Genomic DNA, 107,586 nt, shown 5'->3' with positions numbered 1-107,586 from the left:
TAAATCTTAAAAAAAAAAAAAAACCACAGTGAGACACCATGCCATCCCCGTGATAAGGGCACAAATTAAAAAGACCTCCAACAAGCATTGGAGAGGATGTGGAGAAAGAGGAACCTGATAATATTGGTTATGGGAATATAAACTGTGCAGTCATCATGGAAAGCAAGCTGGATTTACCTTAAAAAATAAAAATGGGGCCTCCCTGGTGGCGCAGGCAGTTGAGCACCGCACTGTGAAGCTGTCCATAGCCTCTGTAGCGCGGGCTTGATCCCTGCTGGTCGGCCGGCAAGAATCCCACATGGTGAAGCAGACCTCTCCTGCCTCACTCGCTGCTCCCTCAGCAGTGTATTTCATCAGTCTGCCTGTTCTGTTCCCCACTCTGGCTCTGGTGAATCCTCTCACCCTCCCACACATCTGACCTATACCCCAGTTCTTGTATAAAAATAAATAAATCTTTAAAAAAAAAAAAAACTAAAAATCCCATATGGCCCAGCAATCCCAGTCTGGGGCATATATTCCAAGAATATGCAACCACCAACAAAAAACTCTACATGGTCTACAGTGTGCACAGCAGCAGCATTATTATAACTTGGACATGGAAGCAGGTTTAAGATCCACTGAAAGACAGTTGAATCAAGATGACATGGTAGATATATACCACGGAGTACTATACAGCCATAGAAAGGATAATATGGGGCCTCCCTAGTGGCACAAGCGGTTGAGCACAGCGCTGTGATGCTGTCTGCAGCCTCTGCAGTGCCAGTTCAATCCTCGCCGGCCACGGAGCAACCCACGTGGCAGGGCAGACCTCTCTCCTGTCTCGCCCATCCTCCCCTCAGCAGTGTATTTCATCAGTCTGCCTGATCCATTCCCCGCTCTGTCTCTGGAGAATCCTCTCACCCTCCTGCACTTCTGGCCTGGACCCTGGTTCTTGTATAAAAATGAATAACTCTTTAAAAAAAAAAAAGAAAGGATAACATGCAGCCATTTTCAACAAAATGGAGGCAATTTGAGAGAATTATGTGCAGCAAAGTGAGTCTGAATGATAAAAACAAATACTGTACATTTACATAGCAGATAAGTCAATAGTGTAAATGCTTACATTAATTATTTTGAATTAATGTAGCATTAATTAAAAAACTAGTGGACATCGGTAAAAGTCCTAAGGCAGGGTTCTGAGATTAAGAGGGAGGGGAGGGAGAGGGACAGAAGATACCAGGGATTAAGACAAAATTAGCACATCACAGCTCATTCCTTTTAAACAGCTTTTTTTTTTTTTTGCCTAGAACAACTGGGGTGTAGGCCAGAGGTACAGGGGATGAGGGGATTCACCAGAGACAGAGTGGGGAGCAGAGCAGGCAGATCTACTGAAATACACTGCTGACATCTCTTTTCATGTAAACACACATGGGAAAGAATATTTTTTCAAAAAAGAAGAAAACCAAAATCATCTCCAAAGTGTTGGTGTGAAGTTCTTCCCAATACTTCCTTATTTTTAAAACACCTGCTACATCTTCAACTATATTGTTTGTGTTTTCTCTATTTATATATGTGCCTGCCAGTCTCACCAAAGTTTTAGCTATTTTTTCTTTATAAAACCTACTTTCGTTGTTTGTTGATCCATTTATTGATTCTGGTATTTCATTAATTCTTGCTTCCTATTAATATCTATATCAATGCAAATGGCTTAACCACACCAATTTTAAAAGTGAAACTATCATATTGAGTGAAAAAGCAAAATACAACTATATGCTATCGACAAGAAACTCTACTTTCTAATTTCTCTCTAGTTCCTAATTACCCTTTAGTTATAAAGAAACAGATTGTTAATAATAAAACATAACGATCAAGCAAATGCTAATTAAAAGTAAGCCGGAGTGATTATATTGATATCAGACAAAGTAGATTTTAGAACCAGAAATGTTACAAATAAAGATTATTTTATACTGATAAAAAGGTCAATTAATTAGAAGAACATAATGAAGTTAAAAGTATATATAGTGACTTTTAGAATAGGGACCTTTGTTTCAACCAAGACTGCTTGGAACTGGGACAGGGCTGCCCCCGCAGCCAGAGGTGAGCTGAAGGCCCCCACAAGCCAGGCCCCGCCTGGCAGGGAGTTGGAGCCCAGAGGAGGATCTAGCGATTTGGAGCCCAGCGAGCAATCCAGCCACCCCACCTCCAGGGCTGTCTGTGGGACTTCAAGACACACCTTTGGATTTAAACAAACACAGAAGGAGGAGATATTCTGTGACAGCGACCATAAACATATTCATAGTACCACTGCCCTACTAGACTTCTGGCATAGTAGTATTTGACTTGATTGGACCACCAGCTTCTGACATCCCAGAAAGAGCACACCAAAAAGATGCTGGCCAGTACCAGCAACACAGTGTCCCAATGCATAGGACAAATTAGAAAACAAGCAGCAGGGAGAAGAAAAACTACAAGCCACCAAGCAAGTCCTCAGGGAAAAGACACACCACAAAATGAAAATCACCCACCAGATTGCAAAATCAGTGACTTGGAAGAACTTCTGAGCTTTCCAGAAAGAGAATTTAAAATTGTCATGATTAAAAAACTGACAGAAGTCATAAAGGAAAACAATGATAAGGGAAAAATAATCAACGATCAGAAGAATGAAATTGAGTCCCTAATGAGGGAAGTGAAAGAAATGCAGGAGATCAAAGGATTAATGGAGGAGCTAAAGAACTCTGGGAAAAGCAGTGATAGCAGAATAGATGAAATGGAAGAACGAATAAGTGCTCTTGAAGACACAGAAATAAAAAGAACCAAAACAGAAAAGGAAAGAGAAGTAAAAATGAAAAAGAATGAAGAAAGACTTCGGGAACTATCTGACTCCACGAGGAAAGGAAATATAAGAATTATAGGAATCCCAGAAGGAGAAGAGAGAGACATAGGAACAGAGAAAATATTCAAGGAAATCATTGAAGAGAACTTCCCAAATGTGAAGAAGGAGCTGAAAATAGACATACAAGAAGCAAGAAGAACACCAGAATTCCATGATGAAAGGAAAAATACAGCAAGACACATATTAGTAAAGCTCCCAAGAATCCAAGACAAGGAAAAAATAATGAAGATGACAAGAGGGAAGAAACAGGTAACATACAAAGGAAAACCAATCAGGCTGACATCAGACTTCTCCCAAGAAACACTACAGGCAAGGAGAGAGTGGAGGGACATAGTCAACAGACTCCATGACAACAAATGCCAACCAAGAATACTCTATCCCGCAAAGCTTTCCTTCCTCTATGAAGAAAGAATAAGGACCTTCCCAGACAAACAGAAACTCCGGAATTTCATTATGACTAAACCCTCACTCCAAAAAATACTACAAGGAGTCCTAAAGCCAGAACCTCAGAGGGATGAATAAGAACTAAACAAGACCTCCATATGTGTGTATATATATGTGTGTGTGTGTGTGTGTGTGTGTGTGTGTGTGTAAATTAAACCAGAGAAAAGACAAACAAAATGGCAAATACAGATGCTAACATATCGATATTAACCCTAAATGTAAATGGACTAAACTCTTCAATAAAAAGACAGAGTCACAGGCCGGATTAAGAAACAAAACCCAACCTTTTGCTGCCTCCAGGAAACTCACTTAACTACAAAAGATAAAAATAGACTGAAAGTAAAAGGATGGAAGACAATCCTACAAACAAATGGACAAAAAAGAGGCAGGAACAGCTATACTTATATCAGATAAAACAGATTTCGAACTCAAAAAGGTAAAAAGAGACCCAGACGGTCACTACCTTATGATCAAGGGGACACTACTTCAAGAAGAAATAACACTCATTAACATATGCTCACCAAATGAAGGAGCACCAAAATATATCAGACAACTATTATCATCTCTGAAAACAGACATCAGAGAAAACACATAAGTAGTGGGAGACTTCAACACACCACTATCAACAATGGATAGATCAACAAGACAAAAAATAATTAAGGACACTAAAGCTCTAAATAAGGATCTAGAGCTCATGGCCTTAACAGACATCTATAGAACACTGAACCCCAAAAAATCTGAGTATACATTTTTCTTAAGCACACATGGATCATTCTCCAGGATCGATCACATACTGGGACACAAGACATACATCAACAGATACACCAAGATTGAAATCATACCAACCATCTTCTCTGACCATGAAGGCATCAAACTAGAAATAAACCATAAAAAGAAGACAAGGAACTCTCCTACCTCATGGAGATTGAAACCCACACTACTGGAAGATCACTGGACAAATGAGGAGATCAAAGAAGAAATTAAAAAATACTTTGAGTTGAATGATAAGGAGGACACCAATTTCCTGAATGTATGGGATGCAGCAAAAGCAATAATAAGAGGAAAATATATAGCAATACAGGCTCACATCAAGAAACAAAAAAGAACTCAAAGAAACAACCTAATATCACAGCTCAAAGAACTAGAAAAAGAACAACAAAAAAATCCTAAAACCAGTAGAAGAAAAGAAATAATAAAAATCAAAGCAGAAATAAATGAAATTGAAACTAAAAAAAAAAAAAATCCAAAAGATGAATGAAACCAAAAGTTGGTTCTTCGAAAAAATAAATAAAATAGACACTTCCTACCAGGGCTCACAAAGGAAAAATGGGAGAAAGCACAAACAAATAGGATCACAAATGAAAGAGGAGAAATCACAACAGACACAGCAGAAATCAAAAGAATAATCAGAAACTACTATGACCAGTTATATGCAAACAAGCTTAACAATCTAGAAGAGATGGACAAATTCCTACAAGTTTACTATCACCCAAAGCTAGATAAAGAAGAAATAGAACAACTAAATGGACCAATTACAAGCAGTGAAATTGAAATGTAATCAAAACCCTCCCCCAAAACAAAAGCCCAGGACCAGATAGATTTACAAATGAATTCTACCAAACATTCAGAAAAGAATTAGTGTCTATCCTTCACAAACTCTTTCAAAAAATTGAGAAGGCATGTATAATACCAAACACATTCTATGACGCCAACATTACACTAATACCAAAACCAAACTAGGACAACACACAAAAAAGAAAACTACAGGCCAATCTCTCTAATGAAAAAAATGCAAAAATCCTCAATAAAATTTTAGCTATCAGATTCACCACGACCAAGTAGGATTTATTCCAGGGACACAAGGATGGTTAAACATCCAAAAATCAATCAATGTAATCCAACACATCAACACAAAGAAATATAAAAAACATATGATAATATCAATGGATGCTGAGAAAGCTTTTGACAAAGTACAACACCCATTTATGATAAAGGCCCTTGAAATTCTCGGGATACAAAGAACATACCTCAACATCATAAAGGCCATATATGACAAGCCCACAGCCAGTATCATTCTCAATGGTGAAAAGCTGAAAGCATTTCCATTAAGATCTGGAACAAGACAAGGATGTCCACTCTCACCACTGCTTTTCAATATAAAACTGGAAGTCCTAGGAAGAAGTCAAACTGTCACTATTCACAGATGATATGATAATATACATAGAGAACCCCAAAAACTCCACAGAAAAACTAATTAAACTAATTAAACTAATCAATCGGTTTAGTAAAGTGGCGGGAGACAAAATCAACACACAAAAATCAGTAGCCTTCCTATACACAAACAATAAATCTGAAGAAGAAGAAATCGAGAAAACCATCCCTTTTATTATTGAAACAACAAAAAATCAAATACTTGGGAATAAACATAACAAAAGAGGTATATGATCTATACAAAGAAAACTATAAAATACTGTTAAAAGAAATAGAAGAAGATACAAAGAAATGGAAAGATATCCCTTGCTCATGGATTGGAAGAATTAACATTATCAACATGGCCATCCTACCAAAAGCAATATACAGATTCAATACTATTCCAATAAAAATTTCCATGACATTCTTCAAAGAAATAGAACAAATATTGATGAAACTCATATGGAGCCACCAAAAACCCTGAATAGCCAAAGCTCTCCTGAAAAAAGGAAGAGAATGGAGGCATCACACTCACAGATTTCAAACTATACTACAAAGCCATAATCATCAAAACTGCATGGTATTGGAACAAAAACAGACACACGGACCAATGGAACCAAATAGAAAATCCAGAAATAAACCCACAGATTTACAGCCACCTAATCTTTGACAAAGGAGCAAAGAATATGCAATGCAGCAAAGAAAGCTTGTTCAATAAATGGTGCTGGGAAAACTGGGTCACTACATGCAAAAGAATGAAGCTTGACTACTACCTCACACTATGTACAAAAACCAACTCAAAATGGATTAAAGAACTAGACATAAGACCTGAAACCATAAAATATAAGCAAAATACTACATGACATGCACCTCAAAAACATTTTTACAGGCACATCACCCAAAGCAGTAATAGTGAAGGCAAAGATAAACAGCTGGGACTACATCAAATTAAAGAGCTTCTGCACAGCAAAAGAGACAGTAACCAAAACAAAGAGACACCCCACCGACTGGGAGAACATTTTTGCACACAACACTAATGATAAAGGACTGATCACAAAAATCTACAAAGAGCTGATGAGACTCAACAACAACAAAGAAAACAATCCAGTCAAAAATGGGCAGAAGAGGGCCTCCCCGGTGGCGCAGCGGTTGAGTGCTGGGTTGCGAAGCTGCCCACAGCCTCTGCAGCGCCAGTTCGATCCCTGGCTGCTCCCTGGCCACCGGAGGAGGGTCCCACATGGCGCGCAGACCTCTCCTGCCACCCGCTGCTCCCCTCAGCAGTGTCCTTCGGTCCTTCTGCCTGCTCTCCTCCCTGCTCTGGCTCTGGTGAGTTCTCTCGCCCTCCCGCACTTCTGACTGTGCCCAGTGCTTGTATAAATAAATAAATAAATAAATATTTAAAAAAAAAAAATGGGCAGAAGAGCTAAAAAGAAACTTCTCCAAAGAGGACATGCAAATAGCCAAAGGCGTATGAAAAAATGTTCAGCATCACTTGTAATCAGGGAAATGCAAATCAAAACTACCATGAGATACCATCTCACACCAGTGAGAATGGCACATATTAAAAAAACTAGCAACAACAAATGTTGGCGAGGGTGTGGAGAAAAAGGAACTCTCCTGCACTGCTGGTGGGAGTGCAAAGTGGTCTAGCCACTATGGAGAGCTGTGTGGAGATTCTTCAACCTGCTAAAGATGGAGCTTCCATAGGATCCAGCAATTCCACTCCTAGGTATTTACCCAAAGGACACAGAAACATTCATTCCCAAGGGCACCTGCACCCCTATGTTTATAGCAGCACTATTTACAATAGCTAAGCTTTGGAAACAACCCAAATGCCCAAAAATAGATGACTGGATCAGGAAGATGTGGTCCATAGACACCATGGAATGCTACTCAGCAGTCAAAAAAGATAAACTCATGCAATCTGCAGCAGCATGGATGGAGCTGGAAGGAATCATGTTCAGCGAAATAGGCCAGAAAGAAAAAGAAAAATACCGATGGTCTCACTCATAGCAGGAATTTAGAAAACCTAAAGAAGGGACCAGGAAAAAGACTAATTATAATAAAGAACAAATCAAAATCAACAAGCAACTATAAACCAGAGACACACTATGGCGGGGGGAGGAGAGGAGGGATTAGGGTCAAAAGGAGGGTGCAATTGTATGGGGAATATAACCAAAATGAAAATGCACACATTGTGCAAAAATGAAAAATGATGTAAGAATTATATAAAATAAAATATATATTTTTTAAAAAACAACTGAGTAAAAAAAAAGTATATATAGCAGAATTTCAAAGTATATGCGACAAAAATGAATAGAATTGAAAGAAAAAATCATTCTCAGTTAGATTGGCGATTTCAACACTTTTCTTAGCAATAGATAGAACAAGTAGATACATATGGAGATGAACTTGAACTTGGCCAACCAAGTTGACCCCGTTGAAGTTGACAGAGTCTTGCACTTAACAACAATGGGATGCTCACTGGCTTAAAATGCCCGGGAAACAGTTGCCAACATAGACCATATTCTGGGTCATAAAAAAAAGTCTGAGTAAACAGAAGAGGGGTGAAATGATATAAAATGTGTTTTCTGATCACAGCAGAAACATAATAGAAAGCTGTCCGGAGGACAACCAGCGTCTGGAAGCCAAACACCACCACTGAAAATAGTGGAAAATGTTTTGCCCTGAACATAAAACCACAACACATGGAAACGCGTGAGCTGGGCCTAACAGTCTTAGGAAGGATAATTTTGGCATTAAGAGTTTACGTTTTTTAAAAGACCTCAAATTAATGATCTAAGCTTATTTGTTTAGAAGCTAGAAATAAAAGCATAATTAATACCAAAATGAGGAAAAGAAGGAAAGAAAGATAAATAGAATCCGTGGGGGAAAAGAGAGATCAATGCCAGCAAAAGCTTTGGAAATAGCACTCGAGTTGATAAGCTTCTAGGAAAACACACTTGCAACGTCAGGAAGTAAATAGGAGAATCCATGCACGCCTGGTGGGAGGGATAATAGAATATTCTGAACAACCTTTGGGAAACTGGGCGCCTGAGGGGTACTTACTGTGATAGGCTGCAGGGGCCGGAAGGTAGAGACGCGGGCAGGAAGGGACGCGGCAGGGAAAGCACCCCTGGACGTGCATGGAAGGGCCGCCGCAGGCAGCTGCAGACTCACCAGATGTGCCGGGCCTGAGGTGCCCGTTCAGGAGAAGCAACAGACATGCAGCTAAAGACAGAGGGCGAGGTATCCCCGTGGGCATGGCGTAAGAGCGCGAGGTCCAGTGTCACCTGCAGAGAGTCATGAACGAGAGAAAGGGTGGAGTGAGCAGACTGCGGGAAGCTGGTTTGAAAGTCCCCTGAGTCTTGCTGCTGCCATGGTGGCTCAGACTGAGGCGGAGAAGGTGGACAAGGAGGTGCCTGGGCCGAGTCCCGTGACACGTAGGGCTGTTTCAGGCAGGGGCGAGGGCCCCTGTTGGGTGGACCCTCCTGCACACCGCACTGCAAATTCTGGGCCAAACAGGAAGAAAGCAAGGCCCGCGAGGTGCTGGCGAGACACTGCCTTGCATGGTTTCTAGCCCGCACAGGGCTCTCGTTCCTGCCCCTCCAGGTGGCTAAAACTCCAACAGAAAACTCACAGCTTTGTGGGTTTGAAGAAGCAGAACACGATTTATGATCACCATAGCCGCTGGGAGGATGGCAGGAGAACCTGGAAAGAATCGAAGCAGAGAAGCAGCGGCCCAAGCTCTCGGCCTGCGGACCCCGCTGGGACCCCTGGCACACTCGTGGGCGGGGCATGTGCCTGGCACCAAGCTGACCTGAGGTCTCAGCTGCTGCCCGTGATGGGGAGGACACAATGTGCAAACAGTGCGGCCAAGCACATTCCTGCGAGAAACCAACCATCAGCGCTGAGAGGACGATAGCAGGATTCGGCGTCTCTACAGTGTTTGGCTGACAAGTCGCTACCGCTAGACACACAGAGACACGGGGAAGGTGACCCGCTCTCAGGAGAAAAGACAAGCCAAGGAGACGGACCCCGAGATAAGTGGGTGTCCGAGTTAGCAGGCAAGGATGCCACGAAGGTGTCATGACTTATATTCACCTTTTAAGATTGAAAAAATACCATGGACTGGACAGCTCACTCTACAGAGATGTCCCCTCCCACGGATCTGGAGGATGGAAACGCAAGGGTAGGTGACAGCAGGTTTCAGGAGGGCCAGCTCCTCCCGAGGCTCATCTCTGGCTCACAGGGGCCATCTACTTACCCTGTCCACACAGGATGTATCCCCCCTGCACAGACCTCCCTGGTTGTAAGGACACCGGTCATATAGGATTAACCTTAATCACCTCTTTAAAGGTCCCACCTCGAAATGCAGTCACACTGGGGGTTAGGATTTCGACATACGAATTCAGAGAATTCAGTTTTCAGTTCATAACATAACTGACCTCAGGAACATTATGCATATCTTACAAATGTGTGTTTGCACATACACATGCATGCACAGCTTATGACATAGGTTATCTCGAGGTAGAGGGCAGAAACGGAAGCCAATAAAACAACAAAATGGAATTTTTAGAAAAATATAATGTTTAATTAATAATCACTTACTGCACAGGCTTAAGAGAAAACTGGACTAGAAGGAAAGATCAGTGAAGTGAAAGGCAGGACAATAAAAATATATACAAACTGAAGCTTAAAGAGGAAAAAAGCATGGGGGGAAAGAGCATAGTCTTAATGACTTGTGGGACAACATCAAGTGGTCTAACATATGAATAATTGGGGTCCTGGGAGGAAAAGACAGAGAATTGGGTAGGAAAAAAATTGAAGAAATAATGGATGGAATCTCTCTATTTTTGATAACATGTACTTATAGATTCAAGAAACTCTGGAAACCCCAAGCTGGATAAACCCAAAGAAAATTTATCCAGGCATTTCACAGTCAAACTGCTGAAAATCAAAGATAATGAGACAATCTTGAGAGCAGACAAAGCAAAGTGACCAGGAGGTAAGGGCAAGGAGGGTCTGGAGCCCCGACTTCTCCAGCAGCAAAGGGAGCCAGGGCACAATGGAACAAGAGCTGCATGGTTTTAAGAGAACAAAAAGCATCTGTCAACCCGAAATTCTGTGTCCAGTGAAAATATCCTTCCATATTAAAGTGAAACAAACATTTTCTCATAAAACCAAGAGACTGTGGTTACAACCTTAGTTATAAAAATACTAATGGAGGGCCTCCCTGGTGGTGCAAGGGGTTAAGCACCACACTGTGAAGAAATCCGCAGTCTCTGCAGCACAAGTTTGATCCCCAGCCAGGGAGCAACCCACATGGCACAGCAGATCTCTCCTGTCTCGCCCGCTGCTCCCCTTAGCAGTGTATTTCAGTAGATCTGCCTGTTCTGCTCCCCACTCTGTCTCTGGTGAATCCTCTCACCCCCTGCATCTCTGGCCTGTACCCCAGCTCTTGTATGCATAAATAAATCTTAAAAAAAAAAAAAGAAATGCTAACGGAACTTGTTTCTGCTGAAATGAAATGATGCCACCTGGAAGACTGAATTTCCAGGAGGGGAATGAGCAACACTGAACATGGCAAACATGCAGGTAAATATATAAGAAGCTTTTCCTGCTAATTTTATTATGTGACTGTGTAAAGAAAAGTTAAAGGGTTGGGGCGAGGGCTGTTAAGGAAGGCGCAGGCAGCCTGTAAGTCACTAAGCATAAACGCGGACTGGGCAGGGAGTGGGCCCGTGGAGCTACGGCATTTCCGCACTACAGCAGCAGTGATAGCAACTCTAAGCACACTAGGAAAAGTTAAGGATGTTCCTTGCAATCCCTTGAGCAGTTATGAAAGAAATCGTGCCTAGTGCCATTGCCAAAAATATTCAATGACTGCAAAGGAAGGCAAAAGAGGAGGAACTCCAGATCAGAAATACAGTAGACACACGGCAGTCAAATGGTAGAATGATAAATCTAAACCCAACCATAAAAATGACTATATTATATGTCAACGAACTAAGCACTCCATTTATTTATTTATTTATTTTTTTAATAAATTTTATTGTTATATTCCCCATACAATTGCATCCCCCCATTCTGACCCCAATCCCTCCCCTCCCGCCCCCGCCCCCCTAAAAGTGTCTCTGGTTCATAGTTTTTTGTTGATTTTGATTTTCACTTTCTTATAGTTATTCATTTTCCTGGTCCCTTATTTAAGTTTTCTAGATTCCTGCTATGAGTGAGACCATCCGGTATTTTTCTTTTTCTTTTTGGCTTATTTCGCTGAGCAGGATCCCTTCCAGCGCCATCCATGTTGCTGCAAATTGCATGTGTTTATCTTTTTTGAATGCTGAGTAATATTCCATGGTATATATGTACCACATCTTCTTGATCCAGTCATCTATTTTTGGGCATTTGGGTTGTTTCCAAAGCTTAGCTATTGTAAACAGTGCTGCTATAAACATAGGGGTGCAGGTGCTCTTTGGAATTGATGTTTCTGTGTCCTTTGGGTAAATACCTAGGAGTGGAATTGCTGGATCATATGGAAGCTCTATGTTTAGTAGGTCCAGAAATCTCCACACAGCTTTCCACAGTGGTTGGACCAGTTTGCACTCCCACCAACAGTGCAGAAGAGTTCCTTTTTCTCCACACCCTCGCCAACATTTGTTGTTGCTAGTTTTTTTAATATGTGCCATTCTCACTGGTGTAAGATGGTATCTCATGGTAGTTTTGATTTGCATTTCCCTGATGACAAGTGATGTTGAACATTTTTTCATATGCCTGTTGGCCATTTGCATTTCCTCTTCAGAGAAGTTTCTTTTAAGCTCTTCTGCCCATTTTTTGACTGGATTATTTTCTTTGTTGTTGTTGAGTCTCATCAGCTCTTTGCAGATTTTTGTGATCAGTCCTTTATCATTAGTGTTGGGTGCAAAAATGTTCTCCCAGTTGGTGGGGTTTCTCTTTGTTTTTGTTATTGTCTCTTTTGCTGTGCAAAAGCTCTTTAATTTGATGTAGTCCCAGCTGTTTATCTTTGCCTTCACTATCACTGCTTTGGGTGATGTGTCTGTAAAGATGTCTTTGATGTGCAAATCACGTAGTGTTTCGCCTATATTTCCTTCTATATATTTTATGGTTTCAGGTCTTATGTCTAGTTCTTTAATCCATTTTGAGTTGATTTTTGTGTATGGTGTGAGGTGGTGGTCAAGCTTCATTCTTTTGCATGTAGCGACCCAGTTTTCCCAGCACCATTTATTGAACAAACTTTCTTTGCTCCAATGCATATTCTTTGCTCCTTTGTCAAAGATTAGTTGACCATAAATCTGTGGGTTTATTTCTGGATTTTCTATTCGATTCCATTGGTCTGTATGTCTGTTCTTGTTCCAATACCATGCAGTTTTGATGATTATGGCTTTGTAGTATAGTTTGAAGTCTGGGAGCTAAGCACTCCATTTAAAAGGCAAAGATGGTCAGAATGTATTTTTTAAAGCGAAATTCAATTATATGGTGTGTATGAAGGATGGACTTTTATTAAAAAGATACAGTTTGAAAGTCAGTGGTTGGAAAAAGATGTATCATATAAGCTGTAGCATAAGGCTGAAGTGTTTATATTAATATCAGATAAAATCAACTTCAAGACCCAAGTTATTAGCAGAAAGAAAGAGTAACATTTCATAACAATAGAGGCTCAGCTAGAGAGACATAAAAATCCAAAGCACTTGTGTGCCCACATAAGACTTCCACTCAAAAACACAAATCAAACATTGGCATTCACTCTACTCCCTCCAGACACCTTGCTAAAATGATACTAAGACATATTTATTATAAAAAATTCCAACATACAAAATGTATAATTGATTCCTATTTACTCACACCTAGATTTAATACTAATTTGTACCATGCTACATATGTTTCTCTTCCCCACCCTGAAGTGTCTGAAAATACATTGAGTTTTTAAAATTTTAAGTGGTGGAATTTCATTCAATCAAGGAATTTTAGAAAATCTTAACACAAAAATTCAATAAAACTTTTAGAAGGAAAAAGAGGAGGAAGCTCTTTATGACCTTGGGTTAGTCAAAGAGTTCTTATATATGACAAGAAAAGCACAAACACATAAAAGAATTGATCAATGGGACCTCATAAAAATGCAAATCTTTTGTTCTCCAAAAGATACCATTAAGAAAATAGAAAGGCAAGTAACACACTGGGAGAAAATAATCCGAAATATGCATCTGTTAAAGGACTTGTATAAGAATAATACAAAGAATTCTTACAACTAAATAAGATATCTGATCTCACCTCCACCCCTCCCCAAAAGAAAACAGACAAGCAGAGAAACAGACAAGCTAGTAAAAAAAAAAAAAAAAAAAAAAAGGGAGGGCTCAGCAGTTGAGCGCTGGGCTGCAAAGCTGCCCGAAGCCTCTGCAGTGCCGGTTCAATCCCAAGGGTCCCGGACCTCTCCTGCCACGCCCGCTTCTCCCCTCAGCAGTGTATTTCATCAGTCTGCCTGTTCTGTTCCCCACTCTGGCTCTGGTGAATTCTCTCACCCTCCCGCCCTTCTGACTGTACCCAGTGCTTGTATAAATAAGTAAATTTTTTTTTTAATTAACCTGGAGGGAATACAGTTCTTTCAGGGAAAAGACAAAGAGATGAAATAAAAGAGACAGCATTTTTAATAGGAGCATTCAAAGAATGGGAAATAGCTTTTGGAAACTAAATATATGATACCAGAAATGAACAACTTTAACTGTAAAGGTTGGCAGAGAAAAAAAACAGCAAAAAGGAAATAGCAAAAAGGAAAAGAAAGAAAAACAAGGAAGGGAGGAAGGGAAGAAGGAAAGGAAAATAAGAGAGAAAAGCTAAGAAAATTAGAGGATCCACATAGGAGGTCCAACAGACAACTAATCGGAGCTCAGAAGGAAAGAACACAGTGGCAGGGAGGAAATCATCTATGAAATGTCTCAAGAAAATGTCCCAAAATGGATATATAGGAGTTTCTGGATGGGAGGGCACTGACCCAGGGGTATAAATTTAGACATAAGGGATAAATAGACATATGGTATAAACAGACATGTGGTACAAATATGCCATTTGTCTAATTTTTTTAAGTTATAATATATAAGTGCTAATAAGTAAAACATGGACTGTCCTCCTACCTTGACAAACACACCTTCAGAACTGCCTGGAGGGCTGGGTTCTGCTGCAGAACACCCAGGTCCTTTGAGTTCTGCTCCAGAATATGGAGAGGTGGGGAGAGCTGGCCCCTGCTGAATCCCCAACTCCTGGATCTGTCCCACACCATGAGGGACCTCATGTGCACGGGGACTCGCCACCCCACACATCCCAACTCCAGCTCTACCTCCCACAAAGAGCTGCTTCTTGGCCATTCTGTAAGAACAGAGGTGCAAATAGCAGAGTGGGCTGTCCTCAGGACAGGCCCAGGGAAGACACCATGGGTCCCGGAAGTGGACGCTGGGCTTGCTATTCGGAAGGAATTCCAGGTTCCAGGCATGCACCTGGATCACTGCCGGGGCCGAGGTGCCCAGTAGATCGTTGTCCTGTGGAGGAAGCATGGCTGGAGGATGGCCAGGGCTCTCCCGGTGTGGGCCTGGCATGGGAACTCTGGCCCACATCTCCGGGGGCCCTTCCCAGCTGATGATGACAGGAGACCCAATCAAGGCACAACACTGTAAAATTTCACAGCACAGGGACAAAGAAAAGATTCTAAACGCAGAGAGAGACCAGGCTTCCCACAAAGAGCCGAGCATCAGAATGACAATGGACTTCTCAATAGCAACACTGGAAGGCAGAAGTCAGGGAATCAAAACTTTCAAAACTGCGGGGGCAGGGGGCAGAAGGGTTTCTAATCTCAGAGTCTATATCCAGCCAAACTTCTAATGGAGTGGGGGTGTAGAATAAAGGCAATGGCAGACACAAGATTTGCTCCCTATGCACCTCCCTTTGGACACTACTGGTGACTGAGCCCTACTTAACCAAGCCAGTAAACCAGCAGTTAATGAGAGGCCCAGCTCAGGAGAGAAGCGAGGAGGCCCTCAGGAGGGGTGCGCCCCGACTCTGCGGGGTGCAATAATTACACAAACCCAGCAGCTTGCAGTAACGACCTTGCACTGCCCAGGGCAGACGCTGGGGGCGGGCTGGGGGCAGGGCCTGGCTTGGGGCCCTGCTTGGGGCCTTTCAAAGCTGAAATCCAGGTGGCAGCGGCGCCGCCTTCTCATGGGCAGCAGCCGCGGGAGGATCTTCCTCGTGGGCCATGAGGCTGCGGGTGGCCCAGCCCTGTGGGTCGAGGACTAACGTCCCCATTGCCTGGCTGGCCCTTGTCAGAGCCTAGGGACCTCTGACATCTTTGCCCCTTCGCCCCCAGCATCTTGGCAACAGACAGCACCCCGAAGGGGGTCTCTGAGCTCACAGCACTTCTGACGTAGGTCTGGGCTTCACGCCGAGGCGAGCTCCCGTCCCAGGCCGCGCTGCGACGCGACTCCATTCTGACGCTGGCAGCAGGGGAAGGGCTCACCCCCACCACGCCGCCCCCCATTTCAGACGCCAGTCACAAGTGTGGGTGCCCTTTACCCACCCCTCTGTCTGATGGCTACGAATTGGGGGTTTCCACGTCCCCCCTCCCTGGGCTGGATAATGCGCTGTGATGGCTCCGGGAATGCAGGGAACTTTCCTCTTGCTGGTTTGCTCCACAGGAAACAGGAGCAGCCGGCGGAGAGGCGCGGGCCGGGCCGAGACCAGACCTCTGTCCTGGGATGCTCGCTGCGTTCACGCCCCACCAACCCCCCGAGCTCTTTGCTTGGGGACTTAATGGCGGTTCCATCACAAGGACTGATGACCTCGTTGGCCTCGAGTCCCCAGCTCCACTCCTGGGCCCTCGCTCCTCCCTGGAGGCCAAGGTCGCGGGCTGGAAGCCACAGCCCTCTGGCCACGGGCCGGGCTCCTCCGGGCTGCGGCCCTCGCAGGGACCACGCAGTCACCCGGGCAGCATGGACTCAGGGCTGGCTGGACGGGCTCATTACCAGGAGCAGCAGACGCGCCTCGGCGCGCACTCGGGAAGCGACACGGCCCGCAGGCGCGGGGCCAGGAAGCGGGAGGAGGACCTCACGCCTCCGAAGGGAGTCCCTCCCCGTCCTCCCGTCCTCCAGGGAGAAACACCCTGTGGGCAGAGCTCGCCACGCACAGGCCGCAGGGGAAGCAGAGCAGGACACTGAATGACCTTCGCCCATCACAGACCCGGCGCCTCCGGCGGCCCAGGCCGCGGCCCGCGCGGGGAGAGGCGGCCGCACAGGCTCCTGGCCAGCCTGAGGGTCAGCAGCCGGGCAGCGTCCGCAGCCGTCGGGGTCTGGAGCCTGGGCCCGGGCGCACACCAGCCCCCCCACCCCGGGGAGCCCCCGGCATTTCGGGAAAGCCGAGTCGGGTGGTGGGTCTGGGATCCTGGAGCTGCCCCGCGTGCCCCGGCGGGTGTGTGGCCGCAGGGCTGGGTGGAGGCGCGAGCCCTGGAGGTGGAGGCGCAGCCAGGCCCCCACTGGGGGCCGGGGGACCCCGGGGCTGGGCGGCTGGGCCTGGACGGGGCTTCTCCCGCCGCCGCCTCGCGCCAAACCTCCCGCGGCACGTGCCTCCAGGGCCCGCCCTCGCATCGGCCTGTCGGGGCCGCGGGCAGCCCCGGAGAGCAGCGGCCCCGCCAGCAGCCCTGGGCGCCCTGAGACTCCCGGGCGGGGGTCAAGGCTTCGGAGCCACAGGGTGGCGGGAACATCAACCCACTGCCCTGGGCAAGCGCTGGGGGCGGCTGTCCTGGGAGGAACCCCCCGGAAAGTCCTTCCCCAGGAGATGAACCACGTCAAACCTTCCGTGGACACTCACGGCCCCGAGGACGCCCAGCCCGGGAAGGGCCTGGCTGGGGCTGACCCCGGGCGTCCTGAGAGGAGCAGAGCCTTCCTCTGCTTGGGCTCGGGCGGCGAGCATGAGCCGGGGCACGCGGGTGTGCGGGGTTCCCCGTGGGGTCCGCCCACCCGTGGTCACTCTGCGGAGAGCACTTTGGTGGCCCAGCCTGAGCTGAGCGGCGCGCGGTGCCTGGGGCAAGAGGGGAGGGAGGGCTCAGGGGACGGCGCTGGGACCCAACAGGTGCCCTGGAGAGCGGCGGAGGGAAGGTGCTCGGATTTGTGACTCTTGGGGCGCGTCTGGTGCAGCTGAGTGGGTTCACCCTGAGTGTCCCTGCTTCCGGGGTGCAGGCAGGCAGGGGCAGCCGCTTCTGCTAAGAGCATCAGGTCACAGCTGCCGCAAAGAGAGCGCTGGGGTCAGCCCCAGGAGGACAGGACGCTTGGGCCAGCCACGCCAGGGAGCCGGGGGAGCAGACAAGGGCGGTGTGGGCAGCCCCCACTGACCTGGAGCAGCTCCCCAGGCTCCCTCTGGGCCAGGCAGGCCCTTTCCTTGCTGGATGAGGGGGTCCCGCGAGCCCCGGGAGGCAAGAGGGGGCAGGAAGTATTGAGATTTGAATGCCTGGACCAGCTGCGCCCGGGGCTCTGAGTCTGCTCCACTCTCTGGAGTCACCTGCAGGCCTGACCCCCAGCCCCGCCCGGCTCCCCCCGGCCCTGTGGGACACTCACCCCGCGGGCCTTGCTCTCCCTAGCAGTTCTGTGACCCTGAGGACCCCTCCTCCTTCCCAGGTCCCTCCTCAGGGCACGACTGACTTGAGGCAGGCCCAGCCCCTCTGCCCCACCGGCACCTTCATCCTTCCCAGGGCCTGGCTTTCCTGGCGCGTCTCTCGATGCCACATCCCACAGCCAGAGTGTCCCCCACTAAACGTGTCCAGAGGTCCCCGGCACCCCTGCGCTGGCTCAGGGCTCTGTCCGCCGCAGTGCAGGAAGAATTTGCTGCCAGGATGCGCGTGGTGCGTAAAGGGAGACCCGCCCGCCCGTCGCCCCGTCCCTGGAGATGAGCCAGGCGATGAGGGAACCGTGGGCCGTGAGGACACTGGGGCCTTAGGACCCCCAGAGCAGCAAAGAGAGCCCATGGGATCCTGCCAGAGACTGAGGTCCGTGATGCACGCCCCAGGGGGGGACCTTTGAGATACCCGAGCGCAGTGAAAGTTGCCCAGGCCGCGCCCTGCAGCGCTGAAGGCCCCGGGAGCACCAGCCTCACGGCAAGTGCGTGAGATCCACGGCTCCAAAATGCGGTGGCGCTGCCGAGGGCCAAGCAGACCACAGCTCCTTGCCTTCCCTCCGTCCTGCGCTGGCCCCGGGAGGCTGCCCCTTAGGGGGCTCCACGCCTCTGTCAGAGAAAGGTGCTCCCCTCTTTGATGCTCCGTTACCTCAATGGGAAGGTGTCAGCTGTTTTCCACGAGAGAGCCCGGAACTGGGAGTCCCTGGGGGGGCACACCCGGAACTGTCGTGGGGGCCCCACCGCTGCATGCGCCAGGTGGTCCCTGCACTGCACACTGCACACAGGAAAGCCACCTGGCGGGACCCCTGCACGCACCCCCGGAGCAGCCTACCTGCCCGGGAAGCCAGTCAGCAGAACTGGGAGAACCTGTTCTGGGCTGGGCGAGGCTGGGCCAGGAGCCCAGGGGGGTGAGAGCGGGAGACCTCGGGGCAGGCCGGGCCCTGCCAGTCCGCTTGGTCTGCATCTGTCCTGCAGGCAGGTCTAGAAAACCACATATAAAGGGGTCGATGCACTTGTTTAATGGGGAGTGAGGGGCAGAGATGAGGGGGTGCCTCTCAGAGTTAAAGAACAGCAGGGGAACCTGCCCCCGAAGGGGATCCTGGAGCCGAGAGGAGAAGGCTCGTCTTCCAGGGTCTGTGTTTCTGCAGGGTGAGCCCCGGGGGTTCACCTCCGTCCTGTGGGTGAGGGTGACGCGGGGAGCTGGGGGCAGAGCGAGGGAGAAGGCGGGAAGAAGGGAAGGGGGGAGGGAAGGGAGGGAGGCGGGGAGGGGAGGCCACGGTGCTCCCGCAGGCGGGTCCAGCTCTGGGCATCACTGGCCACCGGGAACCGTCGCTCAAGTCGCGCGCCCGCCCGGCAGGCCGGGCCGTAGTACCAGCGGCAGCAACAGCAAGGGTGGGCGAGAAGGAGAGAAGCGGAACCCTCCACCCTCCTGGTGACCCACACGGCGGTGCAGTTGCCTTAAAAACAGACCCGCGCACCCTCGGTTGAGCAGCATTTCTGTGCGACGCGGCGATTCCACTCCTGGGAACACCCGGGACACAGGAGAACGCGCCCACGAGTGCGCACGGCAGGATCGCTCCTAACAGCCCGAAGCAGGAACAGCTCAGATGTCTGCAAGCTGGCGCTGGAGAAACAGAAGACGGCTTGTCCAGAGAGCGGGATATTATTCAGCCCTAAAGAGGGCTGAAGCGCAAGGACGCACCACAACCCGGTGGGCCCCGCGCAGATGCCGCCCAGGGCGAGGAGCCGCGTCAGACGATTCCATTTGCAGGACATGCCAGCAAGAAGAGGCAGAGGCAGAAAATAGACTCGTGGTTGCCTAGATTGGGACAGGCTAAGGGTTAGATTAGAGAAGTGATGAGGAAGGGGTGTGGTGCTCCTTTTGGGGGTGATGAAAATGCCCTCAGTTGATTGTGGTGATGAACGCACAACTCCGCGAATCCACTAACAGCCACTGTAACAGCCACTGAGCTGGACGCGAGGGTCGTGTGGTACGGGATTGATATCTCAGTAACACCGTTTACAGGGCGTCCCTGGTGGTGCAAGGCGTTAAGTCGCAGCACCGTGAAGCTCTCCACAGCCTCTGCAGCACGAGTTCGACCCCCAGCCAGGGAGCTACCCCCAGGGCGCAGCAGACCTCTCCTGTCTCCCCGCTGCTCCCCTCAGCCGTGGATTCCAGTAGCTCTGCCTGTTCTGCTCCCCACTCAGTCTCTGGTGAATCCTCTCACCGCCCCCCCACCTCTGGCCTGCACCCCAGCTCTTGTACGTGTAAATAAATAAAATTAAATTCTTAAAAAATGAAAATGCCGTCACAGCAGGAGGGTTCTGGCGGGCCAGGGAGCCTCCCGCAGCCACGGGCCGGCCTCCTGTAACCTTTCCTCCCCCACTGGGCCTGGGAAGTGACTGAGCTGGGCCACATGGGGGGGACAGTAAGGGCCATTCTGATGACATAAGCCCATCAGGTAAGAAGAACAGATTCCACCGTGAGGACCCAAAGGACTCGAGGCTTGGGGGAAATGACCCCGAAACGCACACCCACCCCGCAGTGCTGCTGCCAGGCTCCGTCCCGGGGCGGCGTCTCCCCGAGCCCTGGAGGCCCCGGGCCGCTGTGTCCTCATTAAAGCGTCGCTGCACGTTCTGACCTCTGGCTGCTGATGGACCGACACGGGGGTGCCTGGCACGGGGGTGCCTTCCCCGGAGGCCCCAGCTGCCGGGGAGCAGAGCGGTCTTGTTTGTTGGTCTTTGCATACGTGTGTCGCGCAGCAGCGACTTCCGTGCAGCAGGCGCAAGATGAATATTTGCTATTAAAAAGTCGAGCTGGGTCCTTCTACTTCCAGTAACAATGGCTTAGGTGATCGGTACCAAGCTGTCCAGCGGCAACAACTAAGAATGCTGGGAAAATGCACAAAGTGTGCACGAGCAAGAGTGTGAGCGTGACGGGCAAGGAGCCGCCCTGCGTCCTGGCAGCTCCGGCATCGAGCGAGGTGAGCCCGGCCCCGGCCTGCTCTCGTCCTGGGCTGCTTGCTGGTCTGAAGAGGGGGCTGGCAAGTGGAGTTGCCTGTTTCCCAGCTCCATGGGGCCAGGGGGCAAAGTGCTGACTGGCTGTAGCCCAGCGCAAGCCCGTCTCCCAGACCACACCCACCCTGCCCTGGGGGAAGGAGGTCCCAGGGGCTGCAGTGCCGGACACCTGGCGAAGGAAGGAAAATCCTCTCTGGAATCCAATAGCGTGATCGCGGGGCTCAGATCATCCCACAGGGAACCCCCACATACAGTGTCCAGCACGGAGGCAGCCAGGCTCAAGGGGTGACTTGATTAGGACAAGAATTTGCGAGGGATGTCTTATTTCCCCACAAAAGTGAACTTTTTTCTTAGTATGTTTTCATCTCACTTTGTCATATTGGAAACACTTTCTTCTTTAAAAAAATGTCATAGGGCCTCCCCGGTGGCGCCGCGGTTGAGCGCTGGGTTGGGAAGCTGCCCGCAGCCTCTGCAGTGCCAGTTCGATCCCCGGCCAATGGGTGAGGGTCCCACATGGCGCGCAGACCTCTCCTGCCGCCCGCTGCTCCCCTCAGCAGTGTATTTCTTTGTCAGTCTGCCTGTGTTGTTCCCTGCTCTGGCTCTGGTGAATTCTCTCACCCCCCACCCCCGTGCTTCTGACTGTACCCAGTGCTTGTATAAATAAAAAATAAAATAAAAAAAAATTTAAAAATGTCATAAACATATTGATGTGAAATCTGTTTTCAAATGATATTTTTGAGAAAACTTTATTTTCAAAGAAGATATGTCAGCAAGAGTATGTAATGTAAAAAAAAGTGGTTTGCATTTGAGAGAAATCCCAAGACACAAAGCCACCACAACAAACCTATGTTCATTCTCCTTATTACTGTGACTTTTAATCTCCCAGCAGAAAGCTTAGTATAAAACCATTCTAATGCCACTGCAGAGCAACGAACTGGATTTTTGCAGGCTGTGACATTTAGACCATGAGGAGACTGACCCTATGGATGGAGGAAGGGAATATTGCAGATGCCACTGATACAGCAGGTGAGAGAGAGTCAGCCAAGACCAAAGAAGACTGAGTGATGCTGATGAAGTTTTGTGTGCCTGCCTAACACTCCCTCCCCACTGTCTCGCTCCCAGCTTAGAAGAAGGTGTGTGTGCACGTGCAAGTGTGTGATCAGTAACTTCTCTCCATATTGCCCAAACCTTGACATTTTAAGTTGACGCTTTTATGGTTAACCTAGAGTTCGTATTCAGGACAAAGCAATCTAGAGTGATGTATGAAGAAGTAAATGGTCAGAAAACACAGTAGAATTGTTAAGACATAAATGATACAGAAAGAATATCTAGTGTGTTTGGAGTTTCAGGAATAGAGGAGATTAAAAAATGAGGCAGAATGATGTTTGAATAAGTCAGTTAAGTGTTTTCCAAAACTGGTAAAACACAGTAATCTACCAATTCAAGAAACCAAACAGGATAAAAAAGAAATCTACCTCTAGTATAGAAACCCCACAGAAGTGATTTTTAAAGTAGATGAAGGGAAACATCTTTTGTCTGTTGACTTTTGAAAGTGCAAATTTTGCTGAATTCAGCAAACAATGGAAGCCAAAAGTAGTAGAGTTATATCTCCAGTGTGTTGGAAGGAAACTGAACAGTACAACGACAGCCGACTTGCCAGCCTAGACTTCTACCCGGTGGAAAAAAAAATCTTTAGCTAAGGGAATTCTAGGGTGTTCCTCAGACAGAAGAAAGAGTTGTGCCAGAGGGGAGGTGGGGGCAGAATAAGGAAATGAAAAGGGACAAAAATGTCAAGTGTAACTGTAAATCCCAGTGCACATTGATTCTATAGAATGTCTTGCTAGGTTTATAATACAGAGAGACTAAAACTCAAAACAATAAAAACACATGAGAAAAATATACTTGTTCTAAATTCCTTGAATTTTTAAGAGGAAAACAGAAATGATAATTCTTACTAAATGTGAAAAGTCAAGGTTGCATATTATAATTTCTAGAATAATCACTAATAAGAATGGTCAAAACCTGAGTAATGAGCAAATTAACAGGGGAACAAAATAAAAGTCAGAATACTCAACCAGATGAAACCAAAGGGATAAAGAGATAAAGGAACGCAGAGTAGCTGGGATGAGCAGAGCCCCTCCTCGGTGAGATGGCAAGATCAATAATTACATTAAAGGTAAGCGGGTCAGAGCTCCAGATAAAAGACAAAGATTGCCAGTCTGCATAGAAGTGAAATCTTATGTATGCCAACAACAAGAGACACATCCACAACATAGAATAAAGACATTCTGAGAGAGAAATGATGAAAAATTACATAACAGTGAAATACCGTGAGGTCAATTGGTGTAGCAATCCTGATATTCAAATAACCCACTTTAATCTAAAGAAGGCATCACTAGACTAGACAAAAAGGATCGCTCTATAATAACAAAGGATTATTCTAAATTTATCTGTACCTAATAATGTGGTATACAGAGCAAACATGGATAGAATTAATGGGGAAATATACTTTGTTTTCATTAGTGGTATCATGACAAGTTTTTCTTAGTAGTTAATGAACAAATAGACAAAAAAAAATAACACTGTAGAATAATGAACTAATTTGACTTAATGGACACATGTGGAACTGTGGACCTAACAACTAAAGAATACATTATTTTCAAGATGATATGATCCATTTTAAAATTTCACTGTATATGGGACAAAATGCAAATTCCAACAAATTTCAAAGAATCAAAGTAAAACAGAAAATGTCCTCTAAAAATTGTGTATACAGGCTAAAAATCAATAACAAGAATATAATTGGAAAAATTCCTGTCTTTAAAAACTACACTTTTGAGGAATATGCCTCCAAAATGTACTTCTAAATAATGGTCTCAGAAACAATAAAAATTAGAGATTATTTTGAACTAAAATATATATATAATGGGGGAAATAATGGCACAACATCTGTGGATAAAGCCAAAGCAGTGCTTGGAGGGCAGTTTATAGCTTAATTGCATATTTTTGGGAAGGAAAAAGACTGAAATATGACAAGCTAAGCATTCATTTCAAGAGGTTAGGGGGAAAACAGAAAATAAACCCAATGAAAGAAAGTGAGAGGAAGTAAATTTTTTGAGACAAAGTAATGTTAAAGTAGAAATAAGTGTAAAAGAAGGGATATAATGGAGAATCCACAAAACCAAAATTGAAAAGACTAAAGCAGCCGATAAACCCTCTGAGAGTAAGTAAAAAGAAAAGAGAAAGCACAAATGACAAGAATAAGTAACGAAGATGGGACCCCCTCACCAATAAGAACATGTTATAAACTGCTTTATGCCAAAAAAAAATCCTTGAAAATGTAGGTGAAATGGATGAGGAAAAATATAACCCAAATAACACAGAAAGAAGCAGCAAATTTTAGATTTATAACTTTTTAAGAAATCAAACCTTCAATTTAAAAACACCCAGTGAGTATTCAAGATCCAGTGCCTCCCCGGGGAGAGCCCTGCTAAATGTTGAAGAAAGAAAACAATGCTGGGCCTTCCCGGTGGCGCAGGCAGTTGAGCGCCACCCTGTGAAGCTGTCTGCAGCCTCTGCAGCGCGGGTTCGATCACAGCCAGCCAGGGAGATTCCCACATGGCAGCAGATCTTTCCTGTCTCACCTGCTGCTCCCCTCAGCAGTGTATTTCAGTAGATCTGCCTGTTCTGTTCCCCACTCTGTCTCTGGTGAATCCTCTCACCTTCCCGCACATCTGGCCTGTACCCCAGCTCTTGCATGCATGAATAAATAAATCTTAAAAAAAAAAATGAAAAGAAAACAATGCTGACGTATACATCTCTTCCAGACAGCCGCAAAGCTTCGGCTCATTTTGGGATAACCTAGTGCAGCCTCTCTACCAACAGCCAAGTAGAACAGCCCTAGAAAGAGAAGACACAGGTCAACCTCACGCACAAACAGGGGTGCAAAAATCCTTAGTAAAGTTTGAGCAAACCGAACGGTGTACAAGAGGATACTAGGTCATCCTCAAACTGGGTTTATGCCAGGATGATTTAACATCAGGAAACAGATGAGTACAGTTCACATTAACGCATAGAAAGAGGAAATTCATGATCATCTCAAGTCTTGCCGAAGTGTTAGATAAAACTTGACATCCACGCACAATAAAAACTCCTAAGAATGGAAATTCCAGGAGAGGGAGGCAGGAAAAAAAAGAATGAAATGTCCCCAATCTGATAAAGGGTGTCCATATAAAAACCTCCAGCCGGAGAAACCCAGGGAAACCACAGCCGGAAGACAAGCTGTGAGACAGTCTGCAGGGGAGGGGGCGGGGCCCGCAGGAGTCCACGAGTCACCAGCGGCTCGTGGAGGGAATTTTACGGGGATGACACCTGAAAGGAGAAATCAAACATTGTGCAAAATTGAAAAACAGTGTAAAAATATATAAAGAAAATTTAAAAAAGGAAAAGAAGGAAATTGAATAGTATCAAAATAAAAAATAAAAACCTAGAGCAAATATCATCCTTGATGGCAAAATTTGAAAGCCTTTTGCTTGAGATTGTGGACGAGAGAAGGACACTCCAGACCGTCACTTTTATTCCACGCGGAGACCCTGGTCACTGCAGCAGAACGAGAAAAAACATAGCAGGTGCAAAGGTCGGAAGAGAAAACCCCTAGGCTAGTCGTGGTGATCACAGGGTGGCTCCGCGTGAAGGAAATCCCAAAGACCCCACGGGTCAACGTTAGAATTAAACAACAACGCCAGCAGGGCGGAGGGTGGGAGCCACACAGGAAAGCCGATTGTTCCAGAGTAAACAAAAATAAATGCGGAAGAAACCATCTCTAGTCGCTTGAGAGAAGGTCAGCGCCGAAGGGGTGAGGCTGGAAGGAGATAACCCAAGGCCTCTAAACAGAAAACCCAGCAAACAGTTAGTGCAGAACGTGAGGAAGACCTAAATCAAGAGAGGCCCACGTGACGGTGGCTAAGAAGACTCAGTCACGCAAGGGCAGGTGTTCTGAGGGACCTAGACTCGACGGCAGACCCGGACTCGGCGGCATCCTAGCCCAAGTCTCGTGGCTTTCCAATGCTAGAGCTTGACACAGCGACTCCGAGGGGAAACGATTCAAAGGTCCACACAGCAGGACAGAGACCGGGTGGAGCCAGAGGATGGATGGACACGAGTTAGGGACAGGCAAGGGCCGGAAGGAGTCTCAGGAAGAGGCCACACACACACACACACACACACACACTCACACTCACACGCTCTCACACACACACAAACTCCAGCACACACTCACATGCACACACACACACACCCTCTCTCCCGCACTCACTCCCACACTCTCACTGTCATATACTCGCATACATACAAGCACACTCGCACACACTATCACGCTCACACACACGCACGCAAGTGCACAAGTCATAGGATTCGGGGATCTGGTTTGGGTGGGAAGTCGTGAGAAAACACCAGGAAGTGATGGGAATAGTCGCCGGGCGGGCAGGCCGTGGGGCGGGGGCTGGGCGTGCCCTGTGCCCTGTTCCCGGCTTGGGCTGGGTCACACCGCCCCGTGTGGGGGTCACACCGCCCCGTGTGGGGGTCACACCGCCCTTCGTGATCAGCCGTTGGCTCGTGCACTTGTGTCTCGTGTGGCTGCAGTGCGCGTGTGATCTTTCGCAATGCTTTTTGAAAGACACTGGTTTCCACACATCGGAACCAGGATGTCTAAAGTCCGTCAGAGACGAAAGGAAAGTGAATGCGAAGGGAGTTATTTCATGAACCGTCAAGTGGCAAAGGCCAAGGCGTCGGCCCAGCTGAGTGTGAGGAAAGTGTGGCCGGAGGCTGTTTGCTGCTGTCCACGCGGTGTGAGGCGCGGCAGCCGCCAGCCGGGGCGGCCCAGACTCACCAGGCGGGGGCGGGCCCCGTGCCCCAGGGCCTGGACGGGCTCCCTTCCCCCTGACTTGTCCTGAGCACTTTGAGACCAACACAGGGGATGGGCCCTGAGTAGAAGGTGTGACTGTTCACGTTTCAGGAAAGTCGTGCTTCTTGGGTAAACTGATGAACGACGCCCTGATCTCATCAACAGCTTCCGAGGGCCTGGCGGGGTGACGCAGCTCCCCGGGAGCCATCACCTGGGCTGAGCTGGTAAAGCTGACTTTTTGAGCCTGTGCAGCAAAAGCTCAGAACTTGGTTTCAGTTTGACCCTCAGCAGCACCTTCTAGAGAGCGTGTGCAAACCCTGCTCCGCGCGTGTCAGCCCAGAGCCGGCCCGCCCGGGAGCACCTTCGGCCTGGAAGGAATTTCCGCGGGGAGGACGTCCCCAGGGACCAGAGCTCACCCAAGGGGCAAACCAGGACCTGTAGCGCCGTCACTTTTAAAAAGAGAACCAGAGACCCACGTCCCTCACAAGCAGACACAGGATTCGCAACCGAATGACGGCAAATAAAACCGAGCGGGCCAGTCAAGGCCGCGTCGTGCGGGGTTTATCCCAGGAGGATGACGTCTGCTCAACAGTCAAACATCAGTCGGGGGAATCTCGGACCCAGGGCCTCACCACAGAATCCAGCAGAATCTGAGGATCATCGCAGATGCAGAGGAAGCGTTTGGCAAAATTTCATACCCGTCACGAGAAAAGCTCTCAGCACAGGAAGAGCAGAAGGAAACCTCGGCACGATACAGGACACGCGCGACAAGCCCACCAGGACACAAACGAAGGGTGACCGGCTCCCCTCAGCTGGGCCCCCTGGCGCTCTGCCCGCCGCTGGGCTGCCGGCCGCTGCGCTACGGCCTGAGAAGTCATGAACCCGGACTGGAAAGGAAGAAGGTCACAAGGCTGCTCCGGGGAGTCTGCGTCTCCCCCGTGGCTACGTCGCGTGTCCCATCACAGGCAGCCACGCGTCGCCCGTGCCCGATGGTGACAGGACGTTGGACAAAGGCTCACGACGACTCAACGGAGACACCGTCGGTCAGTGGCGCGGGATCGGGAGCCCGAGCGCGGGGGAGGGAGATCCTGCCCGGGGGACGCAGCCCGGCTCTCGGGCCCAGCGGAGTGGTGGGATTTCCAGGAGAAACTTCCTGACTCTGGGGTTCACGAAGACGTCGCCGCACACGCAGCACTGCGCCACGGAGGGGGAAAGAAGAGAAAATGACTTAATCAAAACTTTAATCTTCTGCTCTTCCCAAGACACCATGAAGAGAAAGAAAATGATTAATTAAGGAAACGGGAAATCCTTCCACAGCGTCGACCTGCATCCAAGCCCAGGATGCGAGTCGAGACTCGTCACCACGTTGGGCTCATTGTACCTCGGGGAAGCCGAGGACGCACAGCAGGTCAGAAATGACGAGAAAATACTCCCATCCGTATCTCGGACACAGGGACAGGACCCAGAACACGGAAGATCCTCGGATAACCCCGCAGGAACAGAAACAACCCAGTCAGACACGGGCGCCCGGGCGCGGGCTGCTTCCTGAGGTGGGGGGCGTGCTCGGGGCAGAACCCGCGACCCCGGGGCTCGGTGGATGCGCCCCAAGCCCTCGGGGTGCGTGTTTCCAAACCGGTGGATTTTGCTTTGTGAGGACAGCGCCGCCTTGAAAAACGCCTAGAACATGAGCCAGAGACGTGAGCAGGGACGTCACAAGACAAGGACAACCGAGAGGAGAGCAGACTTAGGGTGCCGGCCCCCAGGGCTGGGGGTGCAAGTTAACCCTGTGTGCGCCCTGGAAGGGCTGAATCCAGCGCAGCCAGGCTCCCAGGCAGGTGCGCGGCCCTGTCCCGCCAGCAGGAGCGGCAGGTGAAGGCAACTGGCAGCAGCTCAGCCACCTTCTCACCTGGAACACCCCCCAGTCCAGCAGCTCCGCCACAGGAACTTACCCAGGGGATGGAAACACGTGCCCCTAGAACATGCACCCCAATGTTCAAGCGGCATCATTCACAGTAGACAGAAAGTGGAAACAGCCAAATCTCCAGGGCACACCGTGACAGCCACCCCACAGAGCCCCATCCAGCAAGAAAAGGGGGAGCGCAGCTGCCCCCCAAAACACAATGGGCCTCTGAGCCGGGACCCCAGCTACACAGGCCCTAGGATGGGTGATGAGATTCCACAGTAGTGGGGGCAGGTGGAGGGGGGCTGGCGGAGTCGCCCGCATAGAGGAAGGAAAGACCTCTGGGGGTGCAAGTGTCCAGGCTGCGGGGCTGCTGGGCGCCTGGGTCAGCGTCGGGGACCTCACCCTCCGGCAGGCGCGGGTGTGGGAGCGCGCGGAGTCACCGGGCTGGAGTCTGCGGGTCCCCAAGCGTCGGAGCAGGGGTCTGTGCCGGTGCCTCCGTGTCCGCGCGGGAGGGCGGGGTGCGGGGTGCGGGGTGCGGGGTGGAAGGGGAGGGCGCTCTCGCTCTGGGCACCGGCCTTGGGAACAGACTCTCAGGCCCAGGGAGGTGTCGGCGCCAGGGACCAGCTCAGGAGCACCTGACCTGCCGCCTCCGGCCTCTCCCAAAGGGCACCTCCAACAAGCACCCTGGGGTTCCCGCGCAGCCAGGGGCACCTGCGGCCGCCCCCCAGCTCCCCCGAGCCCTCGCCGCGGCCCGGGAGCGCCCCCTCGGCGGAGGCCAGGAGCGGTGCGGGCCGCGCAGCCCGCGGGGTGCAGGGCCAGGGCGCCCCCGCGGCGAGGGGGCGAGGGGCGCGGGGGGCAGGAGTCGGGGCGCGGCAGCCCGAGGCGGGCAGGGAAGGCGCCGGGGCGGGACCCGCGGGCTCTGGCGCCCGTTCCCGGCCGGGCTCGCTCCCCGAGCCGCGGGGTCCCGGCCTCTCCCCGCGCCGGCCCCGCGCCCCGAGGCCGCGGCCGCTGCGCCCCCCCCGCCGGCCCCCCACCCGGCCGGTCCCCTGCGCCCCCCCCCCGGCCGGTCCCCTGCGCCCCCCCCCGCCGGTCCCCCGCGCCCCCCCCCCGGCCGGTCCCCCGCGCCCCCCCCCGGCCGGTCCCCAGCGCCCCCCCCCCCGGCCGGTCCCCCGCGCCCCCCCCCCGCCGGTCCCTCGCGCCCCACCCCCCGGCCGGTCCCCCGCGCGCCCCCCCCCCGCCGGTCCCCCGCGCCCCCCCCCCGCCGGTCCCTCGCGCCCCCACCCCCCGGCCGGTCCCCCGCGCGCCCCACCCCCCGGCCGGTCCCCCGCGCCCCCCACCCCCCGGCCGGTCCCCCGCGCCCCCCACCCCCCGGCCGGTCCCCCGCGCGGCGCCGACCGCGGCCGCTGCAGCGCGGGCCGGGCGGGCGGGGAGCGACACCCGCGGGTCAGGGGCGGCTCTGGGGCGCGGGGGGCGCGGGCGCCGCTGCCGACCCCGGCGGGTCACCCCCCCGGAGGCCGCGATCCCGCCAGGCCGGCGCGGGGGGCCCTGACGCCGGGCGCGCCCCTCAGCCGCTCGCGCGTGGGGTGCGGGTCAGGGCTCGCGAGTCCCCCCGGAACGCGAGCGGCCGGCGGGGCGCGGGGCGCGCTCCGGCCCCTCCAGCTCGCACTGTGCGTGCGGGGCGCGCCCCGGGGCCCCCAGGCGGGAGACCGAGGAGCCGGGGCCGAGCGGGGAGCCCCAAGGCCGCCGTGGGGGGGGGGGGCGGGCGGCGGACGCCAGGGGGCGCGCGAGGCCGGGCCGGCGCCGGGAGGTCGGGGCGCGGGGCGGGGCGGGGCGCGGGGCGGGGCGGGGCGCGGGCGCCCGAGATCCGGGAGGCTCCCCGGCTTCTCCGCGGCGCCGCGGGCCGGTGAAGACAGTGACGCCTTCGGAGCGGGAAACTCGGGGCGCGGAGCCGAGCGAGGCGTTTGCTGCGCGGGGGCGGGGGCGGGGCGGGGCGGGGCGGGGCGGGCCCGGGGTTGCCCGAGCACCCGCTTTCCCCGGGTCGGTCACCCACGCGGCGTCGGGCCTTGCGCGGCGAGGTCAGGCCGGGGCTGCGGGGTTCGCTCTCGGGACAGCGGCGGCCGCGGGGGACCGTCCCCGCGCCCCCGCTTTGTCCCCCCCCCGCACCCCCCACAGCCCCCCATACCCCCCTTCACTTAAGGGAAAATGACTCGCCTGAGCCGCTTTTTCTCTCCGCGGACTCTGCGTCGGACCCTGGAGACACAAAGGCAGCGATGAGGCCGGGAGGCCCCAGGAGCTGTGAGCCCCGCCGCGCACCCCTGGGGTTCCACGGGAACGGGGTGGGGGCGCCCGGGAACCCTCCGCTGGTTTTTGAGACTTGACATTGGGAAACCTCAGACACAGACACAGGCCGAGGCGAGCGAGGTGGGTCCTCCCTGCCCAGACGCTCCACCGCGTGGACGGTCCCCGCCCCGGCCCCTGCCCGGCTCCTCTCCCGCTGCCGTCAGCGGCCACTCGCGGGCCCTGGACTCCCCCGCTCTGCCTGCGACTGTCCCGTCTCCAGCGAGCTGGGGCAGCGGCCTGGCCCCATCTCAGGACACCCTGCCGCCCGCTGTGCCCACCTGTGCCCGCCAGCCCTCACGTCGGGGCTGCTCCCCGGAGCCCCTGACCTCGGGGCCTGCGGGGGCCTGTTCCGTGGCCGGGCCAGGCGGGCGCTGGCCGTTGGAGCAGACCTGAGGGAGAAGCTCCAGCAGGGAGGGCGCTTCCGAGCCTTCCGCAGCAGCTGCCAAATGGCCCGTTGAGGGGGCCCCGGCCTAGATCGCCCTGGCTCTGTCTTCCAGGCCTTCTCTGAGAACTGCCAGCTCCGACGGTGCGCCCGCCGCGTCCCCAGCCCTCCTGCCAGGAATCGCCCCGCTGGCCTCCATGGAGGGGCCCCGCACACGGGAGCGGCGAAGAGGAGCAGCCACTGCCCACCCGGGCTCACTCAGGGGCGCCCCCAGCGGGCTGTGGGAGCGGCGAGATGGCCCAGGCACCAGCAATGACAGCCCGAGTGCCTGGCTCTGGCCCACGGGCAAGAGCCCCCGGAGGGGCTGTCGCCTCCTGGGGGGTGGTCACATGGGGGACAGACGCCCCAAGCTCTGAGCTACGTGAACTTCACTGATTAATTTATACCCACAAAAAGTGAAGGTTACAAAGTCCAGCCGGCTCCCCTGTGGGCGCACAGCCTCGGCGGGGTGTCTGCTCCCGGCTCCACCAGCTGAAGGCCAGCGCCTCCTGCCCAGGTACCCGAGGCGGCCCTGCCCGCCTGCCCGTCCGTCCATCCACCTGCAGCTGTGCCGGGGCTCAGCTTCTTTTTGTGCTGCTCGCTACCCAGCACCGCGCCCGCTTCCCCAGCAGCCGCTCAGAAGGCGCAGCCCTGAGTGAAGACTCGGGGGGTGATGTCAGTGCGGGGTGGCTGGTCCCGTGGGAAGGACCGTCTCGTCCCCCCCACACGCTGTCCGCTCCACTCCGGCCCTTGCCTCAAGCCCGGAGCTGGCGGCCACTTCCACGGGAGCGCGGGAAGCCGGGCTGGGCGGATACTTCCTGCGGCCCGCGCTCTTGATTTGAACAAAGCCGAGCTGGAAGAAACGAGCCCTCTGTCTGCCGTTTTTGCTCCAAGCCGTCCCGAGAAAGCACGCTCGGTTCTCGCTGGGCCGTGAGCTCAGGGTTGAGCCTGCGCGGCGGGAGTCCCCAGAAAGACGGCCCCAGGGGGGCGGGGGTGCAGAGCGCGTTCCGGGCGGCCCCGAGGGGCCGGGGCTCCTCCAGCCTTGCTCTGTTTCCCGGCCCACGCCTCTGGACGGGGGCTCTGGAACCTTCCACCCCCGGCTGGCAGCAGGTCCTGTGAACATGTGGCCACACTGTGCGCTGTGGACGCTGCTGCCGGAGCTGAGGGCGGCCCGCGGCTCCCTGAAGACAGGCTGGACAGTGAGGCCTCTTGTCCCGGGGGCTGCGTCTGTGGATTAAAATCCACCCCCCGAGCCCTGGGGTGCAGACACAGCGGTGAGGTCCGTGAACCAGGGCGTGTCGAAGGGGTCCCGGACGCTCTGCTTTTCTGGGCAATCGCCGACCGAAAGCGCGTCTTCCACGGAAGCTTGAACCCAGCCCAGAAGGAAAACAAGATCTGTGTTAACGAAACTGTATTTTGACGTGTCTCCCCAACTTCTGTCCAGGCGTGGCGTTATCCAGGAAACACCCCCAGACCGCAGGCGGCAAGCCACCGCCCAGGGCCTTCTGCTGCCCCAGCGCCGCGTCCTTCTCGCGGCCCGGGGATTCGGCAGCGGCGGACCCGGCGCGTTCAGCTCCTGCGGACAGTGGGGCTCCTTCCTGCAGCGCCAGGGCAACCCTCTCAGCGCTCCTTCGCCCGCCGGGGCGGGGAGAAGGGCCCCCACGCGCCAGGCCGGGGCTGACCCAGAAGGGCCCGTGACCCAGGACTCGGTGCCCGGAGCAGGTCTGGCAGGAGGTGGCGGCGTGGGGGAGGCGGAGGCAGGACGTCGCAGGCGCTGTCACCCGCTGCCAAGGCTTGGGCCTGTCTCCCGGGGCTCCCGGTGAGCTGTCACTGGCGCTTCTGGGCTTCAAGCTGCGGAGAGGAGGGTGCCTGGGGCCCGCCCAGCACAGCCGCCCGCCCGGTGGCCTCTGGCAGGAGCTGGCACCCGAGGGCGCAGAGGTGGGGAGGAGCGGCCAGGCCCAGCGCTGCTGGCGGGCGGACCTGCGCCTCCCCTCTCAGGCCACCCCGCTCTGGCCCTGAGCAGCCCTGGGGGCCGGGCCCATCACACTGAGGCTGGCGGGCCTGCTTGGGGCTCCCGCTGGCCGTGGTCCCGCTCCACGGGCGCCTCTTGCCGAGCCCAGACCAGCCTCTTGGGAGGCTGAGTCTACACAGGAGAGTCCGGGGAGGGGGTGGGCGCCCAGACCCGGCCCGGGTTATGGTGGGGGGCCCGGGCGGGGTGGGCCGCAGCCGGGAGAGCCATCCCAGCAGCTCGTGCTGGCCCCGGGAGGCCCCGGCCGGCGGGCGGGCGACGCTGGCTCTTCCTGGCCTCAGGCCTGTCTCGGGACAGAGGCCCCGCTCGTGAGCCCTGCTGGGGGCGCGGAGGCGGGTGCTGTGTGCGGGGACCTCGGGGGCCCAGACGGGCTCTCTGGGGGCTCTGGCAGCCGTGGGAGGGCTGCCTCCCGGGCCCCGCTGCGCTCTCCCCCCAGCGGACAGGCCTGAGCCCACAAGCTGGAGCGGCGAGGACTGGGTGGGAGCGGCCGCCGACCCCCGGGGAAAGTGACCTGGGGCGCTGGGCAACAGCGCGAGGCGCGTGGCGTAAACTCGGTTTGTCTCACTTGAAACATTTCAGGGAAAAGGATGCTTTTACCCCCATCACCTGGAGAGCTGCTTCGGCTCTTGTGTTCACAGGTTGTGTTTCTGAGTCCTCGATTCTTAAATCCCGCGAGTTCGTGGAAACGACCTTCTTCCATTAAAGAGAACCCGGTGCACGCCCCGCCCCCGCGTGTCCTGGTGCCTGGTTTGCAGCGCGACGGCAACAGGCGCCCCTGACCCAACGTTCTGGGACCTTCGTCTCAGTCACAAGCCCCACAGGCGCAGGCCGGGGCCGCCCGGGGCTGAGCGGACACACTGGCGGGCCGGGATGCCGTCGGGTCCTTCCTGGGAGAGGAGGCGCGTCCCTGGAGACACCATCTGCGTCCTCAGGGTGCTCCTCGGGAAGGCCTTGCGGCTCCTCTGCCCTCGCCCTCGTCACAGTCAGCCGAGACAGAGTCCCCCAAGCCCCCCTGGCTGGTGCGAACCCTCAAATCATGCTGTGAATGGCAGCCGAGCGCAGGGCCGGGCAGCGCCCCCAGGGGCCCCTGAGCCCCGGGTAGCATGTGATAAGAATGCAGTGCGCCAGGGGGGCTGGGGAACACCTGAGCGAAGGTGCAGGTGCGCAGGATTGTTAAGGCGGCAGCAGCCCTGCCGTCCTCCCTGGGGGCGTGGCGAGCGCGGGGACCCCCGTGCAGATGGACCCCGGGACGGTCCTCAAGCCCCTCGGCCCCGAGCGCACACAGGACGGACGTGCCGCCGGCAGCTCGGGCTCCGGTCTCGCAAGTCGCGGGCGAGAGGACGCGCGTGCCTGGCTCGCCCTCCCCACTGGCCCCCGCGCCCCGCCGCCTCCCTTCTCTCCTGCAAAGGGGGCCACGGCCTTAGGTCACTGGGGCGGGGCGGCTCTTTCCCGGCTGGGCTGGAAGTCACGGGACGCCGGTGCCCGGGCCAAGCCGCGGGGCTGCCCAGACCTCAGCTCTGGAGTCTGTTGCGGGACAGGACGGCTCTGCCCGGCCGCTGCCGGGGGGCGTGGGGAGACCGGGGTGGGGCCCAGAGGCCGCGGCGGCATCAAGCCTCACGAGCCGCCGGCTGGGGCGGAGGCTGGCGCGCGAGGCCTGGACTCCAGGCTGAACGTTTCCTCGGAACCGATCATGAGCCGGGTCCTTGCGCTGCCGCAGGCTGACGCGTGTCCCTGAACCCGGGGTGGCCCGAGGCCTCCCCGGGGGGCGGGTGGCGGGCAGAGCGGAGGCACAGGCGGCCCTGGAGGCGAGCGGGGCCCAGAGGTGGTGCGGGCTGGAGCCCCGGAGGCCAGCGCCGGACGCCAGAGGCTGCGGCAGGGAGAGGAGGCGGCGGCCGAAGCAGGCGGGGCTCGGAGACCGCGACTCCCCTCCCAGTCCCCGGCTCGGGCCGGTGCCGACACCCGCTCTCGAGGCCCTCCGAGCCCTCCCGCCCTGAGCGGCTGGGAACAGGGCAGAGGAGATGTAGAAAAGCCCCTGTCGCAAGATCACGGGCGGCGGCTCCGGCCTGGTGACCCGGCACAGGACGGGGGACTCCCCGACCTCCAGCCCACGAGGACCCGGGACGCTCCGCGGCTGGCGTCGTCCCGCCAGGTGCCCACAATGCGACCAACCCAGGGTGCTTGCTCTGCCCGCGCAGACCTCGGGCCGGGCGCCCAGGGCAAGACAGGCTGCACCTCCGGGGGCAGCGGGCCCCTGAACGGGGCACGGACAAGCAGGTGCAGGCGTCCTCCCTAGCGCTCTCCCGGGCTGATCCCCGAGAGGGGGAAGACGCGGCACCAGCGGGCACCCCAGGAGCTTGGGAGCCTGCCCCTCCCGGGGGGGGGCTCAGGACTCTGCGGCCACCCCGGGAGCAGCTTCTAACCCAGCCCCCGCGACGCCCTTGGCCCCGCAGCGACGCGACAGCCGAAACCCAGGCGCTCTGGTGCGACTTGGCACACAGTAGGGACGCAGGAAATCCTGGTTGGACACGTCACTTCTCCGTTGGACAGAAATGAACTCTGACTATTCTGAGGTGCCCGAGTGGCTCTGCTGACACATCGAGCCAACGCAGACACACTCCCGACCGGCCGGCACCCCTCACGCCATCTGCGGCGTCCACGCACGGCCGCGCCCCGGCCAGCCCTCGCCGGCGCGGCCCAGGGAGCTGCCGTCGAAGAGCCGAGGGGCCGGCAAGAGCAGAGCTTCAGCTTCCTCCCACCGCTGAGGGCAGGGCGGTGCCCTGGCCCCTGGCACTCCTCGGCCCCCCGCCGCGAGAAGAGGGGGGTCATTTTCACGAGCATCTCTCTCCAGAGAAAGGAGCCACGATTTCCAGCTAGTTCGCGAAGGTTCTGTGAGCTTAGAAAACAGAAGAAAGGGCCAGAGCCACCGCCGCCGCCGGGGTTCCGGGAGGCCTCCCCTCCCCGGGGGGGAGCCCAGCTCCGGTCACTCCAGCAGCACCGTGCCGACCCCTCGCAGCCGTGTCATCCAGGAAAACGTTTTACAAAGGAACTGTATAAAAATAGACTCAGGAAGGTTTTCAATTCCCACACTGGCCGCGTGCGCGGACGCGCGCCCCCCGCTTCCTCACCGATCTCCCCGCGAGCTTCCTTTTCCTGCCCCGCGAGCCTGTCCAGGTGGCTGCAGAGATAGACGCCGCCGCGGGGACGGCAGCCCAGTGGGAGGATTTTAGGAGAGAGAGAAACCGCGAGGGATAAGCTCTGAGGCTCACGGCAAAACAATGAGAGGCCACCGTCCCGGCCACTCGAGTCCCGGGCGCCCTGTCCAGCAGGGACCGGGATTCCCCGCCCGGGAGAGGCCAGGGACCCCGGGCACGCGCCCCCTGGGCATTGGCTTCCGGAGAGAATCACCGGGAAGCCTGACCCCTGCCGGCTGCCCGCTGGCCCTGGCATGGCCCACACGCTGACCCCCGCTCCGAAGCAGCCCCGAGCCCGCCGGGAGACCCAGCCCAGAAGAGCCCGAGTCTCGGAGCGCCCGGGGTTGCCTCCAGATCCAGAGGTGCTGTGAACCCTCAGATACGTGTGAATGGCACAGGTTTTTTGGGGGGGGCTGTGACTGAACAGGCGCTTCCCTGGGAGGGGCCTGGAGCGCTGCACGTCTTTTCTGAAAACCCACCTGGTTTTCGCTGCTCGTTCCTGAGCGTTGCAGGAGAAGCCGACGGAGACGCCCGCCGAAGCAGGGAAACTGCCAGAGGCACACCTGTCCTGCCACCTGCTTTAAAAAATAACTGCCCGGAAAAGGACTTCCCAACGAAAGCGAGCGGCGGCAGAAACGTCCGCAAAGGCAGGCGGACACACGGACACGCCGGGCTCGGCCTGCGGCCTTTCCAGCCGGGAACGGCGCGTCTCCCCGCCAGCCACGCGCCGCGGGGCCCAGGCCGAGCGGGCGGCCCCGGCCTCAGCCGTGGGATGGTCTTTTCAATGAGGACTACCAGGCGCCAAGCATTCAGTTTAGAATATTTTAATGTCCACTTCTTCAGTGGGTGCGCTTTGAAATGATCAGAACGAGCAATTTAGAAAGAGCAGAGCAAAACTTTTGAAAAACGCCCACAGTTCTTGCTCATCTAACTCGAGGTCGACGGCCCGCGCTGACAGCCCTCGGGCGGGCCGCGACCCCAGCCCTGGCGAAGCAGCCCCTCCCCTGCCCGGGCCCAAGCTCATGTGCAGGGGGGGAGGGGGTGCGGCGAGCCGGGGTGCCTTCCCAGCTCCGCAGCTCGGCCGGCCGCCCCGGGCCGCGTGTGTGCTTGTGTCTGATATTGGTGCGTGTAGGTTGATCCGACGGGCCGAGAAGAAAGTGGCAACTGGGAATCAAAGCAACTATTTACACACATTCGGTTTAGCCGCTCGGCCCAGGCTGCGTCCTCAGCAGCTGTGCTGTCCAGCGGAGACCCCGCCGGTGCCAAGGCGGGCTTGGGCCGAGGGCCGGCCACCGAGGGCCGGGCGGGGACGTCTGGTCAGACCCTCTGGGAGGCGCGGCGTGTTTGAAAGACTTTAAAAGGTGGGTGCGCTGCCCATGGAGGCTGTGCGCACTGAGCCCGGTGTCTCCAGGCCGGCGGCTGCCCCCAGGGCCGGGGAAGGTGGGGGGGCAGGGCTGTGTGGCAGAGCAACGCACAGGCTCTCAGGCAAAGGCAGGGCTCGCACACCCCGGCCAGAGAGAGACCTCAGCCACGCAGCCCTCCGTGCAGGGAGGGCATCAGGTAGCTTTTCCAAGAAGAAATAAAAGCAAAGGCCCATGGCGCCTGGAAGCCACATTCTTTGGAAGCACGAGGTATCGGCACCACCGCCCACGCGCGGCCCAGGGACCCCAACGAGACCGCCGCGTCGGCGCTGGTGGCGGGAGGGCGGGTGCTGTGGCTCGGGGCGGCCGCAGGCTCGGAGACAGCGCAGGGCATGTGGGGGAGACCCGGAGGAGGGGCTGGACCTCCGTGTCCCAGCCAAGCCCATCCTGGGGCAGGGAGGGAGCGGCGGAGTCCAGCTCCAGGTCAGACTCCACACGGGCGTCAGCAGACAGGACTGGACGCTGGGCACCGCGGTGTTTCCTAAGCCTGGGCGTCCCCCGCTGGCCGTGCTGGGGCAGGGCCGTCCAGCCTGTAGTGAAGCTGCCTGGACACAGGATGTCCCCAGGGCAGGGCGGGCCAGATCTCGGCCCAGCGGCCTTCTCATCCCACCCCTGCGGCAGGGAGCCTGCACCCAGAGCTGTGGGGCCCGTGAAGGGGGCCCTAGCTCCACCAAGGCCACGGGGGGAGGCCCTGAGGGACCCCCTGAGGAAGCCTTCTCCCCCTCCCTGAACACATCCGGTTCCTGATTAAATAAATAAATAAATAAATGCAACCCTCAGGACATTTATTTTGCGACACTTCAACTTCAAAGACAAAGCCCTTTGCTCCTGCTGGGGGACCCCCGGTGGCTGGGGACGCCTGGCTGCAGAAAGGAAACCCGCTTTCAACACCTGAGGCTGGAGCCTGGGTCACAGGCTAGATCAGGCGGGTCTGGGGTCTCCGCAGCAGGTGAGGAAGCCCCAGGCTAGGAGCAGGGCCCTGGGGGCATGGGGGGGGGGCCTCCGCTGCGGCTCCCGGAACTGCCCGCTGGGGGTACTGGCACTTAATCTCAGGTCATGGATGCAAGTGTGTGTGTGTGGCTGTGCGTTTACATAGGAGGCAGGTAACTGGGGCACTATCGTGTATAGAGAGCAAAATAAACCTCAAGACCCTTGTATCAGCGCAAAAAAGGTGTCTGGTGAGAAAAAGCAATAAAAGTGATATCTGAACCACAGCTTTGTTGGGAAAGGCCATCGCCACCCCACGCCCGTCTCCCCGCTGGACTCCTCGCTGGACTCTGGGCGAGGCCGCCCCAAAGGCACTTGTTCTCCGAGCTGCCGGGTGGGGGGGGGAGAAATGCGTGATGTGGACCTGAATCATTGCGATCCAGACAGAAGTCAGGCGGCGGCCCCAGGACGCCGCCTCCAGGCAGGCGCCGGGGCTGAGAAAGCACAGCCACCGATGCCAGCATGGCCAGCGGTGGGACGAAGAGCTCCCCGGCAGCCGGCGCCTCACACGCCCTTGGAGACGTCGAGCCGGGTGAGCTCGTTGGCATCCTCCAGCCCCGTGTCCTCGTGGTCGGCCTTCCCGACGGCTCTGCCAAACCGGCACCTCTCTTCGGCCCTGCCGGGGTCCCTCCACGGCCGCTTGGCGGGCGGCTGGGGGTCCTTGGCTGGCGCGCCGCTGTCAGAGCCCAGCGAGGCCCTGTCGGAGCTCTGGACAGAAGGCACCAGGCTGGCGATCTCGTCCGTGGGGGACCGCCCGATGCTGCCGTCCACCTGGACGCGGATGTCCGGGGAGATGGACAGCTGGTGCTGGGGCACGAGCCCGCTGTCCGTGCACCTGGGGTACAGGTAGGTCTTCATCTGGCCCTTGCCCTTGACGTTCACGGTGCCCCGGTAGTCGAAGTCGTAGCCCATCTTGCTCAGGACGCGGTAGCTCTCCTCGCTCACCTGGATGCGGCACTCCACGCCGGTGGTGTCCATCCTGCTGGCGATGTTGACCGTGTCCCCCCAGATGTCGTACAGCAGCTTGGTGGTGCCGATGACGCCGGCCGTGAGGGGCCCGTGGTTGAAGCCCACGCGCAGCTTGAAGTTGAACCAGAGCATGTTGTTGTTGAAGTCGTCCACCACGCGCATCATCTCCCTGGCGAACTCGAACAGCAGCTGCAGGTGGCCCTGCGGGTGGCCGCCGTCCTGCGCCTGCGTGGCGTTCAGCCCCGCCGCGGCCATGTACGTGGCCCCGATGGTCTTGATCTTCTCGATGCCGCCGTAGGCCGGCTTGCCCAGCAGCTCGTCGAAGTCCCCGATGAGCTCGTTGAGGACGCGGTAGCACTCCTTGCCGCCCTCGTAGTTCTCCTCGTAGAACTCGCTGAAGTTGACGACGCTGGCGAAGATGACGGCCCCGCAGTCGTGGTTCTTGGAGTAGGTCTGGGACACCTTGAGCTGCTCGGCCACGTGGTAGGGGATGATGTTCCGCAGCAGCCAGTCGGCCTGGTCCCGCATGCTCTGGATCTTGGTGCGGTGAAGGTCGGCCTCCACGTCGCCGTGGTAGTGCAGGCGGTAGCTGACCTCGAACTCCCGGTTCAGGAACCAGACCAGCAGGAGCAGGAGGAAGAAGACGAGGATCACCTCCTGGCCGAGCAGGCTGGCCTGAAGCCGGCCATTCCGCGGCAGGGAGTTGTTGCACCGGGTCCTCTCGGAACTGGGGAGCAAAGAGAGAGGTGCGGCTTTTAGGGGCGCGGGCTCGCAGGCTCACCAGGCCCTGCCCGGGTGGCATCCACCTCATGCCCGACACCTGCCCGGAGGCTCGCCCTGGCCGCTAGCTGACCCGGCACCGGCCGCTTGCCCACGTGCCTGGCCGCGGCCATGGTCAGGAGTCTCTGCTCCGGGCTTTTGGAGGTCATTTCCTTCCCCAGCTATGTGATCTGAAGCGTCTCAACCCCACAAGAAAGTTGAAAGACTTTAGTAAAACGCTCATGCCCCCTTCTCCTGGACCCAGCACTGCCAGCATTTTGCCACTTTGCCTCTTCCCTCCGTCAGCCATGCGCACATTCACGCACACACGGGCATGTGAATACACCCACGAATGCACATACTGGACACACAGCACACGTACTCTCCTGAATACACTCAAATACGCACTCACGCAGGCACACTTGCACTCAGGTACACACACTCATGTGCACACTCACACATGCGCATGCCTCATGCTGACCCTGACAGCCAGCAGCCACACCGCGGCCCTGGCCCCGAATGACTGTCTGGGGCTCTGTCTCCTGGGGGCGGTGCGTCCAGCCCACAGCCCCGGCGTGCCCAGGCCCCCAGCAGTGTCTGACGAACATTTCCTTGCTTTCTCGTTCCACTTTAGCTCTGAAAGATTTGTAACGTCACAAAGAATTTTTCCAAGTTCTCTCCTCTCCGTGAATACGAGTTTGGCAAGACACCACCACTTCTGCTCTGGGTTAGTTGTTTCGCAAAGCCACCCGAGACACCTTACGAACAATATACAACGGACGCTCTTAAGAGTAACGCGCTGTAAGAAACACAAGGCGTCACAAGCAGCGGGAACGAGACGCTGTTGTCACATGCCGTGTGACGACCCCTGGCGGCTAGGCCTGTGGACACGCCAAGCGACCCTGGTGGTCAGGCGCCTCAGGCCCCGTGGGAACAGAGCGCAGCAGGAGTCTTCTGGGTGGAATCGCATGTTCAGAATCCCATCAGGACTCTCCAAGCTGCCTCTCTAGAAAACTTAGGAAAAAATCAGGAAGGAGGAAAAGATGCCTGCTTCCTGCTGGCCAGAGCGCACGGCTGACTGGTTCACAACGTCACCACACACCAAGGGGAGGGGGTCCGTGCTCTGCACTGGAGTCTCCGCCGCCTGTCACTTGGGGACGTTTTGCGTTGCAGAGAGTGGGAAAGACCATCCTTCCACGCCTACGACTGGGCCATGGCCGACAGGAGCACAGAGAACGCACCGAGCCAGTTGCCGGCACCTGCGGGTCCAGCCCGGACAAGAATGAGGCTACAGGGCTACCCAAAGCCGCAGCGTTGAAGACACAGTGTTGAAGACACATCGCGTGACCCAGCACATCTTTTTAACTGAAGCGAGTGACCCTCCAGTGCCACAGCCATGGGAAGCAGGTGGGGGGCAGCAACCAGATGCTGGGCCAGCGAGGAGAGAACTCTGGGGTTGCTGGCAATGGACACGGTCATGACTGTTTTCCTCAGGGCATCAACTTACTTCCCTAGACAGCTGCACCTCCTGAGGGTGATCAGGCAAAAGAGCCTGGCAGGCAGGGGGTTGGGGCCTAGTCTGGAAAGTGGGGACACCGCTGCCGAATGTGCTGGAGCCCGGGATGGAATGAGCGTGTGTCTCCTGAACGCTGGCCACTGGGCACCGCCAGATGTCACCAGCACTGGGCTGGGGGCTCCCCTGGGGCTTCCCGAAGGTGCGACTTATAAGACCAAAACAAATTTTGAGTTTTTAAATGTACGACGACTGGGAAGAGCAGCGTCCGCCTCCGCCTCACTGTGCTGCCCGCGGGCTTTTGTCCTTCACCTTGGCGGGCGCGGTCGGCTCTTTTTAAAGAACTGAGGAATGACCGGGTCAGTAAGTCTCCCGTCCCCGTCCTGCAAAGTCTGCTCGGGGCCCACTCCCACCTGCTCCTGCTCCAACCTGGGACCAGTCTGGGGCTGGGGGGAGGTCTGTCTTGTGATTCGTCAGACTTGACTGTCATCTCTGAGACGCCTGAGAACTCTTTGACTTTCTAGATTTTTATACGGTTTATGTAAGTATTTTTTACTTCAGTATACTGAGAATTAATTTTGAAGTTTATAGTAGAGCAACATTTTCTAACACTTATGACTTCAAATATCTAGTCAGTTCTCCCAATAATCCAGGGAATAAAATGCTTCTCTTTCTTTGATTTGTGAGACTTCCCCTGTAGCACAAAAGGCTTACTTCATCCTAAAATTCAGATAACTGCACGTGTGTCTTTCACAGTAAAACCGTCCGCTGCTCCTTTAGCAGGGCTGTCCCACGTACTCCCTAAGAGCGCACATCTTCAAGATACAGCTGTGTCCGGGCAGTTTTAGAATAAGCAGAAACAATAGTTACTCTCGTTAATTCGATCTCGGCAGAATGTTCAAGCTTACCTGAAGTTCTGTGCTGCATCGAGGTGTGACATCACGATGGAACTGAAATTAAAATGCAGAAAAATACATGACTGCAAAAAGCAGACGCGGCCTCACGTGAAGGCATTTATACCAACCGGAAACGGGCCTGAACAAACCCCTTTTCTTTTTCAGCGCGCAGGTCAAGTCAGACCCTCTAGGACAGTCATTTTTGAACCATGACTCAGGCTGTGTTTAATGCGCAGCAAAGTGCGGGGACGAGCAAGCTAAAGGCTCCCACATCACAGTCAGAGGAACCCAGGCGCTGAGAGCGAGTTCAGACGGAAAACACCTCCCGTGCCTTCTCCGCCGCTGGGCTCACCTGGGTCGGTGCCCGGGCCCAGTGCCTGCCTGTGGTCACCCCGCGCTGCCCCACAGGCACTGGGGGACGGTGGCTCACAGGAGAAGTGATCAGACACCGACTTTAGGATTTGGAGCCGCCCTGGCTGCCAGTCCCCTCTGGGCCTCCACCTCCGGGGCTGGGAGCTCCACGGTTCCACCCCCAGACGGGATATCCCCACCAGAGCCTGTGGGCCCTTCCCAGGGCTCGAGACCCGGCGGCCTGGCCGCACAGAGGGTATGTCTTGTGCGGCTCCCAAGGCCTCCTTCACGGAGAGGAGTGTTGCGGGCAGCACACAGGGCGTGGCCAGGACTCTGCCTCTCCCTGCTCAGCTGGTGGACGTGGCCTCAGCCTTCCTTCCTCATCACCAGGCAGTCCAAGCATGGACCTGCCGCACTCTGGCTTCTGGGCAGGTCACCCAAGGGTGCCCTGTGCCAACGCGCACCACTGTTACTCCCGGGCACGCACCAAGCTGTGGGTGTCCGTGTGGGGGGGTTGCCTCGGGGGGAGGGGGGGCAGTGCATATCAGCAGATGTGGACGCCCAGCAGGGGCCGCCATGCCCACGAGGCCGCATACCTGTCCGGGCACAGGGAGACGTAGAGCAGGAGGAGGGGCCCGGCGCCCACGACTGTGGCCAGGGAGGACCGCATCCAGGAGCTGAGCTGGCAGAAGTTGCAGTAGTGCACCACAGCCACCAGGACGGCGGAGCCCGCGAAGACAGTGAACTGCAGGAGCAGGGCTTGGTCAGGGGGGCCTGGCCCAGCCCCACCTGCACCCAGTTAACACGCCGTTGGGTGTCACCTATCATCACCCTCCCCTCTGGCCCAGAGGCCGTGTCTGTAGACCGCTAGTCTGCAGCCCACACTTCGAGCTGTTGCCAGGGCTCTCCAGACATGTGAGAATCGCACACGGTGTTCTGGAGGGAAGGGCCGGCCCCAAGAATCACCCTGTGGAATTGGCACCTTCCAAGAGGCCCCGGCCTCACATCCACCTGCTCCAAACACACGGGCCCCCACAGCGACTGCGTTCTGGAGTTTTCAGGCAGGCGTCCCCCCCCCCGCCCCCGCCCCCACAACCTGAGCACTGACACGGGGCTGAGACCAGCCGAGACCAGCACATTCTCCAGGAGTCAGGGAAAGGGCAGAGAGCTGACCGGAAACCTGGCTAGGCTGAGAGGCAGAGAGGGCGGCATCCACTGTGGGGTGTCGGGTCGGTGGCCCATCCAGCTGCCGGGCACATGGACATCACCAGCTCCCCAGGCTCGGCCTCCAAGAAGACCAGGCTCAGGGTCTGGGGAGCGGTGCCACTCAGGGCTGCCCCTGTGGCTCTGCCCTGTCCCCCAGCCCACCACAGAGTCCAGAGGACACAGCCGCCGCCACGCCCCACTCACGTGTGAGTCTGTCTGGAATTCGGAGGTGACGTGTGAGTAGACAGCCAGAGCGGGGAGCGAGACCAGGACAGCCCCGAGGAGGTGGCGTGGGACCCAGCCGGAGACCCACTCCAGCAGGTGCTTGGTGCAGGCCATGACGGCCTCAGGGAAGAACACCATCCTGTGGGAGGTGGGGGGATGCCTGGGGTCAGCCTGCCGAAGCCAGGCAGCCTCCATGGCCAGTCCGCACCGCTGTTCAGGCGCCGGGCAGCCAGTGGGCGCCTCTCTTTGGGCAGGCGCCACGTAAGCTGGACCGGAGCCTGTGGTTCTGAGCAGGGCACGCATTACAGGCCAACCCCTCTACCTGCTCCTGGGGCGGGAAGCCTTGACTGTGTTCGGGAACTCTGGGGACCATTTTGGTTGCCCAATGACTGTGGAGTGTTACTGGTGTCTGGGGGGGCAGGAGCCAGGACAGGGGGTGCCCACACAGCTGCCACTTGCCCGTCACCCTGGAGAGACCCGCTGCCGAGGGCCCAGCCAGCAGCTGTGTTTCATTCACAAACAAGCACCTCATTCTGCTCTCAAAGGTACGTCCCGTCTTTTTGACCACCGAGTGGCACCGGCCGACGGCGCCCCACAGCCTCTTCACCAGGCGTCCAGTGAGGGCACAGCCTCCTGCTCGATGCCGTTGGGAATGGCGCCGGGGCCGTGGCTGCAGCCGCACCGAGCACCTCACACACGACATGCCTCCGTGAAGGAGGGGCAGCAGGGTGGGGGGCAACCGAGGAGGGGCAGGCCTCCGGGAGACAGAGGTTGGGGTCAGGCAGCCCTGGCCCACAGTCAGGGAGGGGGGCCCTGGGGTGTGCCCCAGGGAGACCCAGGCTGTGTGGGACACAGGCCTTCTCTGACGCCAGCCTCAGGGAGGTGGGGCAGACAGGCCCACAGCGGGGTTCTGCACCTGCAGGGCGGTGGCCAATCTGGCTGAGCTCAGCCCTCGGCCACTGCCCACCCCCAGGCCCAGTCTATCCCTCTAAGACCCTGGAGGGCCCTGGCTGTCTGGTGTGTGCCCAGTGATGGAGCCCTTGGAGCATCTCCAAGAATAACCACAAATATGCTCAAAGGCAAACGAAACAGGAGCCAAGGCCCAGGAGGCAGCAGCCAGATGGGAGCCTGCGCTAGGAGCCCCAGGGCCCGCTCACAGCAGGCACAGGGGAGATGGCCGCAGGACGGCCGAGGGTCCAGAGAGCTGGGGACAGTGGTGGATGGTGCTGGGCGAGGGAGGGAGAGACTGACCGAGACAGGCAGGAACCTGGGCTGGGGGTGCTGGAGGAGGGGGGGCAGCAGTGCCCATGGGTCTTCCGTGCAACAGAAACATTCTGAAGGTCTGTGCTGGGGACGCTGCCCAACTTGCAAGTTTACTGAAACCAGTGGAGCCGTGCATGCAGGCAGGGGCTGTACTATATGTGGTTATCCCACAATCAAGAGAATTTCAAAAAGGCAAAAAACAAACAAGGAGCCCAAGGAGGCCTTGGGTGGGTCCCCCAGAAGCAGGCCTGGTGGGCAGTGGGTCCCCGCCAGCAGGGAGCAGGGTGTGGAGCTGAGACAGAGGCACCGGGCTGTGCCAGGAGGTGGCCCCGGCTGGCCCTACAGCTCCGGCCCGGAGCCTGCAGAGATGTGGGGCCTCTGACCCTGGTGGCCTGAGGAAGCCGGGGCCCAGGTGAGAGCCAGGTGAGGTAGAACGGGGTAAGCAGATGATGATGGGGTGAGAGCAACAGGCTGGTGTGGGGGCTGGGTGGAGACAGGCGGTGGGGCAGCAGGGGTAGCCCAGGGCTGTCTATGCCTTCACATCTTGCCAGACTGTGTGGGGCAGCTGCGAACCTCTGCGGGGTGCTGGGCTGAACCCCAACATCAGGTTGGGCAGGGCCTGAGGGCCCCACTGTCTATCCAGACCCTTAGTGTCTCAATTATGCACCACAGCAACACCCTGATGGCAGACACGGCCCCTGTCACCGCTGTGGTTCTCACCGGTGGGAATCGGGGGGCACCCTTCACTCTGTGCTTTCTGTGAAGCCCAGCCCCCCATTTGTCAGTTGCTTGTGCTTTTTGTGCAGTGGCTCAGAAACCACTGGCCAGCCCCAGCTCGTGAAGATGCCCGCACCCATGCTTCCTACAGCCCTGACAGCCAGGAGAGGCCCCCAGGCACTCTCCCTGCCCCCACTCACTGCCCGACTTTTTCTCTTCACCTGCTTTCCCCATCCTCCTTCTTTCTCCTTTTAAGTTGACGTGGGACCCAGGGATGAGCTGGGGCCCTGGGCTGCGGAGGGCACTGGCCCTCTGGCAAAGAGGGTGCCCCTGGCGAAGGCCAGGCTCTGCCAGTAACGGTTGTGGGGGGAGGGAGGACCAACCACCAGGACTGACCAGCAGAGGGCGCTACAGGCCAAGAGCTGGCGCACCTGAGGGGGTCTTACCTGATGGAAACCACCAGGGACAGCACCTCCAGCAGCAGGGCCGCCCCGAAGACCCCAAGGGCAGCAGGAGGGGGCGGTGTGCTGGAGGCCCCATATTTCAGGAAGCAGGTAGTGGAGAGAATCAGAAACACGGTGGTTGACAGAAACACGTCCAGGAGGGAGCTGAAGGTGGCACTGGCGAAGGTCTTCGCGGGAGAGCTCTTCGCCACCTGTTTGGAGGGCAGGCGGGCGTGAGCAGATGCTGGTGGGTGGTGGAGCCCCCGCCCACCCCAGCAGGCACAGGGTGCGCTTGCTTCAGGGGCCATTTCCCTGCAGTCCCCCACTAACATGAGGAAACTGAGCACAGAGACGCCAAGACTCCTGCCCAGGGCCACAGCGGCGGACCGCAAGCCGGCATGTCCTCCCACGCTGCACGCATGAGCCTAGAAGGGGAGTCATCGACTGGCAACTGGGACTCTGTGTCCGGCCAGGCGGTCCCGTGGAAGCCACATGCTGGAAGCTTCCACAATTCAGCACCTAAGCTATGGAAGCTCGGGTGTCACTGCTGGGAGGTGGGCAGACAGGACTCCGGGAGGGGCCGGGACATGGCGAGTTAGCAGAGGCAACATGGAGCCTGAGAGCTCAGGCCCGGGAGGCAGGAGAGATGCCCCACGGTGGCCTCATGAGCACTCACGCAGCCCGGGAGCCCTGAGCATTCGCCAGATATGGAGCCACTGCCAGGCGGCAGCAGACCGGGGGCCCCTGGGCAGGCCAGTGTGCCCTGCGCTGAGAGCTGAGACCAGGAGGGACCGAGAACGCTGCACATAGGCCTCTAGCATGTGGGGGGCCCGGGTTGCTGCCAGAGCGAAGACACAGTCACAAACGGTTGCAATTTCAGGCTTAGGGATGGTGGGAACCGAACACCCTGTCACTCAGGAGAGTGCCTGCAGGCCCAGCAAACGCGGCGGCCCCCACCTCTTGTTGATAGCTGCTCCTATAGGCGCGCTCCAGCTCCCGGTCCAGGAAGTTCAAGCTGAACTGGTTAATGGGTGGCTTAAAAAAATAATCTTTCATCAGGCTAGAAGAGATGATAAATGCAATTGATCAACATTCAGCTCGGTCGTTACGTGCGTTTCATCAGAAGACTGCAATTAGCACCCAAACCGCCATCTGTGAAGCGTGTCCAGAGCTGTCTGAAGTCACCACGCCAGGCGCGGCACAGGCCCTGTGGAGGGCCTTGATGAGTCTAAATGTGACCACGCTTCATGTCTCACAAAAGGATGGCCGCTGTCCTTGTGGGAGCGCCCCCCTTCAGAACCTGGGATGCCTGCCTAACAAGCGGAGGGAGAGGACAGCCTGTCTTCCATGAAATGACTCTGAAGGACAGCAGGGCCCCGTGCGAGAGGGCAAGTTGATCTGGAAGCTTCAAGTGAAAATATATTCAGCACCGGCCGTCCTGTAGATTCAGAAGACTGACAGTAATTGCAGCCGTCAAAGCTACCAGGTAGTTACCACAAAACTGTTTACACTTGGTGTCAGCTGGTGCTAGTGCCACCTATGCAGATTGCATGTGAAACCTGAAAAATGACAAAGCTCAATGACTTTATTTTTTTTTTAAAGATAAAGTTACAATTCTTTTTTTTTTAAAAAGATTTATTTATTTATTTATACAAGCACTGGGTACAGTCAGAAGCGAGGGAGGGTGAGAGAATTCACCAGAGCCAGAGCGGGGAGCAGAACAGGCAGACTGACAAAGTACACTGCTGAGGGGAGCAGCGGGCGGCAGGAGAGGTCTGCGCACCATGTGGGACCCTTGCCAGCAGCTGGTGACCGAACTGGCGCTGCAGAGGCTGTGGGTAGCTTCGCAGCCCAGCGCTCAAGCGCTGCGCCACCAGGGGAGGCCCTCAATAACTTTAATAGCAGAGAGTTCAAACCTGCTTTCCGTGCCTCTCTTCTTGTTGTTTGGACTGCTAGCAAATAGTAAATATCCTTTTGATACTGCAGGAAACGACTATGAATGCAAAGGAATGTGAACATAATTTCAAATGGCAAACACAGCCGTGGGGAACAATCTCTCCCTACCACACAGTGACTGCCAGAATGAACTCGGAAGGGATAAAGTGCCTTGCACGTGCCTGACACACAGTAGGCTCACTGGGCATGCACCCCTCCCCTCCCTGCAGCCTAGCGGATTCTCCCTTTCATGGTGAGTAATGCCTTTCTGCATGCTCAGACTCGGAGGAGAGAGAGCTGTTCGATCCTGCATGTTAGTCCCTGCACCTGAGCATGCAAGAATGGACAGAGGAAAACACCAAAGCAGCCACAAGGAGATGTGCTGCCACATTCAGCACAAAGTGACAGGTCCACCCTTCTAGAAGCTGCGCTCGCCTCTGTGATTAATACTGGGAAGTTCTGCCTCCAGGCATGGGTAACAGCTCCTTTGGACCAATCCTCCTTCATTTTATATCATAAGGATATAAAAACGACTCCGGAAGGTACTGGAGATTGACCAAAGCAGGAAGAAAATGGGGGAGAGGCACTCATGTGAGTTCTCCATGTTTTTAACTAAAATGAGGTTGGAAATCCCAAAAGGAGAGAACCAGGGAGTAGGAGCCCCCAATTCTGCATTCAAGCTCCCCTCAGTCTCTGTAAGTCTTAGTGACTCCTGAAATGTGCGTGTGCAGCCAAGTTAAAGCTAAAACTTGCCTGGTTTAGGGAGAGACATTTTGTGGCTTGAGTTCAGAGATGTTAACTGCCTGACCAAACAGAGACTGATACTCTTCAGAGGAATATAACAGAACCCAAAGTTTCTATGCACCATATACAAGGTGTCCAATATACTCCAAATTACTGGATGAAGAGACAGGAAAGATCCATACTGAACGGAAAAGCAACCCAGGGAGACCAGCTGGAGAGGACAGAGAGGCTTTGTATGTATGGGGATGTCACACAAGTATAACAACAGCCCAAGCAGTGAAAAGACAGTGATGGATTCTTAAAGTGTAGAACTGGACCTGGACTGCAGGTCAGGTCCAGTACAGCACCAACGTCATCTGCGTGAACTTGGTAACTACGCCTATGGGATGGGACAGGCTGGCGTTAGGGAGTGTTGTCAAGGGGTAAAGGGCGTGATGTGTGCAACTTACTGTCAAATGGTTCAGAAAAAGTGAAAAAGTAAATTTCATAGAGAGAGAGAAAGTGAGAGAAGGGGAGAGAGAAAAGGAGAAAGATGGAGAATGATAGATATAATAAAAATTGGGCAAAGGCTATAAAGAGAATTCTTCGCAGCGGTCATGCAACCTTTCTGGAAGTTTCAAGTTTCAAGTTACTTCAAAATAAACCCATGTACTGACCATGGAGGCCGGGCATGGGGCGAGGGTAAGCGAGAAGTGGGTGCCCCGTCCTGACGTCTGCTCCAGCCCTGCTCCACCCTTACCTGTCTTCCTTGATAACATCCACAAAATGGGCATCTGTCTTTTCCCGGATGTTCTTGAATCTCAGGGGCAGGAGAGCAGACTGGTCCAGGCTCACGCCCGCCCACTTCCCCTTCTCCTGTAGGATCTCACACAGCGAGGTCTGGCTGTTGGTAAGCTTCTCCTCCTGGGGTGGGCTCAGCAGGCCGTTCTGAGTTTTGGAAGTAGGCCCTCCGGAAGCCTGCCTCAAGACAAGGAAGAGCAAGCAAAGATTGCAGAGGGGGTGCCACAAAACCTTCCCCCTTCTCCCCACCCCTCCCCACTCCCCTGGAGTCCCACTGACTATGCTGCAGGCTGAGACCTGCAACTTCACGTGCATCTGCCTCTCCCCTATTGGCAAGTGGGCCTCAGGTGCCAGCCGCTGGAAGAGGGTGTGGTGGAAGAGCTGGAAGGGGTGGGGAGGCAAAGTCTCAGGGAAGATCTGAGGTTTCTGGATTTGCAAACCACTGACCCAGTGTTCCGGGGCTGGGGGGAGGCTGCGGGGTTCGAGGATGGATGGTTCAAGGAAACCAGCGCTGGGACTTAAGAGAAGGGGCCATGGGCTAAGTGCCGGACTGAGTGCTCCCACCAGCCCCCTGGGGGATGGCAGAGGGAGGCTTGTTGGGCGTCCCTGGAGCCAGCCGTCTTGGCTTTCTTGACAGGGCTCTTGTTGGGCCCTGCTGCCCCCGTGCAGGCCTGTCTGCAAGCTGCGGGCAAGTCCTGAGGAAGCCCCTCTGCCCTGAGTCGAGGCCACTCCTGGCCCCCATCACTCACCCACGCTCCCAGCTTCTACTCAGGAGGGAGCCCCGTCCAGCTTAGCAAGTGGCCACCCCCACCCCCATCCTGCTCTTTACTGTCTATGCAGAGCCCAAGGGGTGGGGCTGGGGCGAGGAGGAGCGTCAGAATCGAGAGTCACCTTGGGTGGGTGCGCCAGGAGAGGAACTGACAGGAACAGCGGCCAAGAGCCCGTTACCTTGGTGCTGCTTTTCTGCTCCTCTTGACAGCCATTCTGGACTGTCCCTCCTTCGGCACCTGCTTCTGACTTGGGCGCAAACGTGATTCCACACGAAGGGCAGGTCTGTGAGAAAAACACGGAGCATAGGAACACACCCAGCAAATGGGGCCAGGAAATTCAAGCATGGCCGCTGCTGTTGCTACGTGCTGGCCCAGAGAATGGCTGTCACCAGACAAGGCTTAGACCCGCTCAAGCTTGCGTGGAAAATGAAGGGACAGAGTGAAAGCAGAAGCTGGCCCGGAGCCTGCACAGCGGCGCTGAAGGAGGAAACGGCCCACGTGCCCATCCGCAGACCACGGCTCAACAAACCAGGGTCTAGCCCAAGGTGGAATATTATTTAGCCATCAAAAGGACGAAGTGCTCACACTAATACACTTGGATAAAGTAGTGTGACAATGTGACGCTGAGGGAGAGAAGTCAGGCCCCAAGTCAGACCATCTGCAGAGAACGTCCAGAAAAGGCAAATCCTTAGAGACGGAAAGAAGCAATGTGGGCACCGGGGGTGAAGGGATAAGGGGCGAGGGGGTGACTCTACAGGGTGGCAGGATTCTTTCTGGGGTGATAATGACTGTGGGGATGGCTGCAGAGTCTCATTTGCAGGGGACCTGAGCTGTGCCCTACAAGGAGGCACTTTTGGACTTTGCTGTTGTACAGACTGGCCCGGAACCCAGACTGAGCACCAGGCGGGCGCTCGACTCTGCCGAGCCGCTCCGGGGTGCGGGGGCTGCTGACAGTGGGGGATTCTTAAAAGCCTATGGAAACAGGCCGACCTAGAAGAGAGAAGAGAGGCTAGGCTCGGCAGGGACAGGCTTGGGCAAGGCTCGAATTTTTCACAGACCAGCCTCAAGCCCCTCCCGGAGATGCCCGTGGAGACCTCGTCCCTCCACTGTCACGTCTGTCAGGTGAGGGAGGGGCCTTCAGGCAGGCATGGAGGGGGGGCTGAGTGCGCGAGAGCCACCCCACCCCGGGCACTCAGCACTGGGCTCTCAGTGTGGCCTGGCAGCCCGAAGCTGCCACCAGGGGGTTTCCCAGGGAGAAGACACCCCGCAGCAGGACTTACCAGGACCTGAGATGCCGGCCTCGCGGCAGTTGTGTGCAGTGGACTGCACTGAGGAGGAGGCTGCTGTTTCACACGTTTGACACACATCTTTATGGTCCAGGCCAGAACCCAGGCCCGTCCCAAGTTAGAGTTCTAGACAACACGACAGTGGCTGGAAGAAGCCGAGACCCTGGCGAGCTGTGTAACCCGGAAGGCTGCTGCCGGCACCAGCCACACCTGGACATTGTCAGTTACTAGGAAATGAAAGCAGCTGAGCTCCAACAGGCCCGAGCACGCAGCATGGAGAGAGCCCATCAGGCGGCGCCTACAGCCCTTTACAATCCACCTCCGACTGTTTCCACTGTCAGAAACACGCCACAAAGTCGTCTCAGGCGCCCCTCGGCACCGAGCTGAACATTGACATGTGCTGCCACCGGGCCTCGCGCTTCTCACGCGAAAAACCACCCAGCCCCTGGTGCCGAGTGGCCTGCCTTCTCAGGGCCAACTGGCTTTGGGGGAGCAGCGGCAGTGTGAGGGCCCCTGCCACCCTGGGCCTCACAGACATGAGGACACAGCAAACAGTCACTCTCTGCACTGTTACCCGCAAGCCTGGAGACGTGGGGAGACTGTGGGGACACCCGGCTTCGGAACCACCGCCCCTCTGCTCTACCACCGAGGGGCTGGGAATCTCTAAGCCTCAGTTTTCTCCTGTGCAAAATGGGATTTAATCTCCCTCAAAGAATTATCCTAAGGGCAAAAAGAGGACAGACAGGTGAAGCTTGTCAAAGGTCTAATTTTGGCACACTCACTCTGACCCCTGGGACCACCGAATTGAGGACAACGATGAGGCCACATCCTAAGGAGAACTGTGATTGATTGGTGATGCCTGCCACAAGCAAAGGGCTGGAAAAGAAGCCCTCTTGATCGACTGGTGAGGTCTGCCTCGGGTGAAGGGCTGGAGCAGGGGAAGCACATGCATTGGCCATGGCTGGCTGGCACAACGCCTGAAGAGATGGTGGGTGCTTCATACATGTTGGTGCTTAGTGTCACAGCCTCTGGGGAGTGTTTTCTGGTAATGAAGAGACAGCACCTGATAGTGTAACAGCCTCGTCTATAGCATCCTCATCTATCTGCTTCTATCTGGGGGTTCCTACTATCTAGGGGGCTCTTGGCATCTGTGTTTCAAATTATTGTTCTCTCTAGCACTCCCGAGGCACTTCACAAACAGGTGTCTCATCTGGATTCCCCTGGGCACACGGACTGTTCACACATGAGATATTTTGAGCATCATAGAAAAAGAATGTGAAAGGTGACATCACACTTATCAGACACCAGAGGGCTCACGGTCTCTGCAGGGATCCCTGGATGGGATGAAGGCCACACAGCTGCAGATACATGCCCTCTGCGAAGGTCTCAGCTGCCAAGGGTTGGCAGGAAGGCTGGGGGGAGTGGGGGGCCGGAGCTGGATAACTCAAGGCTACAACCCTTTGACAACAGAGGCCAAGCAGCCGGCAGTCGCATCTAACACGTGGACACATGTATGACACAGGGTGAGGCCTCGCAGAGCTGCCCGCACAGGCCCTTGGAAGCAGGGGTGAGACAGATGTGGGCGGTCACGGCTGTCAGGGTCACGTGCCCAGCAGTGCAGAGGGGGATCCCTATTGGGATCCCTGATGGCTGAACAGCGCTCACGGCTCACACTGCTACTTTGCTTTTGGGGGAAATTTTGTTGACTAAAGCACTAAAATGAATGAAATAAAAATCATGGAGAAGTCATCTGCCCCAAAGGAGGCATTCTCACACCCCCACCGCCCCCCCCCAAGCTGAAGCCCCCCTAGACGGTCCCACTATGCTGCATCACAGTGGGGCTCGTCCCCCTTCTCCACACCCCCATCAGTGCCCTTTATCCTCCAGCTTCACTTTAATGGGGTTGCAACTGGATCTTTCAGGCCAAGCAGGACCCCTCGGTGAAGCTCAAGCAGGCCTTAAGCACGGCCCCACCCCCTGCCAGAAGCTGGAGCTGAGAAGTGTCCGGCATGCGGGAACTACCCAGGGCTCCTCCCTCTGGCTCACAGGGAAGCCATGCTGGCAGGCCCCCTGCAGTGCCCCCTTGCAGGGGGTGGGGTGGGGGGCAGCGGCTTTGGCTTCAGCTTCGCTCGCTGATCTCACTGAATCCTCATAACAACCCGGGAGCACGAGCAACCCTGGGGCAGAGACACTCGTCCACCATGGGGGGCCGCGGGCCGCCTGCCTGTTCCCAGGCCACCCCGGCCTCCCCCATGCCAGGCTCTGTAGGAAGATGGACGGCGACGGCGTCTCCCTCACCCGGCGCATGTGCATGTCTTGAGCACACTCCGACACTCGCACCCTGCGTCTGCCAGGAGTCTGTGGCCAGAGCTACGGAGTGGTTCTATCTGCAAGGAGATTGCTCTTCACAAGATAAATAATTTCCAAGCCGACAGCTGTCCCTTTTCACTGCTGTTAAGGGCGGGAGCGGGAAACCTCTCTTCTGAGAACTGAGGAGGAAGCAGCGGCAGAGCCTGGCCCGGCCTGTTGAGTCCACCGCGGCGGCCGGGTCACGGGAGCTCTGGGCTCAGGGTGGCTGTGGGGCAGAGCCGGGCCCACACCCTGGGCGCCTGTGCAGCAGGCCGGCCATGAGCCCCGCTGGCAGGTGAGCAGCCTGGCAGACATGTCCTTAGAGCTGGCCAGGCGTCCGGCCACCGAGCGGGCCTGGAGTGGCAGCTCTGCGTGACAGCCTAGCCGGCTGCAGGCCTGGTCACCACACGGGGCGCCCAGCAGGCCTCCCGTCCCCGCGCTGCTGAAGCGAATGGCCAGGCACGGGCATGCGTACGTCAAACAGGTGGATTCTGCTGACAGAACACTGACAGGATGGAAGCACGCCGTGAGAGGAAGGAGCAACAGAAAGAGGCTGCCCCGCGTGTGGCTAACAGACAACGGGTGCAGAGGATAAGGCTGGTACTTGGGGAACCTCATCTCCACAGTGCTTGGCCCCCGGGCGAAGCCAGTTACGTGGCACCCAACGTGTGATCTCATTCCAGTCCACAGACAATGCACAGCACACACATTTATGCTTATATGATGCAGTACCATAGAATGAAAACAGAACAAACTGCTAATGCCAAGTTAAGTTTCACGTTTCTGAGCGTGACAGCCTGACAGATAGGGGAAAGTGGTTCAAGCCCCAGGGTGGGCGCCTGGCATGCTCTCGACAAAGCCATGGACACTGCAGGGGCTCTGAGCCGGGGCGGCTCCATGGCCCGAGGTCCTGCCCTGTGGCCCCCACCATGGTGTCTGGCCGCCCCGCGTCCTGACCCTGCAGCCTGACCCGGCCTGGTCTCTCCTGTCTTTCAATGACCTTGTCGCTGCTGAGGAGCCCCAGTCAAGTGCTTTTCAGAGTGTTACTGAACTTGGACTTGTTTGATGCTTTCCCATGGGTCAACTGAGGCTTAGGATTTGGGGGAAGCACCCCAAGAGGTGTTATTGCATTGCCACAGGTCTCCCCTGGGGTTCAGGGTCCACTACATCTGCGGAGTCACATCTGTCGTCAGCACGTTGTGTGGGTGATGAGTCTCCCCATTGTCTGATGCGGGTGGGGCCTGCCAGGCCGCCCACTGCCACGCCTCCCTCCCCCCCACCCCAGCAATGATGAGGGGATGCAAACGGCCTTTTCCCCTAAAACTGGGACCCACTGATTTCAGAATTCACGGGTGGGCTGACCCATCCCCTCAGGGGGCCCCTCTCACCCAGTCCCTGGGCCCCCACGTCGGCTCCTGGGTCTCATCTGGCAATGAGAGCTGCCAGTGGGTGTGGGGCCTGCACTATCCCAGCTGGGGCGACACACGACTTGAACACAGAGGATGCATGAAAACTCCTTTTTAAAAAGCGAACTTCATGTCCGCTTTCAGAGTCAGCCGTCAGACTGTTTTCCTGACAGTTTTATCGAGACACAGTTCACCCACCACACACGTCAAGTGCGGTTTCTAGTAAATTCGTGGAGTCGCGCAAGTATTGCTACTGTCCGCTCAGACCACCGCGTTAGACACTGATCCAGTGTCTGAACCAGAGAGACCCGCTGCCATTGCCACTTCTTTAATGAACCACTGTCCTCTGCGCCCCACACCGGGCCTGTTCACAACGACTTTACAAGCAAATAACAAGGAGATAAAGGGAGTAACTGTTTACTTGGCCCATTGACAGAGGCCAGGTAGCCAGGAAGGGCAAGCAGGACCCTTGCAGGGACAGCCCCTGTGGGCCGCCAGCCCCGGCTTCCTCGCCGCACGATGCACATGGCCTGCAGCGGGATCCGAGCCTGGCCGAGGGGGCCAGGCCGCCAGCCCCCTAAGATGCCGTCTCCACAACGCCAGCCCAGTCTTGAACCTGCATGACCAGCAGCCCTCTCCTACACTGGGGGGGCGCTGCCTGGGGCGGGGGCCCTGCTGGGAGGGGCTGACCACAGAGCAGCAGCAGCGACGAGGACAGACGCCAGGCCCCAAGAAGGGTGAGGAGAGGAGCTAAGCTCTCGGGGTGCTGGCTGTTGGGCCCCTCCCACCCCGACACCCGCACCGACAACCCCCAGGAACCCGGGAGCAAGCAGCTGGCACTTCCCATTTCTACTGCTCAAAAGATGGTATTTGAGGGGAGGCCTAGTTACAATCGACCTGACCTTGCACACATACCACTTTCTGCCCGTCATCGAGTCTGCTATCAAGTTGGCAAGGATGTGGTCAGTGACGGGGTTCCCTGCTCCCCGCATGGACACAGGAGGGCAGGCGGCAGAATCGTGAGGGGGAGTCCCCCAGACTGCCAAGCCTACAGTGGAGAAGGGCCCCTCCCACTCCGTAGGATCCCAGTAATTCTGATTTTCCGGATGGCTCCGGCCTCAGGGAGCCTCTCCCCAACACCATCGGAACATTCCGGAAATGGTACCTCAAGATCCAACCCGTCCTTCCTGGGAGGTGCTCAAGTTCCTTTTAGGAATCATAGTCAACTCTACAGTCACAAGGTTCTAGAAAACGCTCAGTGAGTCTGGGAAACGCACACGTGGCAACAGGACACGTTAACCAGTTTTTGCCTGTCTAGATTCACAAATAAGCATAAATTTAAATTTAAAAATTTAAACAGAGCAAGAAATGCTCTTTTTGGATGAGAGAAGCCTCCTTAGGGCAACTTGGCAGAGTGGCTGCTCCGAAACAGGCACCCTGCACCCGTGGGTGACGCGCACAAGCACCCTGCACCCGTGGATGACACGCACAAGCACTCTGCACCTGTGGGCAGCGCACTCGCAACCTACAAAATAACAGACACATGAATCGCTTCTTCGGGGGCTTGGCGTTCTAGTTCTCTGCTTAAATACAGTTCTGTGTGCGGCTGAGGAAATCGTCTGTCCCCAAACAATAAACCACGCATGCAAGGCCGTGCCTACACGGGCCTCCCTGCCGCCCTGCTGGTGTCTTGGAGCTGCACTCCTCCGAGGATAGGGAGGGCAGCTTCATACCTGTCCTACCGGTACCCCCACCGGGCGACCACCTCCCGCACCCATGGGGCACCGGCAACATCTGAGACAAGCAAGTCTTCACCCTGGGAGGAGGGGGTGCTGCTGGCAACAGTAGAGGGTGGGGAGCTGCTCGGTAATCCCCACAGAGACTTATCTGCCCAAGATGTGGGAGCGCAGAGGCTGAGAGAGCCTGCAGTGACCTCACAAAGCCCAGATAAAAGTGACAGATGAGCCGTCAGCAACCCAGAGCAGTGACACTCAGACGGGGGACAGGCCAGCTGGCACCACCCCGCGGCGGCCTGTCTGGGCAGCACCAGCACGCTGGCCTTCAGACCTGGGGCGAGCAAGAGAGGCCGGGACACCCTGGGACACATTGGGCAAGAGGCCGTCCCACTGGCCCACACAGTACGGGGCTGCCCGGACTCCAAACAGCCACGAGGAATTGTCCTCGTTTTTTTAAAATGTGGAAAACAGCAACTCTCTGAACTACGCAAGCAAACAAGAGCTACCAGTGGGAGGCGTGAAGCAAATATGGAAGCTGCAAACATGGCCCGGCCATGTGGCTCATCCCTGGCCCGTTCACGCCCAGGGAGTCCCGTGGTCTCGTCCGCAGGCCCTGCCCCAGGGATGCGTGTTCTTGGCCCAGCCGGCCACTTGTGAGCCCCAGACCCACAGCCTTCAAGGTGACCACGAAAGCCTGGATTTGCAGAGACGCGTGACATCAGACCCAGGGGCTCTCAAACCAGACTTGGGAGATCCCCCTTCTCCACGGGGCTCGTTGGCTCTCAGATACCCCAAAAGAAGTCACGGGTCATGGACAAAGAAAGGAACAAGCCGAGGGAGAAGCGTGGCTATGTGATGCAGGAAGGAGATGGGGGAGCGTCTGTGGCAAAAAAGCGAAGATACTAAAAACGCAAAATGCCACCAACTTTATCAGTGAATTTAGAAGCCGTAAAACCAACTGCAGAGCATCCAAGGTGCCTGCCACAGGCCCAAGGCTGTTATTTTTCACATGTTCTACTGCGGAATTAATATAAAGCTTTAGAAGTAGGAAAAAAAAAAAACTAACCTTAAGGTTATCAAAGGTTTTGACAGTCTGCGCCAAGTCACTGACACTCCCTGGCGACGCTGTCCCCTGTCCCCTAGGGCCTGAGGACACCCGTGAGCCGTCAATGACCTCGAGGCCAGAAAGCAAGGCCTCTGAGCAGCTGCAACGAGGCTCCTTCGCTCTCTGACCCGCTATCAGGTATGTCTTCAAACCTACGGACGAAAATTACAGTCAGCACAGCTTCAACCACCGTGTGTTGAGATGCAGCTCGATCTTGCTCCCCGCGCAGGCCCCGCTCCTGGAAAGTCGAGAGTAAAGCGAAAATGTGAGTGTCACAGCCTCCTGCTGAGTCCACCGCCTCTCAGAAATGCCCGCCCCTCGGGGACCACGAGCCCCAGCAGCTCTTCTTACCCACATTCTGGCTCCCTGGAGTGGCTTCTCTGTGGAGGGCAGGGAGGAGCACCCAGGGTGCCTCTGTGAGGGCAGAAGAGCCCCATGGGGGTGGAGCTGCTACGCTTTGTGGGTTCCCCGTCAGCCACGGACATGTACAGCAGAGTGCTGGGGAGCGCAGGCCACTCCCCCACGCCAGGAGCCACACAGCTCCCAGGAGAAGCTGGCCCCACTGCACCAGGCGGGACTCAGAGCCTCCCTCCTTTTGGACTCAAAAAGTATCTGTTTTCTGTAGGGTCCAAGCCTACAGCGGGGACACGCAGCTTTTGTCTGCCTGCCATCTGGGGACCCTCGCTCTCATAAAATCTCATGAAAAAGAAAACCTGGCCAAATCACCAAGGACGCTGCACCCCACGGCCCTGGTCCAGGCCAAGCCAGGCGTTGCAGCACACAAGGCCCTGGCCCCGCCCGTCTGCAGGGAGGGCGTAGGGGCAGTTCCTCCAGACAGGACTTGGGGGATTTCTGGAAAAAAAGCAAAACTTCTGTGGAGAAATCCACTGTAAGTCCTCACTGGAATTTAGCCCGACTACAAACTCAGTGACGGGAGTGAAGACGTCATTTATCCAATAAACACGTCTGACCTGGTGCTGGTACAGAGAGCAGACTCAGGGCAGGGTCCTGTCTGGAGAGTTTATGCTGCAGCGGGAGGGGGAAGGAGGCGGGAGAAGCGTCTGAGCGCCAAGTCCTCAGTTACTTACGCTGGGTACGGAGCTAATGAACGCTTTAAAATTAATTCCTTGGATTACCTAGGGACTAATCAATAGACCTTAACTACTCCACTATTTCATCACTTAATCTCTCTTCAGCCCCTCCGCTCTCACAGAAATACTATATGGTGGTTATGCTTTAAGTCCTCTCTCCTGAGAATTTGGACAGTCCTGAGACGCCCTGTGGGTGGCTGAGCTACAGGTAGAATCAGAGAATTAAGCAAAGAATCCAGATGCTCACTGACCCCCAAAGCGGGGAACCAAACGCTCACTCTTAGCTCTACAGGCCCTAAACTTCTGGGCCTATTTTTTCCTGGGGTTTTTTTTTTTCCTCCAACAAAAATATGCATCCCAGTCAGCACCCAGACCAGTCCCACCGTGACTAACTGCATGTACAAGCCTGACAGGAGGACATGAGTTGGAGGAGACAGTAGCGTGAAAACGCCTATGTGTGGATTTGTCCTGCCCGGGGCATAAAAGCCGTGGCCTCTGTGGGCTGCCCAGGTCAAGTCCCACTCCAGCCCGCCTGGGCATCTGCCAGTGCAGGACCTGGGCCCTGGAGCTGCCCCATGGACCCTCCCCGACCCCCAAACATGGGGATCAGTCACCGGGCAGCACATGGGGGGCAGTGCGGCCGCTGCAGAGGACTGCTTTGGGGAGCAGGGGATGGAGGACAGTTTTGACTGGAGGGGTGAGGAGCAGCCAGGGGAGGGTTTCCACAATGCCTAAAGCTGGCTGAGCTTAGGATGCTATTCCCTGGGAGACGCTGGCACCCCAAGCCGGGGCCCAGGTCAGGTGACTACACCCCCCACCCCTGCAGCTCCAAAGTGAAGGTGGCCTTGCTGGACCTGGAGGAGCGGCCACCACAACCCCGAAGAGGAGCCTGCAGCCGCAGGCCCCAGGCCCAGGCTACATGGAGCTGCGGCTTCCAGGTCCACTTACGGCAGGTCCCGCTACCACCTCCCACCTGCCTCACTCTCTGTTGTTGCAGGGTCAGGAAGGAAGCAGCCTGACCCTGCTCTGGGGCTTCATGCAGAATCCCTGGACGGGGCAGTTGAGGGTGCTGTGGGGCCCAGCAGAGGGCACCCTCCACAAACTGGGGTAGAGCAGGCAGGGGCTCCAGGGACATGGCTCCCAGCTGAGGCCTGGAGGTGCAGGGTCAGCCCAGAGAGCGCCACGGCAGCGGGTCCCAGAGAAGCCGTGCACAGGCCCAGAGGGAGACCCTGTAGGCACAGCTGAAGGATGGCGGCGAGCTTGGTGGGGCTGCAACAGAGAATGCGGGAGGCTGGAAGGTGGCCAGGGATGATCTGGGAGGCAGGAAGTCACAGCAGAAACAGGCCTCAACCCCCCAAGTGAGGAGGTGGAAGCAAAGCTCCCCCCACCCCAGGCCGACCTGGAGGAGCAGTGACAGTGGGGGTGGCCTCGGCTTCTCCACCCCCTAACCACGGGGCCTGAGGGGGCAGATGTGAGGGTCCCTAACGCAGGTGCCCCAACCGCAGAGCCTGGCACGGGGCAAAACTCAGGCTCAGAGGCAGTGATTATCAGCAAGGGAGGGGCCGGCGGGTGACCTGCTTATCCTGGGCGTCCTTTCATGCCCTGTCTGTGCACAAAGGCACCTGAAGAGCTGCTGGACCAGTAACTGCTCTGAATCTGCTTCTCACTTGACGTTTTCTTCCGCAAGCCCCCGGGGCCACTCTCACTGATCTGCCACCGCGGCGCTCTGAGGTCAGAGGCGCACTCGAGTCCACAGCGAGCCAAGCTGTGAACAAACAGAGCCTCTCTCCTCCTCTGGGCCCCAGCACAGAGAGGCAAACTGAAGGCGGAACTTTGGCCTGAACTGGGGGCTACAGGTGTGATCAGGGGCTTCGCGGCACCAGGGCCGGCACTGAGCTCCCGCCCGCCCGCCTCGCCAGAGTCCTGAGCTGCGCGTGCAAGAGATCAGGTGTAATGAGTAACTACACGCCGGGACTCCAGGGTCTAAGTTCATCAGAAAGACTTTTTGGGAGCAGAAAGTCAAAATGTGGCAGTTAAATGATTTATTTTGATCAGTGGGGTGTGAACGGGAGAATGATTACCAAGATGTCTCACTGTGTCTTCTGTAATTGATTTTAAGTCCACCAACCAGGTTTCTGGGACTGAGCCTGGAGACGCTTCCTAGTCTGTGGCGGTGAGGCTAGAGCCTGGCGTGGCCAGAGCCCAGTGACGCCGGAGCCCAGCGTGGCCAGAGCCTGGTGTGGCTGCCATTCCAAAGTCTATCATCACCGCTCTGAGGACAGCCACTGACATGCACTCGCTGTGGCTCAGCCCTGGTAGACTAAGTATGGTCTGATGGTGGATGTCAAAATCCATTTTGGAAAAGAGGGATCGCTCTGGCCTCCATGCTGGGGTCCTACTCCAGGGGGCCCTTGCATTGGTGGGTGAAGTCCTCAGTCACCCACAATCAGGACCTGCCCGGCAGCTCCAGGGGGGAGGAAGGGGCACCATGAGCCGCAGCCTGGAGCTCGCCCCACTGGGAGCACCAGCCAGGCTGGGCGCTCCAAACTGCAGCTCCGTCCCTGCTGAGGCCTGTGGCAGCCTAGCAGGGAGAAGGGTTATTTCAACCCAAATGTAGCTGGTCCTCAAGGAAAGCCACGACTGAAAATGCCCTTAGCCTACCAAGCAGCCGGGCCACCGCAACAGGCTGGTTACGGCATTACCCAACGCTCCTGCTTAAGGAAACCAGATGTTTTGGTGAAAAACAAGACACATTTTTACCTTCCTAACACGAGGACACTCTGGGCAGGTCTAAGGCCCTGCTAGTCTCCGCCAGACATCATAAGGACAGTCCTGCCAGCTGCCCCAACAGGTCACGCTAAACCACGGGCTCCACCAGCAAGTGGCTGTCAGTGAAATGAAGGTGGAGACGGAAGGCTGTGGCTGCCAGGGCCCGCGGCGGGGTACTGGGGCCTCTGCTGACGGCATGGGGCTCCCTCGGGGCGTGATGGAGAGTGAATGGGGTGACAGCTGCAGAACTTGAGTCTACTACGCTCCACTAAATTGCACACCTCTGAGGGGTGAAGAGCGCGGTCTGTGATGTCTACTTCCATGAGCTGCTTTTAGAAAAGAGAAGAAACTGCCCTCCCCCCAGAGCTTCCACAAGGTGTAGCAGGATGAGGGTCAGAGGAGCAGCGCTGGTAAGAGGAGCACCCCGGGGCACCAGGCAAAGGAGCGGGCAGGGCAGGTGAAGGGAAAACGTGAACACAAAGGATTAGAGACAACATGGTCGAGCTGCGCTGGAAAAACCTAGACGAGAAAAACGGCGAAACAACCTTGAAGGATGACACGCTCAACATGGCGAGCGCCCAGAAGTCTGGGAGAGATTAAACAAAAGAAAACAGAGCTTTGACCTTGACGGGCTATCGCCAAGAACCATCTAATTTGCAAAACCCTCACAGCCTGGGTCAGACCTGACAGAGCTGGGACCACCCAGCGCCCAGCCGCCCCGGCCTGCGGCTTCCCCCTCGCCCAGAACACGGGTCTGCAGACGTGTCTTCCCTGGGCTGGGGGCCAAGTGCCCGGGACCTGCTCAGAGCCTCCTCTGTGGGGGGCAGCTGCCCGCCTCACCCAGAAACCCCATGTCACATGAAGCAAGCCCAGTTCCTCACTCCCGAGGCCCCTTCTTGGGAGGAGATGCCCGGCCTGACACTGCGGGCCACGGCAGGGGCTGGCAAGGGGCTGCCACGGTCCCTTCTGCACAGGCTGACGCTGCTGCGCCTCCAGCCAGGGGATGGAGGGGTGCGGCCAGAGGAGGCTCGCGGGCATGTCCCAGAATCCAGGCCAGGGTCTCACGGTGCATCACGAAGGCACAGATGAAGACAAGCCCCACATCCACTGCCAGTGGGGCAGACGGACGGACGGTGGCCCAGGACACAAGGACGGCGGTATGGCCAGATATGACCAGGGCAGCCACAGGCAGGGGCTCGAGGGGCCAGAAGTAAGCTGGCAAGGCTCTGTGTGCTCACGGCACCAGCTCAGACTTCCTGCCCTTCTGCTTCTGGCCCTGCATCCACTGTGCAGCTTACTTTACAAAAGGGCACCTAGACTCTTCAAAGCATGGCCATCGTTCAATACGGCGGACAGGTGGGGGATAGTCCCAGATGGAAGGCGATGGCACAGGCTGAAGACGCGGATGGACCCGGCAGGAAGGCCCCAGTAGGCCCTGCCAACCCCTCAGGAGACCAGGTTTGGCCTCTATACTCCCTAAGAGCATCTTGTTAACAGCAGGTTCCCTGAGCGTGATCATTTATTTTGTCTGTGCAGGACAGTGTCCTTGTTCTCAGGAGACGCCTGCTGAAAAATTTGGGGTGCAGGGCCAGATGCCTGCAGCTGTGCTAGCCTTGCAGTGGCCCAGGGAAGAAAAGGACACACGGAGGAACAGGCGTACACACACACGCATACGTGCACATAGAAACATGTAGAAACACACCAGTGTACACACGCACACACAAACACTTCCATGGACACACATGCACACCCGTGTCACGTGTGTGCATGCAAACACACAGTGCATACAGACACATTTACACACGCATGCCTGTGCACCCCCGTGTAAATACACACGTGCAATGCACAAACACTAGAAGGGCGTGCAAAAACACACAGCCCTTGCGTGTGCATCTGTGTAAGTGCATACATTTTAGGAGGAAGAGAGAAAGCAAATTCGGCGAAGTGCTAAGCTGGAGATCCCGGGTGAAGGCCCGATCAGTGTCCTTAAATTGCGCTTTCAGCTTTCTGCAGGTTTGACATTTTAAAAGAAAAAGTTGGAAAAAAGGAAAGGCAAACCAAAACTGTGGCAAAACCAAGCAAACATTTAGACGACACCACGAGGAAGACAAGCACCAGCAGAGGAGGCCGCCGGCGGGGGGCGGGGTCCCTCACCTGGCAGGTGGGTACGGCGCTCGCTTCCTTAAGTCAGGCTGCCAGCTTGTTTTATGTGGTCTTCTGTGTCTGTATCATATTTCACAAGTTTTACAATATTGTGGTTTCCCCAAAGAATAAACAGACCGAACAAAGCAGAACTGTGTGTGCAGCGTGGGGGGAGTAAGGGATCTACACTCCCGAGGAGCAGAGAGCCGCTAAGCCACTGGCGCCAGCTCCCCGGGCTCCCCTGCCCCTCGCCAGCCCCCCCACAGCTGCCAAAGGAGCTCATGACTCGGTTGCTAGGAAAACGCCCCTCACTCACACGGCAGGATGACTTATTAAAGGTATTGCAAGATGGTCGCTTGCTGCGGGAGCAAGTGGCTTCCAGGAAGTTATTTTCCCATAAATCACATATAAACACTTACCAAAAAATATTTAAAACTCCCATAGGACTTGGTCCTTAATTCTTTTCCCCTGCTATTGCTACAAAGATAACGGAAACAAATATTTATTGTTTACAGCTGGCTGGAATTTAATCCCAAGCAAGCTGGTCAGCAGACTCACACGCTGCAGCACTGATGTGCAAGATCCCACGCTGAGCGCCGGCGTCCCGCCTCGGGCAGAGCCCTGGGCAGGCCTCCGCGTCCTGACCAGCTGGTGTCTCAGGACATCGGCGCTTACGCTGGAGCTCGGCTATGGGCCCAATCCCTCTACCGAGAGCCCGCGTGGATTCACGCAAGCAACTTAACCTCTTCAGGCCTCCACTTCCAACGCGATGCCGTCGCTGGTGAGAGGGTGCCGTGCGGCCTGCGTGAGCGAACTGGTGCGGCGAGCCCAGGACTGTGCCGGGCGCACAGAGGCAGCGTGTGTGTGTCTCTTAGGAGCGGCTATTCAAAGCATCGAGGGCGGTGGCGGCGCTTGGACAGCACTGGCGGAACAGCCTCACCCGGTGACAGGCCGGGTGCGAGGCCAGGCTCAGAAGGGACCCGATCACTGAGGAGCTGCGAATACGGACCCCTGGGCCGGTTGGTGGACCTTAGGTGCCAACCCCACCACCTTTAAGCTGGCTTAATCTAATACACTCTGTGCCCCGCCTATGCATTTGTAAAACAGAAGCAGTGAAATTTCCCAGTATATAGGGATGTTAGCAAATAACATCTGAAAAAGCTCAAAGCTTGAGCCTGAGACAGGGCCTGGTTGTGCAGGGGGTCGGGGGGACACCAACCACAGGCACGTGCACCCTGCGTGCCCGGCCTACAGGACGCCGCAAGGCCCCACAGGCGGAGCTGTCTCCACGGCTGCAGGGAGCCAGGTCTCCAGGACGGGGCCAGCCCTGCTTACCCAGACCAGAGGGCCCTGGTCACTGTCCTCCCCCTCACTGACCACCAGACCTGGCAAGCCTCCCTCCTCCTCACCCCTCCACCTTAGCTTCTCCTGGTCACCAGCAAGTAGCTTCCCACCCACCCCTGCTCTCCAGCTCTCCCCTGACCCTACACTGTCCCCAGGACACAGCCGTCCTCACGCAGACCAGCCCAACTACGCTCGCGCAGAGTCAGCACTGAGCCCCACTCCGGGCGCAGACAGCACAGCCATCCCACCTGGCCCTGCAGTCCTGCCAGACGAGCACCGCTGCGAGACACTGGTCACAGGGCGAAGGACATGCCCAGGCCGCCATGCCCACCCAGCCCCACCGTGGCCTCTCCACAGCACAGCCAGCAACCACCCACGTGGTCACAGCCACAGGACTCCGCTGTCTCCGGCCTTTCTGGACGTTCCCAGAATGTGCCGATTCTTGTCTTTTTAAGTGTTCCAATGAACTGAAATTGCTTTCCAATTAGCCAGAATTGCAGGCCAGTTACCTCGATTTGAAAAAAGAAGAAAATTGCTTTGAGTGCAAGATTTCATACTTGAAAACTAAAATGTTAAAGGGGACAGCTGAGGTTAGGCAGGTTGTTTCCTAGAAATAGTTACAACGATGGCGCCACGAAAACGCTGCCACATCTGCAAACCACACTCCGCTAACAGCCAGGCCAGGTCCTTGCGCACGGCGAGCCTGCTCTGCTGAAAGCGCCATGGGCTTGGCCTCAGCCATGCAAGGAGCTCCGTCTGCGGGCTTCTGAGGTTTGCTCCTATGTCTTGGGTTCTGCTCTGTCACAACAGCCTGCGGAAGCGGGGAAGCCAGGCTCCGGGGGTCCGGCCCCCCCGGCTCACCCTTACTGGGGAAAGAACCGCTTCATGGGGTGACCTCAACCAAACAGGGACGGGCACAGGAGAGGGCCCTGGGCCACTGCAGGCCCTGGCGGCTCCTGGCCAGGCTCTCACCCACCAACTCTGCTACTCACCTCACGGTCCCACAGGGGGTGCCATGACCCCACCCCAAGAAAGGTGGGCAGCAAGTGGCAGGTGCGCAGAGACCGCCAGGCTCAGTTGCAAGTCAGGGGTAGAGAACCACCTGGAACCTCAGGGTGCTAACAGCACCACACCAAACCACAGGCCAGAGAGGGGCAAATCTGGGCTGTGAATGGCCGGGCCTGGGCCTCCGGGGCATTCATGCCTGGGAGGGCATGGGTATTGGGGGCAGCCGGCAGGGTTTGGCTGCTGCCCTGATTTCTTCCTTCTAAAAAGCTCGACCCCTTTCTAAGTGTTCAGGTATCTTGGCATGCTTGGGAACGCTAGACCCAACAGCACGGCAGGGGGGTCCAGATGCAGGCCTGGCCAGCAGGCCCTCCCCTGCCAGGGGCACGTGTGGAAGGAAGACGCTGCTGACTCATCAGTTCACATGAAAGTTTCTTTTTATTTTCATTTATCTGAATTCATTGAATTAAAATAAAGCAAAAGGGGGGAACTGAGACTTCCCTCCTCACTGTCACTTGGTCAGATCATTTTATAAGCTGAATTCTTGGGATACTTTGTCTATTTCTTCCCTCCCCAAAAACCCACTTTTACTCCAGGATTTAATCTGGCTGGTTCTATTTAAACAGGATTTAGTTTTAAATAGGTTTCCAGACAGCCCCATTCAGTGGCTAGCTGGAATGAGCTTCCGAGTTACCAGGATCTGTCGAGAGTAGCATTCTCGGAGTGGGCACCGACACGCAGTCAGAATACCACGTGACCCCAGGCCTGGGAGGCTGGGCCTTCCCAGGTGAGCGGCCTCCACAGGCGTCAGGATCTGACTTTACCTGCTGCTTCTCCTGGCCTTTGTGGGGCCCGCGGCTTATCAGCTACGCGACTTCAGCAAGACAAGTAACTTCTACTCCAGTCCTCCCTGTTGTAAAGCAGGGCTGAGAACACCAACCTCTGCCCCATGGGGTCCCTTTGAGAATGGTATCATCTGCTAATACACACACAAAGACAAAGAGGTGCACGGTGGGACACAAAGGGAGAGGCCCCTATCTTCGAATAATCCAGAGCCCTGCGCTCTCTGCCTAGGATTCTCTGTGCAGCCCCAAGCAGCATCGCACACGCCTGCGCCCTGCCCTGCACGCCCCATGGCCCCCCTCACACTAGCTGATGTTTCGTGCAGACCCACATGAGCTACAGTCCTCGCACCAGTTTTGCTTGTGGCGTGCATGGGTGTGCACAGGCGTGTCTTAAGCACTAGTGATGCCGATGAAGAAACAGGGACTTACCACCCACGGGGGGCAGTGGGCTCCAGGGCGCAGGCTGCCCAGGCAAGGGCCACACGGACGCACGCGGAAGGCCCAGCGGCAGCCTGTCCCCCACCGAGTCCTGCCGCCTCTGGCCCTGTCACGAAGTCATCAGGTGAAAACCTGCAGCTCCTTGTGGAGGACAGGGGACTGGCTTGACAAAGAGGCTTCCGAGGCTCAGGCTGGGCCCACGCAGGGCGGAAAGCCACGGCCAAGGGGTCCCTGGCTCATCCTCGATGCGGCCTGCACGTGGCCAGGAGCTGGGGGGGGGTGTCTCTGCGGCAGCAGCTGACCAGACACTGGCACTGCCCTACCCCGTTCACGTACATTAAGCCACAGGTTTGGGGACAGCTACCCAACCCCTTGCTGGCGCCCGGCAAGGCCAGTGGCTCACCCGTGGGGTCAAGGACAGGCGGAGGGCCTGCTTCTCCTGAGCAGGAAGGTGGGAGCTTGGGTCAAGGTGACCCCAAGACATCACTTGCTTTGTGTCTGAGAAGCGCGGAGTGTCGCCAAGAACACAGAGAAGATCCGCGTGGGAAGGAACTGGTCCTGGGCTGTTCCACTGCGGCTTCAAGGGCAGGGCAGCCCGCGCCGCACCCCTGCCTCTGCCAGGCAGCGGGGTGGTGGGGCGGGGAGGGCCCGCCTGCTCTGACCGGTGGTGCCCGGAGGCTCCCTGCTCTCAGTGAAGTGGGAACAGGCGCCGAAGAGAGAGCTCTCCCCGCTTCCCATTCCCTGTCTTGGGGAGGAGCAGGTAAGGAAGCTCCCCACAGTCAGAAACTGCCAGGCAGACATAAAAGAGATTTAATTAATCATAAATACTATTTTAAAGCTGTGTTTGCACTGCCACTTTAAAAGTAGATCACACTAATGACATTAAAATGAAGTCTCTGTTGGAGAAAGCGACGAGCTATTGTTCAGCTCTCAATCAGCTCTTTGTTCCGCGAGAAAAATCACCCTTCCACGCTGGGAAACACGGCTCATCCTGTCACCTTTTCCTCCTCCTGCCGCTCCTGTGACTTCTCTTTGTTCGGGTGAGGAGCACCATGGGGATGAGCCTGCTATGAGGGCTGACCCATTACACCTGAGAACGACAAGCCCGCCCACCGCCGGCTATCTGAAGGGGGCCCCGGGGGAGGGGAGAGGAGGTGCCGGGTCCACCACCGGGTCCACCACGGCTGTCTCCAGACCCCTCCCAAGGGCTGCGTTTCTGCCCTTACTGGATACAGTGGGAAACCCTTGGAGGCAGGAGGCTCCAGCAGCCCCTTGTGCCCTGTCCCCACACCCACGCCATGCCTGACTTGGTGTCCACGGAGGGAGGGTCGGCACTACCGGCTTGGACAGTGCAGCTGTCCCAGGCCCAGGACACTAGTGACGGGTCACCTGCCGCTCGCTGGAGAGACCCAGCGATGCCCTGGGCTCCAGGTAGCGGCCCAAAGTCTCAGCGAGTGGCCAGAAAGTTCACCCAAACTCAAAACGAGCAGGATCCTGCAGCTGTCACCTCTGTGGTGAGAATCACAGTCCAGCACTCAGGGACAGGGCAGCAGGGCCCAGGGGGTACCCCCAAGCCTCAAGGACACAACCGCCTGGGAGTGTGATGATCGGGACCACCCCTGGCCCCCTCTGCCACCCTCCTGCCAAAACCAGACAACCTGAATCCTGAAGGAACATTGAACCAGCCTAAACCAGCGACACGCTGCAAAGAAACTGGCCTGCTCCCTTCAAAGATGCCAAGCTCAGGAGGCAAGACTCCAAGGAAGGCGCAGATGGAAGGGGACTGGGCCCTGACAGCCTGCGGTGGGGCCTCTGGGAGCAGGGGGCGGGGTACCAGACGGAGCCTGGTTCTGGCTGCCTTCCCACCCAGGGGAGGTGTCCGGGGGAGCGACATGGGCTTGCTCTTAAGAAATGCAGACTAAATGCAAGTCTGCATTGTAGTCTCAGTGGCTCAGGGAAACGGGTGAGTGTGAGTGCTGTGTGAGCACGCGTGAGCACACGTGAGAGTTCTGAGTGTATGCGTGTGTGTGCAAGTGTGTGTATAGGAGAGACACAAATGTAGTAAAATGTTAACAATTTGGGTAGCAGGGCGAAGGCTGGCCCAGGCCTGGCGGGCGCCTGACCCCAGGACAGTCCTGGCACGCCCAGGCCGCACCCAGGAAAGAGGGCCCGGGGGTCACCGCTGGGCCGGCCCTCCCCGCCTTGCTCCACGCTGAGAGAGAGCGAGGCCATAAACGCCTCAACAGAAACCCCTTATCGCCGAGTTCCCACCCCACCCACGTTTACTGCCTTGTAAATGCTCAGCAGTGGGCGCTCCACAAACGGACGGACATTAACCGCAGCTGTTTGCAGTGGGGGGAAGGGTCCCCCAAACTTGCGCCCGCCCAGAACCTCAATGGAGCCTTCTTTGGAAAGAGGGTCTTGACAGGCGTAACTGGTTGAGATGCGAATGCTGCGTGGGGCCTCCCCCCACAAGGGTGTCCTGAGACAGGAGGGGTGCACAGAGGGGCCACGTGGGGATGGAGGCAGAGCGAGGACAAGCCCACCAGCCAGGAAGAGCAAGGGCCTTGGCAGCCGCCAGTGCCAGGGAGAGGCGTGGGCAGGACACCCCTGCCTGGCTGCAGATCCAGCCCGGCGACACCCCCGCCGAGGCCCCAGCTGTGGCACTCATGGCAGCCGCCGGGAGCAGACGCGCTCAGGGAACACGGGGCTCACTCCCCCGCTGGGTCCTCGAACTCGCCGTCCTCTCCGGTTTGGCGCGGCCTCCCGGTCTGTGTGACGTGCCAGCCCATCCCCTCGGGCCACTTGGAACCTGCACAGGGACAGCAGCGGCTCAGGACGCCCTGGGCCATGTGTAGACTTACACCTTAGGAGACAAAACTGACCCCACGTCACGGCCAGCGGGTGTCTGCACGCACCGGCTGGCGCATAACACCAGCAGAGCCTCGGCCAGGGGCCCGTCTGCACCTCCGGCCCCGCCTCGGGGCACCGGCTGCCGTGGGAAGGCTGTGGGGTGCGGGCGGGAACCTGGCAGTGCTGGCGAGTGGGCGGCGGGCGTGACGCCGCGTGACGGAGCAGCAGTGACTCAGGAAGGAGAAGCGCTGGGTGGGAGTCCTGCAGCAGCAAGCTCAGGCAGCCTCTGCACAAAACACAGTTGTTCCCGAGCTCAGCCCTGAGTCGTGCCACCCGCTGGCCTCCAGGCCACGTGCCCCTGGCCACCCCGTCTGCATCTATTTATAGCGGCAGCGCTGCTCACAGAGCAGCGTTTGTGTGTCCACCCCAAGGGCAGCCGCGGGCTGATTTGAAATAATATTTTGAAAACTGCCAACCAGCAAGGTCACGGAGTGCTTTGCACGGCCTGGGGTGGCCACTGCACGGCCCCCTGCTGGGCCAGGGCTGGACCAGCTCATGGACACCCAAGGAGAGTGAGCAGCACAAAGCAACCACTGGCAGAAGGTCCCCCTGAGAGGGGCAGCCAAGGGGCAGGCTTGCTGGCCGCCTGCTCTCCCCTCAGCCTGAGACCACTGCCCTGCCTGCAGAACTTTCCCAAAACGCTCACCAAGGTCTGCTTACCATATCTTTTTCTAATGTACGTCCACTCTCTGACTGCCTGCTCCACTGTAAGTGGCCCGCGGAAGCGAGGTTCAGTGTTCTGCCATGGAACCGGGACCAGCACCAGGCAGGTATGCACCAGGCATGAACCTGTGGAATCGCTTAAATAGCAGAGACAGAGGTACTGGGAAGAGCTGATGACTGGGATTAGACTCTGGGACTCTGCCACCCCCGCCCTGGCCCCCCATCAAGATCCAAGTTACATTTACATGTTTACAGAAGGCAGAAGCAGAAAAGTGCCTCATTCTCTCAAACATGCAAAGACGAGACCTCACAGGGCTTAGCTCTGAAAACCTCCTCACTCACCCGCCTCTTACATGTTCAGATCACTGCTGCCCACCCAAGGCCTCTTGCTGGAGAACGGGCCTCGGGAGTACCTGTGCTCATGGAAAGTATGGCTCCTATTAGTATCAAAAGGCCATCATGTCATGCAAAGAAATGCTGTCTTGTCTACAACTTGTTTTTTGGGTTTTTTTTTAAAGATTTATTTATTTATTTATACAAGCACTGGTATAGTCAGAAGCGCGGGAGGGTGAGAGAATTCACCAGAGCCAGAGCGGGGAACAGAACAGGAAGAGTGACGAAGCACACTGCTGCGGGGAGCAGCGGGCGCGGCAGGAGAGGTCTGTCACGCCATGTGAGACCCTCGCCAGTGGCCGGGGATTGAACCGGCACTGCAGAGGCTGCAGGCAGCTTCGCAGCCCAGCGCTCAACCGCTGCATCACCAGGGGAGGCCCTACAACTTTTAAAAACCTGTATTTTTGTAACTAAGGTGATGTTGCTTTACAATCCTGTTTATGATTTAGGGGGACAGGGCCACAGCTCCTCAGATCACACCCCCACGCCCCACCCGTCACCTGCACCCTCACCCTCCTCCGCAGTCCACTGGGCCCCACGCCCCTTTGCTCCCCACCCCACCCCCACCAGCTCTTGAGACTAATTTATTTTTTCAGCTTTTATATCACTGTCACAAAAACCTAATTATTTTAGGTTTGGGGAAATCAACACTGCCAGCCTCAGAAATTCTGCGAGGTCAGAAGGGTCTGGAGCAGGATCCAGGAGCAGGACCCAGTGGGCAGGGAGGGACGCCAGGCAAGCGGGCAGGGGAGCAGGGCTGGGCCAGGCACTGTCCTGATTCTTCCGCACCAAAGACGGCAGGCCCAGACAGCTGTGCTACCCAGCAGGATCCACAAGCAAAGAAGCCTTCATGAGTCTTCAGAAGGACCCCACCCACCCTTTCTCTCCCGCCTGCAGTGTCACCAGAAAGTGGACATCTTGCTGATAATGATTGATGACCAGGAGGCCACGAGGACAGGAGGGACAAAGCAGCTGCCGTGCCCCAGGACTCCAGCACAGTTCTGAAATGCCCCCGGGGGCAGCCCCTCTTGTAGCATAACCACCAGCACAGTCAGCACTACCAGCGACCCCCACCACATCCTAAAGAAGAGAAAGCCAAGGTCACACCTCTCCTTGCAGGGAATCCTCTTAAAAAAACAAAAACAAAAACAAAAACCTGTCGTCCTGCCAAAATGGCCCCAGAGAGGAACCTGGGCAAGGAACGGGAGAAGTAGACAGGTGTGAGCTGTGTTGGGCAGGTGGGAGGCACCCACTAAAAATATAAAAATCGGGCCTCCCTGGTGGTGCAAGGGGTTAAGCACCACACTATGAAGCAATGCGCAGCCTCTGCAGCATGAGTTTGATGCCCGGCCAGGGAACAACCCACATGGCGCAGCAGACCTCTCCTGTCTCGCCCACTGCTCCCTCAGCAGTGTACTTTGGTAGATCTGCCTGTTCTGTTCCCCACTCTGTCTCTGGTGAATCCTCTCACCCCCCGCATCTCTGGCCTGTACCCCAGTTCTTGTATGCATAAATAAGTAAACCTTTTAAAAATAATAAAAATAAAAAATAAAAATTTGTCACTCCAGTCTTAGCATCTCTCTCTGCAGGACAGTCAGACTAGTTATTGCTAATTAAGTTTATATCCTTGAATCAAGGAAACTAAAAGAAGTTTCTGAATTGGAAACCTTTGTGTTAAGGGGCAAGGGAATTATGTGCATGGGGGGGGGGTCAACCCAAAACAATGATCAAAGTAGGTTTTTTAGTTTAGAAAGCAATTCCCTAACCTATTAAGGGGTGGGAGTAATAACTACGTCTTCTTTTCTGTCTTACACATCTCCATACTGCTGGGTTTTGTATAATAAGCTTAATGCTACTTACAAGCTCTGCAAAAATATAAAGATATAAATGGATGACTGGAAGTAAAAGGGGCAGGGCTTCTAGTGAGTGAGAAGCTTGGCAGAACTCAAAAAAGCAAAGATGAAACCAGACAAATTAGTCAACAAACACCATTTCAGGACTGGAAATCAACCAAAGGCATATGACAAATTGATTTATTAAGAATAACAGCCAGGCCTCAGGTTGGAACAGTGGTGGTCTGCGGAGTTAGCCGGAGCCCCCAACCCTCACCCCCTCTAGCAATGACGCAGATCCACCAGGCAGGACAAGCTGAGAAAAGTGGAGGCTCTGCTGGGGGTTCTAACCTGACCCAGAGTGGAGCACATTCCCGGGGAGGGGGTGGGCATCAACAGTGATCATGGAAAACTGGAGAAGGGCTGTATACTGATTGGGGCAAGCAACAGGCTGGCAGACTAGCCCAAAACTTGACAGAGAAATGCAAAGAATAAGAACCACAGGTGGCAGTGGGCAGCCCCACTTGTCCCCAGTGTTCCAGAAGGGTACACAGCTACCGAAGAGGCTAGAGAGGGTCCCAGTCATCTTCTCTCCGTGGGGAAGTGATGCAGCACACACCCACACAGGCAGCAGAAGTCCCAGTCGATAAAAACCCAGCAGACCTGCGAGAGACCCAAACACTGAAGATGTTCCTCAACCCACAGCAGACCTACCACCACCAGATGTGGCTTTGCTGTCCAGCCTCTGAATAATCTCTGGCTAAACCACTGAGCTGTGCTGACCCAGGGGGACAGCAGCTGCACAGAGCTTGGAGACTGACTCCACAGAAGTTACCCAGACCAGACACTAGCAAAAGGCACAACATGCCTGCATTGCACCAAGGGTGAAGGAAATCCAGAGTCACTTCAGCACGTGAACTGAAATATTCAGCCTGAAAAATTAAATATGAGATATGCAAAGAACGATATTCAAGAAGCTGCAGTCAAGGGGAAGGAGACATCAATGGGATGTGAAGGGGGCCCAGATATTGGACTTGGCAGAGGCTCAAAGGAGCTGCTATAAATATGGTCAGAGAAGTGAAGTATCTACTAAAGAACTAAAGTCTGATGACAGTGACTCACCAAACAGAGAATACCAATCAGGAGAAAGTACAAAAAGGAACCACATGCAGATTCTGGAGTTCAAAAGTACAATAACTGCAAGGAAGACTTCACTGGAAGGACTCAGCAAATTCGAGGCAGCAGAACAAGGGCTCAGCGAACTTGGAATCATTCGATCTGATGAAGAAGCGCAAAAGGAGAAATGCACCAAATCGCAGGCGCCAGGCACACCATCAAGTACAACAGCAGACATGTACTGGAACTCCCAAAGAAGAAGAGAAAGGAACAGAGAAAATACCTGAAAAAAAAAAAATAATGGCCAAACCTCCCAAGTTCAATTTTAAAAAAATGTAACCTTCACATCCAACAAATCCAAATAAGTACGATAAACACAGGCAGACCCACTGGCCACAGCACAGTCAAAGTGTTGAAATCCAAATACAAAGAAAAATCTCAAAGGCAACAAGTGAAAGGTGAAGTCATGACACTGGAAACCAGAGGCAGTGGACTGGTGTGTTCAAAGATCTGAAAGAAACAGACTATCAGTCAAGAATTCTATACCCAACAAAACTGTGCTTCAAAAAATGACAGAGTGAGAGAGAGACAACCCCAGACAGAGACTGCGAGGATGTGCGGTGAGCAGACCTGCCTTCTAGAAATGCCAGAGGACATCCTCAGGCTACAGGCAACTTTAATTCACATGAAGAAATAACTAATCATGTTGGCAACTAATCATATACAAAGGGTTATTTTTTTTCCTTTTTCACAGGTAACTGACTTAAAAGACAAGTATGTAAAGCAATAACTACAGCCCTTTATTATAGAGCTTATAACATGTAAAGACATAAAACACATCATAATAGTGTCACAATGAAGAGAGGAAGATAGAAGGCTGTTTTGGGTTTTGATGTAGTTTCTTTTCTGACTCTTCAAAATGCTCTCATTCTGGGAATTCCAGGAAGAAGCTCATCTATCTGTAGAATCTGTTGAGAGAGAAGGCTTTTTGCATTTGATTGCCTCTCTCTATATATATAAACCACTCACTGATAGGAAAAAAAAAAAGAGTATTTCCAGAAACTAAGGAAGGCATTTATCATCAATAGTTTTGGGTTTGTTTTGGTTTTTTTTTTTTTTTTTTAAGTTTTAAGGTTGCTAACCCTGACTTCAGAAGATCATTGGTTAGGACTCTACTTAAAAAAAAAAAAAAAAAAAGGTTGGGAATTGACATAAACAAAACATCGCATCCCAATTTTTTGGAAAAGTACATTTGATTGATTGATTAAATAAATGTGTTTATAACTAGCAGTTTCTATATATTATTGGAAATGTGTTAGTATTAATTTAATGTAGACCATGATGACAGGGATATTGCAATCTCTAAGTGATTAAAATATAACTCCTGAAAAAGATTTCTTTTTAATTTAACAAATGAATTAAAACAGAACACCAGCAAATATCCAAAGTGCAACAAAGGGGCCAAAAAAATACATGCGACAAAGAGAAAACATAACAAAATTGTAGATGTGATCCAACCACATCAATTGTTACATTACATGTAAATGGACCAAACACTTCTACATGAAAGGCAAAGACTGTCAGACTGGAAAGCAAAATAAACTTTTAGACCAAAAAGAGTTACTATAGAGAGAAAAAAATTATGAAGCTAAAGGGTCAATTCATCTGGAAGACAAAACAATTATATACACATAAGCACTTAACAGAATCCCAAAATTAATGAAGCGAAAATGGACAGAACTAAAGAGAAAAATAGACAAATTCAAAATAATATTTGTTCTATCAATTAGGGAAAATCAGCAAGGCTGTCGAAAGCTTGAACAGCACTGCCAATCAGCTTGACCCAACTGATATCTTCCTGCAACAAAAGCAAACGGCATGTCCTTTCCAGCCTCATTCCCAATGTCCTCCAGGGTAGACAGCAGGCCAAAACAAAAACAAGTGTCAACGCCTTTAAAAGGATTAAAATCACATGAAGGATGTTCTCTACCACAATGGAACTAAATGGGAGACCAAGAACATAAGAAATTTGGGATATTTACCCATTTTGGTAAATTAGAAAATATCTAGATAATTCAAGAGTCAAAAAAAGAAATCATGGTGGAAGTTAGAAAATATTTCCCACTGAATGAAAACAATAGCCCAGCACTATGGGTACAGTTACAGAAAGTGCTGAGAGGAAGATTTGTAACGTTTAAAAACCTGCAGGGAAAATGGAAAACTCAAGTCAATATCCAAAACTACTACTTTAACAAACTAGAAAAAGAACAGTCAATGAAGCATAAAGGAAAGAGAAGGAAGACAGTAGTAATGAGAGTAGAAATCAATGAATTACAGGGGAAATACAGACAAATCAGTGAAACCAAAAGCTCGCTGTCAGTCAGGAACAAGGCAAGGATGTCTATTCTCACCACTTCTATTCAGCATTGTCCTGGACCCTCCAGTCAGTGCGACATGGCAGAAAGATAACATTTTAAATGTACAGATTGGGAAGGAAGAAGCAAAACTGCCCCCGTTCACAGAGGATGTGATCCTGTACATAGCAACTCCTAAGGCTGGGTCCATCCAAGACACCTACTAGAATAAGAGAGTCTAGTAGTTCACAAGATACAAGATCAATATCTGAAAACCAGCTGTATTTCTACATGCCAGCAGTGAATAATCCAAAAGTGAAATTGCAATTCCATTGACAACAGCATCACAATCAATAAACATTTGGGAGTAAATATAACAAAAGAAGTGCAAAATGATGGGGCGAAACGTAACATTGTTGAGATATCAAGTAACATCTAAAGACCGGGCGGTCCAGCTCCTGGACTGGACGACTCCACTGTCAAGATGGCGCATATACCCAAACAGAGCCACAGTCTCAAGGAGATCCAGTTAGTTTCCTCCAGAGATTGACAGGAGTGGCCGAAAGCAGAGCTGATGGCTTGGAGCTGGGCTATGCGTACCTGACAGCCCAGGATACTATTCTCTTCCCTTTCCAGGTATGAAATTACCCATAATAAAGTGCTTTTAGTTTGTCTGCTTGTTTGTTTTTCAACATAAACAACTGTTTCAAGGGCTGCTTCAGCGTTCCTCACTCTCCATCCTCTGACCTCGCTCACCTATAGGCCGCGCTTGCTCAGAGTTCACGTGCTCATGGCTGTGGACGGTGGGCAGGGGCAACACCACCGCAAGCAAGGACGAGCACATGCAAGACCCCAGCTGGCAGAGCTGCATTCATGCCGGCTGCCAGACTACCCCCAGGCCTCCATTTCCCCACACGGAGCAACGCCGCACCGGCATCTGTGGGTGTCTCATGGCCCACTGCCGCTGGAGTCTGTGGGAAGGGACTCTATTGTAAGCCAACTGCATGGTAATTTCCTTGGGCCCGGGCTAGGTACAGATTATGGAGCGCTAAGATCAAAGCCGTGGGTCTCTAAGGAGGCCGCCTCCCTGCCGTGCCCCACCCTGTCTGCAGCACCTGCACCTTCTTTTCACTTTTTATCCCCAGTGCACCAGGCAAATCGCTAGCTGAAAGGGAAAGTTAGTCATTTCATTTTCCTTCCACACTTTTGGGGCTTTCCAATTTTATTCCTCTCTCCCCTGATGGGGCAGTGCTTGATTTTCGCCAAGCATTATCCATCTCTGGAGAGCCTCGAGCCACCACGTGCCCGCGTGGGCAGCCATGAGAGGAGTCAGGGTCACAGAATAGCACCCGGCCTCCCACCCAGGCCCCTGATGCGAGGCTATCTTCAACGCCCTGCTGCTGCTTGTGGGGGGCTTCCTGGCAACAAACGAGGGGGGCCCTCCTTCAGGAATGGGTGGGAATTGGCCTAATCTGTGACAGACAACTGGGAAGTCCCCTCCATATCTCATCAGGAAACTTATAAAAACACAATTCTGAAGTTTTCACAAGTATTAAACCATTGTAATATTTAACAGATATGCCATAAATCTTTTCTCTGGAAAAAGCACACTTGGCTTCTCATTTTCCTCTACTGCTGACTTCCTCCTCCCCCTCCACTGGCTTTGCTTCTCTCCCTCTCCCTAGTCTAGAGCAAGGGCTTTACTTTTTCATGAGAAAAATATGTCCAGTAACATTCCCACGAGGTCCACGAAATCGGTGAACATTATTTAAAATAACAATTCCCATTTTAAAAACATTTGAAAACATTTCCACCTACAGGGACAATCAGAATTTCGAAACCGCCCCATGAGACTTAGCCCTGCCCATCCCAACGTTCTCATTATCCACAAAGCAAAGACTATTCCATAAAATCCTATTTTCTTTAGATGCAGGAAAATCTCAAAACAAATGCGACTTTACTATTCAACCTTCTTATCTTTCATACAATTAAACTGCAAATCATCATCTGAGACAGAAAACTTCTTAATGCCCAGCTCCATGAAAAAGCTTTTTTTTTTTTTTTTAAGATTTATTTATTTATTCATACAAGCACTGGGTACATCAGAAGAGCTTGAGGGTGAGAGAGTTCACCAGAGCCAGAGTGGGAACAGAACAGGCAGACTGACGAAATACACTGCTGAGGGGAGCAGTGGGCGCAGCAGGAGAGGTCTGTCGCACCATGTGGGATCCTCGCCGGTGGCCGGGGATCGAACCAGCGCTGCAGAGGCTGCGGGCAGCCTCACAGCCCAGCACTCAACTGCTGCGCCACCAGTGGAGGCCCATGAAAAAGTTTTAAGAACTGGCAACTTTTTAAAAAACGAGAAAAATAGAGAAGGGGAGAGGATAAGGAAAAATTGCATTCCAAATTAGAAACATGAACTCCTGCACAAAAGTGCAAAATCTTGAAAATGGATTTATTTATAAGACAGATTGCAATAACAAGTAGAGCCAGCACTACCTCACAGGCAGCGTGGAGCACAAATTCTCTAAACGCCTCCTTTTGCCCCATGGCTATTGCTGTCTTGGCCAAGAACGTCACTTCCTCCCCTCTGTGTCTGACAATGAACACCACCCGACAGCCTCACACACCACAACTCCAGCGCCGACCAAGGCGGTTCTGGGTCAAACCCAAGTCTACTGGTTTCAATTAGGATAGTTATCAAATTGGGATAGTTCTGGCTCGAGCCCATTTCCTGCATGGGCGGCTGAGACAACTTCAAGGCTAAGTGCCTGCCCCAGAGCCGCCCAACCTGTGCAGCTTCTGAGCTGCCGGACCCAGCTGGACCCGCCCTCCCAGCCCAGACTGGCAGTGTCCAGGGGACCCCCAGGGCGGGTTACTTCAGGTGAGCAGGCGGCCAGCAGGGGAGGGTGTCCCCATCAGCAGAACCAGATCTCCGAACCTGTCCCGCTACCATGCAGTCTCTCAAGTTGTACTTCTGGTGAGAACTTGATCCCCCTTTCACTAAACAGGCCGCAGGGGAAGCTGCACAAACAGCTTTTTCTTTTCACTTTTGGGATTTGCAGTTCTTTATAAGAGTTTTTCTATTTGTGGGGAAAACAAAGCCTTTTAATATTACGATTTAAAGTTTAAGCGGCTTAAGACCTGAAGAATATATTGAACTTGACGCCCTCACCAGGCCCCGCATACAGCCCCCATGCTGAGGCGCCTGCAGCCTGTCCACCAGCTAGGAGGACGCACAGAGCAACATCTTCAAGGTTTTTATTGTTTTTCTGCTTATAAAAGTATTACTTATCTGTTGTAGGGGAAAAAAAAGTCAGAAACAACAAAGAGTATAAAAATCTAAAAACTCCTGCAGGAGTCCCTGCAGCCCCGTCCCTGGACACAAGCAGAGCTGCGTGCACCGCGGAGCATGCCCGGCCCACGCGGCCGCCCTTCCATGGCCCCTGCACACGGCGCGGCCGAGCCTCACACATGGTGCTCTCAACAATTGGGGGGCGGCAGCTAGGCTGCCCACGTCGGCACTCACAACCCCCCGCTCATAAATGTGGACAGTGACCCAACGACCTGGAATAGGCCTGTCGTGGTTTACACCTGATACTCGAGTGACTTCCAGCCTCCTGTCGTCACAGGTGGGGGGAAACCAGCGTCGCGTGAGGACGAGTCTGCACACCATTTGGCACGAATGCCCGGGAGTGAGGTAGCCAGACCACGTGACCTGCGAACTCTGACTGTGTCACCCCATGTCCCCCCAACAGAGTCGCAGAGGCCTGGGTCCCTACCCCTCACTAAGAACTGTAATCATCCCTCTTTGCAAATGAGAGAGATTTAAAAGGCCTGACTGTTCTCCTCTCAGTGTCTCCTGATTATAGAATGCAGAGGGGGGCCGTGCCCAGCCTTGCACCGCCAGCAGTGGACGCTGGGAGCAGTGGACTCGCTCGGTGCTTAGTTTCCCTGTTTGCACAGTGGGGTAGCGGTAATGTCTACCTCCTGGGGGAACTGTGGGGCTTCAGGGAGATGAGGTGTCCAGGACACCTGGCATGGAGCTGGCACACAGTAGGAATTCAACAAAGGTCTGCTGGGCGGTGAGTCAACTGTGATTCTATCAGGCAGCCGCACAGGCCGGCAGCGAGGAGCTGTCATCCTCTCGCCCAGTCTCTGCGCAAACTGCCCTTTGTTTCTCGGGACCATGTTCCGTCTGTTCTCCCGGGACCCGGGGAGCGCCAGCGCGCTGTCCTCTGTTCTTCAGGAAAGTGAACCAGGGACTGCATGTGACCCGCCAGCTCACTGCGGCTCTCTAAAGCACTCTCTCACTGCGCTGCGCGAACCCCTAGCAGGATGCACATCTTTCACAGCTCCTCGGTGTGCAGTCTGGAGAGCGCTCTGAGGAAAAACCAAGGAGAAGGTAATCGTGGAAAATGGGACGCACACCAGCCCGCCTCGGGAAAAATTAAAACCAACAGAAGCTACAAAACCACATTTCGTGCAACCAACCAAGAGCCAAGGTCACCGGCCTCCGCCAGTGAGCGGAGGTCCTGGGCACCCCACACTGGAGAGAAGCTCCCCCAGTGTCCCCAGAGAGCAGGGCCCCGGGGAGGGCGTGAAGAGACTGGAAATCAGAGCAAAGAGGGTGCCTCCAGCGGGAGCGACAGAAGCGAACTGTGCACCGCCCCCCCCCCCCGAACCAGGGAAGGGGAGGCCAGGCCAGCGGCCCCGGAGGAAGCACGGACGGGAGGAAACACGTGAAGAAGACCTCAAATCTAACACAAGCCATGAAACCACAACCCAAGACGGCAAAAGTCACCTCCTCTCCCAAGTGCTGGAAATGGAAATGAAGAGAAAACCTTAAAAATTGTGTCAGGGTGGGAGCGGGAGAGACACTCTATTCAGAGGAGCACAGGGAAGAATTTCAGCAGGTTTTCATCCAAACGATGCCAGCCAGAAGACAAAGGGGGTGATATCTTTAAACTCCTGAAAGAAAAAAGATTCGACACAAAATCTATCCCCTCAAAAAAAATTTTAGAAATGTGTACAATAAAACTTTGAGACAAGCAAAAGCTGACACGATTCGGTCCCAGAAGGGCTGCCCGATGAGAGAAGGAAAGGAGGCGCGGCCGCCTGCACTGATGTGAGAAAGACACGGAGGTGCACAGACACACCCACAGACACACCCGGGTCTCCTGTGTGGGGAGAAGCGACCAAGAACTACTTAAGCTGGATTAAAATGTTTCGTTCAGGGCCTCCCCGGGGGCGCAGCGGTTGAGCGCTGGGTTGCGAAGCTGCCCGCAGCCTCTGCGGCGCTGGTTCTATCCCCGGCTGGTTCGATCCCCGGCTGCTCTCCGGCCACCGGAGGAGGGTCCCGCATGGCGCGCAGACCTCTCCTGCCGCCCGCTGCTCCCCTCAGCAGTGTACCTCGGTCCTTCTGCCTGCTCTGCTCCCCGCTCTGGCTCTGGTGAATTCTCTCACCCTCCTGTGCTTCTGACTGTACCCAGTGCTTGTATAAACAAAACAAACAAACAAATAAATAAACATGCCTCTATTAAAAAAAAAATTGCTTTAAAAAAAAAAATGTTTCGTTCAGTTCAGTTCATCAGTCCCAAGAGTGCAGCAGGCACCTGTGCTGGTGTGCGTGCCTGTGCTGGTGTGAGCATGCCTATGCTGGTGTGATTGCCTGTGCTGGTGTGCGTGCCTGTGCTGGTGCATGCCTGTGCTGATGTGCATGCCTGTGCTGATGTGCATGCCTGTGCTGGTGTGCGCATGCCTGTGCTGGTGCATGCCTGTGCTGGTGTACATGCCTGTGCTGGTGTGCGCATGCCTGTGCTGGTGCATGCCTGTGCTGGTGTGCATGCCTGTGCTGGTGCATGCCTGTGCTGGTGTGCATGCCTGTGCTGGTGTGCGTGCCTGTGCTGGTGTACATGCCTGTGCTGGTGTGCGCATGCCTGTGCTGGTGCATGCCTGTGCTGGTGTGCATGCCTGTGCTGGTGTGCGTGCCTGTGCTAGTGTGTGCATGCCCGTGCTGGTGCATGCCTGTGCTGGTGTGCATGCCTGTGCTGGTGTGCGTGCCTGTGCTGGTATGCGTGCCTGTGCTGGTGTGCATGCCTGTGCTGGTGTGAGCGTGTGCTGGTGTGCTTGCCTGGGCCAGTGTGCACGAGTGCCGTGAGCGTGGCCGGGCTGGTGTGATGGGCACCCTTTGTACACTGCGGCTCACCACCTCGTACTGACACTGTTACTGCAGGAAGGGCCACTGGACAACACGGCCCTAAAAGGCAACTGAGTGTCTAAAGCAGCGATACCAACAGTGCACTGCGGGCTTATCACATGTGCAAACACAGTGTTACAGCAATCATAACATTGTGTGTTCTGACATGATTCTTGTACAATAGATGGAGGAACATAGTATTTGGAGGTCAGCGGTGATAAGATAAAGCTACATGGTGGAAACAGATGGAATGAAAATATGCACAGAGGAGGTGGCACGAGCAAGTCGAGCAAGTCGGCAGAGGAGAGGAAAGGAACCAGGAAAAAACAGTGAAGCCAAAAAGGAGGCGGAAAAGGAAGAAAGTGCACACAGCCTGGGCAAGCCCGGGTTCTGCAGGGGCCGACCCCACAGCCCTGAGACTGCACGCCGTTGGGCGTAAACGCCGTCCCACGGACCCTGACTTGTATTTTTTTTTTTTTTAGCTTTACTTATTTATTTATACAAGCACTGGGTACAGTCAGAAGCGCAGGAGGGTGAGAGGATTCACCAGAGCCAGAGCGGGTAACAGAACAGGCCGACCAACAAAATACACTGCTGAGGGGAGCAGCGGGCGGCAGAAGAGGTCCGCGCGCCATGTGGGACCCTCGCCCGGCGGCCGGGGATTGAACCGGCGCTGCAGAGGCTGCGAGCAGCTTCGCAACCCAGAGCTCAACCACTGCGCCACCGGGGAGGCCCCTGACTTGTAATTTTGATGCGCAAATACAGTCACCAGGAGGCTTCCTGATGGATTCATTCTGGCCCCCAGCAGAGGCACGCGACTCGGTGCTCACGCCACAGAAAACCCACACTCGTCCACACCGAGGAAGGTGCGCAAATGACAGAGGGAATAGAAAAACCAAGTATTCCTTTGCATGGGAAACCTAAGAGTGTATTTGGGAACTAACAAAAATGTAAGACTTGTAAAGAGCCACCAGGGGTGGGAGAGTGACACAGTGAGCAGGGACGGTGAGACGCTCGCTGTGTCGCCCACAGACACACGTGCAGCCAGAAGGCAACAAGGCGGGATGCTATCCTGAGCGCCGGCGACGCTTAGTTCTAACCCCCTGCTTAGCCCCTGAATGGATGATCCGGGATTATTAATTTGTGGAAGAACTGGCGAGGGGAAACTGGACACTGTCACAAGACACCAGCCTCATCATTGCGTGTGCACCCCCGACCAGGGCACCGGCCCCACTGCATACACTGGGGACAGAAAATGCAGCCATGTCCCCAGGAGCTCATGCCCCAGTATGCCCAGTGGCCACTGACCAGCGCAGGGTTAGCAGTGCCGAAACCCCACAAGCCGAAACCCACAAGTAACTCTGGCCTCCTCCCAAACATCTCAGATGCCCACAGTGGACTGGAAGCCTCGGGGCTAGCAAACAGTGGATGAACTCGTGTGGTTACACGCTGCAGTGTTATAATAAATTCAGCAAAAGGCGGGAAAATGGTCCAGGGCAATTGTGAGGAGAGGAAACATGCTAGGTACGGGTCAGTCTTTCCATCTATTCACAAGGATGGGCACGTGTCCCGCAGCTCAACCCAGCCTGCCCTGGCCAGCACTGTCCATGGGGCTGAGCGACAGGGAGAAGCCGGCAGGCCCGGTTCTGGAAAGGGAGCAGGGTCAAGTCCCATCAACACCTGGCTACAGAGGGCCGGCCTATCTGGGGACCCCAAAGGCAAGGAGCATAGAGAGAGGGGCAGGTCCCTCAACAAGGAGAAAGGCGGGCACACAGCACAGGCAGCGAGAGGGCGAATGCAAGCCCGGCCAAGCCCACACCTCGGGGCCACGCTTACCTGCTCCCCTGACATCTCTGTTGGGACGCTCGTCGGGGCTAAAGAGACATTTCAAAGCCAGGCGCTGACTTATGTGGTCAACCTACAATCCCTCTCATGGAAACACTCAAGAGAAAAAGAGATTTAGATCCTGTGTCTTTTCTGTCCCGGGGCTGAGAGTTCTTCTTTTCACAGCGCCCGGGCCCCAGCCGCACCGGTGAATGACGAGACACCCTGGGGCTTCCACCTCGCTGGTCTCGGAGCGCCTGGTAAGAGCCGGCAGGAGGTGAGCATGCGGGAGATCAGGAGGAGGGACTGCCACCCCAGCGACAGCCGTGCTCGGCCACCAGTGACCTCCCCCAGGCCTGGGGCCAGTGTGGCTGGCAGTTTCAGTTCATGGGATTATTAGATTAATTCAGGGATTAAGCAAGGGCCTAAAACCAAAATGAGGCCAAGATACGGGACTTCTACGGGAAAGTCACGGTTTTGTTCGAAACTCACTCACACAAGTGAGAGCGGGGGACATGGCCAGGCCACGGCTGAATATGCCACAGGGTCTGTTCTAGAAAAAGCGAAGCAGTAGAATTCCCAGTGCACCGTGTGCAGGACAAGGACACCCCCAGGCCGGGGCGGCTTTTGTTTCTGGCCGGCTTATGGGGCCGCTTTGGCACAGAGAGGTCAAACGCCCTTCCCCAAAGGCCTTCAGTCACTCAGTGACCAGACCGGGACAATGAGCACTTAAGAAACAGGCCAGTGTTTCCTCTATTATGCTTGTTTCCTGCACTTTCCATCACCCTCTCTCTTCTCAGGGAGGGAAACACACGCCAACTCGGGTCACAAGTTACTCCGGCTATGGGGAGACAAGACAAATTTCGGGTCTTCAGTCCAATAAAAAGCAGCAGAATTACAAAGACTGAAGAGAAGGGATTTTAACTGTATCTGATTTCCCGCTAAGTCTAAGACTCTGATTTTTAAAAGTCAGAACTAATAAGCACTCAGTTAAGTGACCAATTACACAGAAAACAGCATTTTCAGCTTTCGAGTTCTGTGCAAAGTTAGACACACACTCACCACGCAAACCAGCAAGCCCACTCCCCGAGTCTTTAGCCAAGAGAAACGAAAACAGACGTCCACAGGCTGGGGACTCTTCACAGCACTCACTCGCCATAACCAGAGCCAGAAACGACCCCGACAGCCGTCAGCGCTGGGGGGACCCACCAGCTGAGGTCTGTGGGCAGCACGAGGACCGGCCGCCAGGGGCACCACAGACGGGGCTCGGATGCTTGTGCTGTATGAAGGGGACTGCCCAGGGGGGCCCACATGGTGAGCCCACAGGTGACGTTCCACAAAGGGGCACAGCAGACGACGGTGAGCAGATCGGTGTCATCCTCCATGAGCGGGGTACAGGAGGGAAGGCGGGGTGGGGGGACATGGGGACTCTCAGGAACTGGACTGCATCCAGTGACATAGCTCCCCAGCCATGAACTCTGTTAGAAGTCAGTGACCGCTGCCCTTCCACTGAGCCACTGTGTTGTCACGGAAAGGAGGGACCTGCAGCCTCCCCGGCCAGGACCGACCAGCCAGGTCACGGCGGAGGTCACGCGGGCACACGCACAGCCGAGATGACCTGGTGCCATCCCCCAGACACTCACTCACCCTGAAACAGCGGCCCCAGGGCAGGCAGCATCCCTGACCTGACGTCTTGTCTTCCATCACCTGTCTGACAGACAGTGTCCCTTGGAACGCCTGGGCCTGCGGAGGGCAGGAGAAGCTCCCTCTGTGTGTGCTTTTTGTCTCTCTTCTGGTGAAGGGAAACATTTGCAAGTTCATAACAACAAGGAACTAAAATTAGACGAGAGCTAAACCCTGAGAGCTGAACCCTGACTTGCCGCGGGGAGATGTTCTCTTTAAACTCAGCAGCATTTTCAGGCCTGAGCCTGGGGAAAACAAAGACCTTGCTGGTGTGTGGAGGGGTCCCCTGGGGCAGCACAGGTAGCAGGAAATGCTTCCCACCCTGTGTATGCCCCAGGAGCCTCTGGGCCCCACACACACACATTTTCTCTCCAGGCGTCCCTGTTAGACACATAATTACAGAGCACCTGAGAACTCTTCACTTGGCAGTAAAGAAAATGCCAGGACAGCTCACGCCAGAAAAGGAGGCCATGGCACCTCCCCCCCACCCCCCCAACCCCCACCTACCATCCCTGCAGGGCAGCAACTCTTCCCCAGCTGCACACAGACAATAGGGAGTGGGTCAGGTGACAGGCTGGGGCTTATAAAGGGACAGCAGCGAAGTGGACGCCCCTTCACAGGTGACCAGGAAGGACTAAATCCCTTGAACACCTAAACCACCTGCATCTTGACATCCCGACAGCTTGAAATCTTCAAGACAGCCTTGCTCCCTGCCACCTCCCATCTGGCTGGCTTCCTCACCCTCACACCCAGAGCCAGCCTGGGGAGGGGGAGGCGGTGTCGGCAGGGGGGCTGCAGGGGTGCTCAGGAGAGCGGTGCATCCCAGGCAAAAAGAAGAGCCCAGCAGGCCAAGGGACCCAGTCTCCCACAGTGTCTCCTAAGAATAAGCTCCACATTCCAGCTCTTCCGCTATTTGGGCTACAGCTGCAGCTTAGCGGTTGCCTCCCAAGGGTCACCGCCCCTCCCCACCTGGCCCAGCGCAGACAGTTGGTTCTCACTGGGGCTCTCACTTCCATCTGCTCCAGACGGCGCACGGCAGGCTGAGCCCAGAGCAGAGAGTGCAGCACCGGCCCGCCCGGACCCGGGGGAAGTCTAGGGAAAGCTCCTCGCTAATAACCAAAAGGCGCGTGAGAGGACGCGGCCTCTTTCTCACCGGACGGCACCCTGGCAGGTGGAGCGGCCGCAGCCACCTTGGGACACGAGGGAAGACATCCCCATGGGCAAGGGCGGCAGAGCCGCGCCCCGAGCACCCAGCTCTTGACAATGCCGTGGTGGCTCTGCCTCCACCGGCCCTGGAAGCGCATCCTTCTCAGCGATGAGACGGTAAACTTCTCTTTTTTAAAGATGCTTCGGCAGGACTCCCTCAGCTCAGAGCCAAGCACATTCTGAACGACAAGAAAAGCTCGTGTTCATCAAAACATAAAATCTTAAGAAAACCCCCAACACCTAAGTATGTTTGATATGAAAGTGAGCGTCTCCCCACAGCAGGCGACGGGCAGCGGGCGCTGGGAGGGTGCGGCGCGAGCGGAGCCTCAGCCAGGCTGCGCGGGGCGCGGGCAGCTGCTGTGGGCACCATCACGGCACCCAGGAGCCCCGCGCAGCTTTACACTCGAGAGAAAGGGAAACCCGTGCACACGAGCTTCCACAGAAGCTCATCGTGATGGCCAATGCCCCTCAGGCAGAAACAGACCTAACAGGATGGACCAGTGTCCAGCGGTGGGGGAGGGGGGAGGGGAAGGAGCCACGAGCCTGGCCCGGCTGAGCAGAGGGAACAGCCACAGAAGCGAATGGCAGAGAGGACCAGCAGGCACCAGACTCCGCAGGGAAGGAAGGCCCCCCAAAGCCCTCTGTGCCCCTCTGCCGCAGAAAGCCCCCCACTGATCAGGAAGAGCTTCACCCACACACCCATGGGCTTGAGAAGGTCCTAACAGAGGCAGATCCCACTTGCTGGGATGCACGGGCCTGAGGGCTGCCCAGCGGTTTGGGGGTCATCCATCTGAGTACCCCAGGGGCTGGATCGCCAAGGGGGTCTTTACAGATGTATACCAATGAGCTGGGCTGGGGAGGGACCCCACCCCCATGGGGAGAGCTCATGGTGCTGGGGCACAGCTCCCACCCCTCAGCCAAGGCAGGCAGAGCCGAGGCCTCAGTCTCGCCCATCCAGCCGGCCCCAGCATCCCTGTGCCTGAGCAGGAACGTGCTCTGATCAGAAACACAGTTTGCCCCAAACAACGCTGACACTGGGTAACACCGACAGTTTACATACTCTTTCTTGTTTTAACTACATAAAAACAAATAAAAGTGCACTATGAACCCATGGCCATGTTTGGGAGTGAGCTCTCTGAGTGACCCAGGTTTTTAGAGAAATGTTCTATATTAAGTAAGCATTGTGGGAACACTGCGGCCCTGGACGGACCCCACAGCCCTGGGCTCCGAGGATGGCCGAGCGGAGAGCACCCAGCTGCCGAGGGCACAGGGCACGCACCCACGGAGGTGGGGCGGAGGCGGGGCGGGCTTGCACGCTGTATTTAGGTCTGAATTCACTGAGCAAGAACATTCCTAGAGCTGTTTTGAACTTTCCTTTCTTTTTTTTTTTTTTTGGTCAATATTTAGATAGGGCTTTGTTTAAGCTTGCCGTAGATACCAAGTGTTTACCTTACACACAATTCCCAAGTTGCCAAACTCAATGCCAGCCTGAAGAGCAGGGCCAAAAGCACGTGTTTGTCAGAAAGGAAAGGGCCCCACACATGTGGCCTCTGCCTCATGGTTCACCCAGATCACAACACCCTGCAGCTGACAGGGCCCCAAGCCTCACTGTCACCAGCTTGCCTCCCGACCCAGAGGGGGTTTCCTGAAGCATCTGATGCCCCAGATGGACATTTTACATGGTTCTTCTGACAAGGTGCTCATTTTAAAAAGTGCCTGAGGCTTGTCAAAGGAATCACCATGTGGCCCAGCAATTCTATTCCAAGGTATAGACCAAAAGAGCTGAAAAATAGGCACTCAAACAAAAGCTACACACATGTTCTCAGCAGGAGTATTCATGACAGTCAAAGCAGAGGACTAGCCCAGCTGCCCATCAAGGGATGACAGGGAAGTAAAATGGGGTCAGTCCCTGCAGTGGAGTATTATGCAGTCATGAAGAGGAACAAAGCACTGACAGGTGCTACAACCTGGATGAACCTGGAAAACATGAATCTGAGTGAGCAGTCAGACACAAGGCCACAGGCTGGTTCTCTTCATAGGAAATGTCTACAACAGGCAAGTCCACAGAGACAGACAATAATTAGTGGTGGCCAGGGGCTGGGAGGAGGGAGAAATGGGGAATGACTACTTAATGGGTCGAGGATTTTCTTTTGGGGTGATAAAAATGTTTTGGAATTAGAGGTAAGAACTGTACATCATGAACACACTAGATGCCACTGAAATGTTCACTTTTAAATGGTTCATTTTAGGTGACATGAATTTCACGAGATCTTAGAAAGTTCTAGATAGAAGGAGCCCAACATCAGGGGTGGGTATTGGAGAATGTTTGAGAAAGCCATCAGGTGGCAGAGCGGCCTGCTCCTCCATCTCCCTCCTCCCAGCCTCTGGCCACCACTAGTCTATTTTCTGTCTCTGTGGATTTGCCTGTTCTGGAAATTTTCTACAAATAGACAGGGAGAAAAGTTAGCTTTAGATGAATCCGAAGATCCGACTTAGGGTTTTCCGTGACAAGTTTACAGAGAGGACGGTAAGAAGGCCGACACAGAGCCCAGGTGCTGGGGTGCAGCTCGTGACCCCCGGTGAGGAGTGGATGCTGGGAAGGGGGGCTCAGGGGGCAGCCGGTGTGAACCAGCTACGATCTCGAGCAATACCTTTCAAGACAGCTGCCCCCTCGCCCGCACGCCTGAGTCGGTGGCGGGGCACCATCTTCTCCCACTGCCATCTTCTGGGGCGGGGTCTCTGAGGGGCTCCTCGGTGTCTGTTTCCACTGCTTCCCTTGCTCACTCTCACTGAGGTCCGGGCTGGGGAGGCAGGCGCAGGGGGCAGGGTGGGCGCAGAACCCAAGTCTGACTTAGGCCTGAGGTCACAGTAGGGAAGGGGCTTCCTGCGCCGGTGGAGCCCTCCCACAGCTGCTGGTGGGGCCTCCCGGGCATGGGTCTCAGTGCAGGGAGTTCCAACATGGGGTGAACACTTCCCACCCCTTCTCTCCCCTTCTCCCAGGACCCTTCAGAAGGGGGGACCCACTTCCCTGAAGGGAAGACAGCGCTCAGACTGCTGACTCTGAGGTAACCACATGCCACATATTAAGTAACGACACACCGCCTGGTCTGCAAGCCAGGACTCAATACCCCAGGCCCCGAGAATTTAATCTACTTTCATTTCTCAGCCCAGAGAAAGGCCTCACTGACCCAGAGGGTCAGGTCCGCAGGGCGGGGAGGGAGGGGTCAGCACACAGGGTGACCCCTGGCCCGGGCAGGCCCCAGCGGGCGCTTGCCTTCCTGAAACAGACAGCCTCACCGTGCGGCACTTCCCAACCCCTGGGCTGGCCGTCCTGCCCCAGGTGTCCACACCGCGGGCTGGCCCAGAGGGCCCTGAGCCTGCAGAGTGCCCACAACACTGCACGATACCCTCCAGATCAGTCTCCCCTCACTTGACAGCCACACTCTCACTCAGTAAGTCATGATAAAAGGAACTGTGAGTAAATTCTAATTAACGTGCCATTAATGTCAGGACCTAAACTATGAGTCCCCTTTTCTAGTTCTACACACTCCAAAGAAAGCTGCTTTGGTTTTGTGGGAAACATGTTCCATTCACTAAGACACTAATTTGATCTGAGTTTCCCTTTTCCTCCCCTGGAGAAATACACTAAAAATAACTGTAATAACATCTTACTCCTCCTGAGCGCAGCTCCTAGCGGCCTCACTCACTCAGGCAACAGCTGACAACCCAGAAACCAAGTCCGCAGCCCGAGTCCTTCCGCCGGCTCGCCTGTCTGCAGGGTAACACGCTTGACTGCATGTTTTTTAAAATGGAATAAAAGGGAGAACCATGAGCGAAGCTATGTCGGGGAAGCTTACTAAAAGCTGCATAAGCTGAGAGCCAGCAGAAAAATTATTTTAAAACATAACTGGAAAAACAGAGCAATCTCGGTTTAATTAAAGTAAAGCAAAAATAGCTATTTTTATAGGGAAATTGCCGTATCAGTAAGAGTCAAATAACAGGCAATAAAATAACAAAGTCATCAAGATAATTACATTTCATTTGGCATATTTCATTTTTAGGAAGACAAGAAAGTGTTTTACACATTTCAGCAATGTAAAGCCAAATGTCTAAAACTGTTTAAAACAGGGGAATGTCTGATGGGCAAAAGGAAAAATCCTCAGGTCTCCTGAAATCTCGACCATCCAGAAAGACTCACTAGGTCGGGCCTTGCCTCTGACAGCGTGTCGGGTGGGGCTGGCTCACAGTCGCCCTCCTGCCACCCTAAAGCCATCTGGGACAGAGTGGCTAGGAGACAGGGGGAGGGGCGGAGAATTTCACATCTACCCAACCTGGACGAAGCTGGGAAAAGATAACGGCTGTTTAGAAAAACGAAGCCAGTGCGTGAAGCCTTCGCATTCAACTGCAGCTCAGCGTTAAGTCTCCCGTGCACGCCTTTCCGACCCTCCCAGCGCCGGTGAACAGGAAACTCCGCGTGCATTACCCAGCAGCGCAAGACTTCTCACATCGCCGCCGGTTCCAACAATAAAAGCTTGCTTGTTGATTTCCAGAAAGAACAACTTTTCCAGCAACCACGAAGGCGCAAACGAAACGCGGTCCCCGCACAACGGGCAGCTCGGAGCCCCGCAAGGCAGCGGGGCCTGAGCCACCGCAGCCTGGGCCGAGGCCAAAAAGTGCTCAGCAACAGGCTCGGGACAAGAGCCGCGGGGCCCGCACCCAGGACGCATCCAGAGCAGGACACCTGGACAGGCGGGGGCTGCCAGGGGCGGGATGGGGGGGGGCGGGAAACGAAGAGCCTCTGCAAAGGCTGCCTGCGGCAACCTGCCCCCATCTGCGGACACACTGCGAGTCACTGAGCTGCACTTTCCTTGACGGTAACTCAGTCCTGTCGTCCCCAGTGAGCGACAGAATCGCACGTGACGTGGACAGAGGCACGTGGATCTCAGCCGCGCTGGTGCTATTTGTGGAGGGCACAGTTACGCCCATGTGGACATGACATGACAGGAAGCAGATGTGCATGCGAAGATGACGTTATTCACTGTGAGAACATGTTTTATTTTAAAAAGTGTAGACTGGAGAAAAGGATAGCTGCCAAGAGCTGTTTAAGTTTATGTAGAGACAAAGTCGCTCCTACATAATGTAAGCGAAGAATGTTAAAAAGTTTAATTGAAATGGTTCACCACCATTATTGGAATTGAGAAAGCATACTATTAAAGAGACCCGTAACTCCTCAACGACGGCCTAAGATCCATGAAGGAGGAACAGAGGTGGCTCCACTGTCCAAAACAAGCAGCTGAGTTATCAGTGTGATACTTCTTCCTGCCACCGCTGTCTTCCTCCGAAAGACCTAGATGAACTCTAAAAGCTGCACGCTGAAGGTAAGTCCCCATATGAACCCTCCGTAGACCTACAGGAGACCCCTGAGTACTTTAAGTGGTGCATGAATCAGATATCCACCAAGTCGCTATTTTAAAAAAAAAAAAGTTTTTCTAAGGTTAAAATTGCCTACTCTGAGAACCTTGTCCACATTCCTTATTCAGGAAAGTTCCACGCACCATAGGCAACGCTGCTGAGATAAACAGAAGCCTTACTGCAAAGCGGAAGGTTCCAGGGGAGTCTATGGAATTGGAAATTGAATAGCTACTAAATAAAGAAACATGACCGGAGCTATAAAAGCAAACATTTCCACTTGCTCTTCAAATGGCAGCGGCACAAAGCCGCGATCTCAGAATCATCAGCTCAGAAAGCGTTCAGAATCACAAGTTCTTGCAGGAGCCAGGGAGAACACGGACTAACAGAAGTTACTCCAGCTGAGTTCACTGCGAAGTGCGTGTGACAGGGCAAGGGACCGCCAGTGACATATCCGCCTGCGCTGCAGCTCCACAGGGCCCCATGCTGGGGGGATGGGCCGGTCATTTGGCCCCGGGAGCATGTGCCCCCCAGGCTGTGAGCTTTGCTAGGACAACACGACCCTGTCTTTCCAACAAAGTCAGGCGTTTTCCTTTCCTATTTTGTTCACCTCGCCAGCCACACAAATCCCTGCAAATGCTGCGTCGCTTCACGAGCTGCTCTGCAGTTTGAAAGAAAGGAGAGGAAAACCAGTCCAAATCTTTCACAGACCTTCATCATTAAATCCAAAAGCTTCCTTTTATCATTGGTGACCTCTAACTTCTAAGCACCAGGTGTGAGTTCAACACTTTCCAGAAGCATTAATTTGGGGACCATTAAGGGTCACACGAAGTATCTGGGAGTACAGAGCTCGCACGCTAGCTACCCGCACGCAGACCCGGGGCGCGCCGTCAGAGCAGCCGCGATACTAATGACACAATCACTAGACATATTATTAAACCAATATTTGCTCCGTGAGACTAATATGAAGCTTGCCGATGCCAGGAAATTCATTTTATTGGCAACTGACCTTCCAATCTCTCTGCACAATAATGTTCAAACAAGATTGAAAGGATGTTTTAAGTAATAATCACTTCACATTTTCTCCAAGTCATGTCAAAAGTGTTTCTGCAAGCATTCAAGATCAAATGGGGGTCCTCCTGCTTTCTATGACAAACGTGGCCCCCAAGACCCCCCTGAATCCCACCTCTATAGTTCCATCGTATCCATTCTTACTTACAGGGAAAAAAGAATCCTGTCAAGAGTTAAGACTGCCGGGCCTCCCCGGTGGTACAGCGGTTGAGCGCTGGGCTGTGAAGCTGCCCGCAGCCTCTGCAGCATCGGTTCGATCCCCAGCTACCGGCGAGGGTCCCACATGGCGCACGGATCTCTCCTGCCGCCCGCTGCTCCCCTCAGCAGTGTACTTCGTCACTCTGCCTGTTCTGCTCTCCACTCTGGCTCTGGTGAATTCTCTCACCCTCCCGCACTTCTGACTGTATCCAGTACTTGTATAAATAAATAAATAAATCTTTAAAAAAAAAATGTTAAAAAAAAAGAGTGAAGACTGCCACACATGCCTGAAGTTTCTGGTTCTGTGAACGAGCCCCCATACGCTGAGTCTGTCTGAGCGAGGGCTCTGTTTGAACAATGCACAAAGAAGAAACCACTTCCTCGTATTAAGAACACACCATTTCCCAATCAAATGAGAGGCTTGGCTGTGCTAGCCCAAGCGCATCTAGTCCACGCTTTGCCAAATATGAGGCAAGAGAGAGTCCATTATTTTCCAAAAGTGCCCAACTAGTCAGTGGAGGAGAAAGCTTACATGAAAAGGCAATCTAGGGGAGAAATTCACTCGTACAAATAACAAGGTAATTCAGCAAAGTGTTTTCCTTTCAGAAACCACCCTCCTTCTAGAGCGAGTTTCTGGACAGCTCGCTCACAAAACAAAAACGAGCAAGGATGCCTTTGAGCAGCATCCTCTCACAGGGAGAGGACTCTCTGGAGAGGCTGCAGAACGCAGAGCAGGGCAGGCTCTGCACAGTAACACGCAACCGGGGAACACCGGCCGGCCCACTAGCACTGGACGCCCTTCCTGGAGAGGCCAAAGCCTTAGTGGCGCGCTGCATCTTAACATCTACACACGAGAAAATCACCCACGAGCATGGGGCCGCCCTCTCCGCAAACAAGATTACACAAACCCCGAGTTCCTATTTCCCAAACCAGGCACAAATATAACTGGCTCCAAAGCTGCTTTCAGTCGCACATTTTTCTTTGGAAGGGAAAAAAATGAGCAGAATTTAACAGCGTTACATAAAACCCTGGAAGTGACACGCAGGCTACCCTGGAGTTCTGCCCGAACAAGGGTCTGCTGCTTTTCCACACGCTGACGGCCGCGGGGCAGGCACCAGGGTCAGCGGCACGGTCGGAGAGAAATACATTTCTTGAAATCTCTGTTTTAGAAAACTTGAAAATGATCACCCAAACGGTGCCAGCTTTTCAAGCCTGTACTGCCTGGACCTGAAGTGAATACTGGGGCTGTGACCAACTGCGCTCCTGCCCCCAGCCGTCCTGCCCCACCGCTGCTTCCCGGAGGCATGTTTCTCTGTCCTGTCTCGACCCTGCCCACGGCCTCTACTTAACAAGCCGCTGGACCATTTCCTAGAAAAGCAGCTGCTGCGCCTCCTGCGCTGCGGGTGAGCTCCGTGAAGGTGCTTGGGTGTGATCTCACCCCTCTGAGTGTCCACACGCGGAGTGCGGGCAGCTACAGGGCTCACTCATCTGCCACCAGTGCTGCTGGGCACCGACCATCCCAGGCATGCCCGGCGTGGGGAGGGCGGCAGTGAAGAGACACCGAGAGAATTCCCACGCCGGGACAGAGCGTGCCAGGACGAACACGTCTCACACACCAGGTGCAAGAGGGAGAAAGGAGACGCCACCCCAGAAAGCAGCTTCAGAACAAGATTCCTATAAGGGCACTCCCAGAGCTGGAGCTGGGCCTTCTGGAAACTTCCCCAGCTGTCCTGGAGAGTGGGGGGCACATTTCAGTCTGCAAACAGGTCATTCACACTTGGGTGAACGATTTCTTTCATTTTATCCTCCTTGCTGGTGGCTATTGTGGGGGAGACAGACCCAAGGAGGCTCCGGCACCCCAGGACAAGGATGTGCATCGTTGCCGGAGGAGGCCTGAGGAGACCTGCAGCCTTCTGCGGGCCATTTTCTCACATGTGGTCAGCTTGGGCTCAGTCTCTGAGTAAACACATCAGGCAAACAGAATTCATGAGACTTTAACGCCTGTCACTTCCCCACCCGCAACAGTGCTACCGAGGAGCGGCCTATCAGACGCGCAGGCTGGGTGGGGGCCGGTGCCAGGGGGACTCCCACGGCCGAGCAGGGACAGCGAGAGCATCACAGGGCACCGTGCTATCAGTAATGGAGAAATACATTAAAAAAGCTAAAATCCCAGGTTTACACTAATTCCTGAAAACCGTCCTTGGTCACAGCCTGAGAACTGGTGGACGAAGGGAAAGATTCCAGCCAACGAAATGCGGATGTCTGCGCACAGCAGGCCTCGGCATCCCGGCGGCCGAGTAACAGTGAGGGCAGGAGCCCCGAAACCACCCTGCCCCACAGCCACCAAGGTCACCCACTCACCCCTTCCCCTGCCGGCGTCAGGGCGGCCCCGGAAGCAGCAACAGGGTCTCCCAGCGCCATCCACTGGCTGCAAATGCTGGCCTGGCCGCTCAGACAGGAGCTGCTTCCAGCCGCCGCCCTTCAGGGCCCAGCTGCTTGGGTGGCAGTTCAAGTCTGGAAGCTCCAAGAGGGCTGAGAGTTCCAGAATCTAGTCCAGGCCTCAAAAATGGTGGGAGCGCTTTGCCACCACTGAGTAAACACACAGTTGAGCCGAGGAGCCGCTGAGTTCGCCCCACCCTGCCCCCGCCGCCAGGATCTGCAGAGCCCCCTGCAGCCTCTCAGCTATGGAGGCCACAGCATCATAAGAAGCATGAGGCCCAGGGAGCAGAGAGACCCCGGAACACCGCAGCAGGAGCCCCTGGCTGGCACTGAAGAGGCTGCCCAGCGGGTGGCGGGGCGTCAGGCAGGCTGCCGTCAGCCCTTAGTACGTAGGAGCTCCCCTGCTACCTGCAGAACTGCCACCCACGCAGTCTCACGCGGTCTAGGTTTCAGCACCAAATTCTACAGGACGTGCATCGAGCAGGGCGCCGGGCACCAGGGCCGGGCAAAGCGTGACTCGCTGTTCCGGAGCGGGCGGCGCGAGCACGGGCCTGAATCAGCACCTCGTGCACACCCGGCGCTCACGCAGCGGCCAGTGCGGGAGCAGCTCTCCGGCCCTGTGAGAACAGCAGAGCTGAACGCTGAAGCCCACGTCGGAAACCAAACCCCACGCACCCAGCCGCTGAACCACACCGCGGGGGTGAGCCCTGCAAAAATAAACAAGTAAGCAACAATTTAAAACACAAGGCTGATGGTCTCACCATGAACCCTGAACACCAGCAACAAAGAATTGGCAGGATCACAAAGGCTTTTGTTGAGAAAAAGTAAATGTGTGAGCTGAAGTCACTGGCTGCCCAGCCGGCCCACGGGCCACGGCCCCCGCCGTTCTAGTCAGAGCTGTTTCGTCCACAGCGTGGTCAGGGGGGTCTGTCCAAGACCCTCTGTCTTCCTAGCTCACAGTTTGGGGGAGCAGTTCTCATAGGGTGCTCCACAGACCCCAAGGTGCAGCCGAGGCCTTGGTGGGGCATCTGCAAGGCTCTGACTGTCTTCCTAAGAACAGGCCTGGCGCCTGCCTGTTCCAGCGCCGGCTCCGGCCCGCCCGCCTGCAGCAGGAAAAGTCAGTGACAATGTCCTGGTCAATGAAGGGAAAATGAAGGTCAGTGTGCGGCCCCCACCTTGAGAGCGGGCCTCTTCACCGTCCTCACTACGGAATGGGTTACCTGTGCATCCCTTGCACACAGAGGACATGCTTTCGAGAAAGCCCCCATGCGCCTGCCGGGGTGCAAGCCCATTCATGGTACCTGTTGCCAACGATGACACTCGAACGTTCCCTGTGTGTGAAGATTTGACTGATGCCAATTCGAAGATGCATTAACTCGAGAAACCAACTACTTCCCACATGACCCGTGTGGGAGGGGACAAAAAGTAGCCGGGCCAAGAGTCACTCAGAGGCCATGGGGTTATCATGACAGCGCGGAGCAGATGACATTTCAGATTCCATGTGGCACCTAAGCCTTAAGAAATAGCCACATGCTGGGTGGGGTGTTGGGTGTGTGCCAAGGAAAACGTCCACGGTGCGGCGACCTCAGAAGGCCATGGAAATGTACCTCCATTTTCTGACTGCGTCTGTGCAAAGCTGGGTTTCCCACACGCTGCAGACTGCACGCCACAGCACAGACAGCATTCAGCTGACACACTTAAAAATGGCGACTTTTTATATAAGTTTTGCCACTTTTTTTAACCCAGCGGTGTGATCTGCACACCAGAGAGGGGTGCAAAAATGCAAAACGGTGCCACTTTTCACATCAAATTTCTTTGCTTCTGAAAAAAGGTTTTTTAAGATCCACTCATGTTATAAAATGGGTCATTTACACCAACATGCCGTGGGCATAGTCATTTTTAGGGGGTGTACAGGGATCCTGAGACCATAAAATTTGAGGGCCGCTGGCTTAAAGAAGGCTCATGAGCTGTCACAGCCACTTCTGGTGACCCCAGTCCCAGAATGCCACCCTCCCCGGTCGCTCCTGGCTCCCACTCGCTCTCTAGCAGACTCTGGGGAGATGCAACAGGCAGCTGAGTTGCAGTTGGGCGAGTTCCCAGGGTGCCTGGCCCCTGGGGCAGCCTCCACACACCCAACACACCCAGTCCCCGTAACACCTCAGCCTGGCCAGTCCGGACCTCCCACAGCCGTTCCAAACCTTCCTATTTCAAACTCTCTCACCTCTTTATATGTTCCCTCCCAGGGGGCCAGTCGCTGCTGGGGAAAAGGGCCTGGAGGGGCCCATCACACAGCACAGAGGGGACGCCCAGGCCACCAGGGCAGACAGGCGAGGAGCCACGCGGCCTCATGCTGACAGCCTGCGGGATGTGAGGGCCGATGCCGGGTGCTCTGGACACCACCCCAGCGCGGAACCGCCCACCAGCAGGAAAAGGAAAACATGGGATGCATGGGACACATTCGCTCATGGTCATGACAGAACATTCGGTGCATTTTTCCCAAGATTATTCCACAGCAAACCACACAGACCACACTGGCCGCAGGGAGAAACACGGCTGATGCGTGACGCAGGCTGGCTAGCGGAAGGGATCCTGACACTGCTTTATTCTATCTGCTCCTTTAAAACTTTCCTTTCTTAGCAGTTCTGCCTGAAAAGGTGACCCTCGGGCCTTCTTCCTTCCACCGCAACTCAGCAACCCTGGGCTTCACTCTCCTTGCCGAGGGCTAACTCTGCTCCAGAGATGTCCACAGAAGGAAGGGCCCTGGGCCCCCCAGGAGCCACAGAACTGGCCTGAAGGAGCCTGATAAACTGTCTCAGGGCTGCCCGAGTGTGAGGCCCTGCTGGTTGTGCTCTCGGAGCCTAGTTGTCAATCAGATGCTCTGCTTCACCTTCCCTAGGCCCTTGCTCCCCAAGAGGCTGTGCCTCATGTGCACAAGAGACCTCGCTGGAAAGTGCAGGCAGCACGCAGCATGCAGCTCTCCTCCACGTGACTCAGGGGGCTGAGCGATCACACAAGAGCATGTGGCGGGACCGAGCTTGCAGGTGCCAGTGGGCACCTGCCAGCCAAGCCACGGCTGAGGCAAGGGATGCAGCAGGGCAAGCAGAGTCCTCTGGAAATCTGCCTCAGGAGCCTGGGCGCCCCGACTCCCAATTGGGTACAGCTAATTGTCAGCAACGGCCTCAGATGAGGCAAGACAGGGGATCTTGTGCCACCTATTAGCACATGACTAAGGTCTCGGTCACCACGGTGGCCAGCGGGCAGCACCTGTCCCAGTGCACGCCAGCCATGGCTCCCCGGGTGCTCCGTGAGCTACAAGCCTGGCTTGAGGGGTTTGCTCTGCTTTATTTCTGCATCTGACAAGGTAAGGCTACCGGAAACTCCCCTCTTCAAAGACAGGATCCTTGGTGTGGATCTGGGGGACTGGGCACCTTGCTTCTGGTTCCTGATGTTGAGAGGGGAACGGAGGTGTCTACAGATGTTTTCTGACGGTTTCACGTTCTGTCTTCGTCACCTTCTTTCTAGCACAGGAAAAACCAGCAGTTCTAGACCAGCCTCACCATCTTTGCTTATGGCCCAAAGCAGGAGAGAAAAGCTCGCCACCCCCCCCCCACCCCAGGCCCAATGGCTCATCCCAAATGCAACGGAGGGGCCCGCCTTCCCATCCCCCAAATCAGACCCCTTCTGCTTGTTTCGAAGTGATTGTCCTCCACTCTTTGAACCATTTCCAAAATCCCAGTCCTGTGCTGAAAAATCTTTCAACTCTTTCTCAATGAGTAGCTACCTTGATATAAAGACACACACACACACACACACACACACCCTTGAAGCCAGCAGTTTTTGTCTGTCTAGTTCAAGGCTGTATCCCCAGCACCTAGGACTGTGCCCTGCAAAGGTACAGAACGCTTGTTGAATGAATAAACAAATCAGGGTTCCTGCCACTCTACCCTGGATCCCCGTCACTCCACAGAAACTTCACAGGCCACGGGCCGGGTCCTGACAGCAAACCATCTCTGGTTAACTCCAGAAACTTGCAAAGCTGACTCTGTCAAGGCCTCACCCGGCCCCATACCCCCACCCAGCCCCCCTCTGTTCAAACTGACTGCTGGTCCCGCCCCCCCCTACCCTCCCCACCCCCTCGCCTCCACCACCTCTGTGATCAGCTTGCCGGGTCAGCACCCTGCCTGGGAGACCTGGAACAGCTCCCCAAGCCCGGTCTCACGCCCCCACATTCCCCCGAACTGAAGGAGGGAGCTTTCCAAATCAGCGCCTACTCAAAAAGCCCAGTCCCTCCAGGTCCACCAGCCTCCAGCTCGGAGTCTACCGGTGCCCCCGCTAGGAGAGGAGTGGAAGCCTTCCCTCGAGCCGCTTACTGCACTGCCCCTGCCCCTAGAAACACAACCGCCAGCCTTTGGCCCTCTATTCCCTTTCTGCCTGGGGGGAGCGCCCAGGCTTGACCGCCAGCCCCCACACTCCATCCACCCCTCAAGTAAGTGCACCCCACTGCACCCTGCCTCTCATGGGCTCTATGACAACACCCATCTCGGGGAGGGCGCAGAGGTCCTGAAGTCACATCGACGGTGCCAGGCGCGTGGCACCCCCACAGTAAAGCTTCCTGAGCCAGTGAGTCAAGGTGCAGTGGCCAGGGGAGCCCGCCCGCCCCCAGAGCCCCGGGGCACACTGCAGGGGAGGGGGCTCCTCCACCAGCCAGGCCCTTCTGGAACCCGCGCACACGCAGCCCACGTTCATTTCAACACAGTCTATTAACCCCTTTACCAGAAAAGGAAATGGAGCGGTAAAGGCTGACACCGAAGTGTTCAGAGGAAGCGGCTGTTCAAAGCCGAGGCGGAGGCTGAAGGAACTCTTCTCTGTGCAAGCTCCCCCACGCGCAGGAAAGGGTCTTTACAAACGATGCGATCAGCTCAATTTGGCAGATCTGCGTGATGTCAGGAGGATCAAACTGCACAGTTCCAAGAGGGCCGGGAGCTGTGCAGACGTCCGGCTCGGGAGCTCCGCCTGAAGGGTCTCCACGCTGGCCAATCGCGGCAAGAACCGTGGGCTCCGGGAAACAGCCCGGGAGGGAGACACCCGTAACAACCTGAAAGTCTGCTGGCCTGGCTGAGCGCCTCTCTTTGCCTCCCTCCCATCCAGGACAAAAACCGTCCCTTCACGAGCAGTGGACACAAGGCTCATCTACCAAGCCCACACATCTGAAGTTTAAAAAGATCCACAAACCCATTCTAGCACATTTTGGGGTCATTGTCGTTGAGGTCCTTGATCTATAAACTCACAGTGCCCACAAAGTAACAAAACTGGCATGGCCACAGACGTGGTGACTTCCAGCAGACTGAATGATCACACCTGCTTTTATTTTTGAAATGCCAGCAACACACAGTGCGAAGTGCAACTTACGTCACTGCCTTCCCTGCCCCTGGGTCCAACTTTCCTGAGTTAGCACAGCTCTGTTCTCCAGAGACCCAACCCAACACTGGGGTCTTCATGCCCAAATGCCCAGCAGGGGTTCCACTGCACCCCACCCTGTGGGCACCTGTGGACTCCAGAGCAGAGGGGAGACACTTGTCCGGTGACTGCCCAACCTCATCCACGACGCACTGGGAACTCTCCGGGGAGAGGAACACCGGGTGGAAATAGTTTATATCCTCCGTGCAGCAATCCTCCAGCTACCAGGAAAATTAATAAAATTTTTAAAAATCAAGAGAGGCTAAAAACCACGAGTAAGTAAACGACGTGACACACGCCAATCACAGGACAGAAAGACCGACCGGGAAGACAGGGTGACGGCAGGGCCGCGGCCTGGGCGAGCCCGAGAACTCAGCCTCGCTCTCTGCTCTACAACGTCATGCTCCCGACTCAGACCGAAACTGAGGCGCCCCCGGGGAGGAGTCGCTCTCCTGGGGCTGTTCGCCCTAACACAGACTGGGCGCCACCAAGCCCCGTGCAACTTCACAAACGTGGCCTTTTCATATGATTCTCTCCACGCCTCCAAAACAGATGTTTCCCTCGGTCTGGAAGACTTTAGTAAAACATAAGGACTGTTTGGGGGAGGGGGTAATTTATTTAGAATCCTTATTTTTGGCCCTACTTATTTACACCTACTTTCCAGACCTCAAAGACTTCTGTTCTTATAAAGTGAAAAAGGAGAGCAGCAGCCCAGCGCAGACATGAGGAGCAGCTGGGAGCGTCGGACCCGCGCGGGTGGGGACTCTCCGGGGGCGGCGAGCGGTGCCTGCGCGGCTCTGGCTGCCTTTCCTACTTTCAATCCACCCTGGGACCGGCCAAGTCCAAGGCGCTAAGGTGCCCGGCCCGGAGGGAGACACATGCCACGGGGAGAGAGCATCACTCAGCAGATGAAAACCGGAAGCTGGAATTTTTTAGAAGCGTTCCAGCTAAAGACGCCTCTGAGGGGTGTGCAGGCCCGGGGGGCTCAACCGAGGGGTTGAGCAACACAAAGGGGAGAAGGGCTTTGGGGGTGAAGCCGTGGGGGGCGAGCACATGAATACCAAGGCTGTCTCTTCAGGCGTGCCCCAGCTGACTGCCCAAGGGATCCGGGTGTCCAGCCCCAGGATATCAGCGTCCCGGCCGCGAGGCAGCCTTCGCCCTCCTCCCCATCTCCCCGGGGTCAGTGCTCTCCCCGCTCCCTCGCCCCATCCGAGAGGCCCCAGCTGAGGTGCCCCGCGCCCCAACCCCCAACCCCCGCAGACAGGCCTGCTAGGAGGGACTGCCTGCTTCTGGCAGGAGCGGGGAAGGAAGTGAGGAGGCACGTACCTTTCAACTGGTCGGCCACGACGCTCTGCCCCAGACGCTCAAAGACTTTGCCGTCCTCCATTTCGTACCGATCATCTAGGTATTTGGCGGTGGCCTCGGAAATGTGGACCTTGCCGGCCACTCCCAGCTGCTCCATGAGGTTGGCCAGGTTCACGTCGTTGGACCACACGTCGAACTTAAACCGCCTCATGCCCAAGATGCCACACAAGACGGTGCCCGTGTGCACCCCCACGCGCATGTTCACCATCTCCTTCTTCTCCTGGCAGAACTGCTCGATGGCGCGGATCATGCCCAGGCCCATCTCGATGCAGCAGTAGGCGTGGTCGGCGCGGGGCTCGGGGCAACCGGCCACGCAGTAGTAGCAGTCCCCCAGCGTGCTGATCTTCTCGCACTTGGTCTCCTCGCACAGGCGGTCGAAGCGCCCGAACAGGTCATTGAGGAGGCCCACCAGGGCGTGCGCTGACTTGTTGGCGCTCATCTTGGTGAAGCCCACGATGTCCGCGAACAAAATGCTGACTTCCTCGATCTGCTGCATCTTGAAGGGGCGGAAGGCGATGGGGGCCTTCTGGATGGAGGACTTCTTCTTCCGGTTCTTGGGGCTGGCGGTGGCGTGCCTTCTGACGGAGCTCTCGCTCTCCTCATCGCCCTGTCGCATCAGGTCGTCGGCTATGATCCTGGGCATCACGGAGTGGATCATCCTCTCCTTGAGGGCTTTTTCCACTTCCAGGTCCTTCCCGTGCATGATTGACTGGCCCACCTTGAGGAAGGTGCTCCGGGACCTCACCTGGGACATGATGAACAGGTGGATGCCGATGGCGTGGATGCAGACGTGGAGCAGGGCCCGGCTCACCAGCTCCCAGTGCCAGGCCCCCGCCCCAGGCGAGGGGAAGCAGTCTTCGTTTCGGAAGTGATAGCCAAAGGTCTCGAAAAGAACGGAATAGGCCACCCCCAAAAACACACTCAAGTACAAAGGCAGGTGCATGACGGTGTAGAGCAGAAGCAGCACCTCGATGCACATGGAGAAGCTCCCCACCTGAGACAGGCAAGTGTCTGCGGGCTGGGCGGGGGGCGTGTGGTTGGAGCTGTCCAGGCGGCCCCAGTCAGGCGTCAAGGCCTGGAACTGGGCGGCCAGGGTCAGGGCGCACACCAGGAGGGTGAGCGCCAGCGAGGTCCACACGTAGTGGCGCGCGTACAGCTTGGTGAAGGTAAACAGAAAAAAGCCCACGCACAGCACGAGGAGGCACAGCGCGGGGGCCGCCGTGACCGTCAGCCTGGCCCTCATGTGCACCACGAAGTAGACGCTCCACAGCAGGCAGGCGAAGCCCACGTAGAAGAGCGCGCACTGGAAGCGGCGCTGGGTCTGCGGGAAGCAGCGCTCCAGGCAAGCCTCCTCCAGGTTCACCGAGTCGAACTTCGGGTCCCACCAGCGGCTGGAGGCGCGCTCGAACAGCTGGGGCAGCCGCCTCTGCCGGCGCAGGCGGCCGCCGCCCACCCTGCGGGGCGCCCCGCCGGAGTCCCCGGAGCTGCTGCAGCTGGAGGAGATGCTGTACTTGCAGCGCTTGGGCTGGCTGCCGGAGGACAGCTGCTTGGGGTGGATTTTCACCCTCACGCTGTTGCTGTCGCCGCTGGAGTCGCAGCTCACCTCGGTGCCGTGGTGCTGCAGCAGCTGCTGGTGGGGCGGGGAAGCCATGTTGCCGCGCTCTGGGCGCCTTCCCGGGCCGGGTCACGAGTACCTGCCGGCGAGACGGCCAGAGTCACCCGCGGCCGCGGCCGCCGCCGCCCGCCCGCCCCACCCGTCCGTCCGTCCGTCCGTCCGTTTCCCGCGGGGCGAGCAGCCGGCCCCGCCACCCCGCGCTCACCCGGACTCGCGGCTCCGCCCGGCCCGGGCTGGCGCCGTCCCACCTCCGGGCCGCCCGGACGCGCCCGACTCCGCGCGCGGCGGCCGCCTCGGGGCCCGCGGGCACTTCCCGGCGCGCGCCGGCCCGGGGCGGGTCCAGCCCGCAGCTCACGCCGCCCGGCGCGGCGGCGCGCG

The 107,586-nt window shown here is 55.5% G+C and overlaps 1 protein-coding gene across 2 annotated transcripts; it reads right to left on the bottom strand.

Moving 5' to 3' along the window:
* Window positions 1-39,888: 39,888 nt before the first annotated feature.
* On the bottom strand, window positions 39,889-107,244 carry ADCY9 (adenylate cyclase 9; the record flags this gene model as incomplete). 2 transcript variants are annotated; one of them, XM_084250922.1, is made up of 10 exons in its annotated part: window positions 39,889-41,080; window positions 43,534-43,575; window positions 44,469-44,617; window positions 45,283-45,442; window positions 47,730-47,938; window positions 48,684-48,786; window positions 51,145-51,362; window positions 52,077-52,238; window positions 59,799-59,989; window positions 105,555-107,244. In XM_084250922.1, 10 exons carry the CDS (start codon window positions 107,242-107,244, stop codon window positions 39,889-39,891), a joined length of 4,116 nt encoding a protein of 1,371 aa, XP_084107048.1. The 2 variants fall into 2 exon arrangements, with proteins under 2 accessions (XP_084107048.1, XP_084107049.1); XM_084250923.1 differs by having other exon boundaries at window positions 52,134-52,238.
* Window positions 107,245-107,586: the final 342 nt, after the last annotated feature.

This window comes from Talpa europaea (genome assembly GCF_964194135.1).
Source record: "Talpa europaea genome assembly, chromosome: 12".
Classification (NCBI taxonomy): domain Eukaryota; kingdom Metazoa; phylum Chordata; class Mammalia; order Eulipotyphla; family Talpidae; genus Talpa; species Talpa europaea.
This window is presented reverse-complemented; position numbering and strand designations above follow the sequence as displayed.